General features: G+C 34.8%; 3 protein-coding genes across 6 annotated transcripts; 1 reads left to right on the forward strand and 2 right to left on the reverse strand.

Moving 5' to 3' along the window:
• Positions 1-20,333: 20,333 nt before the first annotated feature.
• On the reverse strand, positions 20,334-66,281 carry LOC124982764 (vomeronasal type-2 receptor 26-like). The gene is made up of 6 exons (XM_047549696.1): positions 66,064-66,281; positions 65,284-65,581; positions 60,476-61,285; positions 45,736-45,960; positions 45,020-45,152; positions 20,334-21,253 (listed from the first exon to the last, which is right to left on the reverse strand). The coding sequence occupies exons 1-6, from the start codon at positions 66,279-66,281 to the stop codon at positions 20,334-20,336; spliced, it is 2,604 nt and encodes an 867-aa protein (XP_047405652.1).
• A 7,542-nt stretch (positions 66,282-73,823) lies between these two features.
• Clec4e (C-type lectin domain family 4 member E) lies at positions 73,824-79,358 on the forward strand. 3 transcript variants are annotated; one of them, XM_047550201.1, is made up of 6 exons: positions 73,824-74,008; positions 74,848-74,940; positions 75,596-75,685; positions 76,665-76,816; positions 77,457-77,572; positions 78,614-79,358. In XM_047550201.1, exons 1-6 carry the CDS (start codon positions 73,972-73,974, stop codon positions 78,762-78,764), a joined length of 639 nt encoding a protein of 212 aa, XP_047406157.1. In that variant the 5' UTR covers positions 73,824-73,971; the 3' UTR covers positions 78,765-79,358. The 3 variants fall into 3 exon arrangements, with proteins under 3 accessions (XP_047406157.1, XP_047406159.1, XP_047406158.1); XM_047550203.1 differs by having other exon boundaries at positions 73,824-74,940; positions 75,073-75,685; XM_047550202.1 differs by lacking the exon at positions 75,596-75,685.
• Positions 79,359-83,070: 3,712 nt separating this feature from the next.
• On the reverse strand, positions 83,071-92,691 carry Clec4d (C-type lectin domain family 4 member D). 2 transcript variants are annotated; one of them, XM_047551727.1, is made up of 6 exons: positions 92,529-92,691; positions 90,753-90,839; positions 88,274-88,378; positions 87,422-87,570; positions 85,769-85,884; positions 83,071-84,746 (listed from the first exon to the last, which is right to left on the reverse strand). In XM_047551727.1, the coding sequence occupies exons 1-6, from the start codon at positions 92,554-92,556 to the stop codon at positions 84,599-84,601; spliced, it is 633 nt and encodes a 210-aa protein (XP_047407683.1). In that variant the 5' UTR covers positions 92,557-92,691; the 3' UTR covers positions 83,071-84,598. The 2 variants fall into 2 exon arrangements, with proteins under 2 accessions (XP_047407683.1, XP_047407682.1); XM_047551726.1 differs by having other exon boundaries at positions 87,422-87,573.
• Between the last annotated feature and the right edge of the window lie 39,554 nt (positions 92,692-132,245).

Here is a 132,245-nt window from a genome sequence, read left to right on the forward strand (position 1 = left end):
GTACTTTAAAACTGAAGTCTTTAACTGAAGGATACAATTTCTTACCACTAGGTGGCACCGACTGTATATTGTCGGCTCTTGGTTTAGGTTCCTCATCTGATAGTTCCTCCCCTGACTCAGAATGGTTAGATTTAAAAGGGGGAAGGGAACACAATGACCTTTGTTCCTTCACTTCCTCTAGGATATTATTTCCTTCATCTAAAGAGGTTTGAAATTTCTCTTTTTTCTTTGAAGTTAAACAGTCTTTTACAAGAGACCATATAGCTAAAGTGCCAGCAGGTAATTTTTCCTGTTGATCAATTTTAAATAATTCTTCACCCAATTGTTCCCATTGAGGGATATCTAATAATCCTGTATCTAAAAACCAAGGAGATATAATTTCTACTGTTTGTAAAAATTTTCTTGCCGTTGAGGCTTTTAAAGGTGTACCATTAATTCTTAAAAGAGCATTTAAAGGCCCTTCCATACGAGCTCTAGACATTTCTGAACCCATATTCTAGTTGTTTTGTCTAATTGAATCGGCGCAAAGAAAAGAGACACCAGTTTTATAAATCAGTTTTATTGCGTCCTTCCTATTTTTTGTTCCTTTATTCTATAGCTAATATGGCCGCCTTTTGCGTGCCCTTGGACTTTTTAATAAGTTCTGATCGCTTTTTTGCGATTGTAATCACTTATTATTACTTTTAATTGGACCATTTTACACGTGTCCTTTTTTAATTATTATAATGTCCCTGGACTACCTTTCTCTGTTTAATTGTTTTGTAATGTCCCCGGACCATCCTCCGTGTGTCCTAATTGTCGCGAACTTTCACTTTAATTGGACTACTTTTCGTATGTCCTGATAATTATAATGTAATGTTAAGGCTGCCTTTATTTCTTTTATATCATTTATCTATAAGACTTATTATAACATTAATCTTAAAAATTTAATCTTAAAAACTATTTAAAACTTTAATCTTAAAAATATTTAACCTTAAAAACTTACTATATTAATCTTAAAAACTTAAACTTAAAAACTTTATTATAACTTTAACCTTAAAATATTTATTCTTAAAAACTTACTATAATATTAATCTTAAAAAACTTAAACTTAAAAACTATTTTAAAAACTTTAACCTTAAAAACATTTAATCTTAAAAACTTATAATATTAGTTTTAAAAAACTTAATCTTAAAAACTTACCTAGGTAGTTGCTTCGTTCCCGGGTTTCGGCACCAGAATGTCGCGTTCCTTCTGCCCGCAGAGAGAAAACACGACACCTCAGTTGATCATCAGAGCTCTTTATCCTCAGATGATGATTTTACAAGGCAGTTACAGTTATATATATATGAATTGTGAGACAATCAGGTTACAGAGCTCAATAGTACAATCAGGTTAATCAGGTTACAGAGTTCAATAGTAGGATTACAGTATATCAAAAAGTACATAGTGGGCACAGATACAGAAGAACAATCAGTTATAGGATATGTAGGGAGAGCAAGATTTCAATATAATACAATCAGAGCAACTAAAAGGCATATGCAAGCATAAGTCACTTTTGTCCAATCAAAGCAGTTCCTCTTGGCCCTGGCTCAATGCCGGGGCCGTCTTCCCAGACAGCGTCAGCTGCTGGCTTAGTGCCGGGGCCAGTTCTCACGGCAGTATCAGTCATACGTTGCAAACCAGGCTGCCCCGGCTTAGTGCCAGTTCCTCAATGTTGCAGATCATGCTGCCCCAGCTCAATGCCAGTCCTTAATGTTGCAAACCAGGAGCCCCGGCTTGGTGCCAGGTGTCGCACTGAAGTCATTGATGTTCCTTGATGTTGCAGTCTGAGTTGCCCCGGCTCAATGCCAGGGTACAGTCCTTGTTGCAATCTATGTTGCCCCGGCTCAATGCCAGGGTACAGTTCTAGTTCAGTGTCAGTTCAGTGTCAGCCTACTGGCTCAGCGCCAGGGCTCCTTCTTTAAGCAGTGTCAGCTGTTTGTTGCAATTCTATGTCTCAGCATCTGGGCCACACTGATGTCCTGCATCAGGGCCACACTGAAATCCTCAATGTCTCAGCATCTGGGCCACACTGATGTCATGCATCAGGGCCACACTGAAATCCTCAAGCCAGGCCAGGCTTAGGATGGGGTCTGCAGCCCCAGACAGATGTTCATTAAGGATATTGGTCTGAAATTTTCTTTCCTCGATGTGTCTCTGTCTGGTTTAGGTATCAGGGTGATATTGGTTTCATAGAACGAGTTTGGGAGGGTTCCCTCCTCTTCTATTTCATGGAATAGTTTGAGGAGTATTGGAATGAGCTCTTCTTTAAAGGTTTTGTAGAACTCGGCTGAGAACCCATCTGGTCCTGGACTTTTCTTTGTTGGTAGGCTTTTGATGACCTCTTCTATTTCATTGCTTGAAATTGGTTTATTTAGGTTGTGTATGTCCTCCTCGTTCAGTTTAGGTAATTCATATGTCTCTAGAAATTTGTTGATGTCTTCGAGGTTTTCTTTTTTGTTGGAGTATAGATTTTCGAAATAGCTTCTAATTATGTTTTGTATTTCACTCGTGTCTGTTGTGATGTTTCCTTGTTCGTTCCGAATTTTAGTAATTTGAGTTTTCTCCCTCTTTCTCTTTGTTAGTGTGGCTAAGGGTTTATCAATTTTATTTAATTTTTCAAAGAACCAACTATTTATTTTGTTAATTTTTCCAATTGTTTCTTTTGTTTCGATTTCGTTGATTTCGACTCTGATTTTAACTATTTCCTGTCTTCTACTACTTTTGGTATTGGTCTGCTCTTCTTTTTCTAGCGCTTTGAGCTGTAGTGTTAAGTCGTTTATTTGTTGATTTCTACTTCTTTTTTGAATGCACCCCATGAAATAAATCTTCCTCTAAGTACTGCTTTCATAGTGTCCCAGAGATTTTGATATGATGTGTCTTTGTTCTCGTTTACTTCTAAGAATTTTTTAATTTCCCTCCTGATGTCTTCTGTTATCCATTCATCATATAATAGTGTATTATTTAGTCTCCAGGTATTGGAGAAGTTTCTGTTTTTTATTCTGTCATTTATTTCTAATTTCAATCCATTATGATCTGATAGAGTACAAGGTAGTATCTCTATCTTCTTGTATTTGCTAACAGTAGCTTTGTGGCATAAAATATGGTCTATTTTAGAGAAGGATCCATGTGCTGCTGAGAAGAAAGTGTATTCGTTCTTTGTTGCTTGGTATATTCTATATATGTCTGTTAAGTCTAAATTGCTGATTGTGTTGTTGAGATCTATAGTTTCTTTATTCAATTTTTGTTTGGACGATCTATCCAGTGGTGAGAGAGGTGTGTTAAAATCGCCTAGTATTATTGTGTTGTGGTCTATTTGATTTCTGGAATTGAGAAGGATTTGTTTGATGTATGTGGATGAACCAATGTTCGGGGCATAGATATTTATGATTGTTATGTCTTGCTGATTTATGCTTCCCTTAAGCAGCATGTAATGTCCTTCTTTATCCCTTCTGACTAGTTTTGGTTTGAAGTCCACATTCTGAGATGAGGATGGATACTCCAGCTTTTTTGCTGTGTCCGTGTGCATGGTATGTTTTTCCCCATCCTTTCACCTTTAGTCTATGGGTGTCTCTTTCTATGAGATGAGTCTCTTGCAGGCAGCATATTGTTGGATTTTTCTTTTTAATCCAATCTGCCAGTCTGTGTCTTTTGATTGATGAATTCAGGCCATTAACATTCAGGGTTATTATTGTGATATGATTTGTATTCCCAGTCAATTGACTCATATTTGTTTTTGACATGATTTGGTTTCTCCTTTATTTGGCTATTCCTTTAGGCTAGCGCCTCCTGTTGCTGATTTGCATCGTTGTTTTTCATCTCTTCCTCATGGAATATTTTGCTGAGAATGTTCTGTAATGCTGGCTTTCTTTTTGTAAATTCCTTTAGCTTTTGTTTATCATGGAAGGATCTTATTTCATCGTCAAATTTGAAGGTAAGTTTTGCTGGGTATAAGATTCTTGGTTGGCATCCGTTTTCTTTCAGGGCTTGGTATATGTTGTTCCAGGCCCTTCTGGCTTTTAGGGTCTGGATTGAAAAATCTGCTGATATTCTTATTGGTTTCCCTCTGAATGTAATTTGATTCTTTTCTCTCGCGGCCTTTAAAATTCTGTCTTTATTTTGTATGTTAGGTATTTCATAATAATGTGCCTTGGTGTGGGTCTGTTGTAATTTTGTATGTTTGGAGTTTTATAAGCCTCTTGTACTTGGTTTTCCATTTCATTCTTCAGATTTGGGAAATTTTCTGATATTATTTCATTGAATAGATTGTTCATTCCTTTGGTTTGTTTCTCTAAGCCTTCCTCAATCCCAATAATTCTTAAATTTGGCCTTTTCATGATATTCCATAATTCTTGTAGATTCTGTTCATGATTTCTTACCATCTTTTCTGTTTGGCCAACTTTGCTTTCAAGATTAAATAATTTGTCTTCAATGTCTGAGGTTCTGTCTTCCAGGTGTTCTATCCTATTGGTTATGCTTTCTATGGAGTTTTTTAACTTTGTTTATTGTTTCCTTCATTTCAAGTATTTCAGTTTGTTTTTTTTTCAGTATCTCTAACTCTTTATTGAAATGATCTCTTGCATCCCGTATTTGGTCTTTTAACTGTTGATTGGTGTGATCATGTAATGCCTGCATTTGCTCTTTCATCTCCTGCTTCAATGCCTGCATTTGCTCTTTCGTCTCCTCATTAGCTTCCCTGATCATTTTAATTACATACATTCTGAACTCCCTTTCTGACATTTCTTCTGCTGTGCTGTCATTGGGTTTTATTTATGTAGTATCTAGGTTTGTTTGGGACATTTTCTTCCCTTGTTTTCTCATATTGGTCAGCTGTCAGTGGGACCCTGAGATATTGCAGTTTTCCACTATTGGCTCATAGTGTCCCGGTAGATTTCCAGTGTATCACCTCCCAGCCTTCAGTAGCCTGATGTCTTGGAGGAATCTGATAAAGCAGTGCATCCGAAGAAAACTGCCCCTAGCCCCCTACTGGTTCCACGATTTGGAACTGGCTCTGTGCTGAAATGCTCTCACTGTGGTCCTGCACCGTGCAGCTGGCCGTGTGGGAGGAGCCCACTGCCGGAGTGTGGAAGGCTACCTTGGGAAGACTCTAGCTGCCCTGCCCGGCTCCGATAAGCCACCTCTATCTGGGCCTGCCCCCCGGGCCGAGCTTTACCCAGTGGGCAGACTCACCCGTGGCTCTGTTTCAGTCCGAGTCTCTCAATGCCTCCCCTTCTTAACTCCTGGGTTCTGGAGCGACTGGGGGTGCAGTCTCCCTCTAGGCCACCACCTTGGATCGCCCCATGAAGAGATCCTGCAGCTGGAGTGGGCAGAGCCGCCTGAAGAGGTCTCTGGCTGCCCTGCCCTGATCCCAGAGGCTGCTTGCAGATTGAGGCTCTCCGTTGGTTCGGGGGCTTCTGGCTGGTTCTATGTAGAAAGTCTCTCACTGGGTGGTCAGCTCCGAGAAACTAGCCTTGAACAGCACCTCCCACCGCAGGGGTCCAGACTACTTGGGAAAGTCTCTGGCTGCCCTATCTGGTCCCTGAATCTGCTTGCGTGCTGGAGTACGCTGCGATGTGCTGGCTCCGGGACTCGGAGCTTGTTCTGATCAGAAAGGCTCTCACTAGTGGGCCAGTTCTGTTCCGAGAACCTGGAGAAGCTGGCTGTGTGGGTGGGGCCCACCGCCGGAGTGCACAGGGCTGCCTGTGGATGACTCTAGCTGCCCTGCCCGGCTCCAATAAGCCACCTCTATCTGGGCCTGCCACCCGGGTCGCGCTTTACCCAGTGGGCAGACTCGCCCGTGGCTCTATTTCAGTCCGAGTCTCTCAATGCCTCCCCTTCTTAACTCCTGGGTTCTGGAGCGACAGGGGGTGCAGTCTCCCTCTAGGCCGCCATCTTGGATCGCCAATCTCATGCGATTCTATTCATAAGTGATGAATCCTCTAAAAGAGAATTTAGGAAAACTACCCCATTCACAATAGCCTCAAGAAAAAAAAAAAAAAAAAACACTTGGGGATTGATCTAGCAAAAGAGGTGAAAGGCCTCTACTATGAAAACTACAGAACACTTGAGAAAGAAATTAAAGAAAACATTAGAAGAAGGAAAGAGTTCCCATGTTTTTGGATAGGCATAATTAATATTGGGAAAATGGCCATACTACCAAAAGCACTATACAGATTCAATGTAATTCCAATTAAAATTCCAATGACATACCTCATAGAAATAGAGAAGGCAATCATGAAATTTGTTTGGAGAAATAAGAGACCCAGAATAGCCAAAGCAATCCTTAGCAGGAAGAGTCAAGCTGGAGGTATCACAGTACCAGTATTGCTCTGTACCAATATTGCTACAGAGCAATAGCAACAAAAATGGCATGGTACTGGCCCCAAAATAGACAGGTAGATCAATGGTACATAATAGAAGATGCAGAGACAAACCCACATAAATCAGTTATCTCATATTAGACAAGGTGCCAAAAACACAATGGAGAAAAGATAGCCTGCTCAACAAATGGTGCTGGAAAAACTGGAAATCCATATGCAGCAAAATAAAACTAAATCCCTATTTCTCACCCTGCACAAAACGCAACTCAAAATGGATCAAGGGCCTAAGAATTAGACCAGAGACCCTGAACCAAATAGAAGAAAAAGAAGACCCAAATATTCATCATGTCAGTTTAGGACCAGAGTTCTTTAACAAGACTCCCAAAGTGCAAGAAATAAAATCAAGAATCAATAAATGGGATAGATTCAAACTTAAAATTTTTTCTCAGCAAAGGAAACAACCAATAATGTGAAGACAGAGTCTACAGAGTGGAGAAAACTCTCTTTACCACACACACTTCACACAGAGCAAATCTCCAGAATTTATAAAGAACTCAAAAACATAGCACCAAAACTACAAAAAAAACCCAAACACCAAATGGACTAAGCAACTGAGCAAAAACTTCATAGGAGAAGATATGCAATTGATCAGCAAATATATGAAAAAATGTTCAACATCTCTACTAATTAGAGAAATGCAAAGCAAAACTGCCCTAAGACTTCATCTCACTCCAATTAAAAAGAAAATTAATAAGAATACAGGAAACAACAGATGTTGGGGAGGATTTGGGAAAAAATATACACTCATACATTGTTGGTGGGACTGCAAATTGGTACAGCCACTCTGGATATTAGTATGGAGATTTCCTAGAAAATTTGGAATAAAACCACCATTTGACACAGCTATCCCACTCCTTGGCCTACACTCAATGAACTTAAAATCAGCATACTACAGTAACACAGTCACATCAATGTTTAGAGCAGCTCAATTCACAATAGCTAGATTTATAGAACCAAACTAGGTGCCCTTCAAAAGATAAATGAATAAAGAAACTGGTATATATACACAATGGAATATTCCCCACCATAAAGAAGAATAAAATTATGGCATTTGCAGGTAAATGGATGGAGTTGAAGAATATCATGCTAAATGAGATAAACCAATCCCCAAAAGCCAAAGTTCAAATGCTTTCTCTGATAAGTGGATGCTGATAAACATCAGGGGGATTGGAGGTAAAGGGAAGAATGGAGAAACTTTAGATTGTGCAGAGGAAAATGAGGAGAGGGGAGGGTGGATAGGGTGAGAAAGATGGTGAAATGAGACTGACTTCATTACTGTATGTACATCTGTAATTGCATAAGTGGTGTGACTCTACATCATGTACAACCAGAGAAATAAAAGTAGTATGCCACAAAACATAATATTAACATTGAATGTAAATGGCCTAAACTCATCAATCAAGACAGATTGCAGATTGTATTATAAAGACCCACCAATATGCCGTTTCCAAGACATAAGCCAAGACTTCCCAGACTAAAGGTAAAAGAATGGGGAAAAAAAAATATGCTGTGGTTTAGATGTGAGGTGTCCCCCAAAAGCTCATGTGTGAGACAATGAAAGAAGGCTCAGTGGTGAAATGATTGGGTTACGACAGCCTTAACACAATCAGTGAATTAATCTGCTGATAGGTTTAACTGTTAACTGAAGACAGGTAGTGTGAACATGGAGGAGGTGGGTAATTAGGGACATGGCTTTGCAGTACATATATATTGCATCTGGAGAGTGGAGCATCTGTCTTTGCCTCCTGAGCATAATGAAATCCACTTTCCTCTGCCATATACTTCATGCTCACCTCAAACCCTAAGGAATGGAGCCAGCTGTCAATGAACTGAGACCTCTAAAACTGTGAGCCCCTCGAATAAACTTTTCTTCCTCTACAATTGTTCTAGTCTATTAGTCACAGCAGCAAAAATGCTAAGATGACATATCATTGCCATGGAACACATAAACAAGAAAAGGTTTTCATCTTCACATCAGGTTAAGTGGACCTCAAGCCAAAATTAGTGGGATCAAGAAGGTCATTTAATATTGCTTAAGTATATATCAATAAGATAATAATCATAAATATTTATGCCCCAAACAGTGGAGCATCTACATACATCAAATAAACCCTTCTCAATTTGGAGAATCAAACAGACCACAACACAATAAGAGTGGGTGACTTTCACATGCCTCTCTCAATACTGGATAGATCCTCCAAACAAAAAATAAATAAAGAAGATATAGAACTAAAAAGAATAATTAATGATTTAGACTTAACACACATATAGAATTTTTCATCCATTAATGATGACTGAATGCACTTTCTTCTCAGCAGCACACAGATCCTTCTCTAAAACAGATTATTTCATAGGCCACAAAGTAACTCTTAGCAAATAAAAATATAGAGAGATAATACCTTTGCATTTCATCAGATCATAATGGAATGAAATTAGAAATTAAAGATAAAATAAAACTTAGAAGCTACTCTGGCAACTGGAGACTAAATAATATCCTATTGTATTACCATTGGACAACTGAAGAAATCAGGGATGAAATTTTAAAATACTTAGAGGTATTTGAGAATAGTGACACAATTTTTTTTTCAAAATATCTGGAACACAATGAAGGCAATGCTAAGAGGAAAGTTCACTGCATTGAGCTCATTCATTAAAAGAATAGGAAGTCATAAATAAATTATCTAACATTACATCTTAAAGTCTTAGAGAAAGCAGAACAAATCAACACCGAGAGCAGAAGATAGGAAATAATTAAAATCAGACCTGAAGTCTATGAAATTGAAATAAAATGAATAATCCAAAAACTTGAAAAAACAAAACTTGGTTCTTTGATAAAAATAAATAATGATAAACCCTAAGTCAAGCTAATGAGAGAGAAAAAAAAACCTCAATTTACTAAAATTCAAGATGAAAAAAGGAAATATCATGACAGAGACTACTGAAATACAGGTAATAATCAGAAAATATTTTGAAACTTTATACCCAAATAAATTAAAAATCTTGAAGATACAAATTTCTAGAGATATATGACCTACCCAAATTGAATCAGGAAGATCTACACAATTTAATCAGATAAATTTCAGCAATGAAATTGAAGGCACTTGCAGGGATTTCAGATCAGTTGATGTACAGAGGAGCAGAAGTCCTTCAAGTCGAGCAAACTCCTCAGGACAAAAGGTGCTCTGTTTGAATGACTGAGAAATGCTCTGCAACTCCTCTGTCCTTGAGGCCTGGAGACATTATCTTATCATAATAACTTTTATAGTAGTGGACTCTGAGAAGCAAGCAAGTTATGTGATCTGCACATGTGCAAAGCTAACTGTACTATGTAACCTAGGTATAGAATAGATAATAACTACTATGTAACCTAGGTATAGAATAACCTAGGTATGAAATAGAAAATAAAACTAGAGTGACTTTCCCACAGGAGCTACTTCTTGCTCTTCATCATCCTGTGTGCTTACCTCTTTATTGCTCTCCCCTTAACCCATAGAGCTGGACACCAATTAACCTTTATATCTGGGGTCCTGAGCAGGGACCCTTCTGGACATATTGACCAGAGAAGGGAATAGCTTACTGCCTGGAAGAGGCTTTGACACATGTCACTCATCTGCTGGTACCATTCCCACTGGTAAGCTAGGGGAATTCCCTGTCTGATGCTCAATGTCATCATCCAGCTGAACTTTCTTATTTACTTCATAAGGCTAAACATACTGTAAGTAATGCTGATCTTGCTGCTTTGCTGTCTGAAATAGATTTTTGCTGTCCACGGTATCCAGAGAGTGGGTACTAGAGAGTGGGTCCTTAAGTTTGGGAAGACATAGGTAAAATATTACATGAGGAGCAGAGGGCTCCTATACCTGTGTTACATGCTTGGTATTTGTGTCGAGACACTATCTCAAAAATAGCCTTGACAGAGCCTCAAATTTCTTTGGTAGTCTCTGAGAATGAAGCTTTTTCTCAGTCCTCTCCCTACGTTCCTATTTTCCCCCCTTATCTCCCCCAGTCCAGTCTCATTTGTCTGAATGTCTCAGGCAGGCAGCTGCAGAAGGAGAATCTCAGATGTTGGCTGTCTGCCCCATTAGATTAAACAATGCTAATTAGCCTGAATATGAACAATTGCCTTTTGGTGTGTTTAAAGAATTAAGAAGGACAGTGTTGGAGAGTGAAATTAATAGTAATTTTACTTTTAATATGATAGAGGGGTTGGGAATGAGTTATGCCTTGGTTCCTAGTGATTGGAAAGCATTGGTGAAAATGGTCACTTCTCCTGCCCAAAATACAGTGTTTTTACAAAAATACTCTGATTTAACCCATGTTCAAGCCAAGGATAATGCTCAAGGAGATGTTAATATTGATTATGATGATTTGTTTGGCAAGGGGGAAAGAGGGACATTACAACAACAAGCTCAGATGCCCGCAGCTGCCATTGCCCAGATTAGAACCTTAGTTTGTACAGCATGGAGGAGGATCCCAGACACTCGCATGCTTCCAAGTCCTTTGCTGTAATTTGACAAGACTCAGAGGAGCCTTTCATTAATTTTGTTAAAAGATTGACTAAAGTTATTGAAAGACAAGGAGACAATTTGGAGTCTGCCAATAATCTGATCAAGCAACTGGCCTATGAAAATACCAACTGAGATTGTAAGGAAGTAATGAAATCTATTTACCATAAAGTAAATACTACACTTTCTGATTTACTAAAGGCATGTCAAAATGATGGAACTCAAACTCATAAAATGACTTTACTTGCTGCTACTCTAAAGTCCCCTGATAAACTTAGTTACAATTGTACAAAACCTGACCATCTTCAAAAGGACTGTAAGATAAAAAAAAAGGGGGGGGGGGACAGCAAAAAGGGCCCAATCAGAAATGTCCAATCTGTCATAAAGGATTTTATTGAGCTAATCAATGCAGATCTAAAACAGACATGTTGGGAAACCCAATTACAGGTCACCTCACGACCAAGGACCAAAGGAGGAGGAATCCTTCTCATCTGTAGACAAAGGTATCTCCTTCACAGATGTTTCCAGTTCAAATAGAAGCTCCTTTCACAAATCCTTTCATGCCACTAGAGGGAGCACAGGAATAGATTTGATTAGTACTGAGGATGTTTATATATGTCTCCCTGGGGAAGTTTGAAAGTTGGAACCCAAATTCAAGGACCTCTACCTAAAGGTACCTTTGATTTAATTTTGCCCCACTCTCACAGTGCTAAAGAAGGAAAATTTATAATTCCTGGAGTGACTGATTCTGATTATACTGATGTCATATACATTCAAGTGTGGACTCATATGCCTTTAAATCTCCCCAAAGGATCCTCCATAGCTCAATTAATTGTCATTCCTTATGTTACTGCCCAACAACCCCTAAAAGAAAGAGGGAATGCAGGATTTGGTTCCACTATTATTGGAGCATGTTTACCTATTATTTAAAATAGACCAAAATAAACCCTTTTTTTAAATGAGCAGTCAATCACAGGGTTATTGGACACCAGTGCTAATGTTACAGTTATACCTGTCTTAATGTGGCCTCATGCATGGCCCTTACAGAGGACCACCCTGGTTTGGGGCATAGGAGGCAACAATGAATAGGTGTCTAAAAGCTCTCTATGGTTGTAATGTGCCACCCCTTCCAACCCACAAGTTATTACTCATATTCAACCATACATGATGGCAATTCCATTTCCTATATGGGGCAGAGACATCTTACACAAGTTACAAATGTCTATGGAGTCACCTTTTTTATAGGGTCTTCTGTGAAATTGACCACCTTCCCATTAAAATGGAAGGTCACCACTCCTGCCTGGTAGAACAGTGGCCATTGTTTAAGGAGAAGGTGGCAGCCGCAGAGACCCTCATTCAAGAACAGTTACAATTGAGCTATATTGAACCTTCTACCAGCATGTGGAATATACCCATTTTTATCATAAAGGAGAAATCAGGAAAATGGAGATTATTACAAGATTTAAGAGAAATTAATAAAGGTATACAACCTATGTGTCCACTTCAGTGTGGATTGCCTAACCCTAATTTAATCCATAAAGATTTTTCCTTATTTGTAATAGACTTAAAAGACTCTTTTTTTTTTTTGTTTTTTTACTATTCCTCTCTTTCCTGATTGATCTAGAGAAATTTGCCTCCACAGTCCTGTTTTCAATCATCATAAGTCTGCTGATAGGTAATCAGTGCAAAGTTCTTCCTCAAGGTATATTAAATAGCCCCACATTATGTCAACATTTTGTGAATAAGGCTCTTCAGTCTTTCTGACAATTATTCTCATATATTCTTGTTTATCATGATATGGATGATATTTTGATTGCTGGGCCAATACTTACAGAAGATACTTTAGCTAAATTACAACACATTCTATTACAATCTGGACTCCATGTGGCCACAGAAAAAATTTAATGACAACTCCCTATTAACTAGGGAATAAGATACCACAACGTTAATCCATTCCTCATATTCCATAATTGACTCTTCCTTCCCAATTTTCCTTAGTTCATTTACAGCAATTTTTAGCACACTTAAATTGGTATCAATCATATATTTCTTTAACTGCTGATATGTTGTTGTCTTTCTTTAAGCTATTGAAAAAACAACATAATCCCACCAGTTTTTTCCAGTTAACTCCTGCACTGACTGCAGCTCTTCAGTATGTTAATGAGAAGTTATCTACAGTTTTTGTAGACAGACTTCCAACACTCAATGTTCTTTTATCTCTAATAATCTTTACAGGAAAACCTTATACCTTTGTTGCAGTTGTTGCCATTCATAATCAAAACTTGTATATAATAGAGTGGTTATATTCTCCTCACTTTTCAGGAAGAAATGTTCTCCCTTATGCTGATATGTATGCTCAACTTATCTCAGATGGTCGCAATCATATTTTATTTCTTACAGGAATGAATATTCAAGTACTTCATTTTACTTATGGAAAAACTTTATATTTACAGTATTTACAGTTTTCTTCATATTATCAGTCTCTCCTAATTGATTTTTTAGCTCCTATTGCTTTCCATGAACCTCCAGATAAATGTCTTTCCTTGTGTCAAGTCTCTCATGATTCTTTGTTTAGAAAACCCAAAATTTGTACAACTCATAAGGAAATTAAACAAATAGCAGGATATAAAATTAACACTCATACATCAATTGTGTTCCTATATGTTAGGGATGAATCAACTGAAATAGAATTTAAAGAAAAAAATCTCAGTCACAATACCTTAAAAAAAAAAAAAAAACTTGGGAATCGATATAACAAAAGAGGTGAAAGACCTATAAAATAAAAACTACAGAACACTAAGGAAAGAAATTAAGAAGATTTTAGAAGATGGAAAGATCCCCAATGTTCTTGAATAGAAAGAATTAATATTGGCAAAATGGTCATATTACATTGACATATAGAAGCTATACAGAAGTGCTAGTGCAAAGGTACCATAAACACACATTGGAGAAAATATATCCTCTTCAACAAGTGGTGCTGGTAAAATTGGAAATCCATATGTAGCAGAATGAAATTGAACCCCTACCTCTCAACCTGTACAAAACTCAAATCAAAGTGGATTGAGGACCTAAGCATTAAACCAGTGACCCTATACCTACTAGGAGAAAATATAGGCCCAACTCTCCATCATGTTAGCTTAAGAAAAAACTTCCTCAACCAGACTCCTAAAGTGTAAGAAGTAAAATAAAGTATCAGTGAAAGGAATGGTATCAAAGTAAAAAGCTTTTTCTCAGCAAAGAACACAATCAAAAATGTGAAGAGAATGGGAGAAAATCTTTTCACCTGCATCACAGATGGAGCAGTAATATCCAGGATATATACAAATTAAAAAAAAAATTACACCACAAAAACAATTTAGCCAATCGATAAATAGTAAAAGGAACTGAGCAAGAATTTCACAGAGGCAGAACTATAAATGGTCAAAAAATATATTTAAAAATGTTCAATATCTGCAGTGATTAGACAAATGTAAATTAAAATCACACTGAAATTGCACCTCATCCAGTCAGAATGGCAATAATCAAGAACACAAGTAACAGTAAATGTTGGCAATGATGTGGGGAAAAAGGTACATTTGTATATTGCTGGTGGAGCTGCAATTCTGAAAAGCAATATGGAGATTCCTCAGAAAACTTTGAATGGAATCACCATTTGAGCCAGTTATCCTCCTCCTCAGCATATACTCAAAGGACTTAAAATACTAGCATACTCAAGTGATGGGGCCACATCAATGTTTTTAGCAGCTCAATTTACAATAGCTAAGCTATGGAACCAACCTAGTTGCCCTTCAACAGATGAATGGATTAAAAAAAAAAGTGATATATATATAAAACTCTCCATATGCTGGTTCCCTTGTACAAATCTGTTTCAGACTGTGAAAAATGTCTTGCATTCCAGCACAAAATAATAAAGATAGGCAAGGCTTTCCCTGTACCTTTTCTCTCTCAGACTTGGAATTAGTCTATCCAAAAGAGGATCTCATTGGCCTTAAAGAGAAATGGTGCATAAAAGCAACTATGTAGGGCCTGTCACATTCCAAGCAGGATATCACTGATCTTTCTTTTTTAGAAGGAAGAGTTTTTATATTAGTTACTATTTTGTTTTATTTTTTATTATTTTTGTTTTTACAGACTGCATTTTGATTCATTGTACACAAATGGGGTACAACTTTTGTTTCTATGGTTGTACATGATGTAGATTCATACCATTCATGTTATCATACATGTACATAGGGTAATGATATCTGTCTCATGCTATAAACATTGACATGGCTGTGTTACTGTAGTATGCTAATTTTAAGTCCTTTGGATATACACTGAGGAGTGGGATAACTGGGTCAAAAGGTAGGTCCATTCAAGTTTTCTGAGGAATCTCCATACTGCTTTCCAGAGTGGTTGCACCAATTTGCAACTCCACCAGCAATTTGCTTCCCCACATCCACATCAACACCTGCTATTGCTTGTGTTCTTGATAACAACCATTCTAACAGGAGTAAGATGAAATCTTAGAGTTGTTTTAATTTGCATTTCTCTAATTACTAGAGATGTTGAACACTTTTTCATATATTTGTTAATATCCTATAGATCTTCTTCTGTAAATTGTCCAGTTCCTTGACCCATTTATTGATTGGGTTCTTTGTATTTTTGATGTAAAGTTTTGTAAGTGCTTTATAAATTTTGGAGAATAGTGCTCTATCTGAAGTGCATGTGGTAAAGATGTTCTCCCACTCTGTAGTCTCTTTTCACATTATTGATCGTATCCTTTACTGAAAAAAAGGTTTTAGTTTTAATCCATCCCATTTATTGATTCTTGCTTTGATTTCTTGTGCTTTAGGAGTCTTGCTAAGGAAGTTTGATCCTAAGCCAACACGATGAAGATTCTTAAGAAAAAGTAGGCCCAAATCTTCATCATGCTGGCTTAGGGCCAGTCTTCCTTAACAAGACTCCCAAAGTGCAAGAAATCAACCAGAGATCCTGCACCAAATATATTAGTTACTCTTAAGGGCTTCATTATTTAATCATGGTATTTTTTTGCAAATATGAATCTTCCATATTCTTATCTTTCCTTAATAAATTGTTATTGTGTGTATATATGTATAATGTAAACCCTATATTTCCAATTATATTTACTCATAGATGTAATCTGAGGTTTGAGTTATATAAAAATTCTCCTCTGGCTTATTCTTGTACTTAATAGGATTTTATTAAATATATTTATCTTATCTATTTGAACTTCATGCTGCTGTTTAACATAAGGGAATTTCCAAATGAATAAGTTATCCATTTTCCTTTATTTAAAACTACAGTTCGAGATGGCAATTTTATATTTTCATAGATTCATTTCTGAATTTTTCTTTTTTCCATTGATCTGTGTATGTAGCACTGTAATATTTTTCCAGGTTTATTGAGGTACAATAGACAAGTAAATATTTTATATATTCAAGGTGTATAATGTAATGTTTGAATAACATACACATGGTGAAGTAATTATCACATAAATCTAGTCACTTATCATCATCATATAGAGTTTGCATATGTGTGTAAGAAAGAAAGAATGGTGTGAATAAACATCTACTTTTATCAAATTTCAAATATATAATGTTATGTGTATACAACATAATGTACATTAGATATCCAAAACTTATTCATTTTCTTACTGAAATGTTACACTGTTTAGTAACATGTACACTTTCAGCCTCAACATCTGATAACTACCTCATACTTTTTTCTATTACATTGACACTGAGATTTTTCATAGAATATTATGCAATACTCTTTTTCTTTACAATGTTTTAAATACAGAGGCTTTGTAATGTGCTTTAATATCTGGAAGGATTATTCCCTGTTCATGCTACTTCTTAGGATGTGCCAAATACTGCAGCCAGACAGTCTTCTGCAATATGAATTTTAGAATCAACTTGTTTTTTCTCAAGGAAAGAATACTCTTGCTTTCTGTGTTAAGATTACACTAAGTTTCTCTGTTAACTTGAAGAAAATGACATGTACAACAAGGGTTATCATTCTATTAGTAGCTACTTTCTGAAGTATGCTAAAGTTTTTCACATATTAGTTTCTCACATAATTTTTTATGCCTTTTCTCCAGGAATTGTATTGTATTTGTTGCTATTGTAAATGGAATTTTCTCTTCCACTATATATTCTAACTGGTTACTGTGTATGGATATACACATTGATTCTGGATGTCGATGTCTGTCCTATTCTCTTAATAAACTATTTAATTGCACTAGTTTTAGCACTGATTCACTTTGTGTTTCCAGATATATTTTGTAATATACCAATGGAGGTAATTATGTATCTTCTTTTTCCCTTGATATTTTTCTAGTTTTCTTTTTCCAAAAATTGCATTGGCCTGTACAGTATCAAGCAGTAATGGAAATAGTATTCATACCTTGGTCATGACCTTGTGTGAAGTTCCTAGCATTTCCCAGTTATGTTATATGCCGATTTGGGGAATAACCAGTTAATATTTTACTGCATGTTTTTATTAGGAATGGATTGTGATTTTGAATTTCAGTTCCCTCCAATGAAAATTATATAACAGAATTTAAGAGATGTTGAGAATAAATAATACTATGTAAGTACATACCAAAGTATAAGGAATAGACACTAAGGAGAAGAAAATACTGAAGAAATTTTGTCACAGAACTTTCCTAACACAGGAAAAAGTTTGTTTCCATGTTTTGGAAAATGACAAAAATCCTAGCAAGGATAAAGAGAAACACCCACATTTAATATCATTGCAAAATTGCAGAATTTCCAAGGGAAAAAAAAGAGAGAACTGAAGATAGCAACCTCATTAATCATGGCATCGTAAGTTGGAACAAAGTGAAATATCATTTTGTGATCTCAAAGTGACAAAATTAAAGGACCTCAAAGTGACAAAATTAAGTGTGATAGTGACCATGTGTGGAATAATGAAAGCTTTTATACAGTGTTGAAAGTTAAGACTATTACAAATGTAATTTAGAAACCAATTATTTCATGAAAAAGAACTATCCTTTGACACAGAAAAAAAGTCAAAAAGTTGCATTTCTGGAAAATATGTGCACATGTGAATTAGGAAATTTATGCAAGAATAGAATAAAGACTGTTTTGCAATTGGAAAAAATAGAAATATCCGTAATGAGAAAAAAGCACTACTTTTTGATGTGTTCTTACATAGTGAGATACAATTTTCAGCAGTGTAAAAGAAAACAATACACCTGTATCATATACAACTACATGAGTAAACCCTTAAAACAGATGTAGGAAATAGACCAAATCACAGAGCATAATATTTTATATGCAACTGAAAATCAGACAAAATTAAACAATATACTATTTGGGGATCTGAAAACTATTTTTAAAACAATGTAATAAAATTGTTAGCACAAAATGTAGAATAAATCTTCCCTTTGGAGAATGGTAGGGGGCAGAATTTGCTTGGTATTCAGGAAACTTCAAATGCACTTGTATTTCTTAAGTAAGGTTGTCAAACAAGGGTGTTTATATAAAAAAATTTAAATAACACATGGATATTATTTATAGTTTCATTTACAATAGGTAACAAAATAACTAAGGTAGTGTTAAAGAGACTGATGATAGGTTCTGTATTAAACATGCATCAATTGCCACACAAATTGCCAAATTACAATGTATTTTAAATAGTGAACATTTGGTTAGAAACTAACATTTGGGAAGAAGTCACACAATCACATGAATAAGCTTCTGCTATAAGGTCAAGTTTCTGCCATTTATTTGAAAATGTTTCTAAAGTATTCTATTCCACTGTCAATTTCATCCATTTTAGCACATGGATCACCATAGATGGTGACAACTCCATCATAGATATAGAAAGATAATGTTTTATTGACACACTTGTGCTGATCTTCCTTCCAGTTTTTTAAAACTAAGTTTCACTCTTTATTTAAGCAGTAAATTCTCATGAGTGAATGAATAACATAGTTGCAGACACTTTCCAGCATAATTGTTCTCCATTTGGATAAGGCTTGAATATCCTGCAGTTCATTTCTATTCCAAATGGAATATTTGTTCCCTTTCTATTAATTTTATGGCCAAATAGAAGCAACTCTTTCCAATATAAATGAAGTGGTTAACCATACCTTAATTTTAGTTAGAAAACTATTAGAGAAAGATGGAAGGCCATAATTGAAAATTGATATTTGCTAAGAAAATCTTCAAATTAATCTTCCTTTTAGAATTTTACTATATTCAATATTGTATGTAAAGAATTCCTCTCAACATACAGCACTTAGAAAGACATATATACCTATTCCAAAAACCTATTTACTCAATGTGACAATTTGTGAGCATCTTGTATTTCCAACACTTCTATGGCTGCCATACTTCAGCAGCAGCTCTTCCCACTATATCACACTTTATCTGGGGCTCTGGAAACCAATCTGAGGAGCTTGGCTTTGTATGCCTCCCCGTGACAAACTGGTAAAAGTGTGTAAAAAAAGTCTATGCCAGGAAAAATAAATACCTGAAAAAATGCATGTCCCAGGAAGAATTATTCTATAGCTCTGGAATTCCTTTCAATTACAACTGTTATCTTACATTCAAAGATTGAAACCTCATCTCTTGACCCACTTCTAAGTTCTGACATATTTCACTGCTTGAAAATATAAATTAATAAGTTATAAGTGATATCAAGTATTAATAGGGGAAAACGTAAAAGAGAAAATATTTGAAAGTCCTGACTATAGAGAAAACAGCAATCTTCCATAAAGTTTCCTCTCACTAAAACAAGCTTCTCCACTGATGTGTTAAGAGTCCTCAGTGAGAAAGCACTGTTTCCTGAGATTCTCCTTTAGTTTCCAATAGGGATTTGCCAAAGCTTAAGCCTTTGATGTTTCACCTAAGTATATGAAAGAATACAAGAGACAATTCAGATAGTCCAAAAGTCAATTTTCAAATTGTTTTATTTCTTATGAGAAGGCTAATGAGAAGCAGATATCACTGTTTCCACCACCAGGTATTAAAAATCCTTAAAAATTAATTATTATTTAAAGAAGTAGAATAAAACCAGCATAAAGAAGCTTATTTTACACCACCAATTATGTTTTCATATGGATGATTTTAATTAATTCTCAACTAAATGCTCTGTAAGATCTTCTAAGCTTGCTTAATCACAAGAAAAGTGTGATTCAAAGAAGAGTTTAGGAGACATTAAACATCACAGTCACTCATCAAGGTGCTGAATTTAAACATTTGTCTATTTGACCCCAGAGCATTGTTCACCATAACTTGCTGCCTCCAATGATAACAGGGACTCTTGAATAAAAAAAAAAAAATAGAAAAAGCAATAGCCATTGTTTGAACAAAATACATTTATGTTGTGCCACACTTTAGAATCTTAATTTCCACACTATAGTTTATTTCATGTCAATCATGTCATCTGAACATTAATTTCTTTGCCTCCTGGAAGGACCTTGTTTTAAGTAGTTTTTCCTTGAATTGTCATCTGCTCTCAGTAAGATCACATAGCACTTGGGAAGAAATATACAACACAACAAGCCAGCACCAGAAGTCAAGATTGAAAAAATTTCTAAAGCTACCATGTTTTTGCCCTTGGTGCTCAGATAGGTAGGTATGAAGCAAATCCACACACTACAGAAGACCAGCATGCTGAATGTGATCAGTTTTGCCTCATTGAATTTGTCTGGTAACTTCCTGGCCAGAAAAGCAATAATCAAGCTGAGAAGTGCCAGAAACCCCAAGTAACCCAGTACACAGTAGAAGGCAGCCGGGGAGCCTTCATTACACTGAAGGATGATTTGACCAAACTCTGACTGTGTGTCCATGTCAGGGAAAGGGGGAGAAGTTCCCAGCCATACTGTGCAGATGCACACTTGAATGAGGGAGCCAGTGACGACTATGGCATTGGAGAATCGGGTCACCATCCACATTTGAAATTTGCTTCCTGGTTTGACAGTTTTGAAGGCCACAACCACAATGAAGGTCTTTGCCAAAATAGCAGAAACAGCTACAGAAAATACAACTCCAAAGAATGTTTGTCTCAGGATACAGGTGACTGGGCTAGGTTGACCAATAAACATCAAGGAGCAAAAGAAGCAGAGCATTAAGGAAACCAGGAGGAGGTAACTGAGGTTTCTGTTATTGGCTCTGATGATGGGTACATCTCGATATTGAATAAATAGTTTTAAAATCAGAGCAGTGATGACAGATAAACCAAGGGCCATGGAGACCAAAATAGCTCCTAGAGGGTCTTCATGAGACAAAAATGTCATAATTTTGGGGAGACACTGACTTCTCTGCTTATTTGGATACTGGTCTTCAGGACACTGGATGCATTGATCCATGTCTGAAAGGAATACAGATGGATTTATGATGTTCCAGCAGTCATTTCCCAATATATGTTTAAAAATTACATCTTACAAAAGAATCAGACTTGAATTCTAAAGGAAATGCTCCCAGTTACATTCATTGGACTATAACATTAAAAAATAGATGAATAAATACTTTCCTACATGAATTAGAAATCATCCATTACACATTTGGATCCATAAAATATATAGAAAATTAGTTGAATTGAACAATTCAAGAATGTTGAATTTGATGTTTCAGGAAAACAACACAGTATATGAAAAATATATTTGATTTTATTTAAAAGGTAGAGATGACACAATCTCAGGCTCTATGTTTTAATTTTGGAGGGTCCAGAAAATAAATGTTTCTAACATTTATTTACTATCTATTTATTAGAAATTGTGATAAATTATACTTTTAAGTTATACTGCTATTTTAATAAAAATATTCCAAAGAATGTATCATTATTTTAGTATGTGCAATACAATGTAAAGATGCAAGGAATAAATTTTTGAGGTTTTCTTTCATACTGTGAAATATATTTACTTTGGTGGATATATTTCATTTGGTAAATATACACTATAAATTGCAATTTAGATTAGAGTCCTATTAAAATGCAAAATTACTTTGCAGCTAATTTTGAGGTACATTTATGATATAAATTTGCATTTTTCAAGATTTTTTTTACAAATTAATAATTTTCTTCACAGGATTTTTTTTCACTTAAAAGTCTATGTGGCAAAAACTTTGAAGAAATTTCAGTGAAACACAATGAAATTTCACGTCTTATCCAATAAGTGCTGACATCACACACTGTTAAAAATACTTGCATAAGACTCATTTTTAATTAGAAAAAATACATATTGAACAGTGGATTTACACCTCACAAAATTTTTACTGAAAATAGTGAAAATATATTAAACATTTCTATGCTGTTGATCTCTCTTAGAAATGCTTGACGTAAATCACAATACTTTGAATCCAAACTATTGAAAGAAGAGGAAAGTATTTAGGAATACTCTTCAGAGATAGAAAAACTATTTTAGCACTTTTTTTTAAAAGACAACTCAGTTAAACAAAATGGAGAAAAAACAGTCATGCGTTACTTCTAATTAGCTAAAATGGGAGTCCTGGTGAATGGATGAGGCAACAATTCACTGATGAATCAATGATGAGAAAGGGAATAGGAAAGAAAAAGAGGTACATTATGTCAGAAGAAAATTAGGTTATAAAATTTTGATATGATCTCCAGACTGTGCTGATTATAGTTAAGTGGATCTGAGGAGAAAAAGGTGAACTGAAAATTTAAATCATCAGACTGCAGAAAGTGATTGAAACCTAGAAATTAATGAGCTATCCCAGCATAAGCTGATTTTTTTTTCTTTTTTCTTTCTTTTTTTTTTTTTCCTTTTGTGGTGCTGGGGATTGAACCCAGGGCCTTAGTGCTTTTCAGGCAAGCACTCTACCAACTGAGCTATATCTCCAGCCCTTAAGCTGAATTTTTTTTAAAGAAATTATATTAAAAAAAGAATGAAGAGCAAAATTCTAGAATCTACTAATATTAATGGGATTAAAAATGTAATGTGATAGTTCCTATTTCTCTCTTAAATCAGGTATTAAGAACATGGAGGAAGAAAAGCCAATACTATATAACGTTTAAATATTATGAGTTATCTGAGTTAAGGCACTACATCTAATACCTCTTGTAATCCCTCAAGGGTGCTGAAAATGCATACTACAGTGACACAGTCACATCCATGTTTATAGCAGCTTGATTCACAATAGCTAAAGTATGAACCCACCTAGGTGCCCTTCAACAGATGAATGGATAAAGAAAATGTGGTATGTCTACACAATGGAATATTACTCAGCCTTAAAGAAGAATGAAATTATGGCATTTTCCAGTGAATGGATGGAGCTGGAGAATATCCTGCTAAGCAAAATAAACCAATCCCTAAGAATCAAAGGCTTACTGTTTTCTCTAATAGGTGGAGGCTAATTCACAATAGGGGAGCACCTAGGGTACAATAGAGGTACTTTGGATTAGAGAGGGGAGAGAAGGGAGGGGAAGGGGTGTGAGAGTAGGAAGGATAATAGAATGAATCCAACATTATGAACGTGTGTGCACATATGATTACACAACTGGTATAATCCTACATCATGTACGACTAGAAGAATGAGAAGTTATATTTCATTTACATATGATGGATCAAAAAATGTATTCTATTGTTATGTATAACTAATTAGAACAAAGTTTTAGGAAGTGCTGAAATTATATCTTGACGGAATTAGATTATTTTAAAAATTGATGAATTTAATGCTTGAGAAATCTTAGAACTACAAAATGGTTTTGATAAAAAAGATCAGAAGGATGACTACATGAAAAATATTTCTTTCTGGGTCTATTGACCTCAGGAATGAAAGAGAACTTTGGGTTTCCTTGCTTTTCCTCAAAAGAATCTAAATTCTCATGCATATAACCAAGTTATTAAAAACCCTTCCATAAAATTTGGTACAGCAAAATTATAGAACTAGACTTTCACTCTCAAACTCACTTTTCTGGTAATAAATTTTCCCTTTTGAACAACTCCAATTTTTCCCTTCACAAATCAATACAGCTGTGCAATCTGTCTTAGACCACCACTATTCATGTCTTTACTAGAGACCCAATATAAATGTGTACATAGGTAATCCTGAAAATGATGCAGGTAATATTGCAATAACTTCTGTAGTGGATAATTGGTCCCTTCATCACCCCATGATATAAGAAATTCTGTCAATATTTTAACTGTTTTGAAAATTAAGTTCTCCACCCATTCTATTTTGTTCATAGAGCCTATTATCTGAGCAGGGATAAATCAGTTCAACTATTTTGCAAATTTAAAAACTCATTTGGCCAAATATCAAAGAAATTATTTAACATAGCTTTATTAGAAATAAAACAAAAGTTTTATTTTAATTTCACTTGATTCTGACTCTCAACTAGCTCAGGTCCCATAATTAGTATTAATTAGTATTCTCAAATCTCCATTCTGGGCAGTAGACATGGAGATGTGCCACCCAGATAGCCCTTCAAAGAATCATTGGTATCCCACCTGATGGAAGTGCTGTCAGTACTCTGTCAGGTCCTCAGTTTGTGCCTTAAATACAGAATCAGTTTATTGGTAACCCTCCAACTACCTGGGACATGGGATTCCTGATTACAATGGGGCTATAAAACTCCAGACATTTTGACCCATTACCAGACTTACTCTAATGCCATATGTGCAGCCAAGTTCCCACACAGGCTTAGCAGAGATTTGTTTGGGAAGGAATCACTGCTTTATTTTCCCTCTTTTCAACACTAGTGGATCCCTAATAAATATACTAATAAAACCTAATTCTGGGTCAGCAACTGCTTTCATAAACCTCAACCTACCACTATGCGATTCAAATTCAAATTCAGCCAGGTTCCAGGCATGGTCCCTGGGCAGGCTCTGGGGAACAGGATGGCAACCATATGTTGGGAATATAAGGCCACCTGTGGCTATCCAACCTTAGAAGAAGGGAACTGCTTCTGCATATGGGAGCCAACACCCAACACTTGACTTTCTGATTCTGACCTATTTCACATAGCATGATGTTCTCCAGTACACTGAGATTTCATCTCACCCCAGATAGAGTATCAACCATCAAACACAAATAACAATATTCACTGGTAAGGATATAGGGGAAATGTACATTTATACATTGGTAGTGAGACTACAAATTAGTACAACTACTTTTGAAAGCAATATGGACATTCCTCAAAACACAATGAATGGAACCACCATAGGACCCAGCTACCCCACTCCTTGGTATTTAGGTGAGAGAAAAAAAATCAGCATACATACTTTAGTGATAAATGCATACCAATGCTTATAGTAGCACAAGATGTGAAATAGCCAAGATGAAACCAGACCAATTGTCCATCAAGACATAAATAGATAAAGAAAATGTGCCATACATACATAGTGGAGTTCTATTCAACCATACAGAATAAAATAATTAGGTCCTTAGACAAATTTTTATTGCAAAATGGCCTATTCTGAAAGGGTCTGGTGATTTAATACAATTGTTTTATAAGTTTATTAATTTGTGATTGGCTTATAGACAAATTCTTATGGCTGCAATTACAGATTTATCTACTAGGGTAGGGAATTCCACTTCACAAGCATAGTCCCTGCTTTGGTCACCAGATGGGCCTCTATTAATAAAATGAACAAAATTTATCTGCATTCAATTTATTTGGAGTTCATGCCTTTTAGTTTTGTTTGTTTTGGTTGGTTGATTGAATTTTTTACTCTCTAGTGAATTCAATTTTGGGGTTCTGCACACTTACATTATATGTTTTTATTATGTCTTTCAATTTTCTTTATATGAATTCTTGTTTGTTTTCGGTCTGTTGTTTGTTGTTTTTTTCTGTCTCTGGAAAAGAAACTCACAATTCAAGCCTTGCTAGCCTTAGTCTTTAAGTTGTATATTTTCTACCTGGCCTCAACTTGGTAATTGCCAATTTAAATTTGACAGATTGTTTTCAATATCTGTCAATGTGTGACTTTTTAAAACCAGCAAGTGATAAATCTAAGTGTTAAAATTCAATAAAATTTTCTTGTTAACACCTATGTGTTTATGTGATTGAACGTCTCTGTGAACTAACAGTGATGACTGACATTTCATAAAAATACACTTAAATGGAGTTAAAAATGTGCTTACATGGTATTGCTCATATAATAAATCAAGTAGTTTTCATTTATGGTTAAATATTTTCTGGATGACGTGCCTATGTTTTATTCTTCTAATCAATAAGATACTTACCAGCTTTCCTAAAATGTCAAATGGATTTTCTGTATGTCTCATGCCAAAAGCCTTGTGAAGTTTAAATTATAGAAAACAAAAAGTAACTTTTTAAAAAGTAGTTGTGCAATGCTTTTACCAAAGTTTACCAAAGAACTAGCCTAAAGAACAAAGGTGTTTTGGTTCCATCAAGATAATATTTTTTTCTGATAATTTTCCTATATTTTTTATTGCCTAAAAGAAAATTAAGTTCTACTAGAGTTAAGATTTATCCAAATCTTTATTTGTTCTAAAGTTTCCTTTTGGTTTATAAACCCAGTTCAATAAACAAACGCTTTTACAATGATGTCATATGTTTTATTGATATAAAAACCCAAAGTTTGTGTAAAGTCTGACAGTCTGAATATGATGCTGTAAATTGAGATTGTTGCTTTAACATATTGTAAAGGTAGCAATTGTTTTGCTATGGTACTTAGTTCTCTAAATAATACCTGGTATATTGTTTGTAGTCATTGTAGATAATGTGAACTATATCTATGTCACTAATGAAGGGAAACCTACTTTATTTTCCTCCATCTCAAAACAAAGTTAAAGATTTTAACATAGAATAGGTGTAAAGACTAGCTATTTAAAAAAGACTATCTCTCAGTTCTCCTGTCTGTATTATGACTTTAAAAACTACATTTAGGTATCTATGCTTATTCTTAATTAATAAAATATTAATTCTTATAACCTGGCTTCAAGATTTTTACAGACTATAAAATCTATCTAAATTCTAAAGATACTATGCAATGTAAATTAAACTTTCTACCCAGATGCTGATTAACTTTGATTTTCATAAGGACTTTAGCTGACAGAAACTTTCTAAAGCAAAATTGACAGGATTGCTTTTAACAGAAAAGTTGGTTTTCTATGAAAAAGATGACAGAACTCAAGAGATTGTATTTACTGTTTCAAATCTTTTAGACATATCGTATGGCTACTGGTTGCTCTTATTTTGAAGTACAAATCTTCCAAAAAATCTTGTTACTTAGAATTGAATAAAATATGGAGTCTTCTGATGCTGACTCCACTGCTATAGTCCCTCAATGTGGGCTAATTCAGCCCAAAGAATGAGACAATGCTCCCTCAATGTGGAAGTCAAGACATTTGGAAAATTATTGTTAGTGTTTTCAGAGGAAGTCATTCAGAAACATGAGGGAAACTTACAAGGACTCACTTGTGTATTTTCTCCTCTCCTTGTCCCTCGTGCCCCAACAAAAAAATATATACACACAGACACATATATGGTTGGGAGTTGATGGAAAAAGAGTTCTTATGCAAACTAATGTAATACTTCTCCTACACAGAGCTTTAAAATTTTTCAGAGTTTGCCTCCTTCAGGAAGAGGCATCTGACCTTTCTTGTTTGAGTTCTGCACACAGGTCCAACAATGGACCACCAGCCAGGTGACATAGAAACACTGATTTCCTCAATATTGAGACGCTAACTGAACAGGGGTAATTTGAAACAAGCTGGATTTGACCACCCCCTCTGAACTTAAAAATAACTTCCTAAGGCAGAGATTGATGGGTGAACCACTGTAAACCCCAATTGTGTTTGGATACCAAAAAAGCTGAGAATGGAGATTGTCCCCGTCCAGCCTGTCTAGCACATGCTAATTACATATGCATTTTTTTCTCATTTTTCTAACACTTCAGGCTAACTAAATCTGCACATGGATATCAGCTGGCTTTTGTTTCTATTAACTATAACTGCTTCTGTGTGACTGAGGGAATGCAGTCTAATTGCTTCTCCCCATTTTGATCAAACTGTATAAAGTTTTTTTTTTCTTTAAAGAAAAGAAGTCCCCTAACCATCAGACTCTCTCCAGTCCAATTGCAACTTGAAAAAAAAAGTAGTTTATTGTGTAAATTTTATCACATTCGTGGAGAGCAGACTGTATTCGGCTCTGAGTTACTCCATGATAGGTAGTGCAGCAGATTTCAGGCTATACCTCCAGACCTGCCTGGCTTAAGTCTAGAGGATATGACACGTTCCTCAGGAAACTACTTGTTATCTGCAGGAGAAATTAAGGACTGAAACAATGTCAATAAGAGGACCCCAAGTTACCCTGAAGGGAAAGACTTATGACTCTTTTAACAGACAAGATCCTGGAACTCAGGGAGATAAGGATAATATAACCATAATATCTGTAAGAGTTTATGGTTAAGAATCCAATTAGAACCAGTCACCATGGGCCAAAGTGAATTAGAGTTGCCAGTGCAGTGGGGACTTGATGTCATTCTGCTTTCAGTAAAAGTCAAGAGATGAGGGAGGATTCAAGATGGCAGAGTAGAAGAAGAATACACTCCTAGTTGGTGCGGGATTTGGGATTTAAGCAGCAGGAGTACTGCTTGTTAGTGAGGAGGTTAATTAGTGTTACAGATGTCAAAGTAGACAATGGACATTTATCTTAAAACTGTACACATGCTTCTGACATTTGTGACACTCCTGGCTCTCCCCTCCCTCTCAGAGGAAACTGGAAAGACTGGAACACTTCAATATCACAGAGTAGAAACCCTGCAGCTGAGAATACTCACATCTCAACCAAGCAATAGTGAATCTCACCAGACACACACTCTAACCCCACCTGAGCCTCAATATTACTTCAACTCAAAGAATTGAGGAGACAAAATTCCCAAACCAACAAGGACCCAAAGAGGGTCCCCAGGTCTCACCCACTTGACATCTACTGATATATCACAAAAAGAGAAAAGTCCCAGAACAAATAAGATTATTACACTCAAAAGAATACATTCAAAAAAAGAGAAACAGGAATCCATCTCAATCAACACAAAAGTCCCAGACCTCTGAAAACACAAGGAAGCAGACAAACAAATCTCCCCCAAAATTCCAGAATCACCCAACAAAGGATTCCACTGATAGTGAGGTGGATAAAAATCCAGAGAAAGATTATTAAAAAATTCTCAATGAACTAAAAGGCAATTTAAGGAAGAGAGCAATCAAAGGAGATCACAGTACACTTTAATAAAAAACAGAAACAAAAAAAATCCATCAGAACTCCTAGAAATGAAAGATAAAAATCAATCAAATTAACAACTTACTTGAAAGCATACTAATAGATTAGATTGTGTAGAAAATAGAACTTCAGGCCTTGAAGACAGGGTATATGATATTGAGTTCACAGAATTCAATGAAGGGAAAAAATAAAGAACAAGATCAGAATATACAAGAACTCTGGAACAATATTTAAAATCACTTTGAGAGTAACTAGGATAGAAGAGAGCATAGAGATACAAGTTAAAGGCATTGAGAATATTTTCAATGAGATAGTTAAAGAAAACTTTCCAGTATCAGAAATGAGATAGATATCCTCAGTCAGAAGGATTACAGGATAACAAATGGGCCTATTCATATGAGAAGTTATCCAAGACATATCATACATAATCAAAATGTCAAACATACAAAATAAGGAAAGAATTTTAAAAGCTACAATAGAGAATCATCAGGTCACATTTAGAGGCAAATGAATGAGGCTCATTTTAGGTTTTTCAATCCAGACGCTAAAATCAAGGAGAGCATGGAATAAAATATTCTAAACTCTAAAAGATAACAACTGCCAGCCAAGGTTACTATATGCAGCAAAGCTCCATTTCAAATTTGAAGGGGAAATAAAAACTTTCCATGACAAAAATAAGCAAAAAGAATTCAAGAGCATCAAACTGGACCTACAAATAGTACTCAAACCTAAATGGCACACAGAGGAACTAAAAAACAAATCCCATAAAAACATAAAATCAATAAAGACATCTCCAATCTAAATAAACTATAAATCAAATGGACCTAACAGATGTCTACAGAAAATTTCACCCCAAAACAGCTGAATTTACCTTCTTCTCAGCCGTATGTAGAACTTTTTCCAAAATAGACTATATTCTGTTACAAAGCAAATCTTAGCAAATACAAAAAGCAATTGATATAATCACATGCATCCTATCAGCTTATAATGGAATGAAATTAGAAATCAACAGCAATACAACTAATATGAACTACATAAATGCATGAAGATTGAACAATACTCTCGTAGATGAAGAATGGATCAAAGAAGAAATGAAACTAGAAATCAAGAAATTTTTAGAAATGGACAAGAACAGACAACAACATATCAAAATCCTGGGACAATATGAATGTAGGTCTCAGAGGAAAATTTATAGCACTGACTGCTTACATTTAAAAAAAACAGAGAAATCCCTACATTTAAAAAAATATAGAGGCCCCAAATAAATAAACACTCCCAAATACATTCTATGAAGCTACTATAACCCTGGTATCAAAACAAGATAAAGATGCTTCAAGGAAAGAAAACCACAGACCAATATCCTTGACGAATATAGATGAAAAAAAAACTTTAATAAAATATTAGCAAACCACATTCAAAAACACATCAAGATGATAATACACCATAATCAAGTGGGTTTCATTCCGGGGATGCAAACTTGGTTCAAAATATACAAATCAAGAAATGTAATTCACCACTTAAACAGAATTAAGGACAAAAAGCACATAATCAGCTAAATACCTGTAGAAAGGGCCTTTGATAAAATTCAGCACCCTTTCATGTTAAAAACACTGGAGAAGCTAGGGATCAAAGGAAATTACCTCAACAATGCAAGAGTCATTTATGACAAACCCAAAGCCAACATCATACTGAATGGAGAAAAAATTAAAGCATTTCCACTAAAATCAGGAACAAGACAAGGCTGTTCACTCTCTCTACAACTATTTAATATAGTCCCCAAAACTTAGCCAAAGCAGTCAGGCAAGAGAAGGAAATCAAAAGTATACAAATAGGAAAATAAGTCAAAGGATCTGTTTGCTTATGACTATCCTATGTCTGAAGGACCCAAAAATTCCGCCAGAAGATTTCTAGAGCTTATAAATGAATTCAGCAAAATAGTAGGATACAAGATCAACATCCATAAATCCATTAAGTTCCTATACTCCAACAGTGATCCAGGCAAACTAGAAATAAGAAAAACCATCCCAGTCACAATAACGTCAAAAAATAAAATGAGATACTTGGAAATTAATCTAACAAAAGAGGTAAAAGAACTCTACAATGAAAATCATAGAACACTGAAAAAGAAATTGAAGAACTTAGTTGATGGAAAACTCATCCAAGTTCTTAGATAGGCAGAATTAATATTGTTGAAATGGACACACTACCAAAAGCAATATACAGATTAAATGCAATCCCCCTCAAAATGCCAATGACATTCTTCATAGAATTAGAAAAAAAAACATTTTTTGAATTTATTTAGAAGAATTAGTGACACAGAATCGGCAAAGCAATACTAGGCAAAAAAAAAAAAAAAAAAAAAAAAAAAAAAAAAGTGAAACCAGAGGCATCACAATACCTGTTCTGAAATTATACTATAGAGTTGTACTATCCAAAACAGCATGATGAAGACCAATGGAACAGAATAGAAGACACAAAGATAAATCCCCATACCTACAGCCATCTGATGCTTGATAAATGTGCAAAATTAGATCCCTATCTCTCACTCTGCCCCCAATTCAAATCAAATAGGATTAAAGACTTAGGAATTAGACCAGAAACCATGTAATCACTAGAAGAAAACATAGGTTTAACCCTCCATTGTTTTGCTGCTGACACCAACTTCCTTAACAAGACCCCAAAGCACAAGAAATGAAACCAAGAATCAATAAGTGGTATGCCATCAAACTAAAATGCTTCTTCACAGCAAAAGAAACAAGATCATAAAGAAAGGGTCTACAGAATAGGAGAAAATATTCTCCAACTACTTCTTTGATAAGGGACTAATATCCAGAATATATAAAGAACTCAAAAAAAACTTGTATACAAGAATATAAATAACCCAATCTATAAACGGGCAAAAAAAACTAAACAAAAACTTCTCAGAAGAAGAAACACAAATGTCTAACAAATAAATGACAGAATGTTCAACATCTCTAGCAATCAGGAAAATGTGAATCTAATTTAAGATTTCATCTTACTCCATTTATAATGGAGAACAATAAATGCTGTGAGGTAATAGGGAAAAAGGTACAATTGTATCTATTTTAGTGAGACTGCAGACTAGTATAACCACTCTAGAAAGCAGTACAGAGATTCCGCAAAAAAACAGATGACCCAGGTATCCAACTCCTTGGTATTTTCCCAAATAATCTAAAATTAGCATACTACAACAACAAAATCACATCAATGTTTACAGCAGCACAATTCACAATAAGTAATTTTTGGAATCGACCCAGATGTCCATTAATGGCTGAATGGATTAAGAAATTGTGGTGTATATATATTCAATAGAGTTCTACTCAGCCATAAATAAAAATAAAACGATGGCATTTGCCAATAAATGAATGGAGATGGAAAATATGCTAAGTGAAATAAGTCAAACTCAGAAATTCAAAGGTTGAATGTTTTCTTTCCTATATGGAAGTGAGAGTAAAATAAAGGAAACCATTAGGGAAGGATAAAATTTTATAAATAACCAATCAAATATAAATTAATAGATGAGCAAAAGAAAGTCTAGCAGAATACAGGTAGGAAAATGGGAGAGGGGAGGGAGTACGGAAGGGAAAAGGAGAGGGAAAGACGCAGATCATGAACTGAAATCAAATTCCATACATGTATGAGTTTGTTAGGATGAACCCAATTACTATGTGTAACTAAAAAGTGCTAATACAAAAGGAGAAGGAAAGAAAAGAAAAAGCCAAAAGGTGTGTCTGGGCAGGTCTCCATAGTAACTTCTCTGGGATTCTCAATAAAACTGGAGTATGCAGGGCACAGTGGCACATGCATACAACCCTCAGCTCTGGAGGCTGAGGCAGGAGAATTGCAATTTTGAAGTCAGCCTCAGCAATTTGGCAAGGCCCTAAGTAATGTATGGGGGGTCTCATACAAAAAAAATTAAACTGGCTGTAGATATGGCTCAGTGGTTAAGCATCCCTAGGTTCAATCCCCAGTCCAAAAAAAAAAAAAAAAAAAAAAAAAACAGAAAGAAAAACTGGAGTGCAAGAAAGGCATGTTGTCCTGAAGGCACATACTCTCTGAGTGTGTCCTTTTCTCCCCTTTCCCATTCCTTCTAATAAACTCATTGCCAATTACTCTGAGTGACACATCAGAAATCTTTCTGACGTGATTGCAAGAGTTGGAGTTTGAAGGGGGACCTTAACACTGCTTCATTTTCTTGGAAAGCCCCAGTTCTGTTACATCCTGACCCCATCACCTAGTAACTTACCACAAGCCTGGCCTATGAAAATCACCACAGTGACACATCTCTAAATTTCTGCCCTCAAGTTTTAGCAGAATGTGGTTTTTCTTGCCTATGACAACCACACAAGAACCACTCCAAACTGACATCTCAAGCTCACACTCTACACTGACACTCTAAAGTTGCCTTTCCCTCAGACCTTGGTCTAGACTAATTTCCTGTACTTCGGCAGTTCTTCACCTTCAACAAATTCTTAGGATGGTTCATAATCTTATCTGACCACCTACAGTGACTCTTTGTATTCACATTTCTACCTTATTCTGAGTTCAACCTTCTGAACCCCTGTAGCTGCCTTAATCTTTCTTAGTCTTTCTGTAACCTAAACATATAATTTTGTAAAGTGTGATGTGTGTCTTGAGTGTTACAGACGTTGGAAATTAAGATTAGAATAGAAGCACCTGTGATTGCCCAGTTTATGGCTGCCAGGTGACCCACAAGTATTCAGTGAACTGGCATTGCGGAAAGTGGTATAGCTGTGAATTAATTGTTATTCAATAAATTCTGACATGTGGAATGACACAAATTGTGTTTCATCTATGCATACTCACTACAAATACCATGATGTGTGTGTGTGTGTGTCTGTGTGTGTCTGTGTGTTTGTAATCAAGCTCAGGAGCTCACAGATGCTATACAAGTACTCTACCACTGAACCACACACCCAGTACAAGACCCTGTCCTTCTTAAAATAATTCCAAGGATTCACCTATAGTGTCTTAGATGATCTGATCCCTGCCCACATCTCCATTGTGGAATAGAACCATTTTCCTGCTCCATACTCTAACTTAGTAACACTGATATATTGTCAATTCATTTCAAGCATGATTTTCTGCCTCTCAAATTTGTCATATGTCTATACCTAGAGTCATTTTTACCTAAAAGTTAGTTCCACTTCATTACGGAGATGTCAGTTTAAGTATCAATTAAAAGGAAATATCTGCCCTGACCACTTGCTTCACACTACGTATCCCAGGCTAATTCTTTATAAGTCCATTTATTCTTTTGTATCACACATCACAATTTATAATTACATATTGATGTTTTGTTCATGTATTAAATATTAACTTCCTTCAGTGGGCCATAAACTGAATGAAGACAAATAGTTATATCTTTAGATAACCACTGAGCACCCAGCATTTAACATAGTTGCTACAGTTAGGAGGTGCATGATGAATATTTTAAAATATACAGGTAGGCGTATGCTATCAGTTGAATGTGTCCCCTGAGAGTTATGCTGAAATGCTAACACCTGATAGATGTGAAAGTGACCTCATTCAGAAATATGGTCATTGGAGATGAACTCGAGTCAAGATGAGATCATTAGAGTGGGTCCTAATTGGTACACCTGGTATTTGTTTGAGGAAAGGAAAACTCCACCTGGAGATGGACAAGCAGGAAGACTACTATATGAAGAATGAGGAAGAGAATGAGTGATATCGCAAAAAAAAGAGCCCCAAGAATTAGTGGCCACCAGCAGAAGGTAGATAGGAAGAAAGGCGCGGTCTCCTCTACAGATTTCAGAGGAAGCGTGGCACTGCTGAGACCTCAACTTTTGTCTTCTAGCTTCTGGAACTGTGAAACCTAAATTCCTGTTGATACAAGCAAGTCATGGTGGAAAGTACAAAAGAAGATTCGTTGCAAATGGTTCAAATGCATCATTAATCCAATTTTGCAAATCCATTTTAATTTTAAAAATACAATGTTTTAATATAAGACCCACTCCTAGGATATAATGACATAAAATGTTTGCAAATAAAAGTACATTGTATAAGATGATGCTCAGTCTGCATGATACTGACTTTAATACAAGAATAAAATAACAACTGATAAAAATCACCAACAAAAATAAATAAAAATTAAAACAAAAAGCAAAAAAAAAATTCATAGTCACAGAAAAAAAGTAATGTTTCCAGAAACAAAAGGAAATACAAAGCTCTAAGTGATAAGAAGTCATAGACTTATTTTAGGGTCTAAACAGTGCAAGGTATTGTTCAGGAAAGTGAGCAATTAAAAATGACTAGGACTAAGAAAGCTTCATACAAAGTATTGAAAGAATGATGAGCATAAAGTCTGAGTTTGCTAAGGACCTTGGATTGGGAGTTAAAAGACACAATGTCAAGACTGGGTTAAGTTAATTGTCAGTTCTGACTCCATATATGAAATAGCCTCAATATAATATTCTCCTCATTATATTTGGGACAGAAACTCCATGAATACCTCTGCAATATGATTCTGACATAGGAGTTAGGAATTCCAAGAAAAGGTAACTATCACCTCCTATAATTACCTACTTATAAACACGTTTTCTCTCATAGCATATTGAAGATATTTTTCTATTAACTTTTACCTTCCATTGTTTTGTTGAGACTTTTACTGTAAGTCTAATAAATTATTCCTTTTCATATGCTTTATCTTTTCTTTATGACTTCTTTAAAACATTTCAATTTTTTGAATTTTGCATTTATGAGCAATCTGGGTTGATACAGTATCGTTTTTCAGTTTTTCCTGTTTCTAATATTCTGGTTAGTATATTTAAATGTAGATAGAGAAAAAATATATTTTAGTATTTATTTTTGAAAATATTCTGCTATTATATCTTTTTAATTAATTTATTTTTATTTTTACAAACTGTATTTTGACTCATTGTACGCAAATGGTGTACAACTTTTTGTTTTTATGGTTGTGCACGATGTAGATTCTTACCATTGGTGAAATCATACATGTACATAGGGTAAAGATGTCTGTCTCATTCCACCATCTTTCATACCCATGCCCCCTCCTCCCTCTCATTTCCCTCTACATAATCTAAAGTTTCTCCATTCTTCTATCATTCCCCCATTATGTATCATCATTCACTTCTCAGGGAAAACATTTGGCCTTTGGTTTTTTAGGATTGGCTTATTTCACTTAGCATGATATTCTCCAATTCCATTCATTTACCTGCAAATGCCATAATATTATTCTTCTTTATGGCTGAATAATATTCCATTGTGTATGTACACCACAATTTCTTTATCCATTAATCTGTTGAAGGAAATCTAGGTTGGTTCCACAATCCAGCTATTGTGAATTGAACTGCTATAAACATTGATGTGGCTGCATTACTGTAGTATGCTAATTTTAAGTCCTTTGGGTATGAAATGAGGAGTGGGATAACTGGGTCAAAAGGTAGGTCCATTCCAAGTTTTCTGAGGAATATCCATACTGCTTTCCAGAGTGGCTGTACAATTTGCAACTCCACCAGCAGTGTAAAAGTATGCCTTTTTCCCTACATCCACACCAACATCTATTATTATCTGTGTTCATGATAATAGTCATTCTAATTGGAGTAAGATGAAATCTTAGAGTTGTTTAATTTGCATTTCTCTAATTACTAGAGATGTTGAACACATTTTCATATATTTTTTAATCACCTGTATATCTTCTTCTGTAAAGTGTCTGTTCGGTTCCTTGGCCCATTTATTGATTGGGTTCTTTGTATTTTTGGTGACAAGTTTTGTAAGTTCTTTATAAATTTTGAAGTTAGTGCTGTATCTGAAGTGCGTGTGGAAAAGATTTTCTCCCACTCTGTAGGCTCTCTTTTCACATTATCGATTGTATAGTTTGCAGAGAAAAAAACATACCTCAACATTTTAAAGGCTATCTATGCTAAGCCCAGGACGAACATCATTCTCAAGGGAGAAAAACTGAAAGCATTCCCTCTAAAAACTGGAACAAGACAGGGATGCCCTCTTTCACCACTTCTATTCAACATAGTCCTGGAAACTCTAGCCAGAGCAATTAGACAGACCAAAGATATTAAAAGGATATGAATAGACAAAGAAGAACTCAAGCTGTCACTATTTGCCAATGACATGATTCTATATCTAGGGAATCCAAAAAACTCCACTAGAAAACTTTTAGAACTAATAAATGAATTCAGAAAAGTAGCAGGATATAAAATCAATACACATAAATCTAATGCATTTCTATTCATAAGTGATGAATCCTCTGAAAATTAGGAAAACGACTCCATTCACAGTAACCTCCAAAAAATAAAATAAAATACTTGGGAATCAATCTAACAAAAGAGGTGAAAGACTTCTACAATTAAAACTACAGAACACTAAAGAAAGAAATTGAAGAAAACCTTAGAAAGTGGAAAGATCTTCCATGTTCTTGGATAGGCAGAATTAGTATTGTCAAAATGGTCATTCTACCAAAGGTGCTATATAGATTCAATGTAATTCCTATTAAAATCCCAATAACATTCCTCATAGAAATAGAGAAAGAAATCCTTAACTTTGTCTGGAAGAATAAGAGACCTCAAACAGCCAAAGCAATCCTGAGCAAAAAGAGTGAAGCAGGAAGTATCATGATACCAGAGCTTAAACTATACTACAGAACAATAGTGACAGAAACAGCATGGTTTTGGCACCAAAATAGACAGGCAGACCAATGGTACAGAATAGAAGACGCAGAGACAAACACACAAAAATACAGTTACTGCATACTAGACAAAGGTGCCAAAATCATACAATGGAGAAAATTTAGCCTCTTCAACAAATGGTGCTGGCAAAACTGGAAACCCATATGCTGTAAAATGAAATTAAATCTCTGTCTCTCAACCTGCACGAAACTAAACTCAAAATGGATCAAGGCCTAGGAATTAGACCAGAGATCCTGTACCAAATAGAAGACAAAGTAGGCCAAATCTTCATCATGTTGGTTTAGGATCAGACTTCCTTAACAAGACTCACAAAGCTCAAGAGATCAAAGCAAGAATCAATAAATGGAATGGCTCTCTCTTTTACTTCCCGGCCATGAGAGAAGGAATTTTCGTCGGGGCGATCCAAGATGGCGGCCTAGAGTGAGACTGCACCCCCGTCGCTCCAGAACCCAGGAGTTAAGAAGGGGAGGCATTGAGAGACTGGGACTGAAATAGAGCCACGGGTGAGTCTGCCCACTGGGTAAAGCTCGGCCCGGGGTGCAGGCCCAGATAGAGGTGGCTTATCGGAGCCGGGCAGGGCAGCTAGAGTCATCCACAGGCAGCCCTGCGCACTCCGGCGGTGGGCCCCGCCCACACAGCCAGCTTCTCCAGGTTCTCGGAACGGAACTGGCCCGCTGGTGAGAGCCTTTCTGACCAGAACAAGCTCTGAGTCCCGGAGCCAGTGCAGCTCAGCGTACTCTGGCACGCAAGCAGATTCAGGGTCCAGACAGGGCAGCCAGAGACTTCCCCAAGTAGTCTGGACCCCTGCGGTGGGAGGTGCTGTTCAAGGCTAGCCTCTCGGAGCTGACTGCCCAGTGAGAGACTTTCTACATAGAACCAGCCACAAGCCCCCGAACCAATGGAGAGCCTCGATCCGCAAACAGCCTCTGGGATCAGGGCAGGGCAGCCAGACACCTCTTCAGGCGGCTCTGCCCACTCCGGCTGCAGGCTCTCTTCTCGGGGCGATCCAAGATGGCGGCCTAGAGGGAGACTGCACCCCCTGTTGCTCCAGAACCCAGGAGTTAAGAAGGGGAGGCATTGAGAGACTCGGACTGAAACAGAGCCACGGGTGAGTCTGCCCACTGGGTAAAGCTCGGCCCGGGGGGCAGGCCCAGATAGAGGTGGCTTATCGGAGCCAGGCAGGGCAGCTAGAGTCTTCCCAAGGTAGCCTTCCACACTCCGGCAGTGAGCTCCTCCCACACGGCCAGCTGCACGGTGCAGGCCCACAGTGAGAGCATTTCAGCACAGAGCCAGTTCCAAATCGTGGAACCAGTAGGGGGCTAGGGGCAGTTTTCTTCCGATACGCTGCTTTATCAGATTCCTCCAAGACATCAGGCTACTGAAGGCTGGGAGGTGATACACTGGAAATCTACCGGGACACTATAAGCCAATAGCGGAAAACTGCAATATCTCAGGGTCCCACTGACAACTGACCAATATAAGAAAACAAGGGAAGAAAATGTCCCAAACAAACCTAGATACTACATCAATAAAACCCAATGACAGCACAGCAGAAGAAATGTCAGAAAGGGAGTTCAGAATGTACGTAATTAAAACGATCAGGGAAGCAAATGAGGAGATGAAAGAGCAAATGCAGGCATTGAAGGAGGAGATGAAAGAGCAAATGCAGGCATTAAATGATCGCACCAATCAACAGTTAAAAGACCAAATATGGGAAGCAAGAGATCATTTCAATAAAGAGTTAGAGATACTGAAAAAAAACCAAACTGAAATACTTGAAATGAAAGAAACAATAAACCAAGTTAAAAACTCCATAGAAAGCATAACCAATAGAATGGAGCACCTGGAAGACAGAACCTCAGACATTGAAGACAAATTATTTAATCTTGAAAGCAAAGTTGGCCAAACAGAAAAGATGGTAAGAAATCATGAACAGAATCTACAAGAATTATGGGATATCATGAAAAGGCCAAATTTAAGAATTATTGGGATTGAGGAAGGCTTAGAGAAACAAACCAAAGGAATGAACAACCTATTCAATGAAATAATATCAGAAAATTTCCCAAATCTGAAGAATGAAATGGAAAACCAAATACAAGAGGCTTATAGAACTCCAAACATACAAAATTACAACAGACCCACACCAAGGCACATTATTATGAAAATACCTAACATACAAAATAAAGACAGAATATTAAAGGCCGCGAGAGAAAAGAATCAAATTACATTCAGAGGGAAACCAATAAGAATATCAGCAGATTTTTCAATCCAGACCCTAAAAGCCAGAAGGGCCTGGAACAACATTTACCAAGCCCTGAAAGAAAACGGATGCCAACCAAGAATCTTATACCCAGCAAAACTTACCTTCAAATTTGACGATGAAATAAGATCCTTCCATGATAAACAAAAGCTAAAGGAATTTACAAAAAGAAAGCCAGCATTACAGAACATTCTCAGCAAAATATTCCATGAGGAAGAGATGAAAAACAACGATGCAAATCAGCAACAGGAGGCGCTAGCCTAAAGGAATAGCCAAATAAAGGAGAAACCAAATCATGCCAAAAACAAATATGAGTCAATTGACTGGGAATACAAATCATATCACAATAATAACCCTGAATGTTAATGGCCTGAATTCATCAATCAAAAGACACAGACTGGCAGATTGGATTAAAAAGAAAAATCCAACAATATGCTGCCTGCAAGAGACTCACCTCATAGAAAGAGACACCCATAGACTAAAGGTGAAAGGATGGGGAAAAACATACCATGCACACGGACACAGCAAAAAAGCTGGAGTATCCATCCTCATCTCAGATAATGTGGACTTCAAACCAAAACTAGTCAGAAGGGATAAAGAAGGACATTACATGCTGCTTAAGGGAAGCATAAATCAGCAAGACATAACAATCATAAATATCTATGCCCCGAACATTGGCTCATCCACGTACGTCAAACAAATCCTTCTCAATTACAGAAATCAAATAGACCACAACACAATCATACTAGGCGATTTTAACACACCTCTCTCACCACTGGATAGATCGTCCAAACAAAAATTGAATAAAGAAACTATAGATCTCAACAACACAATCAGCAATTTAGACTTAACGGACATATATAGAATATACCATCCAACAAAGAACGAATACACTTTCTTCTCAGCAGCACATGGATCCTTCTCTAAAATAGACCATATTTTATGCCACAAAGCTACTGTTAGCAAATACAAGAAGATAGAGATACTACCTTGTACTCTAGCAGATCATAATGGATTGAAATTAGAAATAAATGACAGAATAAAAAACAGAAACTTCTCCAATACTTGCAGACTAAATAATACACTATTATACGATGAATGGATAACAGAAGACATCAGGAGGGAAATAAAAAAATTCTTAGAAGTAAACGAGAACAAAGACACATCATATCAAAATCTCTGGGACACTATGAAAGCAGTACTTAGAGGAAGATTTATTTCATGGGGTGCATTCAAAAAAAGAAGTAGAAATCAACAAATAAACGACTTAACACTACAGCTCAAAGCGCTAGAAAAAGAAGAGCAGACCAATACCAAAAGTAGTAGAAGACAGGAAATAGTTAAAATCAGAGCCGAAATCAACGAAATCGAAACAAAAGAAACAATTGGAAAAATTAACAAAATAAATAGTTGGTTCTTTGAAAAAATAAATAAAATTGATAAACCCTTAGCCACACTAACAAAGAGAAAGAGGGAGAAAACTCAAATTACTAAAATTCGGAACGAACAAGGAAACATCACAACAGACACGAGTGAAATACAAAACATAATTAGAAGCTATTTCGAAAATCTATACTCCAACAAAACAGAAAACCTCGAAGACATCAACAAATTTCTAGAGACATATGAATTACCTAAACTGAACGAGGAGGACATACACAACCTAAATAAACCAATTTCAAGCAATGAAATAGAAGAGGTCATCAAAAGCCTACCAACAAAGAAAAGTCCAGGACCAGATGGGTTCTCAGCCGAGTTCTACAAAACCTTTAAAGAAGAGCTCATTCCAATACTCCTCAAACTATTCCATGAAATAGAAGAGGAGGGAACCCTCCCAAACTCGTTCTATGAAGCCAATATCACCCTGATACCTAAACCAGACAGAGACACATCGAGGAAGGAAAATTTCAGACCAATATCCTTAATGAACATCGATGCAAAAATTCTCAACAAAATTTTAGCAAATCGCATACAAATATATATTAAAAAGATAGTGCACCATGATCAAGTGGGTTTTATCCCAGGGATGCAAGGTTGGTTCAACATTCGGAAATCAATAAATGTCATTCACCATATCAACAGACTTAAAGTTAAGAATCACATGATTATTTCAATAGATGCAGAAAAAGCATTCGATAAAATACAGCATCCCTTCATGCTCAAAACACTAGAAAAAATTGGGGTAGTGGGAACATTCCTAAACATTATAAAGGCAATCTACGCTAAGCCCATGGCTAATATCATTCTAAATGGTGAAAAACTGAAAGCATTCCCTCTAAAAACTGGAACATGGCAGGGATGCCCTCTTTCACCACTTCTATTCAACATCGTCCTTGAGACTCTAGCCAGAGCAATCAGACAAACCAAAGAAATTAAAGGGATACGAATAGGAAAAGAAGAACTCAAACTATCCCTGTTCGCTGATGACATGATTATATATTTAGAGGAACCTGGAAATTCCACCAGAAAACTTTTAGAACTCATAAGTGAATTCAGTAAAGTAGCAGGTTACAAGATCAATGCTCATAAATCCAATGCATTTTTATACATAAGTGATGAATCTTCAGAAAGAGAAATTAGGAAAACTACCCCATTCACAATAGCATCGAAAAAAATAAAATACTTGGGAATCAATCTCACAAAAGAGGTGAAAGACCTCTACAATGAGAACTACAGAACACTAAAGAAAGAAATTCAAGAAAACCTTAGAAGATGGAAAGATCTCCCATGTTCCTGGATAGGCAGAATTAATATCGTCAAAATGGCTATACTACCTAAAGTGCTATACAGATTCAATGCAATTCCAATTAAAATCCCAATGATGTACCTTGCAGAAATAGAGCAAGCAATTATGAAATTCATCTGGAAGAATAAAAAACCTAGAATACCTAAAGCAATCCTCAGTAGCAAGAGCGAAGCAGGGGGTATTGCAATACCAGATCTTCAACTCTACTACAAAGCAATAGTAACAAAAACGGCATGGTATTGGTACCAAAATAGACAGGTAGATCAATGGTACAGAATAGAGGACATGGACACAAACCCAAATAAATACAATTTTCTCATACTAGACAAAGGTTCCAACAATATGCAATGGAGAAAAGATAGCCTCTTCAACAAATGGTGCTGGGAAAACTGGAAAACCATATGCAATAGAATGAAATTAAACCCCTATCTCTCACCCTACACAAAACTCAACTCAAAATGGATCAAGGACCTTGGAATCAGACCAGAGACCCTGCATCTTATAGAAGAAAAAGTAGGTACAAATCTTCAACTTGTTGGCTTAGAATCAGACTTCCTTAACAGGACTCCCATAGCACAAGAAATAAAAGCAAGAATCAACAACTGGGATAGATTCAAACTAAAAAGCTTTCTCTCAGCAAAGGAAACTATCAGAAATGTGAAGAGAGAGCCTACAGAGTGGGAGAATATTTTTGCCAACCATACCTCAGATAGAGCGCTAATTTCCAGAATCTATAAAGAACTCAAAAAACTCTATACGAAGAATACAAATAATCCAATCAACAAATGGGCTAAGGAAATGAACAGACACTTCACAGAAGAAGATATAGAAGCAAACAACAGATATATGAAAAAATGTTCAACATCCCTAGTAATAAGAGAAATGCAAATCAAAAGTACCCTAAGATTTCATCTGAACCCAATTAGAATGGCGATTATCAAGAACACAAGCAACAATAGGTGTTGGCGAGGATGTGGTGAAAAAGGAACACTCATACATTGCTGGTGGGGTTGCAAATTAGTGCAGCCACTCTGGAAAGCAGTGTGGAGATTCCTCAGAAAGCTTGGAATGGAAACACCATTTGACCCAGCTATCCCACTCCTTGGTCTATACCCAAAGGACTTAAAATCAGCATACTACAGAGATACAGCCACATCAATGTTCATTGCTGCTCAATTCACCATAGCCAGATTGTGGAACCAACCTAGATGCCCTTCAGTTGATGAATGGATAAAGAAACTGTGGCATATTTATACAATGGAATATTACTCCGCAATGAAGAATGATAAAATTATGGCATTTGTAGGCAAATGGTTGAAATTGGAGAATATCATGCTAAGTGAGATAAGCCAATCTCAAAAAACTAAAGGACGAATGATCTCGCTGATAAGCGGATGAGGACATATAATGGGGGTTGGGAGGGGTTAGCATTAGGATTAGGGTTAGGTTTAGAGTTAGGCTAAGGAGAGCGGTAAGAATGAAGGAAAGAAGGACTGTATAAAGGGAAAAGGGTGGGAGGGGTGGGGGGGAAGGGAAAAAAAAAGAAACATCATTACCCTATGTAAACGTAAAAAAAAAAAAAAATAAATGGAATGGATTCCAACTGATATTATATCTTTACATACTGTCTTTCTTCCATCTTCTGTAATGTCTCCTCCAGGGATTAACATCTTGTTCTATCATTTTACCTTCCTGGGCTGCATTCTGGGTAATTTCTTCAGATGTACTTTCAGTGCACTAAATCTCATTTCGCTCCTTTCCAATCTATTCATACTCCATTCAATGACTTTTAAATTATAGCAATTTTAATTTTCATGTTTAGAGAAATCTTTTTACTGATAATCTGATATTTATTTACTAATAATCTGAAATTTTGTGCTGATTTTTAAAATTTTTACAAGTTATTTCATATTGTGTTTATTATTTCACATTAATTCCTGGGCATCTTGATAGTCTAACTGCAGGAGAGTTTTCTCCAGAGAGAATAGGCATCTGTTCTGGGAAATGACCAGGGTGTGCAACCAATGTAGTCAGCTCGAGGCTTACCTGTTTCCTGGAGCCCTGGGAAGGTAAGGGATCATCTATCACAGTGTTCAAGGTTTATGCCTTTGAAATTCTTAGTTCATTTACTGTTGATGGATCTCACATTATATACCGTTTCCACACTCAAGAATAATTTTCAGAATGCCTACCTGTTTCATTGGCGATCTCCCCATCTCGGCAAGGAACACAATCAAAACAACAAAATGGTTTTCCTTCAAGAGCTGTTTTTCTGAATCCAAGTGGGCAACTTTGACTGCAAACAGCAGAGGGAGTCATGAGACTCTTCTGAGACGTGAGAGGAAGGAAAACCAATCAATATACAAGATTCAGTAACCATATAAGTAGAAGATTGCAGAACTCTGTGCAATATACATTTTAACTTTTGGAAAATGTTTGCTGGCTGTATGTTTCTCATGACTGTGCCTCATCTCTCTTTTCATTATAATATCACTGAAATATTCAGGGAGCATGAACTTATTGGGAATTAAAATATTAATAATTAAATAAGAAGGCTATTTTTATCCCAAATTATTCTTTTCATGTCTCTCATCTGAGTCAGTGATTTTCATTACCACCAATGCTATGAACTTTCTAGAAACTATCTATCCTAGAAAGTGGAAATTTTCTTACAATATAGGCAACAGGTCTATCTCATCATTAAAGGAATTCATTCAATTAATTCAAAAAAGTAAATAGTTTTCACAGTGATTCTGAATCCAGAAAGTTCACATATTTGGTGTTATAGCAAAGCACTGAATAAAGCGAGTCTCTGCCTAAAGGAATCCAGAAGCTTACCTAAATCCTACTCCGAGAGCACTTTGTTCTGCAGAATATCAATATGGGGCACTCTTAAGAGGATGCTTACCTCACCGTAGTGCTCACCCCACATTATCAGTTTATCATTTAAGGAAAGGCACTGATCACTGTAGGATTTGAATTCAAACTCTCCAACTTTCACTTGGGTTTTAGTACCATTCAGCAAAGACTGATAGTTGAAGATGTCAAATTTAGTTGTTGAAATTTTCTTATTCACAATTTTCTCCTTATCAACTCTTCTTTCAAGTTGGCATTTGTGTAGAAATGGATGGAGCTGAAAGTTAAAATTACTTTCAGAACATGTGTTAGTAAAGCATAGAAATAGAGGTAAACTTTACTAAATCAACTGCCCCCTTTCCTCTAACCAGGTGTTCTTAATGGACTTCTTCCATTTGTTGGTCTATCGAATACTCATGTAAAGATTAATATGCACCAAATGTGGGTGTACATGCTGTATATAAACATAGTTTTTTTAAAAAAATATGTGCTATTTTTCTCCTATTATCTTCATTTTATGAATCAAAAAACAATTAGGTTGGCTGGGGTGTGGCTCAGTGGTCGAGCACTTGCTTAGCGCATGTAAGGCACTGGTTTCAATACTCTGCACTACATAAAAACATAATTAAATAAAATAAAGTTAAAAATTTTTGCTAAGGTTACACAGCTACTCGGTGGTAAAATCAGGACTCTAATCACTAGGTCCTAATTTTAAAGGAATAAACTAGAAATTTAAATCAGAGGTCTTAAAATCTGTGCAAAATGGTTCCTCAAGGAATGTATTTTCATTCTCACACAAAACTAAAACATTTAAAAAGTAAACTACTGATGTCAATAGAATACGATTTTTTTAACTTTTTAAGAATATAAACTATATTCTAATGAATAAACATACTCATAATTTTATCATTTTTCTATAATAAATTGATGATAAATATCTGGTATAATGTTATAGAAACTTCTTGTCTATTAATTATGAAAGAAAAATAAAATTTTATTCCTATTACATTAATGAAAAATAAGTTTTCCTATAACAAGTTAAATTTGTCAAGAAGTTTCAACTAGAAAGGAGTCTTACAGTGTACCTGAAAAGTATTTGTTGATTGACCACTTATTTATTAATTGACATAGTCATTCATTGTAATTGTCTGACATCTCATTTCACAGAGAACTTACACAGAAAACATAACCATACAAATTTCATAAGAAAAACTCCAAAATTAATATCCAGCTTAATGTTCACTGAAGTAAAAATTGTGCAAATGAACCATAAACTGAGAATTACATCAGAGTTGTAGATCATTTGGGGAAACTGAATAAACTCTAGAGAATGTATATATTTAAAAGTTTTTCCTTAGTTTTCATGCATAAATATACAAAAATGTTGGGGGAAAATGTTCAAATTTTGTTGTGCATCTGCTAATGCAAAATGAAAACTGTTTGCATGTAATGTTATATGTACTAATAAAATTCAAAAGAATAAACTAAAAACTTTTCAGAAATAAAGAAGAAAATGAGAGAAAGCTAGTGACTACAATCCTGGAATATAAAAATCAGTAATGAACTTCTAGTTTCCACTTCAATATGGAAAAAGTTCTCAGGACCTCTTTTCATACTAACGCCAGCAAGAAAAAATCTGAAGAAATTTACAGATAAACACTTCTTATGTGCATTAGAGAATTGAGGCAAATTGCTGCCTTGACAACTAGTGTGAACCTAAGTTTGGAAAATGGCAGTTTAGTGGGAGTAGAAGTCTCTGTACACATAAATTAGTAGGAAAACAAACACCATTATTATTTATCATGTGGAGACCAAACAAGCACAATTGGAGAGAGAAACACTATTAAAGACCCTAACTTGAGGGAATGTGGGAAGGGCACACTTTCATGAGTTTTACTACTGTGCATTCTACCAGGTTCTCACAGTGAAAAAAAAAAAAAAAAAAATCCCCTCTCACTTCCAACCAAAGGCAGAGTAACTATTCTGAAACATGCCCAGAGCACTTTTTTTTCCCACAAGACCTCAGGGAAACTATTTGAAAGAGCCCAATAAACCTGTGAAAAGAAAAATGCTAAACTCCAATTCCTTCTATCCTTTCTGTCTCACCTAAAGAAGAAAAATATATGGGATGCACTTTTAAAGGTCACAGCACAGGACACAGTCACACCAAAAGACAAAAATTTGATCTTCAGATCACAGAACATTTCCCCTCATCTTCCACGTTATCCATGTCAGCACAGTTTCTGCACAAAAGGAGAAGATTAAAACTGGAACAATGGAAAAGTTCTGCATATTTAAGGAGATTCTAGGAAACACAAAGATAGTGAGCAAGACAAAACAAGAAATGAAATCTTGGATACTTACAACCAAAGAAAGCAAAGAGCTTCAATTATTAATTACCTAATACATCATCTCTAATTTATTTTAAAAATTACATATCATGCTAAAATCAACTTGAAAAACATAATCTAACAAACGAAGCAAGCAAAAGAACCACCCTCAAAAATGGTGGAGAATTTGGGATTGTCAGACTAGAAGTTTTGAAGATTTGATTAATCTTCCAATACACAGGATAAATAATAATTTGGAAAAGAGGGTGAATAATGTAAGCAGACAGATTAATACTCTAAGAAAAATCAGAATGAAACATTAGGCATAAAAGATACTGTAATAGAAAATGCTGTTGATGGGTCCATCAGTAGACTGAACACTGCTGAGGAACAAATTAGTGATCTTGAAGTTATGTCAAGGGAAACATCCCAAACTAAAAAGCAAAATAAGAAAAAAGAAAAAATATAGCATAATATCTAAGAACCCTGAGACAATAAAAGAAGGCACATTCCCCAAATGAGGCTACCAAAAGGAGAAAATACCAGAATGGAGCAGAAAAAATATTTTTAAGCATAAATGAAACTATGGCAGAGTATGTGAGGTTTAAAATAAAAGAATTTTCCAACTTAATGACAGGCATCAAACTGTAGCTATCGTAAGCATGCCACTGGTATGGTTTAAATTATTTTATCCCCTAAAAATCTCACACTGAAACATAGTTCCTCATGCAACAGTGCTGGGAGGTAGGTAGGGCTTCAGGGGAGGTGTTTAGGTCATAAGGACTCCATCCTCAGAATGGATGAATACTGTTATACAAGGGTGAGTTCATTGCCTGTGACTCTTTGCCCTTCAACCTTAAGACACATGAGGACACTGTTCTCTCCTCTGGAGGGTGCAGCAAGAATTCCTTGCATGTAAAACTGTGAGAAAATAATTTCTGAGTTCTTTACATATTTCCTTGTCTCAGATGTTCTGTCAAGTAATAAAAATTGACAAACACCAAGTGGGATAAACATAAAAGAACCACACTTAAGTCATTTCAGTTCCAACTGCAACAGACAAAAAGTCTTAGGGAAAACATGGGACTAATACTAATACTTACAGAGGAAAAAGGATAAAAATTAAAGCAATGTTTTGCCAAAACATGTACAAACAAGAAGAAAGTTGTAAAATACGTATATAGTTGAAAGATCAAAAATCACTAAAATTTTGTATCAGAAAAATCATCATTTGGAAATGAAGAAGAAATAAAAATGATCACAGACAGAAATAGGGAAATTTTTGTCAGTAGCCCTGCTCTGTAATAAACGATAAAAGAAAGATTTCAGGGAAAGGAAAAAGATTAGATAGAAAATAAAATAGACATAAAAAAGTATAGCATTATATTTTTATATTATACTTAGAACAGTAAAACACTACATTTCCCTCATTCTTCAATGATCTAATAAATAACCATTTATTCTAAATAACTATAGGAATATCGTTATTGTGTGAAATATCACATAGGTAAATGGAATAACTGAGAGCAGTGTTGTGATGGGAGAGAGGAAGTGGAAATACTGTCATAACACACCTGCACTACTGACAGGCAGTATTTATTTTATTTTATTATCATTATTATTATTATTTTGTGGCACTGTGGATCAAGCACAGGGCCTCAAACATGCTAGGTGAGAAGTCTGCTACAGAACTATACTGCAGTCAATGCAAGTAATATTTTTAAATGTAAACAATGAACTCCAGAGAAAACACAAGATGTTTTTTAAAGTCATAATTGATATTCTAAGAAAGGAGAGAAGATAGAAAAATAAGCATGTTCAGTCAAAACTAGAGAAGGAAGAAAATGAGGAATTGACAAAAATAAAGAAACAAACAAAAACAAGGCCAAGAAATAGAAAAAAGTTGCACATGATAGATATTAATGAAAATGTCAATAATCAATTTAATTTGAGTGCTTTCAGTACATAAATAATAAAAACAGACTGACAAGCTGAATGAAAAACAAGATAAAAATCAAAACAAAATGAAAAATAAAACCCCAAGCACTCAACTATGTGTTATCTAACATAAAATCTACTTTAAATGAATTAATTAAATGTCAAGTGGTAGAGAAATATATCCCATGCTAACACTATAAAAGAAAGTTGAATTAACGCATTTAAATTTTGACAAACAGCCTTCATAACAAATAAAATTATAAGAAATGCAAAAAGGCATTACTTGATGACAAACTGATCAATCATCCAAGAAAATATAAAAATTCTTAACACATGTATGCCTACTAAAAGAACATCAAAAACTATGAGCAAAAAATAATAATAATTAGAACTACAAGTATAAATTGACCAATTCACTATTGCAACTGGAGACTTCATTCATCTTTAAAACCAACTGCCAGATCCAGCAGGCAGAAGATCTTTAAGGACATACTTGAACTAAGCAGCACCACAAATCAACCGGAAGTAACTGACTTTTATAGACCAGAACATCATGGAATATTCCATCAAACAACAGAAGAACAGAAGTATACAATGTCCACACAATCACATGTAACATTTACAAAGATAGTCTACGTTCTGGGCCATAAAAAAACAAAAACAAAAACAAAACAAACTAAAAAAAAAATTTAAAGAATAAAAATATTGCAATCAAACTATAATAATATTCAATTAGAAATCAATAATAGAAAGCAAGAAAATACAAAACTATTAGTTATAACAATACACTTCTAAAGGACATAAGTCCTCAAGAGAAAATTTTTTAAACTTTGAGCAAAATAAAATTAGTTATGATACAGTTTATCAAAACTTATAAGATGTAGCCAAAACAGTGCTTATAGGGAACTTTATAGCATTGAATGCACATATTAGAAATTTAAAAAAATCTAAAACCAATAATATAAACTCCCATTTTAGGAAACAAGAAGAAAAAATTTCAGTATAAACCTATTGTAAGTAAGAAAAAATAAATACAAAAATTAAAACAGAAAACAAAGAAAATGAAAACAGGAAAAGAAAATACTAGTAAACCAAAAATGGGTTTACAATGAAATTGATAAACTTCTAACAGGAAAAAAAGTAAGGACACATATAACTAATATCAGAAATGAAAGATAATTTATATCTACTAATGCAATTGATACAAAAAGGAAAATAAAGAAGAGTCATGAACAAATAATCACAAATTTGATAACTTAGATGAAATTGATCAATCCTTAAAGACACAATGTACCAAAACTCACAGAAGGCAAAATAGATTATCTGAATAGATTTGTCTATTTTAAAAATTAAATCAATAAATAAAACCTTTTCAGAAGAGAAAGCACCAGCCAATTTTACCAGCAAAATTCTACCAAACATGCAATGACTTAATAACATCCATTCTCTATAACTTCTTACAGAAAATAAAAGCTGTAGAAAGACTTCTAACACACTCTATGAGGGTAGCATTATCCAAATTCATAATTAGATAGGAACAAGTCTCTGATGAAACAAATGAAAGTAGATCTTTAAAAGTACAGATCTATTCCATGTTCCTGAATAGAGAGACCCAATAATATTAAGATGCCATTCTGTTAAAGTTGGTATTAAACATTGAGTTTTTCATCTTTTGTAAATTGATTTATAAATAATCTTTCTATTAAAAATGTTTCTAAATAGAATTACCTTACCATACAACTATTTAAAAGGTATTTGTGTTTATATTTCTTGCTTTTTATCTTTAAAACAAAAAGGTGAATTTTGCACTCTAATTTAAGAGTTGTTGTTTACTTTATTTGGTAATTATAGTTTTGGGAAAAAAAAAAAAAAAGATGTCATTCTGCCCAACTTGACCTATAGACTAAATACAATTCCCATAAAACTGCCAAAACATTATTTTGTATGTATCATATAACTGATTTCAGGCAAAAGCCTCTGTAGAAAGTTTGTTAACACGAACAGATGGAACCCTCCAACTGTGGGATTTCAAGAAGATATTCAAGGAAAATATTCCATGGCACTGCCCTAAGGGGAGAAAAGAATGCTTTCAGTAGATCCTAGTCTCTTTTTAACAGACCAAGAAGAAAACATACATTCTGAAGAAGTTCCCTTCTTCAAAAGGGAACCAGAGATGTGAATTGGGAGTATCCATAAAAATATTCTGAGGAATCATAGTTTCTCAAGGATGATTGACAAAAAATGAAATTATTTCTCTGTAAAGCCAGTCAGTAAAGATTAGAGGAGATGGTCCCTTCCTCAAATACTCAGACAATAATGTAAAACTTTGAGGAACATGAAAAATCAAGGAAAAGTCAAAGAAACAAAAGAACACTAATTATCTGCTTACTGACTCTAAAGAAATACATATCTGAGTTATCTGACAATACAAAATAGTTGTTTTAAGGAATATTGGTAAGCTACAAAGGAACACAGGCTACTAGGTGGTATCTGGTAAACAATTCAAATAGAAAACATAAAAAATAGCCACAGGATTTCTGAAGGTGAAGAATATAATAAATAAATGAAAAACACAGTAGTGTCAACTGAATTGAAAAGCAGAGGAAAGAATTGGTGAATACAAAGAGATCATTTGGATTATCTATTCAGTGAAGAAAAAGAAAATAATAATAAAAAGGAATTTTAAAAAGCCTACAAATCTATGGGACATCATCAAGAGGAATAATTTATGAGTTATGAGAATTTCAAAAGAAGAGAGAAAAGTGCAGAAAACATATTTGAAGAAATAATGGCTGAATGCTTCCTAATCTGAAGAGAAATAGGGACATCTATGGACATGGGTGTTAAAGGTAACGAAACAGATTTATCATGAAAAGGACATCACTGAGACATATCATAATCAAATTGTCAAAAGTTAGAGAATTTTGAAAGCACCAAAAGAGACTATTCATAGAAAATAACCTTATTTAAGACAGTCAGCATATTTCTCAGCAGAAATTTGCAGGCCATGAGAGAATTTTTAGATGGTATGTTCAAAGTTCTAGAGAAAAAAAAAATGAACATGAATATTTTACTTGACAAAATAGTCATTCTGAAATAAAGGAGATAAAAGGACATTTTTAGACAAACAAAAACTGAGAATAAGATGACATAACCTAAACCCTGTCAAGATGCTCAATTTTCTAAACAATGGCAGATAAAAATTGTGGAGAAGTATATCAAAAAAAACCACAGCCCTGGTATACTATTGATGGAGATATAAATTGGTGCAGCCATCTATAGAGGCTCCATTCTATGCTGCTGTAAGAGAATTCAACACATGGAATAACTTATAAACAATAGTGATTTGTTTGACTCAATTGAGGAAGTCTAGATCAACAGGACTGCATCTGAAGAGGGCCTTTTTGCTGCACTGTATCTGGCAGGGGCATCATATGGTGAGAGGACACGTGCGAGCGACAGAGAAATAAGTCAAACTCAAATTTATAAGTTCTCTTCTCCCTTGGGAGTGAACTTACTCCCAAAATAATTGACTTAATCCACTCATGAACTTACAGCCATCATCATTTAATCAAGTTAAAATGCCCACCTCTAAGTTGGACAAGGTGGCACTTGCCTGTAATCCCAGCAACTGCGGAGACTGAAGTAGAAGGATGGTGGGTATAAAGCCATCCTTGAAACTTTAGGGATGGCCTAAGCAATTTAGAAAGACCCTGTCTCTAAATAAAACATAAAAAGGGCTGGGGGTACAGCTTCATGGTAGAGTGCCTCTGGTTCAATCCCTGGTTCCAAGAAAAATAAAAAATTTCACTTCTAAATACAGTTGCATTTGGGGGTCAATTTTCTAACACATGAACTTTGAAGGACATGTTAAAACTATAACAAATGTATTGTGAAAATGCAAAATATATACACCAAGGAATACTATCCAATTTTCAAAATGGAAATTCTGGCATTAGCAACAAAATAGATGGAGTTGGAGAACACTGTTTTATTAAGTCAGTTCATTGTTATGAAGCATGTGGGTATATTTAAAGTTTGGCCACTCTAATCAAGAGAATAAAGGGATTAAATATCCCTTTGTTAGAATATAAGAGAAGAATATAAGAAGCGAAATCCTTAACATGAAATCCAGATCGGGTTGGACTCAGGGGGAAGGGGTAACAGAATGAAAAAGGGAGGTAAAAAGCTGACTTCCTCAACAACTGTTGGAAAGAAAAGCAGACAAGTTAAAACAGGACTGGGAGCAACAAAACTGGTGGAGATCACATAGTTCAGCCCAAATTATGGGTTGAAAGCCATCCTTGACTGGATAACCATTTCTAGAGGCCATAGCTACACAACCTCCCTCAAAGAAATTTAGTTTCTTTCCATCTATTTTAGATGGTAAAAAATACAACCATAGGGAATAGCTTTGAAACAGATGGCCTCAGTAATCAAACTACAAAAAACTGTAGAAGGATCACTGCTAGTGAAGGTTGCCCAAATCCCTACCCCATCATCACAGTCAAGGGGAGTGAAATGGAGCTTACTCAAGAGCAAGTCACTCCTGGGAGTGCTAACTCTAAAGCAGCACTTCCTACAGTCTCAGGAGGAGATTAGGTGAAAAAAAGTCAACTGACATTCTACCCCTGTCATGAGAATGGATAGAATCTTGAGAAAATGCACCAGCCAGGGTAGACACTTCTATACAATAGATCACCCACACAGATTCTGCATTCCTAGGTTCTGCTGTTGGAGACAGCAACCAAGCCCTTAGATATAGGCACCACACAAGCCCCAGTAAAGGGGAGTGGTCTCTTAGCAATTCACAGCCACCAGCCACCACCAATTATACTATCAAGCTATAGTTTAAAAAAAAAAAAAGATATTATCATCAAAACAGGCATGAAGACCAGTGGAATAGTATAGAAGACACAGAGACAAACTCACATAGATACAGTCATCTGATATTTGACAAAGGTGCAAAAAAAAAATAACACTGAAGAAAAGAGAGGTTTTTTAACAAATGTTGCTATGAAAACTGGATATTCATATGTAGAAGAATGAAACTAAATCCCTATCTCTCACCCTGCACAACGAAGTGAATCAAAGATCTAGGAATTAGACCAGGAACCCTGCAAATGCTAAAGAAAGCATAGATTCAATACGAAAATATATTGGTTCAGATACCAACTTCCTTAAAAAAAAATTTCCCCCCAAAAAATCTCAAAAAATAAAACCAAGAATCAATAGCAGGGATGCCATCAACTTGTAAAGCTTCTGCACAGCAAAGAAAACAATTAAGAACATGAAGAGAAATCCTATAGAATGGGACAAAATTTGAGTCAGTTATTCCTCTACAGAGGATTCATATTCAGAATATATAAAGGACTCTAAAAAAACTCAACGCAAAAAGAACAAATAACCCAATCAATGAATGGACAAAAAAACTAAACAGACATTTCTCAAAAGAAGAAATACAAATAGCCAACAAATACACACACAAAAATGTGTTCAATGTTCTTAGCAATCAGAGAAAAGTAAACCAAAACTTCCCTAAGATTTCTTCAATTAGAAGAGCAAACATCAAGAACACGAGTAATTGTAAATGCTGGTAAGCATATAGGGAAGACTCATATGTTGTTAGTGGACTGCAAATTATTATAATGACTTTGGAAACCTGAAGGTTCCTCAAAAGACTAGGAAGCAACCACAATATGATCCAGCTTTCCCAGTTTCCTTCATATTTATCCAAATGAACTAAAATCAGCATACTGTAGTGATAACATGCATATCAATGTTTATAGCAATGTAATTTATAATAGCCAAGATATGGAAGCAGACCAGGTGCCTATCAATAGATGAATGGATAAAGAAAATGTGTTAATATATACACAATGGAGTTTTATTCAACTATAGAGAAAAATAAAATTATGGCATTTGCTGGTAGATGGATGGAACTGAGGTACATGAATAAATGAAATAAGTCATACTCAGAAAGTCAAAGGTTGAATGTTTCTCTCGTATGCATAAACTACAGTAAAGTAAGGGAAAAAATGGAAAGGGGGAATCCCGTGATAAAGAAGGGATCTCAGTGGAGTAGGAGAATGCAACTGAGGGGCAGAAAGGATGGAAGGGGAAACGGAGGAATTGCAGAATAAAACTGGTCAAATTATACTATGTACATATAGGAATATACTTCAACTTTATGTATATATTTAAAGAAACAATTGAAAACAATAAATAAGTAGAGACATAACCAGTAAAGTAAAGGAAGGGGTAGAGGAGGAGAGAAATGAGGATTGAAATGGAGTAAATTATATTCCATGCATGTATGAATATATCAAAATGAACCACACTATTATGTATAACAAAATGTATTAATAATATTTTTGAAAAGGAAAAATCAAAAATAACCAATGCTACATCTCTAGGAAGCATAAAAAGAAAAAATAGACCAAGGAAAATTTATTAGAAGGAATGAAGTAGACTATAAGGAAAACCAGAAATAATAAATAAAACTGAGTTGATTTTGGAAAAAAAAAAAAAACTCCTGAAAATGATAAACCTTTTTGTAGAAAACTAAGAAAATAGAAAAAAATTAATAAGCAAAAAAAAAGCTGAACACATCATGATTCTTGATTTCAAATTATATTTATAAAACCATAGTATGAAATATGGTGTGGTACTGGCATAAAAATAGATACAAAACCAAATGTTTTCCCTGATAAGTGAATGATGATATATAATGGGGGTTGGGGAGTGGGAGTGAGAGAAGAATGGAGGAACTTTAGATTACATAGAGGGAAATGAGAGGGAGGAGAGTGCAGGGGTATGAAAGATGGTGGAATGAGACAGACATCATTACCCTATGTACACATATGATTACACGAATGGTATGAATCTATATCATGCACAACCAAGAAATGAAATAATGTACCCCATTTGTGTACAATGACTCAAAATGCAGTCTGTAAAAATAAAAAAAAAATAGATACATAGAACAATGGAACCAAACAGAAAGTCCAGATACAAACTTGCACAGATGAGGTCAACTATATTTGACGAAGGTACCAAAAACACACAATTTAAAAAATAATCAATTTAATAAATGGGTTTGGAGAAAACTGGTTTTCTACATGTAAAAAGAAAAGAAATCGGATCCTTATCTTGTACCATATACAAAAATAAACTCAAAATGGATTAACAACTTGAAACGATAAAACTCCTAGAAGAAAATATAGAGGAAAAGTCCCGTATCATTGGTCTTGGTAATGAGATTATCATATATGACATCAAAAGCACAGGCGACGACAGCAAAATTAAACAGGTAGAAGAACATCGAGCCAAAAGGAAACAATTGACAAAGTGAAAGGGCAATCTATGGGAAAGGAAAAGATATTTGAAAACTACATATCCCAAAAGTGGTTCATTTCCAAAACGTAATAGTAATTCATACAACTTATTAGCAAAAAATAAAAAGGTGTTTTATAATGAGAAATAGCTCGAAAAGAGACATGTTCCCAAGAAAGACATAAAAATATGCTCAACATCACTAGTCACCAGGGAAACACAAATGAAAACCACAACTAGATGTCACCTCATACATTTGAGGATGGCTATCATCAGAATCAAGATAACAGGTCTTGGTAAGGAAGTAGAGAAGAGTTTATCTTTACACATTGTGGGTGGAAATGCAAACAGGTACAGCCACGATGGAAAAGAATACAGAGGCTTCTCAACAATTAAAAACAGAACTACCATTATGATCTAGCAACCCCACTTCTAGGTACATATCCAAAGGAAACAAAATCACTCCCATGTTCACTGAAGCATTAATCAAAATAACCAAGATATGGAAACAATCTAAGTATTAGATTGCAAAAGGATAAATAAAGAAAACATGATATGTGTACATACAAAAGAGTACTATTCACCCTTAAATGAGAATGCTGCCATTTGTGATAATATGCATGAAATCAAATAAATAGTAGAAGGGTGTTTATCAAAGATTTTGTGGTGGTAGAAATGTGGAGGTGTGGACAAAGGGACCCAATTTGTAATTCCAAGATGAATAAATACAGAAGACCTACTCTGTAGCATGCTGACTACATCAGACAATTACATATTACATACTTGTAATTTTCTAACACAGAAATATTAAGTATTCTCACACACCTGCAAGCACACACATTCACAATTATGTGAGGTGATGGATGTGTTAACTAGTTTACTTGTGGAAATCACTTCACAATTTGTTCATATATTAAAATATCATGTTATACACCTTGAATATGTACAATTTTAATTTATCAAATTTACCTCAATAAAACCAGGAAAAAAAATTTCAGACTAATTTTTCTCAGTAACATACGAAAATTAAATCTAACATAAAAAATTAATGTCATGATTAGGTGTCAATTAATTCCAGGAATCACCAATAGATTAAAATTATGTTAAGATAATATATATTTTTCAAGGAGAGTATGTTTGTCAGTTATTGCACTCCTTTACGACTTTTAGCAGAGGGTTTAGCTAATTTAGGAACACAAAAAAGATATATAACCATTAATCTAGAAACAAATAAATATTCATGTTTTCAAATGATATGATTATACACATATAAAAGCTGAAAACATCTACAAATTATAAGCTATAAGATAAAAATGAACATAAAATATTGAATAAAGAGTTCATAAATAGAATTGTATATACAAACACCTAATTTAGAAGTGACAATACAGAGCACTTGAGAGACTAGATCTTTTTCCATAAATTGTGCTGGATTACTTGAATTTCCACAATAGAGAAAAATTTTGTGATTCCCTAAATCACAGAACGTATAGAAATAAATTTCAAATATATTGTCATCTAAAGTGAAATATAAAGCCATAAGATATTTAGAGGAAAACTAAAGAATAATCTTCACTATTTTGATGCAAGCAAAGACTTTTTAATAACACAAAAATCATAAACCATAAAGAAATGATAATAAATTAGACTACATTGATGCAAAGAACTTTGTTAAAACAGAAATTGAAAAACATCAGCTCACAGAGGAGAAAATATCTGAATATATTTATCTGAAGGAATATATTCAAAATTTCATAAGTAGAAAATAGGGAGACAATACTAGAAAATGGACAAAAGATGGGCAATACTTCAAAAAATAGATATCCAAATGATTAATATATAAAAGGTACTCATTATTTGGTAAATTAATAAATAATTGGCTAAATATCATCACTCTCTATACTGAATACTACACCAAAATATGTGGAAAAATAAGAAAGCTTTTTATGTACTGATGTCAGATGTCATAACAATATAATATAAAATGTTATTATATATTTTTAAAAGAGAAAAATATAACTGGATACCTATCCATGCTTGCCCATTTGTACACAAGTATGCATTATTTTTAGAAAGGCATATGGGCAAGTTATTAAAATTAGTTGTCTCTGTGAAATTGAACTTATTGACTATCTAGTTACAAGACAATTAGAATTTAAATATGAAAGAATAGTTTTGTGACTTTCAAGTAATTTTTAAAATTTCAAAGGACTAAGACATGGGATGTTTAATTTAGAATGTACACAACAAAGAAAAATACACACTATTAAGAAAACTGTGATATTTTTATTAGTCTTTGAATTGTTATAGTGAAAGTGTAGAAATCCCTGAAAAGAACCCAGAAGTAATTTGAGAATTACCTTGAGAAATCCTCATGTCAAATGATCTTGAGGACAAAATTTAGAGTAAAATGCAATAAATGTATTAACATGATTTGATTCTCTTTTGCATAGCTTAGCAAAAGGACTATAGATTGAGAGACAAATGGATTTAATGGAAAGAGCATATAGAAAGTTGAATGAAGGGAACTGAGTCCATACTATCCCATTGAGGCCATTTTCCTTTTAAAGAAGATATTTGTTCTTTCTAGGACTCATATTACAAAAATTAAAAAATGAATTGTAAAATTAAAGATTGGAATCATATTTACTAAAATTCCTTCAAAGACTCCATATTTATTCTTGTGAAAATTCTTTGAGTTAATATTCCATTTGATCCCAAAACAACAAAAAGAAGAAGGAAAAAGATGTATAATGACAAAATGCATAAATATTATTTTAAATAGCTTAGGAATTAATTTTTTAATATTTCCCAAACACGGTTTAATAAAGGAAATATTAAATTTTCAAGATGGGAATAAAGAATCTTCTTAAATGTATTTTGCTTTTTAAAAGTATCATTTAGAGCCAGACACAATAGTACACACCTATAATCTCAGTGACTCAGAAGACTGGGGCAGAAGGTTAGCAAGTTTCAGGGCAACTTTGGTATCTTAGAAAAACCCAGTCTTTAATATAAAAAAGAAAAAGATCTGGGGATATAACTCAATGGATAGAGCACCTCAGGCTACAATCCCCAACATGACAAAAAAAAATAATATATAACTGTGAAAACATCATGAATCAAGAAATAGAAAAGACAATCCATGGTCCATTGCCCTAGGAAAATACAAGAATGAATTGCTGCTACCTGCCAAGAATGAGGAGTTAAACTTGCACCTCTGTCAACTGCTCCTTCTTCCACCCTTAGTGAGAGTTCTTCATGAAGTGCCTGGGCAATGGCGTGTACAGCAGAATAGATGTTGTAACTCTGGTGTGAGGCTTTCATATCCCAGACAGGCAGAGTTCGAGTTGCAAGGCTACCATTTTGCTCACACGGGCTCAACAACTTGATCCCATTTTGATAAAGATACGGACATTCAAATAATATAGACCACACATCCTGGATAAAGATGTCATGGGGATATTTTGCAGGCTGAACACTTTTGAGAAAATCATTAAAACCAGGGATCTCTTCTGTGTGTACAGAAAATGATAATCCTCCACCAAAATACGTATAGCCTTGCTGTTGTCCAAAGGGTAGTAGAGTTATATCCCAGTCGGACGTTGTAACCCAGATATTACCAAAAGGAAGATTACAAAATAATTTATATACAAATCTCAGAAGAGAATATGTATCTCCAAATACAACACTGACATTTGTAAATGTGAATCTTTCCATAAAAAGTTCATTGTTGATAATATCCTCAACAGGAAACTCTGGAATTCTTTCTGCAAATGCAACACAGAGTCCATTGTTGGTCATTTCTTGTGTCATGTCCCTGAGGAACATTTCTCCCCTGATGTCATCAGGAACCACAAGGCCAACCCAGGTCCAATCAAAGTGCAGCATTATTTGAATAATTCCCTGATATAGAGCTGTAGGGTTCATGGGAAACTGGTAAAGAGACTGGTGTTGGGCTCTGTCTCTGAGGCTGTGGTCAAATGGACCATAACTGATCTAAAAAGAACACAATGTTACTGCTTAAACAGAATTATGATGTTTATTCACAAATGACTAATTTAACCCATTTCGTATATACTCTTTGGAAGGAATAAAACAATTGAAGAAATAAGTTGACTGAGAAGTATCAGTTTGTTATATACCACCTATAAGTTAATTTTCACTATACATACACACACATTTATTTAATCGCTTAATTTCCTGTCATTTAATTTACACTATATATATACATACATTCTTTTAATCATAAATATAAATATATACACACACATGTATATACATACATTTATGTGAATACAAATATCTATGGGTGTGCATGCTTTTCTTTATTCTTTTTAAAAATATATCCAAGAGTCACAAAAGTTTTCATTTCATGCTCTTAAAGTGACATAAATTTGTGAAGATTATTTGCAAATCAAGAATTTTCCATACTGAGGAAGACTGGCATTAGTTCTTTTTTTTTTTTTTTTTTTAAGTTTGGTAGAAATTGTCTGGGAATCCATCTGGTCCTGGGCTTTTCTTTGTTTATAGACATTTAATAGTTACTTCTATCCCATTGCTTGATATTGGTCTCTTTAGGTTTTCTGTACCCCATGGTTCAATTTGGGTCGGTCATACAGGTCTAGAAATTTGTCAATATCTTGTAGGTTTTCCTGTTTATTGGAGCATAAATTTTCAAAATAATTTTTAATGCTTCTCTGGATTTCAGAAATGTCTCTGGTGATATCTCCCTCTTCATCTCTAATTTTGTTGACTTGGGTCTTCTCTCTCTTTTTATTAGTTTGGCTTAGGGTATATCAGTCTTTTCAATGAACTAACCCTCGACTGATCCTTTGTATTTTTCTTGATTTCATTAATTTAAGCTCTGATCTTAATTATTTCCAGTCTTATATAGGTTTTGGAATTAGTTTCTTCTTCCTTTTCTAGGAACTTGAGGTGTAACATTATATTATTTACTTAGGCTCTTCCCTTTTTAATAGAAATGTAAATGCTTAATGTACCACCCCCTGGTATTTATCCAAATTTTCCAAAAGAACTAAAATCAGGATACAATAGTGATATAGGCACATCAATAATTATAGCAGCACACTTTACAATAGCCAAGTTATGCAACCAGCCCAGATCCCATCAACAGATGAATGCATAAAGAGAATGTGGTTTATATATACATGATGGAGTTTTCCCAAATTATGGTATTTGCCAGTATATAGATGGAACTTAAGAAATAAGCCAGACTCAGAAAGTCAAGGGTTACATGTCTCTCACATGCCCAAGCTAGAGCAAAATAAGGGGGGAAATGTATAGGAGTTCAACATCATGAAAACTGAAGGAAAATGGAGTTGAGGAAAAAGGTTGAGGGATTGGTAAGGGATGGGAAAGGTGAGGAATAACAGAATGAGGTTGACTAAATCATGCTATATACCTGTGTGAATGTAACATGGTGAACTTCACTTTTTATTTTTAAGTGCCAATTTATAAAAAAATAAATAAATAAATGGGGAAAGGCCAGTGAAGTAGAGAGTGGAGGTAGAAGCTGAAGGAGAAGGTACTAGGAACTGAAATGAAACAAATTATATTCCTTACATATGTGATTGCCAACACAGACCACACTATTATGTATAATTATAATGCACCAATACAAAACATTTAAAAAAAAAACTTCCCATAGTGGGCTATGAACTTTCTAGATTACCAAAGCAACAAAACTTTAACACTAGATATTTTTCTTGAAGTTATAAACATAGAATCAAATTAATTGAGAAAGGAAATACATTAAGCATTTTAAAATTCACTAGAGAAAGAATTCTGCATTTCCCTAGGAACCCTATACTTTACTGTTATATCTGTATACAAAGCCCACTACGCCAAAATGAAGGAGAAAAGTCTAATTATTTTCCTATCACTTCATATAAAATCTCTCTTTATCCAACACAGTATAGTCCCCTGCCCCATGTCATTACTCATATACATAAAAAACTCTGCAACTGAATCGTCTAGACTGCTATTCCTGTGTGTCGCTTGACTTATCTCTCAGACCTACTCTGTGGGGTATCCCCACCACTCTTCATCCTTTAAAAACCAAATCATTAATTATCTAATCTTCTAAATCAAATGGTCAAGTAACAGAACTCATTTTATTGAATCTGCTATTGATGTAAAACAGTAGATCATAATCCTTTCCTTGAAACATCTTCATGAACTAATTTCCAGAATGATCTTTCTATGATTAATTTGCAGGATATGAAACATTATCAGTCTATCTTACTGAATCTTCCACATCTCTCCAAACTCATAACATCAGAAGACTCCATGACTCAGATTGAGACATTTTCCATTTTTCCACACACATTCCCTAAATTAATATGTCTAGCATAAAATTTTACCCAAACTATAGGTTCATATATTCCACTACTGACAAGGCATCTAAACTTGAATGTTTAACAGAGATCTCACACATCACTTCTAAAACCATGATGTGCTGAGCATGGTGGCTCATGCCTGTAATCCCAGAAATCTGGGAGGCTGAGGCAGGAGAATTGCAAGTTTAAAGCCTGCCTCAGCAATTAAGCAAGGCCTTGAGCAATTTAGTGAGACACTGTCTCAAAATAAAAACTAAAAGGAGCCGAGGATGTAACTCAGTGGTAAAGCGGTTTCTGGGTTTAATCCCAGGTATGAAAAAATAAAAAACATGATCTTTGGACATACATGCATATTAAATGCTTGTCACAGAGCTGGATGTGTGAATGGATGTTTTAAACATTAAAGAGGGAGAGAGAAAGAGATAAGGAAAAAAGAAATTATGAAAGCATAAAATGAAGTTGAACATCTGTTTTTGTGAAGAAAGCAGGAAATATAAGAAAAAAATCAGCATTTGGTAAATGCACAAAATAAACCAAAATAATATTATCCTATTTTTTGTTTTGTTGAAGCTTGATGATGGGTAGATAAGGCTTATTAAACTAGTCTCTAGTTTCAGTTTCGTTTAAAAATTCCCCCGAAAATATTAGTGAACAAGTTTTAACGTTTATTTTTAGAATGTGTATTTGAAATTTATATAAAATAGCTTATTTTCTTCTATAATTTGAAAGATTGCATTTATTTATAGGGAAAGGGCAAGAAGGAAGACTTTTTTAACCAATAAGAAAACAATAAAATCACCACCCTACCATTACATAACCAAAATATAAGATTAAGAATACATAAAAAAATAAGTAAATAAAAGTAAATTAAAAGTAAATTAATCAAGTAAATAAAAATTAAAACAAAAAATCCCTAATAGCTTCTTATATTTGACAAAGACTTTTAAAATTACCCAGCAATGTTAAGAAGAAAGTAAACTGAATCTCAAGTAATATTTGTGGCAAACTAATGTCTGTAGATAGCAAATTTTAATTTTACCATAAGTTTTATAAGAATTAATACATTTGACACTGAAATGCTACTACTAGAAAAAATTAAATTGAAACTAATTAATAAAATAATTTGTAAAACAAGGACATAAATTGAAAAACTGTATAATAAAGGAAAATTGAAAACAACCCAAAGCCTGCCTATAATAAAGAGACTAAATAACTTTTGTATAAATATTATCTTGCAACCAAAACTGATATTGCAGATAAGTAATTGAACATAAATGAAAAACATTCATAGTACTGCATATTACAAATGAGTAAAAAGCAGCCTATGAATAGAATTGCTCCATAATTCTGTAGAAAAAATGTAAATCTAACACCAAGAGAGAAGGATATTTTTACTAGCCTGTGAGATTACAGGTCATCATTATGTTATCTATATGCTTTTCTCCATTGTAAGTTTTCAAGAGGAAATTTTATTATACAATTTTGTACTATGAATAAATATCTTTTTGAAAAGTAAAAATAAACAGTATTTTTTAAGAAGTCCTATAACTTTTTATAAGCATAAATTAAATTTTGACTTGTATTACTTACTATATTACTATGTTAAATATCAAAAACACAGAATTCTTCATTTACCTGGGGGACATTGTAGAGACTTAGCACCTGAGAACTTTGAACTGTTATTCCTGTTGAAACGCCTCCTACCACAGCCACCAGCTTGTTTCTCTTCTCAGACCTACAGTCATAATTAGGAACTGGAGGACTCTTTCCTGAAAGCAGAGACATGGAACTCTCCACAGCCTTCATCTCAATAAAGTCAACATTGAAGAGATGGAATCCTAGAGACATATTGAACAACATATTCTGATCCTTGTTGATTTTCTCTACAGCGAATACCATGGCCAGCAGGTGCTGATAATTCTTAGTAAGAACCCTAAAAGGCAAAGGTACAAAATAGTCTTTCAGATTTTTCTTTCTAAAGAGGATAAGTCAAAAAAAACACATGGCACCATAAGAAATAAATAACATATTCAATGATGAAAATGTTCAGAAATTGGGTGCCTAAAAAAAAATCACACTGACAGTCTGATGATTTACAGTCAAATTTATAGTTTTGGCTTTTTTATGTGCAGCTTGAGGCAAAGCAAGTAAGGTCAGAGATGAAGTAAATGGAATTCAATTTAGAATTTCACATTTTCCTCCCTTGGATTATGGGATATATTTCAGAAAAATGTATTTTGCTAAATTATCCATGGCAATACACAAAAGTAATCCCAGTAAACCAATTCAAATGGATGTAAGTAAAAAAAAAATTCTTATTACCATGCCCTACAACTTTAAACAAGGTAAAATAATTCTCAGTTATAGAGTACTTCTTAAACCTTCTTATGTACTGCAGAGAAGTCAAACACTTACACATGAACGTGATCTGGTATATAGATTTTGTCTCCAAAGTCAAATCTGCTTCTGGTGTAACCATTAGTCACTCTTAGGGAAAAGAGTCCACCAATAATGAAATCTCCATCTTGATAGTAGCCAGAAGAAGTGGGTACATTTAATGAAAGAATAGAATTTTTTTCCTGGAGTACAAAGAGGAGAACAACCATCAGAGAATAAACAACAGGTGATTTCATATTAACATTGATAAACCTTAATATAATTTGAAACCTCAGAAATACACTCTGTTGAGAATCCTGTCAAGAACTAATCAATGCTAAGAGTGCTTGAACAGTGCTCAAAACATATGCCTCTGCAGTCAGTGTAGGGCAAGGTTATAAAGGATTTGTTTTGACCTGATGCTAATATGCTGATAATATGTGAGCACCTGTTGTTTTGTAGGAGTATTTCCAACTTGCACTTGCCTGGCCTACAACTCATGTACCATTTGTAGTTATTATATGTCTCCAAGGGGTCAAAAATCTAACTTTGCACCTGGTATCCATATTCTCATCAGAAAAACATTTAATTAAAAACAAATTTTAAATAACAGAAAACTCCTAGCAATTTTATATTCTCAATGAATTCAGGGTATCTAGAGAGGCCAAGATAAGTACAATAGACTTTATGTTGAAATTATGTTGTCATGAGTCAAGAAGCTTCCTTCAAATAATGCTTTCATTATGCTCAAACATTTAACAAGGTAGGAGAGATCAGAGGAAGAAGGGTATGTAAGGTACAGTCGAGTATGGATGCTTCATTGGATTCCTATATAACTTGGACCCCTGCATAACTTTGGACAAAAAAGAAATTATTCAGTGTATATCTCTGCAAAAATAAGTCAAAGCATTTTCATTAGACAAAATTATTTCTGATCATTTCAAAGTCACTTATTTAATGATATATGTCTAACATGTTCAATTGTATACACTTATGGAGTATGACAGGTTTTTGTTTGTTTCTTTGTGGTACTAGAGATAATTCAAGGGCCCTCTACCACCAAGCTACATCCATAGACCTTTTCATTACTTTATTTTGAGAGAGGGTCTTGCTCAATTGCCCAGGCTGGTCTTGAACTTACAAAATTCCTCCCTCAGTTTCCCAAGATGCTGATTTATGGGCATACAACACTGTGCCCAGTTTAGGATATTTTGAAATATGTATGAATCATGAAACAATTAATTAACTTCTCAGTTTCCATATAGTCTTTTCTCAAGCAGCATAATTATTTCAAATTGATTTACTTCATGGAGAAGAAATCAAGGGATTGCTTATAGATAAGAACTATCTATTATGTGTGAGAATCTGTTTTTAGCCTTTGATCTTGTGTTCATAACTACAGACTAAAATGTACATGAGATATGACATTTATCTTTTTCCAATCAAATTTATCTACTATCAAGTCCTATCCAACCCATTTCATTTACTATCAAAAGGAGGGTAATAGCCTCTCTAGAATTACACACACATTTCATTGCTTGGAAAATAAGAAAAGCCCGCCTTATCCTTAGTTCATCTTGGGTTCTTCTGTTCACCATCTCATTCCAGTGATGGCTGTCCTCTGAAGAATGGCTCTGCTGATTTTGAGCCAAGTTTGAGTGAAGGCGTCTGTGGATGCTGACATTCTCAGTACCAAAAGTCCAGCTTTTCCAAGTTTTCCCAGGAGTACATTGATAATGTATTCACAAGTTATGACACATACAACACTTTATCAGCATGTAGAAAGACTGTACACCAAGTTATGTGTACCCGTATTCTCAAAAATTCTCAGAAATTTGATATCTTCTGGCTCATGAAATACATGTAGTTATGTGTGTAATTTTAGTGGTTAAAATTACAATTGTGAAATTATTAACTTACTAGGCATTATTGAAATAGTTTCTGAATTGCTTTATTATATCCAATGGTCCTTATAATACTTCAAACGTATACCTCTAATTCTGCTGCTAGATCATCTTTCTGATTCTAGCATTAACTCACAATAACTATTGAGAGCACTAGGTAATAATAAAAATACAAATACTGCTTTGCAAATTCTCTTAGAGAATGTTCACTAATCAGATAGGAAACTTAAAACAACTATGATTAATATGCTAGGGAACCTAATGGATAGGCAGTATGAAGGAACAGATGGACAATGAAAGTAGAAAGAGACTTTGTAATAAAGAACCCAAAAATGCTAGAGATAAAAATCACTGTTAGAAGAGTGCATAATGCCTTTGATGGGTTTATTAGTAGCCTTCACATGGTAGAGGAAAGAAATCCTGAGCTTACAGATATCTCAATATAAAACTTCAAAACTGAAAAGCAAACAGAAAAAAAGGAAAAAAATAGAATATTTCTAAGCTGTGAGACAACCACAAGGGTTGTAGTTGAATGACTATTATAGGATTACCAGAAAGAGAATAAATACTTGAAACAATAATGACTGAGAAAATTCCCCCAGAAATCTTTAGCTCTATGACAGTTTCTCTAAGACATTTCTCACTGACTACAAAAGCCAGGGATTTTGCTGTTTAACCATTTCATGGTCACCTCTCTGTACTTTAGGGGTACTGACACATGAAAGAACATGACTAAAATACTAAATCTCTCAGCTGTCTTTGTCATCTTCAGTCAGGGTCTGTTAGGTCAAGGAAGGTTTAGTAAGTATGGTGTGTCCTTATGAAAGATCATCAGGAAATCAGAGTCTTGTGGTGAGTCAGGGCTAGGTTGGGGTTAAAACGCAACTTTGAGTTTCAGCAGCTTATCATTACTTATGTGCTTTCCTTGAGTGCTGCAGTCATTTCTGGTGACCTTATCACAGGTCACATTCCATCCACAACTCCTCCTGAAGGCTGGTGATTGAGCAACAAACTTTTTTTTTTTTGCATAATAAATGCATTATTTTTTGTTGTAAACAAATGGGATACATGTTGTTTCTCTGTTTGTACATGGAGTAAAGGCATACCATTTGTGTAATCATAAATTTCTGCACAGAGAAGAAGTCAAAATCAGAGATAAATTCATTCATTTATTCATCTCCTCATTCATTTATTTCTGTCAAAAAAACATTTAGGAAGCTCCTACTTTTGGCCAATAACTCAGCAGAACTCTGGGAAAACACAGACAAATACAATGTGGCCTATAGTTTTTGACCTTGGACAATTCCCCAGCACTCTTCTGATAACAAAAAGCCTTCTACAGTTAGTCAATCTCACCTACAGAAAGGTTAAATTCAAATCTGCATATTAAATGGTGAGACCTGTAGCCTCTTTTCCTGTGGATTGCTCATGACTCCTTCCCACATCCCTTCCCACAGCTAGCCTAGCAGAATAGCCAAGAATAAATCCTAACATTCCTAACACAAATATATAACACTAAAGTAATATCCATCAGTTACTCTTAAATAACCAATGATCCCCGGAGTTAGAGGAAAACCTCCAACAAGAATGAAATGTTAGCTTCCACATACCAGTGAAAACATTTGTTGTTTGTTTTTTTGGGATTTGGCTTATTTCACTTAGCATGACAGTCTCCAGATCTATCCATTTACTGGCAAATGTCAAAATTTTATTCTTCTTAATGGTTGAGTATATAATAACATTGTGTATATATACTACAATTTCTTTTATCTGTTCATCTGTTGAAGGGTACCTAGGTTGGTTCTATAGGTTAGCTATTGTGTACTGAGCTGCTATGAACATTGATGTCGCTGTGTCACTGTAGTATGCTGATTTTAAGTCTTTTAGATATAAACTGAAGGGTGGGATCGTTGGGTCAAATGGTGGTTCCATTCCTAGTTTTTTAAGGAATCTCCATACTGCTTTCCAGAGTGGTTGTAACAATTTGCATTCCCACCAGCAATGTATGAGTGTACCTTCTCCCCCACATCCTCGACAACATTTATTGTTACTTGTATTCTTGATAATTGGCATTCTGATTGGAGTAACATCTCAGTGTAGTTTTAATTTGCATTTCTCAAATTGCTAGATGTGTTGAACATTTTTACATATATCTGTTGACCATTCATATTTCTTCTGAGAAGTGTCTGTTCAGTTCCTTTGCCCATTTTTGGTTTTTTTTTTTTTTTTTTTTTTTTTTTTAGTGTTAAGTTTTTTGAGTGCTTTATATATCCTGGAAAATAATGCTCTATCTGAGGTGCAGGTGGCAAAGATTTTCTCCCATTCTGAAGGCTCTCTCTTCAAGTTCTTGTTTGTTTCCTCTGCTATGAAGAAGCTTTTTAGTTTGATGCCATTCCCCTTTATTAATTATTGATTTTACTTCATGCGCTTTATTAGTCTTGTTAAGGAAGTCAGTTCCTGAGCCAATATGTTGGAGTGTTGGCCTAAATTTTCTTCTAGTATCTGCAGACTTTCTGATCTAATTTCTAGGTCTTTGTTCCACGTTGAGTTTTGTGCAGGGTGAGAGACAGGGGTTAAATTTCATTCTACTACATGTGAATTTCCAGTTTTCCCAATACCATTGGTTGAAGAGGCTGTCTTTTCACCAATGTATGTCTTTGGTGCCTTCACTTTTTATTTTGAGACAGGGTTGCTTAGGGCCTCACTAAGTTGCTGAGGCTGACTGCAAACTTGCAATGCTCCCGCATCAGCCTCCTGAGTCACTGGAACTACAGGCATGAGCCACTGCACCTGGCTCATTTTCTTTTTTTAATTTCTCAAAGTATATTTATGATATTTCTTTTGGTTGTATGTAATAGAAGCAAACTCTACCTGTCTGAAATGAAAGAACAGAATTTAACAGGAGGATGGTATGGGGAAAAGACATTTATAGCATCCAAGAGCAGTAAGAGATTATATCTGTAATCCCAGCTACTCAGGAGGCTGAAGCAAGAGAATCACAAATTCAAGGCCAGCCCAGGAAATTTGGTGAGACCCCTCCCCATCTGAAAATGAAGAAGTAAAAAGGACTAGGGATGCAGTTCCACAGTAGAGTGCTTGCCAAGCATGCATAAGGCCTTGGGTTCAATTCCCAGTATTAAAAATAAAAATCTAGAAAAAATATCTTTTGTTAGTCTAAGTTTTAAACTAACGCATGAGCCACAGATCTGGAGTGACCCTTGATTTTTTTAGGGAGCTCATGGGGAAATATATATTTTCATAATAATACTAAAACATTATTTGACATTTTTATTGTGCTGACTGTGTGCACTGATGGTCCAAAATAATGATGACCAAAAACTGCTTCTTACTTAGCACAAATCAAGGTGGTGGCACAAATTGTACTAGTATATATTGCATTCTTCACCACTACACACAATTAACAACAATAACAAAAACAGTTTTACTTAAAGTATTTCCCAAATGAAGCAGCAAAATCTTGTTATTTAATTTTTGAAAACATTAAAACATTATATTAAATCTTAAATGTTCTTACCACCAAAAAAATGCTATCTGAAGTAGCTGATATGTTAATTTCTTGATTGTGATGACTGGTACGCATTTTACAATGTATACATAAATCAAAACATTGTGCTATATACTGTATATGCAACTTTTGTCAATTATATGTCAATAAAGCTGGAAAAATAATGAAAAAAAAAAAGAAAATTCCCCCAAATTAATGTCAGACACCAAAGTACAGATCCAGGATATTCAGGCAACGCCAAGCAGAGCAGTGGAAATACACATGCACACACATTCACACACACTTGTACACGTAAGAGTAACATATTCTTACCACAGAAAATCAAAGGTAAAGAAAAATTCTGAAAGAAGATGAAGGGGAGGAAAAACATCTTTCCTGTAGATGAGCAAATATAAGAATTACATCTGTCTTTTCCACCAAACCATTTAAACAAGAAGAGAGTGTAAGGAGGTTTAAAATGTTGAGAGAAAAGGCCCTCCAACTGACAATACTGTACCCATCAAAATTACTCTTCAAATGTGAACTAGAAATAAAGATGTCATCAAACAAATACGGAGGGAATTCATTTACAGTAGACATGCCAAATAAGAAACATCAAAAGAAGTTTCTATAAACAGTAAGAAAAATGTTGTAGGTGAGATGTTTCATCTATAAAAAGAAAGGAAGAACACCAGAGATGAAGTAGGTGAAGGTAAAAATTTAAAACAATTATTCTTACTTAGTCTCAGAAATGAAAGGATAACTTTCGCAAAATAATAATTGCAACAGTGAAAATAGAAAAGTAATTACTAGGGACAGGAAGGAGGGCCAGGAGGCAGGGAGGTGGGGATCGCAGGGGTGTTAAAGGTAAACGAATGGATAGATATGATCAATGCACTATATGTGCGTGTATGGAAATACAACAGTAAATCCGCTAATCTGTACAGTTAATGTGCTGATATAATTATATACGTGGTTTAGGGGGTTTTGTTGTGCTTTTGTTTGGTTTTGTTTAGTTTGGTACTGGGCATTGAACCCAGGGATGCTTAATCACTGAACCACATCCCCAGCCCTTTGTAAATTAATTATTTAATTTTTTGTGACAGGGTCTTGCTAAATTGCTTAAAATCTTGCAGAGTTGCTGAGGTTACCATGCCCAGCTAACATACATGTTTGACTATGAAAATATTCATTTATTAGTATCCATTTAATTGTATATTGACAATATAATTATTAACATAATTGCTTATTGATATTGATGATGTCTGATTGATTGGAAATACTAAAATAATTCACTCTGATAAATATCATTCATCAATAATAATTTATATAACTCATCCAGTAGATAATTTATATAACTCATCCAGTAGATAATTTTTTTACTTGTCAAAAGTTCTTTGCTAATAATATCTATATTACATATGTGTATATTCTATTATAGATATGATATACATTCTATTATATATAATTGATGTGCATATGGTCTATTATGTAAGACACATATATTATCTTTATCATATACAATAAAATATACACATATTTAATACCCATATGTTAAACATTTTAGTTTTATACATATAGTTGGTATATATATACATATATATACATATATATGTGTGTATAAATATATATATGTGTGTATATATATATATATGTTAATTTTCCATCACTATAACAAAATGTCTGATACACATCCCTTATAAAGTAAAGACTGGGTTATTTTGGCTCATGGTTCTAGAGGTTCAAGTCCAACATTGGACAACCACATGGCTTGAATGTCAAGTGAGAATAACACATCATGGCAAGAGCAAAGGAGAGAGAGACTGAAACTGAGATGCCACAATCCCCATCAAAGATAAACCCCCAATGATCTAAGAACCTCCGACTGGGCCTCACTCCTTAATCCAAAGCACCTACCCATAGCACCACTCTGGGGACCAAGACTTTGCATACAGACCTTTGTGGACACTCATACAAACCATAGCAATTTGCACATATAATTTTAAATTGTTTTAAATAAATCTATATAACTATAAAATGAAGAACACAAAGCATATTTCCTAATCTATTGAAATAATGCAAAGTTCCTTTGAGACCAAAGACATTTTCTAACACATGGAACATCTGTTTCATCAAATGTGGGGATTACCAAGTCATACATATCATACTTCTGCATCTTTGTACTTAAAGAAAATGAGTCATTTTATCCAACAAAAGAAAAAATTTTTTTTAGGTTTTTTGCATTTCACCTTAGTCAGCCTACATGTGTTGTTGCTTAGTGCTTTGTCATTTCCTCATCTTGTTATTTATTGGAGTGAGGAAAATGTGTTGCCCAGTAACCTCCCTTGAACTTACGCAAGGAGGGAAATACTGAGTTAAATGCACAGTCACCAAACAAGCTAGTAATCTATGTGTACTAGTGTTGAATTTTCTAAAAAGAGATAAAGCATTAATCGTTTATGATTCATTTTCCCTGGAATTTTGCAAATCAAACACTCTTGGACCCAGAAACTAAGAAGAGAAAGAATCAGAGAAAGGATGAATTCATCCAAATCATCTGCATTACGATGCACAGGTAAATTTGCAACTCTCCCTTTCCTCCCATAGATATTTTATTGGAAAAGGAGGAGATAAATATGGTGAGGGGCAAGACAATAGAAAAGTACTCAGGGAATTAGAGGGAACAAAATAGAAAGGAATGAGAAGAGGGTTAAAAGAGGTTTAGAGAGGGAAGTGATGAGTGATGTTATAAGACTGTTATACTGGGAGCCTGTTGACTTGAGTGCAGGGAGAGCTACCAGACTGCTGTTTCTCCCTTTCTGTGATGTCCTGAGTCACTTAACTTCTATGGATCTCACTTTCCTTGTCCTTAAAATGTACATTAGGAAGAGGGGGGAACTAGTACAGGATTGTCAGTGTTTTAGCTGATTAATTTACAGAGAACTTGATAAATGAGACACTGAAGAGAGAGGAGAGAGACAAGAAAAGCAGAGGGGTAGAAGGGATAAAAGGGAGAGAAAGAAAAAGAACCTTATAAATATGAAAGTAAATTTTTAACTGGAAGAATTAGAAGGGAAAATTTGTACAACTGAGTTCATGAGTTAGTCTTAAAATTAGTGATTAATTAATTATACCAGTTACTCTTAAAGTGGGATCTTCAGACCAACAGCATCAGCAGTCCCTGAAAACTTGTTGGTTCCAAATGAACTCCTCTGAATTGCTAACTCTGAGGCTAAGGCCCAGCTATCTGTTTTAGCACTTTCAGCAAGGTATTTTGCTGCATGCTGATGTTTGGGAATTATACAATACAGACCATGTGAGTGGAAAGAAATAAGAATAAACAAGACTCTCTTAAATTTCGGTTGTTACCTTGTCCCAAGAAGACTGACTGTGTTTGAGTCTGCCTTTCTACAGAAAGAAGATTCTTCTCTTCCCAGGCATTCTTGTGGACTGTGGCCAGTGCCTCCATCCTGCTTCTCAGTGCCTGTTTTATCACCAGATGTGTCGGTGGGTTCTGAGGTCAAGTTCAATCTAATCTTCTACAGTGATATTAAGAGTAAACTCTTCCTTGCTGCCTCTGACTTTTCTTCTCCTGAAACTTGTCTTTCTATTTTGCTTTTTTCCCCTCTTAATCTCCAGGTCGTTCTTCAAGCCAGAAACCCCAACTCCTACAGGACCACTACTAAATTTCAGTGACCTCTGACACAGTTTTCATGATGGACATTTTTCACCTCCCTGTTGCTAGAGTTCTTCCTGTTGTACCCTGATCATTAGTGCAATCTTCTTTATGAGACACTAACTTGAAGCTTGGATTCACTGCTCAGGATCAGATATAAAACAAACTACTTTTTGGAAGAAAGGGTTGAGAAGTTAGATTTGGAATAAGAGGGAATGCAAACATGTTTGGTTTTTCTGGGTCTTTGGGTCTGAAATAAAGTGTATTCTTCTTCACAAGTCAGGAAAACCATGAAATGTGAATTCTCTCTTCTCTCTTTTAGAAAGTGAATCCCAGTGCATCTGTAGGTGGAAAGGAAAGTAAATAGGATGTAAACATGATGATAATTATTGCCACTTTTGTTATGAACACTAAACTGAGAAAAAAATTTATAAACAAACAAACAAAAAAGAACAATGAGCATTAACTGGACCCCTTTTCTTATAGTGACATATCATAGCTTTCAAATTTGTGATGAGAAAAAGTTCCAACCACATGAGAATTTACAGGAGCTCTCCTGCTACAATGATGGATCAGGTATAACAGTTCCCAAAATTGAACATCAAAATTTATAAATCAACAATTTATGGTTTCTAGACTGATTTTGGAATAATGGAAATATCATTGGAATAGATTCTGTTTTTTTAAAACAAAATGTGATATCCTACCTATAGAATAGAATGTTGAGGAATTGGTAAGATTAGAGGAATGAAACTTTGGAAATGTAATTAGCATTGGGGTAGAGAATCTCAGGGACAATTGAGAAAAGGTTTAGAATAAATTTGAGGATATGTTTGAACAGTAAATCTATAAATGGAAAATGTTATTCCCGGGAGTGTATAGTATTTTCTTTTTTATTCTCCTGTTTCAAAAATAAAGTAAAAGAAAAAAAAAGTGTACAGAGTAGAGAATTTGGTAGAACCTCAGAAATAAACTGCAAATACCTATATATCTTGCCTCGTTCCAAGTCTTAGAAAAATGCTACATGACACTAGGAAATGGACTCTCTTCTTTGAGTTATAGTTCCCTCACCATTAAATTGAGAGATTTTGGTGTTTTTGTTTGGAAAGAAATTTCAAAGGCTGAAATTGTATAATTCTAAGAAATTTTGCCCATCTTAACACCTTGGTTGAGAATATATTGTTTAGATAACAAAAGAGATGCTTGCTTATAAGCCACCGAGAAAAAATATATAGCTTTCATTTTCTGCCCTTAGTAGTCTAAGAACACACAATAGGGTTTTATTTATATCAATTGCATAACTGAAATAGATGGCATATATTGTTGTATTTACTAGCACTGACATCTATAAAATAAAGATATGTTCAAAAGACAAGAAAAATTATGTTCATATGTTTACTGACATTGGAACTATCTAAAGTCTTAATAAGGTGTGGGGTATGAAAAAGGAATTCCAAGGCTTCTACTATCAATGTTGGACTCTGTAGAATCAGAAGAAATTTTGTTTTCTCACTCAGTTCATCTGAGGCGCTAATTGAAATTTCTCTTCTCCTAGGGTCAGTTAAGAATTGCTGTCCATTGAACTGGGAACATTTTCAATCCAGCTGCTATTTCTATTCTACAAACACCATGTCCTGGATATCGAGTGTAAAAAATTGCTCAGGCATGGGGGCTCACCTGGTGGTTATCAACACTCAGGAGGAACAGGTAATGGGAGTACAGGCTCCTCCAGTGTTGATGTAATGTTCTCCATAGAATCCATCCTTTTACCCACACATGGGTCAATATATGACCCCAACTACAATTTGTTAAATGAACATGATGAAATGTATGCTACTTCTAATATTTCTGTAACTCATTATTTGTTTTAATTTATTTTCTTTATTAATGAACCTAACAAAAAGGGGATTTCCTTGTGGATTTACATTAATAGTTAGATGGGAGAAAGAAAAGAGAATTGGGAGTTAATTTTAGAATAATCCTTTTGTTTATGAACATATCATATGAGAGAAGAAAGGCAACTATGAACCATTATTTTTAAGTTATGAATAATAATGTTTTGTGCTAGATATAAACAATAGATTTGACTACCTATAAATGTAGGTAAACTTTGAATTAATTATTGAGATTCTCCTGTTGAGTGTTACCTTTTCAGTTTCATTTTAATGTGTATTTTACAGCAATAAAAAATTAGAAGATGATCCTTGATGATAGGACAATTTCAGATCCATTTATCTATCATCTCTAGTCTCAATCCTACTTTACCTCTTTCAATTGCAATGTCTTGCAACATCACTTCAGAAGTGAAATAGCTGATTTTCTCTTTTTGATTTTATCTCTTTCGTAGGAATTCCTTTACCATGCAAAACCTAGAAATAAAATTTTTTATATTGGACTAACAGACCAGGTGGTTGAGGGTGAGTGGCAATGGGTGGATGGCACACCTTTCACAGAGTCACTGAGGTATGTACCTTCCTGTAGGAAAATCACCACATTACCCACAATCCTAAAGTTAGACCACTGTTGATGGGCATTCTCAAAACTTTTTTATTGTTGATACATGAAGGTCATCCTTGGTTGTATTAGATTCAGAAAGAGGAAAAACTAGAAGAGAGAAAAGAGGCACAATCTCTTTCTTCTTCCATTTCCTGGGATTATCTCAAGAATCAAGGAAAAATAACCAGTGAAAAAGAGAAGGGTATTAGAATGAAAGAAATGCTTATTGAAGTTGCAAAATAAAGAATAGAATCAAGTATTATGCCCCCAAACTAGAATAAATTGAGAAAAAATAGTGTTTTAAGAAAGGTACATAAAACTTTTATTAAATAAATTTGTATGGTTTCCCCCTTTTAATGTGAAAGTGAGAACTCTTTGATAATGTCCCTTTTCTCCTTAATAACAATCTTGAATTATTAGAACACAGCACTTAAGATTTTTCTCTCATTCATTATTTCATTTTACCTAAATTACCCCTTTCTAAGACACATCAATGTTATTGGTCTTCATCTAGCTAAAGGTCAAAGGACTAAATGTCCTACTTAGCTAATAAACTGCAGTTTTAAGAATAGAATCCAGAGGCTCTGATTCTCTGGAGAAGTTACTTCATTACATCATTGTAAAATTGAAGGCTGTTCCTAAGTTAACACATACACTGAGTAGAATAAAGAGAACCAAGTTTAACATGAGATAAGAATGCAAAGGAAACAAATCCATCAGCTAATCAAGCCTCCCCTAACTTCTCCTCCTGGGTCTAAAACCATGAAGGGGCATGCCAGAATAGAAAGTATGAAGAATCCAGTTCAGTTTTAATACCCACACTCCATGAGTTGGACAAATGTTCTTGCTTTCCTGAGATTCCTTTTCTTCCTTGACAAAATAGAGATTATAATTTCTACATCACAAAATTTTTGTGAAGTGAAATAATACAAATGTGGTTTGCCTCATGTATTAGGTCACTTTATTTCCTCTTGCTGGGATTTAAAATTTTTCATGTCTCTTTTTCAGCTTCTGGGATGCAGGAGAGCCCAACAATTTAGTTACAGTAGAGGACTGTGCCACCATCAGGGACTCTTCAAATCCAAGACAAAATTGGAATGACATACCCTGTTTCTACAGTGTGTTTCGTATTTGCGAAATGCCAGAAATAAATATTTAAAACTAAGAAAAATCTTGAAGAACTATAGGCATGACTTAAATATATAAATGATAAGGAACAAGAACATGAATATTCCCATAGCCCAACAAGAGAAAATGCTCATTGCATATCATAAGGACTTCATAAGTATTCATTACTCAGATATAAAAAAAAATGGTTTTCGATGTTGTAATTCATGATGCTGACTGAAGTACATTTTTCTCTACATTAGTCTAAGGTCCTCTTCTCAAAATTTATAAAGCAATCCACTAGCCTGGAAAGGCAAGGAACTCTCCTTTTGATACATTCACCTCATTGGTATTTATATGAAAGTACAGGAACACAGAGCAAGTACAGAGTACAACAAAGAAGATTTTGGAAAGTACCTTTGAATGATTGCTTTATTGTCCCTTTCTAATTCCCGGAAAGCCTGTATTCTCATGTTGTTTTTCATCTCCTATCCAAAAATACATCTTCTCTATATTTTCCTGTATAATGACAAGAAGCATCTTCAAGTCATGAGATAAAATATGTTAATTTCACTGTTCCTCTGACTAATTATTTCTGATGACTCCTGTGTCATGTAAAACTTTTATTAAATAAATCTGTATGGTTTCCTCATTAATATATCTTCTGTGTGGCGAACATGAGCCATGGACCTGCGATTAGTAAGGGGAAAAATTATTAGCTTTTCTCCTTTGCAACTTCAAGAATTAGAAAACAAGGGGTAGAAAATACACACACACACACACACACACATTGACGTACATTTAGAAAGGAATCATACAACATGATAACTTTTAAATACTAAATTTAATTTTATTTGAATTAAATGAAAAATTAAAAATTTAAAGACTGTAGAACTTCAAAAAAGTATATGCTTTAGAGATTATGACATAAAACTTTTTCCTAAAATGTTGCTTTGTCTGGACTTGGAGTATAACTCAAAGGCAGAGCTCTTGCTTAGCATGTGCAAGGCCTGAGTGGATCCCTAGCACAGAAAATTAAAAAAAAAAAAAGTTGCTCTGAAGTAAAGAGAAATTATAAAGAATCATGTAAAATGTTCTTATTCTTTTATTTCCTCGTTCCAGTCCCTTTCCCTTTCTTGATGATGCAGTCTGAAAATCATTCATAAGGTGGAGCAGAATCTTTTTTATATGTGCATTTATGAGTACGAGTTTTGCAATCAAGTTTAAAATTTTCTCAAAAAAACATACACATTGGGGGCTGGGAAAATAGCTCAGTCGGTAGAGTGCTTGCCTTGCAAGCACAAGGCCCTGGGTTCGATCCCCAGCACCCAAAAAAAAACACAAACAAACAAACAAACAAAAAAAAAAACTTACACAATTTGTCAAGTTTATTCTACTATATATTTTTGTTGGTATTTTAAGTGTAATGTTTTATTTGAAAATGTTTTCTATAATTTTCAGGGTATTATATTGTTAATCTTTGTATATTAATAATTTAGTGAGAAATTTTACTAAACTCCCTATTTTTTAACATTTGGCCATATGGTCCCTCATATTTTCTATGTAGATATTTATACTCTCCATATAACTGAGCTAATAGCCTATTGGTCACTAGCCACAGGAGACTATTGAGTATTATCTTAATTGATATATACTAGAAATATAAAATACACACCAGATTATTGAGAACTTGAAAAACAACTATAGCACTAATAATTTCATATTGATTACATGATAAAATGATAATCATGGATATCATTTGAATATGTTGATTTAAATAGAATATGTTGTTTGAATTAATTTCACTTTTCTTTTTATTTATTTTTTAACCAAAAATAACTTTATTTTTTGTCTTCAAAAACACACTAATTTCTTCATTTTCCAAAATAATCATGATTAACTTAGAAAAATGGTCATACAATACATCTTCAAAGCATTTCCCTTTAATGGGAAAATTAGCTTTAGTAAATCTAAACATTAGAAGATTTAAAAAAACTCTTTTGTTGCCATTTTAAAATAAAACAAAATCTAGCATGAGTCATGGAAATTCTTTCATACTTCAGGTCTTTCTCCTCCATCTTTGGACAGTTCCGGTCTAGAAATAATGAGTTTTACTTTTTGCCTAGAGTTTTATTTTTATATTAAGCTAGCTAAGATAACCAACATCTTATTGCATAAAAGCTGCTATTGCAAGCACTTTGCTTTGCTCTCAACTTTAAAAAGAATGCTTCTAATGTTTTACATTGAGTAGAATAGTTGCTACAGATTTAGGGTAGACACCCTTTAGAAAATTCCTTTTATTCCTTATTTGTTAAAAAGTTGAAACTAAGTGGTTTCTTGATTTCATTAAATGATACCTCCTATCATTGGATATGGTTTGGCCATGTCCCCTAAAGTTGCATGTGCTGCAAACTTGGCCTCCCGAGTGGTAATGTAAGAAGTGGGGGAACTTTTAATAGGTGAGACCTAATGGAAAGTAATTAGGCCAGTTGCAAAACACTGCCCTTGGAAGGGACTAACGTAATTTTCATGGAACCCCAGTTAGCTCCCGTGAGAGTGGGTTGTGATAGAAAAAGTGACTATATTCCCTGTATCCTTCTTGCTTCCTGTCTCAATGTGTGTCTGCTCTTTCCCTCTCACGTGCCCTCCCACCATGATGCCATCCTCTGTGTTGTGATGTAGCCAGAGAGTTCCACCAAAGAGAACATTGATGGGGCCAGCTGACCTCAGGCTCTCAGCATCCAAAACTGTGGGCTAAAATAACTCTTTTCTTTATATATTTCCAAGCCTCTGGTGCTTTTTTGGTATAGCAACAGAAAATGGACAATGTCAACTCTCAAGCATCTCCTTTTCAATATTGATGTAAGGACTGGAGGTGCAGCTATGTGGCATGCTAGCATTTGTCTAGCACGCATAAAGTCAGAGGCTCAATCCCAAGTACCACAAAATAAGTAAATAAATACTGATGTGACTAATTACATTATCATATTTTCAAATTATCTACACAAATATACATTGTTTAAATAAACAAATTTTTCTGAAAGGGTTGTAATTGAAGGTAGCTGTTTTCTTCTGACTTCTAGTTCCTAAGCTCAAGAAGCAATTACATTCAACTTTTTAGATGTTTCTTCATCTATTGAGCTCCATGTTTCTACTCTCAATAGCTTCTAAATATAGTTTATATTATAACTTTTTTATTTCTTTTTAAATTTTTGGTTAATTTCTATTACTTGCACCTCGTGAACAAGAATATCTTCCTATTTCACATATGCTCAGTGTCTATTCTCTTGACACTATATGATCATTTATTTTTAAATTTGTATTTAAATGTTAAATATTCAACATTTACATTGTTGTTAATTTGTAAATATTATTCATAGCTGAATCTTGTACTATTATGTTTTATTGTACATCTAATAATATCATGTACTCTTAAGGTATTGTTTTTCATTGTGGTTAATGTCATCATTTTTCACATTTATCTAGATTTCTATGTACAGATATAATTCATCTAACTCTCCAGAACTGCACATCACCTCTCAATGCATTCAAATTTGTTCTGTAAGTCCCATATATTTGTAGCGGGAAAATCCATGGAACAGTATCCCCCTTTCCAGCTCTGAATTTGGACAGCTCGGTGGTTCATTTTAGAGTTATTATCTTGATTTTTATTATAATAATTTGTAATTTTAAGATTTCCAAATATGATATAACAGTACAATGAAATACTATTCACTTGTAAAGAAAAGATAAAAACAATTTCCAAACTATTATTAAGTTAAAAAAATTAAAAATATGTAGGTATTGATTATACCAGTATAAAATATTGTGGATTACATATTAATATATGTTCATAAAGCACTTTTATGTCTATATTTCATATAGTACACACCTAGCTTATACAGTATGTATACTTAACAATTCATATGTGGTATAAATAGCTATGTATTATGTACATAAACATATAGAAGTATATATAAGGAACTGATAATCATATTTCCTCTGAAGAGTCATTGGGGGACTGAAGATTTATTTCTTACTTTTATTTATGTGTTTCCTGTTTTTCCTCTTTAATAAACAAAAACACTGCTTAAAATGTTTTGAGTGTTTCAAGCTTCTAGGACTATCATAAACTAGTAAAATTTCGAGTTCATTTTTATTGAATTACTGTCAGCTATGTTTAAAAAACTGTGAATAAAAGAAGTGCCATGAGAGTTGAAAAGAGACTGAAAATGACTAAGACTGGAAACAGAGAGACCAATCCAAAGGCCAAGGCACTTGGGGGGTGGTGGTGGTTTTGGAGGTGATAAAAGATGATTGGCATTTGGACAAACAGATTATACAGATGTAGACAAAGGTGAATAAAAGATCACATTTTATTGACAACTGAATCTCTACCTATATACAGATTTGTACAAATTAAAAACAGAAGAATTAACTGTACAAAGTCTAGTAGCATCTACATAAAATTACTTTAACAGGTTCAATGCTGTGTAATTTAGTGTATATGATAAACAGAATTAAAACTACTTAGTATCACTTCAGTTAAAAGCATCAGTTTGAGATGTAAACACACAACACACACACACACACACACACACACACACAATCCCCACACATAATCAAACTACACTCCAAAATCAGAAAATCAATAACATTTTACAAAATAAATGTTTTTTTTTAAATAATGGCAGAGGAAGTCAGTTAAAAAGTTATTACTTAAAATTTTTCAGTGGAAAGCCAGGAAACATTAGCAAATTAAAATTTTTAAGAAGGTACCATATCTTATTAAAGTTGAATGGGACTGCTTCACAAGTGATACTACATACATAATAATATACATAATAATTTTAAGATGCCAAAACATTGACTTCCTTTCTAGTTTGAACTGTAGCTTTATAGCTCTAATATATTTTAACAATATAAATTAATGGGTTAAAATGTGACCTTCCTAATTCAAATTAAAAATAAAGGCACCAATATAGTAGAATTTCAAATAAGTAATAAATTTTAAGCATTAGCTAAGTAAAGAGCCAAATTATTCCCAGTAACTTTCCTAATAATTCCAAAGGGAATACATTTCATCTCTGGTAAAATATAGATCTGAGCCATAGCAGTGATTATCATGAGCAAGCAATGCAAAGGTGAGCTTTTTAGCTTCCCAAGGATTTTTTTTCCCCAGCTAAAGGACTGAAGGTATTGTTTCAAGTGGTCAATAATGATCTTTTTCACTAAAAATGATATTAAGTCAGTTTGATACTTCCTGCCTTAAAACTTGTTTAGAGTGGAGTAAAAAGAAGTTATTCACCATTTTTCTACCTGTTCAGCATCATAATTTAGAACTACTTTCTACTATTTATCTGGAAAATTTTCACTTACAAATATCAGTACAATGACATTATTACAAAGTCTGAAAATGAAGCATCAAACAACAAAAATATCACTTAAAGACTTCAAAGTCTGTGATATTTGGGTAAAAAAAATGATTCACCACTACCAGTTAAGAGTATAATACTTTTGAATTCTAAGAGTAAAGAATTAGAACAAGAGAAAATGGCAAAAAGATTGCATTATTCAAGCAATTCTGTTAGGTATGTAATGGATGCGTACCAAACAAAAAGTAATTCCCTTCAGATAGTATCAAGAAAGCAAAGAAAATGAAAATGGTTCTCATGAGTAATTCTGTCACAACACCATACAAAACCACATTATCTTACACACACACACACACACACACACACACACACACAATATTGAATGAATTGAACAAAATTAAATAAGAGCTCTAGACTCTGCATGTTCCCTCTGAATGATGCTGTACATTTTGCTTTGCTTGATTTGGTTCTTTTTTTTCTGTTTTCATCACAAGGATTGCTTTATAGGTTTCTAGTTGAATCCTGTTGCAGGTATCTTACAAATCCTACTTGTTTCAAAGTTACAAGGAAAATCATTCCAGGCCCATTTATCTTGGACATTAACAATGACAACGCAGTTTTCTTCCTGAAAGTTGTTGGGTTCATTCTCATGCCAGAATCTGAAAGAAAGAAGAAACATAGAGACAAATACATATGGATTACTGATATAGATATCAGGGGACCATGTCAGAGAAAATGCTCCCATTTGAACATTTTAGAGCTACATTGTGCAAGACAAGAGTCACTATTTGATGTGACTCTTGAGTATCTATTGAGTACTTGAAATGTGACCTCTCCATATGGAATGTGACCTCTCCATATGAGATGTGTTTAGGTGTTATGTGCACAGTTTACTTAGAAGAAAGAAAGAGTATAAAACATTTCACTAATAATTTTCTATTAATTACATGTCAAAACAAGATTTGGATTATTAGGCTAAATATATAACTAATGATTTTAAAGCATTATTAAAATAAATTTCACTATTTCTTTTTACTTTATTCATGTGATTGCTAAAAAATTTTAATTGTACATGTGGTTTTGTATTATATTTATATTATACAATATAGGTTTCACAGAAGAAAATGAGATTATAATTTTCAAAAAAAAATTATCATCAGGATGTGATGGCACACACCTTAATTCCAAAGACTAAGAAAGATCACAATTATGTTCAAGGCCAGCCTTGGCAACTTAACAAGGCCCTGTCTCAAAATAAAAGTAAAGGACTGGGGTTATATCTCAGTGTCCCTGGGTTCAATCCCAAGTACCAAATATATATACATACATATATATATGATATGATTATATATATTTATATATATACTATATTATACATAAAATTGTCCTTAAACTTGACATTTGTATAAGCAACATGGTATTATTATATATATTATATACATATGAATATTTTCACAAATAACTGTTAAACTATCCATTTGTCCATCAATATTGAATAAATAAATATACCAAAAATTTTGTTATGCTGCAACTGGGAATAGCCTATAGATGCTATTTGACCCTCAGTGCTCTATTCTGAGTAAATATTTTACATTGGTGTATCCACTCTAAAGTGAATTCTTCTTGCTACATCTTCTTACATTTGCCTATAAATGCCCTTAGCCCCAACCAATATACTCACGCCATGTGTGGGTTAAAGGGCGTCTGGTCCACCCAGTGCCATTGACCTTCCATATTCTCATCTGTGAGTCCCAGGAAATATGAAAATCGTCTATCCAAAAATTTAGCCACAAAGTTCTGCACACAAAATACAGATTTTTATAAATATATTTGATCTTAAGTGAGAAAGTCTTTGTTGAGAAAGAGAAAGGAAGTCAAATAGATTACTGGTTAAATCCTGCTTCTAATGTTAGTAAATGCTTTAAACTTACTGAATCCCCAGTTTTCTCATTGCCAAAAGGGACAACTTACTACTTCGTAGAATTACTGTGTAGATTAAATAAACTCATGCTTGCAGCTCTCTTAATACCTGCTTAATGGATTTTATTTTTAAGGGCTTTTGTTTCTAAAATTGTCTTTTTTAATTGACTATTTCTTTAAATTACATTTATTTGAATAGCCAGCAAGCCTATAGATGGCAAAGGCACAGAGACAGAATCCTCAAACTGTTGGCTAATAAAAGAATAGAATCTGAGTTATAAATATAGTATATGAGAAGATAAATTTCATCTTTGAAAAATTGAATTTACCTGAAGATTTCTTTATTTGGAATTAAAAGTATATATCTGAACTATTTTATCTAAACTTTATTCTGAGAATCTATTTCAGTCCTGAATAACCACTCATTTATCCACATACTCACCCAACATTTAATAAATCTTATACAGTATGCCTACCTGGCTCTGCACAGGACACCAGAGATACAAAGATGAGTATAGTATGGCCCCAGTCCTCTACCAAGCTGGAGTCAATGAGAAGATGGTGTAGCACACAGACAATTTTAGTACACTAGAGTAAATGCCACAACCTAACTTGTAAATGAGTTCCAGCAGTACCTACAACTTAGAATAGAGATGGTGGAGTAGGGAAAGTGGTCAGGGTTCTATTCTAGAGGAGATAATACTTGAATAAAACCTGGAAAGACAAGAAGTTGGCCATATAAAGAAAAATAACTAATTTTCTAACATGTAAAAGATATTTCACAGATAAGATGAATATCTTACTATATAATTCCACATGTATGTAATGTTTCTATTGTCAGAGAAATGATAAAGTACACTGTAACATATGGTGGGCTTTACTATTAAGAAAACCACAGTTGAGCTGGGTCTGGTGGCGCAGACTTGTAATCCCAGTGACTTGGGAGGCTAAGGCAGGAGGATTACAAATTCCAAGTCAGCCTCAGCAAAAATGACATGCTAAGCAACTCAGTGAGACCCTGTCTTTAAATTAAAAAAAAAAAAAAAAAAAGAACTCAGTGGTTGAGAGCCCCTGAGTTCAATCTCTGGTATGAGAAAAATTAAAAGAAAACCACACATGAAATTTTAAGAAGAAGAAGAAAGAAGAAGAAGAAGAAGGAGGAGGAGGAGGAGGAGGAGGAGGAGGAGGAAGAAGAAGAAGAAGAAGAAGAAGAAGAAGAAGAAGAAGAGAGAAAGAAAGAAAGATGAAACAGAAAGAAGAAAAGTAGAAAAAAAAGAAAGAGAGGAAGAAAAGGCCTTCCAAAGCAGATGGATAAGATGAAGCAAAGACCCAGAGGCATAGAAGAGCAGAGAATTTCTTTCCCTGGAAAGAGATTCAAAGTTGTAGAGAAACTGTGGTAGAGGTCCTGACAAACCTGCTCAGCTTCAGTGCTGATTGTCGCCAGATGGGCTCCCATCCCTGAACAGTTCTTTTCACTCTCAGCCCATGTTTTGTTGTCATTAAAAGGAAAATAGCATTCGGACTGGAAGACTTGCCAGCCAATAGGACAGCAATTCCAGGTATCTCCTCAGGTGAAAATTGAAATAGAAATCAATTTTTAAAGTTTTTCATCTGTGAGAGATTGCATAACTATCCTACTACTTAATATCCAATTAACATTTATGTCAATAAAACCAGGATTACCACAATCATTGTTTTCTACCCCCCCAAAATTTCTAAAAACTACATTCTAAATATCTTCTAAATAGTATCTGAAACCACAAAATGCCTATGAGAAAACCACAAAGTATTCTCTCAGAAGACAATGTCCCTATATTTGTTTACATTAAAATTTACAGTGTTTCCTTAAAGTCTTTTGCAAGACATCTTAACTGAAGGAGGCAAAAAATATGTTAAAACTCAAGCATTTCTCCATTCTCTCAAATGAGATTCTGCAAATTCCAGAACAATAAAAGAGAAAAAGAGCTCAGCTGACCTATATAATCTAAGAAGAATCTGTCCATATAACACATTGGGGAAATGGAATTATATTAATGTAATGTTTTGGATGTCAAAAATAGCCTATGAATGTGTGTTATATTCCACTGATTGTAGTCATGAAAAATATTTTTCCCAATTTACTGATATAGTCACCTCTATGACAGATTCTTACTTTATGTTATTTTACTCCTTCTTGGCTCACTGCTGATATTCTTTAAATCAAATTATGAACTTGAATAGAAATGAAAATAAGAAGACATTTGTTTATGCTCTCTGCTATCATTACCTTTCAGTACTGATTCTTCTTTGATGCATGTTAGCTGCATATGATACTCTGGTAACTTGAACCTTTGTGTTCCTCTCTTACAGCGTAAAGAGTTGTGATAAGTCACTGTCGATTAAAAAAAAAAAAAAAAAAAAAAAAAAAAAAAGTTTAGTTTCTTTTCCTTACATAACCACTTAAATAGGAAAATGAGGGAAGTCTGTCTAATTTTTTTCTCACCCTAATAGTTAAATCCCACACATTCTCTTTTCTTCCTAGGCAGTATCTTTGTACAGCAACAAGTGAATTGGTTGAAAGCAATTGTTGAAAATGAATATTTGATATTAATATTTATTAACATTTTCTCTGAAATATAGCCAAATGCTTTAAAGAAAGTGAAAAACATGAATGTACAATTTAGAAAACTATTGTAACATATAATAGTATGTTATACTCCAGGTATTTTGTCCTACTCAAGAAATAGAATATTGCCAAGACCCCAGGTGGCCTTCAGAAACAAAATGCATCCCACTTTTCCTTTAAGGTACCCATTTCATGACTTTTAAAGAACTTTGCTTCGCAGTTTTACCACTTCAATAATGTATTCCAAAACCATATGGAATTATGGTATATATTCCTTTGCTTCAGTTTTCTGTTCAATATTGTTTCTGAAGTTATCCATGCTGATGCATGTGCAATGATTCATCCATTTCATTGCTATAGTGATCTATTATCTTCATGCAATGCAACATATTTATCTGCTCTACTTCTAGCAGACATTTCTATTACTTCCAGTGTTTGGCTGTTGTGAAATATACTACTCTGAAAAATATTAACCAGCACTCTAAAGCACATATGCATGCATTTCTAAATTATATCCCTACAAGTGGGATTGATGACAATGGCATAAATGTGTTATAAACTATAACCATGGTAAATTTTTCCAAAGGGGTTGTCTACTTCACACTCACACAAGCACCAAGTCTTTAGAGGTCCAAGATCAATTTTCCACAGCATCAACAATATTGGGAAGTGCCAGGCATTTTAATCACTACCATCCGGAATGTGTGCATGGCCTCTCATTGTGAGTGGCAGTTGCATTCCTCTTAATGAAGTTGACTTTCCTGTGTTTATTTGACTTTCATTTTTTTTCCTTTTTTATAGTGTCTATTTAAGATTTTTTCCCATTTTGCTATTGTGTTGTAGACATTTTTCCCATTGACTTGAAAAGGTATTGTAGTACATATATATATACTAGTCATATATACTATAAATGTTTTCTCTTAGAGCTTTCCGTTTCCACTTTGGTGTCTTGCTATACAGTAACTCTTATTTTAATGTAAAATAATTTGTCAAAATTATCCTTATTTTATAGATGCATTTTGAGATTTAAGAAATCATTACTCTATCAACATCATAAAGATATTCTCCATTTATCTTTTTAAGACTTTATTGATTCACTTTTCATATTTTGGTCAATAATCCAATTTGGATGGTGTTTGTACTTAGTATGATGCAGCAGCCCAGTTTCATTTCTTAAACACAGAAAATTAATGAATTTAAATGTTAATTTAGCAAAACTATCCTCTTCTCATAACTATACAATATCACCTTCTGTTTTTATGTAAAGAGATTATCTATGCAAGATCTGTAACTAAGATCTCTATTCTTTCCACCAGTCTATTTATTTTTCTACCTAGGGAATATTACTTTTATTTTAATAATTTTATTATAGATCTTGATAGCATAAAGAACAAGTTTTCCTATGGCTGTGATGATGCTTATGGTTCTATAAATGTATACTTATCCTCAAACTTGATATATATGTGTTAACTATTTACAGTTTTTATATGTGACTCATTTCCCAATAAAATTTCTCTTTGAGGGAGTAAGGGAAAGAAAAAAGATGGTAGGAGGAGGAGAAAGGAAGAAAGGAATGAAGGATGGGGGAAGGGAAGGAAGGGAGGGATGGAGGGAAGTAAAAGGGATAAAGAAAAGAAAAAAATGAAAGAAAGAAAGAAAAAGAAAGAAAGAAAGAAAAAGAAAGAAAGAAAAAAAGGAAGAAGGGAGGGAGGAATGTAGGAAGGGATGGAAGGAGGGAGGGAGGGAAGGAGGGAGGGAGGGAAGGAAGGAGAGGAGGACAAAAGGGACGGGAACTTCCAACCTTGTTCTTCTTTTCAAAGTCAATACATTGGAAAGTTGCTTTTTTCTGCTTACTTCCTACTCATAAGACACAGCCCTTTGTAATCCCAGTGCAAAAACATGTACTATTTTCATCTGTTTTTACACATATCTAAAATGGTCTTTCATTCTGTGGCATAAGATAGCACCATCAAAGAATAGAAGGTCAACTAGGTAAGTGTAAATTCTAAATCAAAGACACTGAATATATTATACATTTATATGTTGGCAATAATCAAAACAGTAAAGACTTAGATTAACCTTATGAAAGTCGTTTTCAAAAAATAATTTAATAAGAGTTCCACCTTAGCTAATAACTTACCAAAACAATTTGCAATAAAACAGGCACTGAGAAGAGTGACGAAAACAATTGCAAAGACCCAAGTGATCAACTGAGAATGCCGGCCTCCTTGTATAAAAAAAAAAAAAAAAGGTAAAATAATTTGGTTATCTTCCTCTTGGCCACAAAGTGTAAGGAAGCCAATTCTACCAACAAGCAAGTTAAATATAAGAGCATCCAAGACATTTTAGGATCTAGAAGGCAGCTTAAATATTTTCTATGAACAGAATGATTTTAGAGCTTACTGTTTAAATAAGAAATAAAAAATGTGAACTTTCTTATAATTTTGGAATAGGGAACATTTTTATAAGCAAGGCATAAACCCAAAATTTATAAAAAATTGAGAATTTGAGTACATAAAAATTAAAACTTCTATATAACACAAATAACATAAAATAATAAGGAATATGTGGAAGAAAATTCTTGTCCCGATATTATAATCCAGATTGAATAAAGTATTTCAAAATCAATTAGAAAACTGAGCAAAACTTTGAGCAGGAAATATGCCAAAATTATAATTTGCTGAAATTATAAATGGCTATCAAAGTATACTCAATCAGGAAATATGAACTATAATATTGCAGTGTGGTTTTCATACAGATTTTTGGAGGTGAAGTGAAAATTGCAGTGTTGGCAAGGATGTGAGGAAATAAGCACCCACAGTCAGGAAGCAAATGCTGCTAAGACTATAAATAGAAAATCTTTCAGAAGTAGCAACTCAGTAGCATTTATTCATTTTAAAAATGCATTAATTTGCTACAAATAACAGAATGTACAATGCAATAACTTTGGAAATGGAAACGCTATAACTTAATATTTACATGTGTATTATCAATATCAGATCTTCTAAATTACAATCAGTGAACATGATGAAATTCTATGTAACAACTAAATAATCATGCATATCATTATGTATTAGCATAAAATTTCCCAAGACACATTGTTACATAAAAAGGAATTTTTCAGGACAACTGTACAATGTGATCTTACTGAAGGTCACCATGGTGGGTTGATGAGATTAATTTTATATTTACATATTTTTTTGTTAATTTTTATATTTGTAAAAACTTATTTAATGTTCCTACAACACAAATCTTTTGGTGTCCTTTAAGTCAACAAAATCAGAATCAGAGCCTCTGACATACCACGAGTCAAAGTCACTGTGTTTTCTACACCCTCCTTCTCTCTTTCCTGTAAAAGAATCCACCAAAGCGGAATGAAATTGACCAAGTTATGCTATGTACATATGTGAATACACTACGGTGAATTTTACCTTTATGTATGTCTATAAAACACCAATTAAAAAATAATAAATAAATAGGAGAAAGACTAGTAAAATAGAGAAAGAGGAACAGGAGGAGAGTGGAGAGGAGGGAAAAAGAAATACTGGGGACTCAAAAGAGGCAAAAGATATTCCAACATGTATGCTTGTGTCAAAATGTACCCCTATTGTATATAAATATAGTGCACTAATGAAAACATTTTTTGAAGAATCTTCCCAAATTATTTTCTTTCTTTTCACCTTATTTCTCTTTTATACACTTTTTCCCTCTCTTGGTACAACCTACATTTTCTAAAGAACTTTCTGCTACCCAACTCATCTGTGTCTATATTATTCCTCTTCCCCAAGGTCATCCTCATTTTCTCCCACTGCTGCTTCTCATCACTGTCTTCAATCTTTGTAATTATCTTCAATTCATATTGTTAACTCTTAGTCATAATTTCTTCTGCCTCTTTAAAGCTGAAAGAAGTACTTACGTTTACTCTGAGATTCTTCAAGCCCCATTGTGTTTACTCTATGTTGACCAGTGGTCAAGAGGACCAGGAACCTCCTCTATCTTTTCTCAGGGTATATATTTCTGTGCATTGAGAAATATGTGCAGAAATACTTCAGATTGAACACCAATTTTACCTTCCTGGTGAGATTAGAAAGTTCCCAGTAGAAGAGCTGACTCAAAAGAAGAAGTCTTTTAAAAAATTGGGTTTCTCTTGATATACGCAGGAAGATGGGGCAAAGTGAAAAAGGAAATTGAGAAAGCAATGCCCAAAAAGAGTTAGTAGATATTTCCATAATATACTGAGATCCCAAGTGTGTCATGCAACATTTCACAATTTGTTTTTCGTCATCTAGACAAAACATTATTAATACCCTGAAAGAAATAACCATTATGCTTAATAAAAATTTAATAATCATCCCCTCATCTTTTTCTTTTCCTGGATATTGTCTTTTCAAAGGCAGTTAAATGTATGAGATAAACTCTCCCTAGAAATTTCCTTGAACTGAATGAGGAATTCTCTTCTAGATGGCAAAGACAAGTGAGCAAGGAACAAAAACTTTTCATGTACATTTTGTATGTCTGTTGATGTAAAGACACAAATTATTTTGGAATTGAGGAAAGGGTGTGGAAATTGTCGATTAAATCCCAGGATCTTCTTATGTGAGAAAAAAATAGGATTGCTAAGGCAAAGAAAAGAAAATGGAAAATTCCTTGATAGTCACCAACAGGGTGCCTGACTTCACTTACTGTAAAGAGTGACTATTTGTGTCCCTTCAAACTTTGTTGGTTGAAACCCTAACACCCTATATGATATTTGGAGATGAGACCTTTGGACAACAAGTAGGCTTATATAAAATCATGAGGGTGGGGATCCTACTGATGGAATTAGTGCCCTTTTAAAAACTGATCGGAGAGTTTGCACTTGATATGTCTTTGATCTCTCTCTCTCTCTTTTTCTCACTCACTCTCTCCCTCCCTTCCTCTCTATTTGTCTCTATCCCCCTCAATCTCTTTTTCTCTCTCCCTTCATTCTTCTCTCTCTCTCTCTCTCTCTCTCTCTCTCACCATCTCTCCATGTGAGGTTATAGAAAGAAGCTAACCATCTTCAAACCTGGAAAAGGGCCCTCACCAGAACCTGCCTACACTGGCACCCTAATCTCAGACTTCCAACTCCATAACTGAGTTTGAGTGTCTGCTCCTCTTCCAATAGTTGATATTTTGTTGTAGTGACCCACGCTGACTAATGCAAGTACCTAACACTTTAGAGATCTTTCTTAAAGTTCAGTTTCCAGAATATAGCCCTGTTTTAATAAGCTCTTGTCTCACTGTGACCAAAAGAACTTATAAGAAAAACAGAGGAGGAAAAGTTTGTTTTGGCTCATGGTTTCAGAAGTTTCAGTCTATAGATGACCAATTTCATAGTCTGGACCCAAGGTGAGGTCAAACACCATGGCAGAAGGGCACTGCAGAGGAAGGCAGCTCAGGACAGGACAACAAGGAAGAAGAGCAAGCTCTGCTCATCAGGGACAAATTATAAAATTCAAGCCAGGTGTGGTGGCACATGCCTGTAATCCCAGGGACTTGGGAGGCTGAGGAAGGAGGATCAGGAGTTCCAAGCCAGTCTCAGCAATTTAGTGAGGCCCTAAGCATCTCAGTGAGACTCTAAATAAAATATAAAAAGAGTTGGGGATGTTGCTCAGTGGTTCAGCACCCCTGGGTTCGATCCCTGGTACCAATATATATATATATACAACTCAAAGGCACAACCCAGCAATGTACACAGCCAAAGAAGAAATGGAAAGATAGTAGTAGACAATGACCATTCATCTTGTCAACTATTTTTATCACCTCAGTGGAAAAGATTCCTTCAATTTTTCATTAAACATTCCAGTCAAAACAGCCTTAATAAATAAATAAATTACCTAGGAATAAATCTAACCAGGGAAATGAAAGACTTCTACAATGAAAACTATAGAACACCGAAGAAAGAAATTGAAGACCTCAGAAAATGGAAAGACCTCCAATGTCCCCAATGGACAGAATTACTATTGTTAAAATGGCTGTATCAAAAGCAATATACAGATTCAATGCTATCCACATGAGAATACCAGTAACATATTTCACAGATCTCGAAAAACAGTCCTAAAATTCATTTGGAAGAATGAAAGACCCGGATTAACCAAAGCAATTCTAAGTGAAAAAACCAGTGCTGAAGGTACCACAATACCAGACTTCAGACTATACTACACAGGTATATTAACCAAAACCACACGGTACTGGCATAAAAACAGGCACATAGACCAATGGTACAGACTAGAAGACACAGAGACAAAACCACACATCTATAGTTCTCTGATCCTTGACAAAGTGCCAAAAACATACATTGAAGAAACAATAGCCTTTTTAACAAATGGTGCTGTGACAACTAGTTATTCATATGTAGAAAAATGAAATTATACTCCTATCTCTCACCCTGCACAAAAATCAACTCAAACTATATCAAAGATCTAGGAATTAGACCAGAAACTATGCAACTCCTAGAAGAAAATGTAGAATCAACAAACTATGACATAGACATAGACTATAAGCACATGGCACACAAATAACAGAGGCAGAAGAGAGGAGGCAAACCTTGGATCAAAGAGCTTTCCTTTATTTTGCAGTGAAGGTAATCAATCAGGCACAGGAGGTCTCATTTTCTGGGTTAGGAGATGGCCCCCGGGTTACAGAAGGAGTCTGGGTTTTATAGTTTACAATGAGGGTGATTTAATCATTAGAGACAGTCGACGTGCCACTTGGACAGTCAGGGACCTAGTTGTGCAGGTTAAAGTTTTAACACAGGAAGGCAGTTGTAAAAAGTTTGAAACTTATTGTCATTGGGAAAAGCTCACAACTTGGTATTCACAGCTTATCTCCTTCCTCTGGGACCCATACTAACCGAGAGCTTCACTATTTGCTTTTCTCCTTCCAGGATTCATCTGCAGTGGGAAAGGGCAAAAGTCCAGGGCCTAGAGTTTCAGTATTTGCCTCCTTCCTTCAGGACCCATTTTGGTTAGGAAGGTTTGAATGCTTTTGGTGGAAATGCTGGGGATGAATCCTGGAAGGGATGAAAGTTTGCTTTTTCTCTCAGGGCTCAATGTTGCTGGGAAAGGATGCAGTGGGAGAGGTTTGATGTTTGGCTAATTTCCCCTCCCCCACCCCAGTCACACTACCCCCATTTATTCCCAGGGAGCTGTCTTGTAGAAATATTATTTTCCATAATCCTTCACATACAACAACTTTCACAATAGGACTCCAAAAGCTCAGGAAATATAATTTGGGATGGCATCAAAGCAAAAAGCTTCTGCACAGCAAAGGAAACAATTAGGAATGTGAAGAGATAACCTATAGAATGGGAGAAAATCTTTGCTAGTTACTCATCTAACAGAGAATTAATATCTAGAATATATATAAAGAACTCAAAAAATTACACCAAAAGAAACCAATAACCCAATTAACAAATAGTCAAATGAATTAAACAGACTTTTCTCAAGAAATAAAAATGGCCAAAAAATATATGAAAAAAAATGTGCAAAATCATTAGCAATTGGGGAAATACTCAAACAAAACTACACTGAGATTTCATCTCATTCCAGTCAGAATAACAGTCATCAAGAACACAAACAATGATAAGTACTGAAGAAGATGTAGAAAAAAAGGAACACTTTTACAATACTGTTGACACTGTAAATTAATACTATGTATTAATACATTGTAATATACTATGGAAATCAGGATAAAGTTTCCTCAGAAAGCTAGGCATGAAAGCACCTTTTGATCCACTTAAACCACTCCTCTGTATTTATCCTGAAGAATTAAAGTCATCATCCTACAGTTATACACACATACCCATGTATATAGCAGCACAATTTGTATTAGCCAAACTATGGAACCAGTCTAGGTATTCATTCATGGATGAATAGCTAAAGAAAATATGGTATACATGCACAATGGAGTTTCATTCAACCATAAAGAAAAATGAAATTATGTCATTTGCAAGATGAAAATAGAGACCACTATGTTAAGTGAAATAAGTCAAACTCAGAAGGTCAAGGAACTTCTGCTTTCTCTTATATGTAGAAATTAGAGAGGAAAAAGGAAAAGAAAGTTGGGTATAGGCATCTCATAAAAATCAAAGGAAGATCAATAAAGGAATGGGACTAGAAGGTAGAAGAACAGGATTCTAGTTTTAAAAGCTGAATCTCTCTTTTCACAAAGAATTGCCAACTTCTAAGGAAATTATTAATGTCATCACCCTCCCACACACAAAAAAAAACCTATTTAAAACACTTTCTGAGGAAATGATGAGTTTAATAAGAAATTTGAGAAAAATACATAGTACAAATTTTAAAAGTAATTTCAGTAGATAAAGTCAGGAAAGAAAATATTAGCATACCTACTGACTCCTATAACTATGAAGACAATCTAAATAGGGCCTTTGTGCACAAATATGTCACTGGATGTTAACATGTTTTCAATGGCAAAGATAAGGACACCATTCTTTCAGGGCCTCGATCTCTGCCTGATGCTGACCACTATCATATCACACTAAAAAATTGATATTTGATTATCAACCTAACTGAATACTGAAAGCACTCATATTCATAGGTCTCCAGGCCTTGTGTTTCTTCACCTCAAGGAAGATTTGTCAGGTAATAACAAGAAGAAAAATTTACTTATAACAGATGATATTCCTTTTTCCCTTTGTTTTCCAGAAAATGGGGGTATTGGAGTAAAGGTCATATAAAGAGGCAAAAGGGAGATTTCCAAAGACTTTGATAAGAAGGAAAGTTGTCATGTTCCAGCACCTTTGTACCCCACATCCTGCCAGGCTCCCAAAAGTGAACACGGCACACTCAGTGAGACTCTGGTGCACTGAATATTAAAAGTCCTGCTCTTTTTCCTGGATAATACATAAGTTTCCTGGATTCTTATCCAATTGCAATTAAGGAAAAGGAGCCCCAGAATAATAGATTGAATGTCTCACTTGGTTGGCATAATAGGATCTCAGAATCAGACTTCTTTTTATTTAAAACATGTACTGCTTTTAGCACATTCAGTTTTGTAGACTAAGGATTATATCCAATAAGACAAAGAGAAAGGCACAATATAAAGGAAACAGTAAATCTAAACCTTAAGAGTTGGGAAGTGAAGTCCATGTATGACAACTGAGGAAAGGTCTAAAGAATAACAAAGTAGGTATGGACCAACCAGAAGCGGAAGGGTTCTGAGAAGACCGGACTAAACAAAACACCATGTACTAGAACAATTGAAAGGACAAGGGTATAACAGAGACAGATTTCAAGGAAGGGTAACAAACAATATTAGAAAATAATAAAAGTTATATGACAAAGCATTAAAACAGGAATCAAATTAAAATGCAGCTTGAGTTGAAATAATTAATTGAATTTAAGCAAATAGAGTCAATTTGTGCTAATAATAGAAGCTGTCTCCTTGAAATGAATCAGAATTGAGACATGAGACCTATAGAAAGGGTAACAAAATCTTAACTGATCCTTGGCCCACAAAAGGCATGATTTTATCAAAGTTTATTGATTGTCTTCAAACAAAGCTTGTACATTTGGTCATGGCTGTAGTACAGAATGTGTCAATGACTTTCACAAGGTCCAACTAAAAGTGTGACTCACGTAAGAAGTAAAGGTCTGGGGCTAGGGCTCAGCTGCAGAGTAGGCCCTGCCTACCATCTCCAGTACCACCCCCGGAAAAAGTAAAAAGGTAAATAAACATGAAGGAAGTGTAGGAACAGCCATTCTTATTTTAGTGAGCTGAAATAAAAAATAGACAGCCAACAATAATTTTAGAATTATAAAAGTAACCAGTAAAATCAATAAAAGTAATAATCATGACATAATTATCAAAATTTAAAATACAAAAAGGCAAAAATAGAAAATGAAAAAGAATTGGAGAGTTAGATTCAGCTGGAATTAGGGGAGTACTGGATTGTAATTTTCAGAAATAGATATATAATTTTTACTTTGAATCATGGAAAAAATTATTAGAACTTTAAAAAATACACTGAAATAACTTGGAAGTGCACAGTAGGATTAGGAAAGACTATTGCTTAATATTTCATAATAAACACTTGGAAATTTTTAAATTGTTTTCTTGTACATATCTTATTTTGGTTTTAATTTTGTTTAATCTTATGATAGTCCTGTATGATGCCAGTGTTTGCAATCTTTTTATTGTTCTATAGTGCCCCAAATGGGGAGATCTGAATGTAAGCCATCACAGTGGTTAGGGAATGACAATGGCAGCATAAAATTCCCTTGAGAGTGTTACAACACAGGAGTAAGAATGGTAAATCATCACACAATGTCCAGAAAGTGTATCTAACTCAACTGTGGTTGAAGATAGTGTCAGTTTCTGAGTGAGTCCTACTCAGTTGCAATTCAAGATGAAGGTCACCATTGAAATTAGACAAAGAATGGCACTGAAAGCATTGAAAATAGATCATTAAAGGTACAAAGAAGGGCTAGAGGAGAGATGAGAAAGGATGGAATTAAGTGTTGATTAGCAGTTTTCAGCACAGGGTCCAAAAATTCATCAAGAAACCAGTAATGGACAAACTGACACAGAAATCCAATCATATTAAAAGAGTTCAAAATGGATGTATTGGGAAGCTATGATATGAGAATAAGGAAAAGAATTTCAAACTTCACAGAAAATATAAGTGCCTCACACTGTAGATGTTAGGACTATAAGGAGCAAAATTAATTTCAGTCCTATCAAAAAAATCAAACAATACAATTAAATAAAAGAGCAAAGGATATAAATAGACATTTATCAAAAGAATAAATAGAAGTGTCCAATAAATTAAGAAGAAAATGGTCAACATTCTTAGCAATCAGAGAAATGCAAATCAAATCTGCACTGAGATTTCAATTCACTCCATTTAGAATGGCAATCATCTAAAATACAAATAAGAAAATAATTGCTGCTAAATATATGTGTGAAAAGATACACTTATATAGCTGGTAGGACTGAAAATTAGTACAATTGCTTTATAAAGTAATATGGAAATTCCTCAAAAGACTAGGAAAGGGACTACCTTAGGACCCAACTATACCAGTCCTTGCCATTCATTCCAAAGAACTAAAATCAGCATACTTTAGTGACATATCCATACCAATTATAGCTGCACATTTCAAAATAGCCAAATTATGGAATCAACCTAGGTGCCCTTCAACAGTTAAATATATAATTTATATATATATATATATATATTTATGTATGTATATATATATACACACACAATAGAATTTTACTTGGCCACAAAGGTGAATGATATGTAATTTGCTGGTAAATGGATAAAACTGGAGAACATCATGCTAAGTGAAAGAATCTAGACTCAGAAAGTTAAGGGTCAATACTCTCTTTCATATGTGGAAACTAAAGAGAGAGGGGAATAAGGAATTAAGAAAGGAGGGGTTATCTGATGAAAATGGAAGAAAAACCAATAGAGTAACTGAAGGAGATCTAAGTGGAGGGAGGAGAAGGCATAGTGTAATAGTGGGTAGTAAAATCTATCAAATTATGCTATGTCCATGGACAATTATACCACAATAAATATTGCTGTTGTATGTAATTATAATAATTACATAACATAATAATAATGATGATGATAAAGGGAGATCAGTAGAGTAGAGCAAGTAGATCATGGTAGGGAAGAGGGGGCAGAAAGGGAATGCGCTATGAAATACAATTGATCAATTTATGTTATATGCTTGTATAAATATGGCATAATAAAGTCTACTATTATGTATAATTATAATGTGACAATAAAAATACACTGAAAATAAATAAATATCAATTTTTCCTAAAGAGGAATGAAATTCTATTATTTTGCAGAAAAAATGGATGGAACTAGAGGCCATGATACATGCTGAGTGAAATAAGACTGATGCAGAAAGACAAGTATCAAATGTTTCTCTTGTATGTGAAAACTAAAAAAAAAAAAAAAAAAAAAAAAAATTAAAAAGACCTAAACATAGAAGAGGAACTGTTAGGAACTGGGAAAGGGGAGGGCAGAGCAGGGAGAGATGTGAGGGGTGAAGGATACAAGGGAAGATGAACATGATCAATGCATGATATATGTATATATGGAAATGTCACAGTGAAACATAATTTTGTACAATTGTGCTAAAAAATAAAATAATTTGAAATAAAAATTATTTCTTATAGCTCTGGAGGCTGGGAAGAGCTAGATGTCAGCAGGTTCAGCATTAGGTGAGGAAAAATAAATATAGAAGTATTTCCACAGAATTTGTGAAGAATAAAAAAAGAATTCCCTCAGTCAAAAGAAAAGTAAGTAACACTATGTAATATACCTATAAGAATATGAGTACTAGTTGATGCCAGTTATAACCTTTGATCATAATGGAAAATGCTAAAGCACCATAGTTAACTGATGTTGAGTATGGCACATAGTTAACCACTGACACAAGGAGGGACACAAGGAGGCAGAGAAAGGGACACATATATACCAGTTACCATAATGGTAAAACTGGCATAGGAAACAGGTTGGAAACCCTAACAATGACCTAGTGACCCAGTGATAAACCACAGCTTCCTCTTTAGGAGAGAGAAGTTTAAAAAAAAAAAAAAAAAACACTGTTCTGGTGCAATAATCTTCCCAGAGATCAGAGGCCAGGATAACCTAGAAATGTTTGTAAGTGAATATGTTTAAGAGTGAAGATCTACTTTTCTTCTCCAAAGTGTGTTGGTACATCCTGCATGTCAGGCTATGATAAAGGACATTACTCATATTACTTTCTTAAAGTAATGAGTCTGTGTCCATACTTTGAGGCTACTGACTATTTCTTTATATAGAAGACAAAATCCTTAGGAAACAGAAATTGGGTATTTACATCTATATTTCTTTTTTTGGTCAAGGCATGCTTAACTATCCTTTCAAGGTTACAACAGTTGCCCAAACCACTATCATTTTTTATTCTCTTTTAATCCTTCTTTGTTCTTCTTTTTGCTACTTCTATTTATCTAGCTAATCTGTGTATTATGTTACATTTTTATTCACAAATAATATAAATTTAAGCTGGCTACATAACTGCTAATGAAAAAGTAAATTTCTCTCATAAAACTAGGAATAGAACCACCATAAAATCCAGCTGTCCCACTCCTTGTTATTTATCCAAAAGAACTAAAATCACATGCTATAGTGATACAAGCACATTGATTTTATAGCAGTATAATTCACAGTAGCCAAGTTATGGAACCAGCCAGTTGCCAATCAACCAATGAATCAATAAAGAAAATATGGTATATATACACAAAGGAGTTTTACTCAGTCATAAAGAAGAACAAAATGACGGCATGGATGGATAAATGGATGGAACTTAAGAACATCATGTTAAGTGAAATAAGTCAAACTCAGAAAGCCAAGTGTCTGATGTTTTCAGCTCATATATGGAAACTAGAGCAAAATAAGGGGTGAAGGGGTTCTCATTTTCCAATGCTTCAAGAAGTTACTTGGAGCTGGGTGCAGTGGAGCATGCTTATGATCCCAGCACTTAGGAGACTGAAGCAGGAGGATCACAAGTTCAAGACAAGACTCAGCAATTAGTGGGGCCCTCTCTCAAAATAAAAAATAAAATATGAGGGGAATTCAGCTCAGTGGTAAAGTGCCTTGGGTTCAAATCCCAGTACAAAAAAAATTACTTGAAATTATTTTAATCTCCTTCAGATTGTTACAAATTGTTTTGTGAACTAGTTTGAAATTTATCTGAGAGAATGCTCTTTGTGAACTTGAGAAGAATGACTATTTTATTCTTGGGTACCAAGTTTTCTCTGTCTTTCAGATCCATTTCGTCTACAATGTTCAAGGCTGCTATTTTCTTATTTTTTGATGGAAAAACATATTGTTAGAGTATTAAAGTATCTAAAGTATCTTGCTTTTATTGTAATTCTTTTTGCTTACAGGTCTTTAGTTGTATTACATTCCAATGCTTTGTGTTTAGTGCATACATATTTGTAATGGCTATTATCTTCCTGTTGAGTTTATTATTTTATCATTATATAATAACCTTCTTTGTTTACTATGGTAGTTTTTGACTTAATGTCAACTTTTTCTGATGTAAGTATAGACACTACTGTTCTCTCTTGGTTACAAATTACATACAATATCTTTTCCATTTCTTCAATCTTAGTTTCTGTGTCCTTAATATTAATGTGCATTTATTAGAGACAGAATATATCTGAATCTTGTTTGTATCCAGTCTATATCTTTTGACAAATGTATATTTTAATTCATTTACCTTTAATATAATTATTGATAGTTATTTTAATCAACTTTTGTGTCACAGTGACCAAACACATGACAAGAACAACTTAGGAGAGGAAAAGTTTATTTGAGCCTAATAGTTTTAGAAGTCTCAGTCCATTAACAGCAACTTTGTTGCTCTGGGCCCAAGATAAGGCAGCACATTGTTGGCAAAGCACAGGAAAGCTGCTCAGTTTATGGTGTGGTCAGGAAGAAGAGAAAAGGAGGAAGAAGAGGGGAGGAAGGCTCACCCTTCTAGAGCACTCTCCCAAGGACCCACCTCCTGTATAGCTACCACCTGCCTATAGCTACGACCACCCTGTCAATCCATTCAAACTAGGATGGACTGATTAGGTTATAGCTCTTAGAATGCAAATCATTTTACCTCTTAATATTCCTTTATTAACAGGAGCTTTTGGGGGACAACTCATATCCATACCATAACATTAAATAGGGACTTATCACCATGCCATTCATTGATTCCTATATATTTTGTAATTCTTTTTTTTTTTCTCTCTGCCTCTCTCGTTATCTTCCTTGGTGAATGGATAATTTTTTGGAGTGATATATTTCTTTTCCCTGTATCTTTTTTGGGTAGTTTCTTTTGTTTATTTAGTTGGTTGATTTCTTATTGTTCTGTATTTTTGTTTTGGGTTTTTTTGTTTTGTTTTAATTATTTATTTTTCTATTTTTAAAGACTGCATCTTGATTCATTGCACACAAATGGGGTACATCTTTCCATTTCTAAGGCTGTGCACGATGTAGACTCATACCATTTGTGTAATCAAATATATACGTAGGGTAATGATGTCTGTCTCATTCCACCATTTTTCATACCCCCTCCCTCTCATTTTCTTCTACATAATCTAAAGTTCCTCCATTCTTCTGTCACTCCCCACCCCTCCACTCCCTTTATATATCATCATCCACTTATCAGGGAAAACATTTGGTCTTTGTTTTTTTGGGATTGGTTTATCTCACTTAGCATGATATTCTCCAATTTCATCCATTTATTTGCAAATACCTTAATATTATTCTTCTTTATGGCTGAGTAATATTCCATTGTATATATATACCATAGTTTCTTTATCCAGTCTTCAATCAAAGGGCATCTAGGTTGGTTCCACAATCCAGCTATTGTGAATTGAGCTGCTATAAACATTGATGTGGCTGCATTACTTTAGGATGCTAATTTTAAGTTCTTTGGGTATAAACCAAGGAGTGGGAAAACTGGGTCAAAAGGTGGCTCCATTCCAAGTTTTCTGAGGATTCTCCACACTACTTTCCAGAGTGGCTGTACCAATTTGCAACTCCACCAGCAATGTAAAAGTGTGCCTTTAAATTAAACCTTAGAAAATGGAAAGATTTCCTATGCTCTTGGATAGGCAGAAATAACACTGTCAAATTGGTCATTCTACCAAAGGTGTTATACAGATTCAATGTAATTTAAATTAAAATTCCAAGGACAATCCTCATAGAAATAGAGAAAACAATCATGAACTTCATGTGGAAAACTAAGAGACCTCAAATAGCCAAAACAATCCTGATCAGGAAAGTGAAGCAGAAGGTATCACAATACCAGACCTTAAACTAGACTACAGAGCAATAGTAACAAAAATCGCATGGTATTGACACCAAAGTAGACAAATGGACCAATGGTACAGAATAGAAGACACAGAGACAAACTCACATAAATACAGTCACCTCATACTACACAAAGGATCCAAAAACATACAATGGATAAAAGATAGCCTCTTCAACAAACGGTGCTGGGAAGAGTGGAAATCCATATGCAGCAAAATGAAATTAAACCTCTATCTCTCACCCTGCACAAAATTCAGCTCAGAATGAATCAAGGACTTAGGAATTAGATGAGAGACTCTGCACCAAATAGAAGACAAAGTAGGCCTGAATCTTCATCATGTTGGCTTAGGATCAGACTTCTTTAACAAGGTTCCCAAAGCACAAGAAATCAAAGCAAGAATCAATAAATGGGATGGACTGAAACTAAAAAGCTTTTTCTTAGCAAAGGATACAATCAATAACGTGAAAAGAGATCCTACAGAGTGAGAGAAAATCTTTTCCACACGCACATCAGATAGAGCACTTATCTCCAAAATTTATAAAGAACTTATAAAAGTTGGCACCAAAAATACAAAGAACCCAAACAATAAGTGGGCCAAGGAACCAAACAGACACTTTACAGAAGAAATATACAGGCAATTAATAAATAAAGTGTTCAACATCTCTAGTAATTAGATAAATGCAAATTAAAACAACTCTAAGATTTCATCTTACTCCAATTAGATTGTCTATTATCAAGAACACAAACAATAATAGATGTTGGCATGACTGTGGGGGAAAAGGCACATTTATTTTTGTTTGATTGTAGTTACTATGGGGCATGTCCAAAAATTCTTAGGTATTTAAAAAACTATTTGAGTTAAAACCAAATTAATATCCACTGTAAACAAAAGTGCTCTATGCTTTTACTCCACTCCCACAACACACACTTTATATTACTGATGTCAAGGTCTACTTATTTATGTTCATCCATTAGTCAATTTTTATGATTAATGTTATTCTTCATAGTTTTGTCCTTTAACATTGATATTATTGTTAGTAGTAATTTATATACCAATACTAGAATATTACTTTATTCTGTATTTCTCTATATTTACCTTTCCAACTAAAATTTATATTTTCATATTCTTTCATGGTATATGCTCACTGCCCTTCCACATCTACTTGAAAAACACCCATTAGCACTTTTTTTTTTTTTTGCGGTGCTGGGAATCGAACCCAGGCCTTGTGCTTGCAAAGCAAGCACTCTACTGACTGAGCTATCTCCCCAGCCCTCATTAGCACTTTTTTGAGGTAAGTCTAATGTAAATAATCTTCAGTTTTTGTTTGCCTGAGAAAATCTTTATCTCTCCTTAATTCTAATAGGATAACATGGGGGGGTACAGTGTTCTTGGTTGGCAGGTTCCTCTTTTCACATTTAAATATATTATCCAACTCTTTTCTGGCCTTCAAATTTTCCATAAAAAAAAAAAACCCTGTTAATAGTCAATTAAAATATTTTTGTATAATAAGTCACTTTTGCTCCTTTATAATGTTATTTCTTTAACTTTTGACAGTGTAATTATGTGTCTTGATATAGACCTCTTGTGCTCAACTTATTTCAGATCCTCTGGGCTTCATGAATCTGGATGTTTATTTCTTTTCCCAGATTATAGAAGTTTTCAGTCATTATTTCCTTTTTTTAAAATTTATTTATTTTAATTCATTGTAAACAAATGGGGGTAAAACTTGTTTCTCTGGTAGTACATGAGGTACAGACATATCATTTGTGTAATCATACATGTACATGGGGTAATGATGTTTGCCTCATTCTTTTTTTATCCCTCCCCATCCCTCCTTTTCCTCTATACAATCCATCCTTCCTCCATTCTTGCCTCACTCCCACCCTGCATTAAGTATCATCATTCGCTTATCAAAGAGATCATTTGGCCATTGGTTTTTTGGGACTGACTTATCTCACTTAGCATGATATTCTCCAATTTCATCCATTTGCCAGCAAATGCCATAATTATATTCATCTTTATGGCTGAGTAATATTCCATTGTGTATATATACCACAGTTTCTTTATGTATTCATCAATTGAAGGGCATCTAGGTTGGTTCCATAATCTAGCTATTGTGAATTGAGCAGCTATGAACATTGATGTGGCTGCATCACTGTAGTATGCTGATTTTAAGTCCTTTGGGTATAAGCCAAGGAATGGGATAGCTGGGTCAAAAAGTGGTTCCATTCCAAGTTTTCTAAGAATCTCCACACTGCTTTCCAGAGTGGCTGCACTAATTTGCATCCCCACCAACAATGTATGAGTGTGCCTTTTTCCCCACATCCTCGCCAACACCTACTGTTGCTTGTATTCTTTTCTTGATAATTGCCCTTCTAATTGGGGTGAGATGGAATCTTAGGGTAGTTTTGATTTGCATTTCTCTTATTACTCGAATGTTGCACATTTTTTCATATATCTGTTGTTTGCTTGTAGATCTTCTTCTGTGAAGTATCTGCTCATTTCCTTAGCCCATTTGTTGATTGGGTTATTTGTATTCTTAGTGTAAAATTTTTAGAGTTCTTTATACATATCTGAAGTATGTGTGGCGAATATTTTCTCCCACTTTGTAGGCTCTCTCTTCACATTGCTGATAATTTATTTTGCTGAGAAAAAGCTTTTTAGTTTTCATCTATCCCAATTATTGATTCCTGCTTTTATTTCTTGTGCTTTGGGAGTCATGTTAAGGAAGTCTCATCCTAAGCTGACATGATAAAGATTTGGACCTATTTTTTCTTCCATAAAGTGCAGAGGAGGTTTCAGGATGGTGGATTAGAGGGTGGCTGCATTTCATGTTGCTCCAGGACGCAGTGTTCAAAAGAGGAGATAGTGGGAGACTTGGGACCAACTCAAAGCCGCCGGGTGAGTCTCTCCTGTTGGGGAGGTGTACCGGATGGGGCAGTAGCACTGGAACGCAGGGAACTTTGTGAAGTAGAGTTGCTCGGCAAGACTCCCCTCCCCCCATAGGAGCAGTAAACACGGACAAGTGGGATCATCTTAGAGGAGGCGGCTCAGCACAGCGCTTGGACTTGGAGCAACCACTGGGGCTCTGGGCAGATGCCTGATGAGGAGCTGCGTGGCGAGCTGTTTGGACTCAGAGCAACTGCTTCTGAACACCGGGGGGTTGCCTGGAGGAAGAGGAGAAGCGCAGTGGGTCGCTTGGTCTAGGAGTGACTGCATCAGAGCCACAGGTGGTTGCCAGAGGAGGAGCTGCATGGTGAGCTGTTTGGACAAAGAACGACGGCTTCTGAACACCAGGGGGGGCTGCCCGGAGGAAGAGAAGGAACGTGGCAGGTCACTTAGTCTAGGAGTGACTGCATCAGAACTACAGGCTGTTGCCAGAGGAGGAGCTGTGTAGTGAGCTATTTGGACTCAGAACGACCACTTCTGAACACCAGGGGGTTGCCGGGAGGAAGAGGAGAAGCGCGGTGGGTCGCTTGGTCTAGGAGTGACTGCATCAGAGCCAAAGGTGGTTGCCAGAGGAGGAGGCGAGTGGTGAGTTGTTTGGATTCAAAGCGACCACTCCTGAACACCTGGGGGGCTACCCCAAGGAGGAGGAGGAACAGGGTGGGTCAATTGGACTCGGAGTGACTGCCTAGGGCTATGGGCGGTTGGCGGGAGGAGGAGACACGAAGTGAGTTGCTTGGACTCCTAGTGAATGCATCAGAAACCGGGCGGCTGTCCGGAGGAGGAGGTGTGTGGTGGGTCTCTGGGTCTCGGAGCTATTGTACAGGGCTCCAGGTGGTGGCTCAGAGGAGGGACCGCATAGCCAGGCGGTTAGGTGCAGAGCAGGGTCCCAGGAGCTAGGTGGCTTCTTGCTGGAAGAGCCGCACAGAGACACGCCTAGGGGCGGAACAAAATTTCCAGGACTGCAGGCAGATTCTCTGAGGAGAGGCAGCCTAAGGAGACTCGTCTGCGAAGGGTGAGGCTCCCAGGCCCAGGAGGTAGGTCCGGGCCCCTGGGAACGTTGCAGAGGAAGACAGTCCAGCCCAGGCGGTAGTTGTAGATTGAGGGGAACCTCTAGGAGGGGAACTGACCAGCGAGACGTTCCCACCGAGTGAGTCTTCCCTACCGGGAGAGGTTTTCCCACAGGGACGGTTAAACCAGAGACACAGGCACAAACAGGCCTTGCCTCAGCCCGCAGCCTAGTTCCCCGTTGGATGACCATTGGTCAACAAGTGGAGACACCTCTGACCAATAGCAGGGAATATACGCCACCTGAGGGTCACCACCCTAGAGAGGCAGCTTCTTCCTGGAGCTCCGCATTATCAACTTCCTCCAAGACTTCAGGCTACTGAAGGATAAGAGGGGATATACTAGCAATCTTCAGGGACATTATAAGTCGATAGAGGAAATCTACAATATCTTAATGACCCACTGATTCCTGAACAATATGAGAAAACAAGGGAAGAAAATGCCCCAAACAAATCTAGATGTTACATCAATAGAATCCAATGACAGCATGGCAGAAGAAATGACAGAAAGGGAGTTCAGAATGTACATAATTAAAATGATTAGGGAAGCAAATAATGAGATGAAAAAGCAAATGCAGGCATTGAATGATGAGATGAAAGATCAAATGCAGGCATTGAATGATCGCACCAATCGACAGTTAACAGAGCAAATTCAGGAAGCAAAAGATCATTTCAATAAAGAGTTAGAGATATTGAAAAAGGTCAAACAGAAATCCTTGAAATGAAGGAAACAATAAACCAAATTAAGAACTCCATAGAAAGCATAACCAATAGGATAGAACACCTGGAAGACAGAACTTCAGATATTGAAGACAAAATATTTAACCTCGAAAACAAAGTTGAACAAACAGAGAAAATGGTAAGAAATCATGAACAGAACCTGCAAGAACTATGGGATATCATGAAAAGGCCAAATTTGAGAATTATTGGGATTGAGGAAGGCTTAGAGAAACAAACCAAAGGAATGAACAATCTATTCAATGAAATAATATCAGAAAATTCCCCAAATCTGAAGAATGAAATGGAAAATCAAGTTCAAGAGGCTTATAGGACTCCAAATACACAAAATTACAACAGACCCACACCAAGGCACATTATAATGAAAATATCTAACATACAAAATAAAGACAGAATTTTAAAGGCTGTGAGAGAAAAGAACCAAATTACATTCAGGGGGAAACCAATATGGATATCAGCAGATTTTTCAATCCAGACCCTAAAAGCTAGAAGGGCCCGGAACAACATTTTTCAAGCTCTGAAAGAAAATGGATGCCAACCAAGAATCTTATACCCAGCAAAGCTTACCTTCAAATTTGACGATGAAATAAAATCTTTCCATGATAAACAAAAGCTAAAAGAATTTACAAAAAGAAAGCCAGCATTACAGAACATTCTCAGCAAAATATTTCATGAGGAAGAAATAAAAAACAAAGAAGCAAATCAGCAAAGGGAGGATTTATCCTAAAGGAACTGTCAAATAAAGGAGGAACCAAGATGTGTCAAAAAATAAATAAATAAATAAATAAAATTTTAAATATGAACCAAATGACCGGGAATACAAATCATATCTCAATAATAACCCTGAATGTTAATGGCCTGAATTCATCAATCAAAAGACATAGACTGGCAGATTGGATTAAAAAGAAAGATCCAACAATATGTTGCCTGCAAGAGACTCACCTCATAGAAAGAGATACCCATAGACTAAAGGTGAAAGGATGGGGAAAACATACCATGCACATGGACTCAGCAAAAAAGCTGGAGTATCCATCCTCATTTCAGATAATGTGGACTTTAAGCCAATGTCATTCAGAAGGGATAAAGAAGGACATTTCATACTGCTTAAGGGAAGCATAAATCAGCAAGATATAACAATCATAAACATCTATGCCCCAAACAGTGGCTCATCCATGTATGTTAAACAAATCCTTCTCAATTTTAGAAACCAAATAGACCATAACACAATAATACTAGGTGATTTTAACACGCCTCTCTCACCACTGGACAGATCTTCCAAACAAAAATTGAACAAAGAAACCATAGATCTCAATAACACAATCAATAATTTAGACTTAACAGAAATTTATAGAATATACCACCCAACCAAGAGCAAATACACTTTCTTCTCAGCAGCACATGGATCCTTCTCTAAAATAGACCATACATTATGCCACAAAGCTAATGTCAGCAAATACAAGAAGATAGAGACACTACCTTGTATTCTATCAGATCATAATGGATTGAAGTTACAAATTAATGAAAGAGTAAAAAACAGAAACTACTCCAACACCTGGAGATTAAACAATATGCTACTATATGATGAATGGATAACAGAAGATATTAGGAAGGAAATTAAAAAATTCTTAGAGGTAAACGAGAACAAAGAAACATCATATCAAAATCTCTGGGACACTATGAAAGCAGTACTTAGAGGAAGATGTATTTCATGGAGCGCATTTAATAAAAGAAGTAAAACTCAACAAATCAACGACCAAACACTGCAGCTCAAAGCCCTAGAAAAAGAAGAACAGACCAACACCAAAAGTAGTAGAAGACAGGAAATAGTCAAACTCAGAGCTGAAATCAACGAAATTGAAACAAAAGAAACAATACAAAAAATTGACAAAATAAATAGTTGGTTCTTCGAAAAAATAAACAAAATTGATAAACCTTTAGTCACACTAACAAAGAGAAGACGAGAGAAATCCAAATCACTAAAATTCGGAGTGAACAAGGAAATATCACAACAGACACGATTGAAATACAAAACATAATTAGAAGCTATTTTGAAAATCTATCCTCCAAGAAAATAGAAAATTTCGAAGACATCAACAGGTTTCTAGAGACATATGAATCGCCTAAACTAAACGAGGAGGACATACACAATTTAAATAGACCAATTTCAAGTAATGAAATAGAAGAAGTCATCAAAAGCCTACCAAGAAAGAAAAGTCCACGACCAGATGGGTTCTCAGCCGAGTTCTACAAAACTTTTAACGAAGAGCTCATTCCAATACTTCTCAAAGTATTCCATAAAATAGAAGAGGAATGAACCCTCCCAAACTCGTTCTATGAAGCCAATATTACCCTGATACCTAAACCAGACAGAGACATATCGAGGAAAGAAAATTTCAGACCAATATCCTTAATGAACATTGATGCAAAAATTCTCAACAAAATTTTAGCAAATCACATACAAAAACATATTAAAAAGATAGTGCACCATGATCAAGTGGGTTTCATCCCAGGGATGCAAGGTTGGTTCAACATCAGGAAATCAATAAATGTCATTCACCATATCAATAGACTAAAAGTCAAGAATCACATGATTATTTTGATAGATGCAGAAAAAGCATTGATAAAATACAGCATCCCTTCATGCTCAAAACACTAGAAAAAATAGGGATAGTGGGAACATTCCTTAACATTGTAAAGGCCATCTACGCTAAGTCCATGGCTAATATTTTTCTAAATGGTGAAAAACTGAAAGCATTCCCTCTAAAAACTGGAACAAGGCAGGGATGCCCTCTTTCACCACATCTATTCAATATCGTCCTTGAAACTCTAGCCAGAGCTATTAGACAGACCAAAGAAATTAAAGGGATACGAATAGGAAAAGAAGAACTCAAACTATCCCTATTTGCTGATGATATGATTGTATACTTAGAGGAACCAGGAAATTCCACCAGAAAACTGTTAGATCTCATAAGTGAATTCAGTAAAGTAGCAGGATATAAGATCAATGCACATAAATCTAAGGCATTTCTATACATAAGCGATGAATCTTCAGAAAGAGAAATTAGGAAAACTACCCCATTCACAATAACTTCGAAAAAAATAAAATACTTGGGAATAAATCTCACAAAAGAGGTGAAAGACCTCTACAATGAGAACTACAGAACACGAAAGAAAGAAATTAAAGAAAACCTTAGAAGATGGAAAGATCTCCCATGTTCTTGCATCGGAAGAATTAATATTGTCAAAATGGCCATACTACCAAAAGTGCTATACAGATTTAATGCAATTCCAATTAAAACCCCAATGATGTACCTTACAGAAATAGAGCAAGAAATTACGAAATTCATCTGGAAGAATAAAAAACCCAGAATAGCTAAAGCAATCCTTAGCAGAAAGAGTGAAGCAGGGGGTATCGCAATACCAGATCTTCAACTCTACTACAAAGCAATAGTAAGAAAAACGGCATGGTATTGGTACCAAAATAGAAAGGTGGATCAATGGTACAGAATAGAGGACACAGACACAAACCCAAATAAATACAATTTTCTCATACTAGACAAAGGGGCCAAAAATATGCAATGGAGAAAAGATAGCCTCTTCAACAAATGGTGCTGGGAGAATTGGAAATCCATATGCAACAGAATGAAACTAAACCAATATCTCTCACCATGCATGAAACTAAATTCAAAATGGATTAAGGATCTCGGAATCAGACCAGAGACCTTGCATCTTATAGAAGAAAAAGTAGGTCCAGAGCTTCAACATGTCGGCTTAGGACCAGACTTCCTCAACAGGACTCCCATAGCACAAGAAATAAAAGCAAGAATTAATAACTGGGATAGATTCAAACTAAAAAGCTTTCTCTCAGCAAAGGAAACTATCAGCAATGCAAAGAAAGAGCCTACAGACTGGGAGAAAATCTTTGCCAATCATACTTCCGATAGAGCGCTAATCTCCAGAATCTGTAAAGAACTCAAAAAACTCTACACCAAGAATGCAAGTAATCCAATCGACAAATGGGCTAAGCAAATGAATAGACACTTCACAGAAGAAGATCTACAAGCAATCAACAAACATATGGAAAAATGTTCAACATCTCTAGTAATAAGAGAAATGCAAATCAAAACCACCCTAAGATTCCATTTCACCCAATTAGAATGGCGATTTTGAAGAATACAAGCAACAACAGGTGCTGGCGAGGATGTGGGGAGAAAGGTACACTCATACATTGCTGGTGGGGCTGCAAATTAGTGCAGTCACTCTGGAAAGCAGTATGGAGACTCCTTAGAAAACTTGGAATGGAACCACCATTTGACCCAGCTATCCCACTCCTTGGCCTATACCCAAAGGACTTAAAATCAGCATATTACAGAGATACAGCCACATCAATGTTCATTGCTGCTCAGTTCACAATAGCCAGATTGTGGAACCAACCTAGATGTCCTTCAATTGATGAATGGATAAAGAAACTGTGGTATGTATTTACAATGGAATATTACTCTGCCATAAAGAATGATAAAATTATGGCATTTGCAGGCAAATGGATTAAACTGGAGAAATTCATGCTAAGTGAGATAAGCTAATCACAAAAAACCAAAGGAAGAATGATAATGCTAATAAGTGGATGATGACACATAATGTGGGGTGGGAAGAGTCAGTGTTAGGTTTAGAGTTAGGGTTAGGGAGGGGGGCAAGAATGGAGGAAGGAAGGACTGTATAGAGGGAAAAGAGTGGTGGGAGGGGTTGGGGGAAGGGAAAAAACAAAACAGAATGAATCAAACATTACCCTATGTAAATTTATGATTACACAAATGGTATGTCTTTACGCCATGTACAAATAGAGAAACAACATGTATCCCATTTGTGTACAATAATAAAAAAATAAATTAAAAAAAAAAGGAACCAAATGACCAGGAATACAAATCATATCTCAATAATAACCCTGAATGTTAATGGCCTGAATTCATCAATCAAAAGACATAGACTGGCAGATTGGATTAAAAAGAAAGATCCAACAATATGTTGCCTGCAAGAGACTCACCTCATAGAAAGAGATACCCATAGACTAAAGGTGAAAGGATGGGGAAAACATACCATGCACATGGACTCAGCAAAAAAGCTGGAGTATCCATCCTCATTTCAGATAATGTGGACTTTAAGCCAATGTCATTCAGAAGGGGTAAAGAAGGACATTTCATACTGCTTAAGGGAAGCATAAATCAGCAAGATATAACAATCATAAACATCTATGCCCCAAACAGTGGCTCATCCATGTATGTTAAACAAATCCTTCTCAATTTTAGAAACCAAATAGACCATAACACAATAATACTAGGTGATTTTAACACGCCTCTCTCACCACTGGACAGATCTTCCAAACAAAAATTGAACAAAGAAACCATAGATCTCAATAACACAATCAATAATTTAGACTTAACAGACATTTATAAAATATACCATCCAACCAAGAGCGAATACACTTTCTTCTCAGCAGCACATGGATCCTTCTCTAAAATAGAGCATATATTATGCCAGAAAGCTAATGTTAGCAAATACAAGAAGATAGAGACTGTTCCTTGTATTCTATCAGATCATAATGGATTGAAGTTAGAAATAAATGAAAGAGTAAAAAACAGAAACTACTCCAACAGCTGGAGATTAAACAATATGCTATTATATGATGAATGGATAACAGAAGATATTAGGAAGGAAATTAAAAAATTCTTAGAGGTAAATGAGAACAAAGAAACATCATATCAAAATCTCTGGGACACTATGAAAGCAGTACTTAGAGGAAAATTTATTTCATGGAGCGCATTTAATAAATGAAATAAAACTCAACAAATAAACAACCTAACACTGCAGCTCAAAGCCCTAGAAAAAGAAGAACAGACCAACACCAAAAGTAGTAGAAGACAGGAAATAGTTAAACTCAGAGCTGAAATCAACGAAATTGAAACAAAAGAAACAATACAAAAAATTGACAAAATAAATAGTTGGTTTTTTGAAAAAATAAACAAAATTGATAAATCTTTAGCCACACTAACAAAGAGAAGACAAGAGAAAACCCAAATTACTAAAATTCAGAATGAACAAGAAAATATCACAACAGACAGGACTGAAATACAAAACATAATTAGAAGGTATTTTGAAAATCTATACTCCAACAAAATAGAAAATTTCGAAGACATGAACAAGTTTCTAGAGACGTATGAACTGCCTAAACTGAACGAGGAGGACATACACAATTTAAATAGGCCAATTTCAAGTAATGAAATAGATGAAGTCATCAAAAGCCTACCAACAAAGAAAAGTCCAGGACCAGATGGGTTCTCAGCCGAGTTCTACAAAACTTTTAACGAAGAGCTCATTCCAATACTTCTCAAAGTATTCCATAAAATAGAAGAGGAGGGAACCCTCCCAAACTCGTCTATGAAGCCAATATTACCCTGATACCTAAACCAGACAGAGACACATCGAGGAAAGAAAATTTCAGACCAATATCCTTAATGAACATCGATGGAAAAATTCTCAACAAAATTTTAGCAAATCGCATACAAAAACATATTAAAAAGATAGTGCACCATGATCAAGTGGGTTTCATCCCAGGGATGCAAGGTTGGATTCAACATCAGGAAATCAATAAATGTCATTCACCATATCAATAGACTAAAAGTCAAGAATCACATGATTATTTCGATAGATGCAGAAAAAGCATTGATAAAATACAGCACCCGTTCATGCTCAAAACACTAGAAAAAATAGGGATAGTGGGAACATTCCTTAACATTGTAAAGGCCATCTATGCTAAGCCCATGGCTAATATCATTCTTAATGGTGAAAAACTGAAAACATTTCCCCTTAAAACTGGAACAAGGCAGGGATGCCCTCTTTCACCACTTCTATTCAATATCATCCTTGAAACTCTAGCCAGAGCAATTAGACAGACCAAAGAAATTAAAGGGATACGAATAGGAAAAGAAGAACTCAAACTATCCCTCTTTGCTGATGATATGATTATATACTTAGAGGAACCAGGAAATTCCACCAGAAAACTGTTAGATCTCATAAGTGAATTCAGTAAAGTAGCAGGATATAAGATCAATGCACATATCTAAGGCATTTTTATACATAAGCGATCAATCTTCAGAAAGAGAAATTAGGAAAACTACCCCATTCACAATAACTTCGAAAAAAATAAAATACTTGGGAATAAATCTCACAAAAGAGGTGAAAGAACTCTACAGTGAGAACTACAGAACACTAAAGAAAGAAATTAAAGAAAACCTTAGAAGATGGAAAGATCTCCCATGTTCTTGGATAGGAAGAATTAAAATTGTCAAAATGGCCATACTACCAAAAGTGCTATACAGATTCAATGCAATTCCAATTAAAATCCCAATGATGTACCTTACAGAAATAGAGCAAGAAATTATGAAATTCATCTGGAAAAATAAAAAACCCAGAATATCTAAAGCAATCCTCAGTAGAAAGAGTGAAGCAGGGGGTATCGCAATACCCGATGTTCAACTCTACTACAAAGCAATAGTAAGAAAAACGGCATGGTATTGGTACCAAAATAGAAAGGTGGATCAATGGTACAGAATGGAGGTCACGAACACAAACCCAAATACATAAAATTTTCTCATACTAGACAAAGGGACCAAAAATATGCATGGAGAAAAGATAGCCTCTTCAACAAATGGTGCTGGGAGAATTGGAAATCCATATGCAACAGAATGAAACTAAACCCATATCTCTCACCATGCACTAAACTAAACTCAAAATGGATTAAGGATCTTGGAATCAGACCAGAGACCTTGCATCTTGTAGAAGAAAAAGTAGGACCAGAGCTTCAACATGTCGGCTTAGGACCAGACTTCCTCAACAGGACTCCCATAGCACAAGAAATAAAAGCAAGAATCAATAACTGGGATAGATTCAAACTAAAAAGCTTTCTCTCAACAAAGGAAACTATCAGCAATGCAAAGAAAGAGCCTACAGAGTGGGAGAAAATCTTTGCCAATCATACTTCCGATAGAGCACTAATCTCCAGAATCTATAAAGAACTCAAAAACTCTACACCAAGAATGCAAATAATCCAATCGACAAATGGGCTAAGGAAATGAATAGACACTTCACAGAAGAAGATCTACAAGCAATCAACAAACATATGGAAAAATGTTCAACATCTCTAGTAATAAGAGAAATGCAAATCGAAACCACCCTAAGATTCCATTTCACCCAATTAGAATGGCGATTATCAAGAATACAAGCAACAACAGGTGTTGGCGAGGATGTGGGGAGAAAGGTACACTCATACATTGCTGGTGGGGCTGCAAATTAGTGCAGTCACTCTGGAAAGCAGTATGGAGACTCCTTAGAAAACTTGGAATGGAACCACCATTTGACCCAGCTATCCCACTCCTTGGTCTATACCCAAAGGACTTAAAATCAGCATACTCCCGAGATACAGTCACATCAATGTTCATTGCTGCTCAGTTCACAATAGCCAGATTGTGGAACCAACCTGGATGTCCTTCAATTGATGAATGGATAAAGAAACTGTGGTATATATATACAATGGAATATTACTCAACCATAAAGAAGGATAAAATTATGGCATTTGCAGGCAAATGGATGAAACTGGAGAATATCATGCTAAGTGAGATAAGCCAATCTCAAAAAAACAAAGGACAAATGATATCGCTAATAAGTGGATGATGACACATAATGGGGGGTGGGAGGGGTTAGTGTTAGGGTTAGAGTTAGGGTTAGGGAGGGGGGCAAGAATGGAGGAAGGAAGGACTGTATAGAGGGAAAAGAGGGGTGGGAGAGGTGGGGGGGAAGGGAAAAAATAACAAAATGAATCAAACAGCATTACCCTATGTAAATTTATGATTACACAAATGGTATGCCTTTACGCCATGTACAGAGAAACAACATGTATCCCATTTGTTTACAATAAAATAAAAAATAAAATAAAAAATAAAGTGCAGGGTTTCTGGTCTGATTTCAAGGTCCTTGATCCATTTTGAGTTGAATTTTGTGCAGGGTGAGAGATAGGGGTTTAGTTTCATTTTGCTGCATATGGATTTCCAGTTTTCCCAGCACAGTTTGATAGAGACTATCTTTTCTCATTGTATGTTTTTGGCACCTTTGTCTAGTATGAGAAAACTGTATTTATTTGGGTTTGTATCTGTTTCTTCTATTCTGTACCCATCTATTTTGGTGCCAATACCATGCCCTTTTTGTTACTATTGCTCTGTAATATATTTTAAGTTCTGGTATTGTGATACCTTCCACTTCACTTTTCCTGCTCAAGATTTTTTTGGCTATTCGAGGTCTCTTATCCTTCCAAATGAAGTTCATGATTTCTTTCTCTATTTCTATGAGGTATGTCATTGGGATGTTAATTGGAATTGCATTAAATTTGTATAGCACTTTCGGTAGTATGGTCATTTTGACAGTATTAATTCTGCCTATCCAAGAACATGGGAGATCTTTCCACTTTCTAAGGTTTTCTTTAATTTCTTTTCTAGTGTTCTGTAATTCTCATTGTAGAGGTCTTTCATCTCTTTTGTTAAATTGATTCCCAAATATTTTTTGAGGCTATTGTGAATGGAGTAGTCTTCCTAAATCCCATTTCAGAGGATTCATCACTTATGAATAAAAATGCATTAGATTTATGAGCATTGATTTTATATGCAGCTACTTTAATGAATTCATTTATGAGTTCTAGAGGTTTTTTGGTGGAATTTCTGGGCTTCTCTAAATATAGAATCATGTCATCATCAAGTAGGGATAGTTTGAGTTCTTCTTTTCTCATCCATAGGAAATTGCTCTGGCTAGAGTTTCAAGGATGATGTTGAACAGAAGTTGTGAAAGAGGGCATACCTGCCTTGTTCCAGTTTTTAGGGGGAATGCATTCAATTTTTCTCCATTTAGAATGATATTGGCCGTGGCCTTAGCATAAATAGCCTTTACAATGTTGAGGAATGTTTCTATTATCCCTATTTTTTCTTATGTTTTGAGCTTGAAGTGGTGCTGTATTTTATCAAATGCTTTTTCTGTATCTAATGAAATAATCATGTGATTCTTAACTTTAAGTCTGTTGATATGGTGAATTACATAAATTGATTTCCAGATGTTGAAACAATCTTGCATCACTGGAATAAAACCCACTTGATTGTGGTGCATTTTCTTTTTAATATGTTTTTGTATGCAATTTGCTAAAATTTTGTTAAGAATTTTTGCATCTATGTTCATTAGGGATATTGGTCTCAAATTTTCTTTCTTTGATGTGTCTCTGTCTGGTTTTGGTATGAAGGTGATATTAGCTTCATAGAATGAGTTTGGAAGGGGTCCCTCCTCTTCTATTTCATGGACTACTTTGAGGAGCTTTGGAATGAGCTCTTCTTTGAAGGTCTTGCAGAACTTGGTTGAGAATCCATCTGGTCCCAGACTTTTCTTTGTTGGTAGGTTTTTGATGACTAGTTCTATTTCATTGCTTGAAATTGATCTGTTTAAATTGTGTATGTCCTCCTGATTCAGTTTGGGGGGAATCATATGTCTCTAGAAACCTCTTGATATCTTCGAGATTTTCTATTTTGTCGAAGTATAGATTTTCAAAATACCTTCTAATTATGTTTCATATTTCAATAGTGTCTGTCATTATATTTCTTTTTCATCCTGAAGTTTAGTAATTTGCGTTTTCTCTCTCTTCTTTATTAGTGTGGCTAAGTGCTTATCAATTTTGTTTACTTTTTCAAAGAACCAACTTTATTTTGTAAATTTGAATTTTTTCTTTTGTTTCAATTTCATTGATTTCTGCTCTGGTTTTAATTATTTCCTGTCTTTTACTGCTTTAGGTGTTGATCTGTTCTTCTTTTTCTAGGGCTTTGAGCTGCAGTGTTAGGTCATTTTTTTGTTGACTTTTTCTTCTTTTATTGAATGAGCTCCATAAGATGAATTTTCCTCTTAGTACTGCTTTCATAGTGTCTCAGAGATTTTGATATGATGTATATTTTTTCTCATTTACCTCTAAGCACTTTTTTATTTCCTTCCTGATGTCTTCTGTTATCCATGCATCATTCAATAGCATATTATTTAATATCCAGGTATTGGAGTAGTTTCTGTTTTTTATTTTGTCATTGAATTCTAATTTCATTCCATTATGATCTGATAGAATACAAGGTAGTATCTCTATCTTTTTGTATTGGCCAAGAGTAGCTTTGTTGCATAACATATGGTCTATTTTAGACAAGGATCCAGGTGCTGCTGGGAAGAAAGTGTATTCACTCACTGATGGATGAAATATTCTATATATGTCTGTTAAGTCTAAATTATCATTTGTGTTATTGAGATCTATGGTTTCTTTGTTCAGTTTTTGTTTGGCAGATCTATCCAGTGGTGAGAGATGTGTGTTAAAGTCACCTAGTATTATTGTGTTGTGGTCTATTTGGTTCCTGGAATTGAGGATTTGTTTGACATACATGGATGAGCCATTATTTGGGGCAAAATTTTGATTGTTATGTCTTGCTGATTTATGCTTCTCTTAAGCAGTATGAAATGTCCTTCTTTATCCCTTCTGTCTTTGACTTGAGATCCACTTTATCTGATATGAGGGTGGATTCCCCCACTTTTTTGCTGTGTCCATGTGCATGGTATGTTTTTTTCCATCCTTTCACCTTTAGTCTGTGGGTATCTTTTTCTATGAGATAAGTCTCTTGAAGGCAGCATATTGTTGGGTCTTACTTTTTAATTCAATCTGCCAGTCTGTGTCTTTTGAATGATGCGTTCAGGCCATTAATATTCAGGGTTACTATTGAGATATGATTTGTATTCCTGGTAATTTTGGCTTATTTTTGGTTTTTAACCTGACTTGGTTTCTCCTTTATTTGGCTATTCCTTTAGGGTAGTTTCTCCCTTTTCTTATTACATCATGTTTTTCAGTTTTCCACATGAAATATTTTGCTGAGAATATTCTGTAATGCTGGCTTTCTGTTTGTAAATTCTTTTACCTTTTGCTTATCATGGAAGGATTTTATTTTGTCATCAAATCTTAAAGTAAGTTTTGCTGAGCATAAGATACTTGGTTGGCATCCATTTTCTTTCAGAACTTGAAAAATGCTCTTCCAGCCTCTTCTAGTTTTTAGGTTCTGGGTTGAAAAATCTGCTGATATCTGTATTGGTTCCCCCTGAATGTAATTTGATTTTTTTCTCTCACGACCTTTAAAATTCTATCTTTATTTTGTATGTTATGTATTTTCATTATAATGTGCCTTTGTGTGGATCTGTTGCAATTTTGTACATTTGGTGTTCTGCAAGCCTCTTGTATTTGATTTTCCATTTCATTCTTCTGATTTGGGAAATTTTCTGTTATGATTTCATTGAATACATTGTTCATTCCTTTGGTTTGTTCTCCGTGCCTTCCTCAATCCCAATAATTCTAAAATTTGTTCTTTTCATGATATCCCATAATTCTTGTAGATTCTGTTCATGATTTCTTACCATCTTCTCCGTTTGGTCAACTTTGTTTTCAAGATGAAATATTTTGTCTTCAATGTCTGAGGTTCTGTCTTCCAGGTGTTCTAGCCTATTGGTTATGCTTTCTATGAAATTTTTAATTTGGTTTATTGTTTCCTTCATTTCAAGAATTTGTTTGTTTTTTTTTCAGAATCTCTAGCTCTTTATTGAAATGATCCTTTGTTTCCTGTATTTGCTTTTTAAATTGTTGATTGATGTGATCATTCAATGCCTGCATTTGCTCTCTTATCTCATCGTTTGCTTCTCTGATCATTTTAACTATGTGCATACTGAACTCCCTTTCAGACATTTCTTCTGCCTTGTTGTCATTGAATTTTATTGATGTAGTATCTAGGTTTGTTTGGGATACTTTCTTCCCTGTTTTCTCATATTGCTCATGTATCTACTCCTCTAGGAGTACACATCTGAGGTATTGCAGTTTCCCCCCATGAACTTATAGTGTCCCTGCAGGTTTCCAACAACTCGCCTCCTAATCTTCAGTAACCTGAAGTCTTGGAGGAACTTGATAATGCAGAGACCCAAAAAGGAAGTTGCCCCTCTAAGGATGGTGGCCTCCAGGTGGGGCATATTCCTTGCTAGTGAGCAGAGGCACCTCCATGAGTTGAGAGATGGTCAACTGCAGGGGCACTAGATGGTGGACTGGGGCCCAGCTGGTCTAGGCCTGGGTCTCTGGGCCTACCTCCCTTGCACAGAAGTCTCTCCAGCCACTCAGTCATTATTTCTTTATACACTCCTTTTCCCCATTTCTTTTTCTCTTGCCTGTAATTCCCATAGTACATAATTGGGTTGCTTGATGGTGTCCCCATAGTCACATAAGCTTTCTTTTTTTTATTAATTTTAAATTTGTTCTAATTAGTCATACTTGACAATAAAATGCATTTATACATTCTGATGGATCATTCATAAATGATTGTAATTTCTCATTTTTCTGATCGTATGTATTGTAGGATCACAGTGGTCATGCAGTCATATTCGTACATGAGGTAATAATGCCTGTTTCACTCTACTATCCTTCCTACCTCCATACCTTATCCCCCTCCCTTCACTCCCTCTACCTTATATAAAGTAACTCTATTCTTCCCTACCTGCCACTCTTATGGTGAATTGTCATCCACATATCAGAGAAAACATTCAGCCTTTGGTTTTTTAGGTTTGCCTTTTTTCATTTAGCATAATATTCTCCATTCCATCCATACATAAACTTTCTTTTATCCCTTCTTCTTTTTCTTTCAGTTCCAATGGATACTTTTTAATGACTTTTCTTCAAATTTGCTGATTTAAGTCTGTTATTGACGTTCTCTATTGAATTTTTCAGTTCAGCTCTTGTATTCTTTGACTCCATAATCTCTATTTGGATTTTTTTATATGTATTCCACCTCATTATATGTCTTATTTCAGTCATATTATGGTTTCCCTGGTTTTATTTAGTTGTCTGTGTTACCTTATAACTAACTGAACTTATTAATAGTAATTATTACTAATCCTTTTTATGTTTCATGCACTTCATAGACCTTTTCTTTTAGGGTTGGTTATTGAATCTTTATTCTACTTCTTTGGTGGCATCATTTGTCTCTGATCATCAGGATCCTTGCACCTTGCATTGTTGTCTAGGCACTTAAACAAGGTGTCACCTCTTCTTATATTTGTGTACTGGCTTCAACAGAGACTGCCTCTTATCAGTCAGCCCATCCAGAGATGGTAGCTTCTGGGGCCTCCGAAGGGATGGGTTGCTACACATCAATGGTCACAATGTCCTTAACTCATGGCCACATTATTTTATCTCAGGTACTGTCCTTGTGTTTACCACAGTCAGCAAAGCTGAATGATTTTATTTGCACCCATTTTGGTTTGGTCAATCTTACTTATATATATTTATTTTACATCAGAGGGTCTCTACCTTTTTCTTTTCATAAGCGGGTCTCTACTCTTTCACAGTATGATACATTTATGTCTTGATAAACCCAATGTAAGCTGAAATTATCATAAGCCAAAAGTACATTTAATACACCTAACTTATTAAGCATCATAGCTTAGCAACATGATACACTGTAGTGTATCAATTGCTTACTATTATGATCAAATGTCTGACTGGGAGCTGCAGCTGGTTATCACTGCCCAGCATCAGGAAAGAGTATTATATTCCATGTTGTTAGCACTGGAAAAAAAATCAAAATGCACAATTTTAAGCAGGGTTTCTACTGAATTTTTATCACTCTATCACCATGGTAAAGTAAAAAAAAAAAAAAATCATAAATTGAAACATCCTAAATCAGGGACCGACCATACTAAATCTCAAATACTTGGCGCAAATGAATCGCTTTTCAGAAATACTTCATTTATTCTTTTTTGCAGGATTTCCATGGGATTTTTAAGTAAATTCTAGTTCTCAGCTGAAATTGTACATCTTAATCTAGTCTCCTATTGATGTTAACCATAAACATTTTATATTTCATGTCTGATAGCTCCAATATTTGTATGTACTTTAAGTCTATATATGATATTGCTTTGGGTTTGGGGTATTTGCTCATTTTCCTCATGAGTATGCTGACTTTATTATTTGAACAATTTTATATATGAAAATGAATTTCTTAATTATTAAATGAATCATCCTGGTTGAGAAACTTCTAATTTGTTTCTATTTCCTCTAGTTACTATATGTGGAAATGAACAATAATTGGGTACTATTTATTTAGCTGGTACCAGGTATCAAGCACAGAAATGTTATAATTTGGGAAGCATTATAAAATATTCTTTGACAATTATAGAAAATTACCTTTGAAGCAGTTATTTTTCAAATGTGACATGATCAGTCAGAGACAGATTTGAAAGCTACTCTTACACCAAAATCTATAATCTTAAACACAAAGCTGTGGGAAGTCACTGATATTTCATCTTGATAATTCCAATTTTGGAACTGCCAGGATTTTATTTCAGAATGATCTAAGTTAAACTTTAAAATTCAGTTTAATTTTTTTTAAAAAAGAACTCCAACTTAAAAGTATAAATACAAAATAATATTAAAAACAAAATTTTAAAATCTTGTAAGACACATTTCCTACATGTACCCACTGTGATAATAAAATAAATCAAAACCTTCTGATTGGATAACTTTGTTTCATAGACAATTAAAATGCTTAGATATTTATGGATTCCCAATTTAATTTTAATGAGAATTTGTTCTCTCTGTAACAAACTTTGTGTATAATTGATAATGAAAAACAAAGTCAGGTATTTGCACCCTATATCTTCCATTCACTGTCACCAAATAAATTACAGAAATACTGTCATTTCAGACAGAAAAATAATATATTAAAAAGAGTTTTGCCTGATTCATGCAAAGCCAATAAAAAGAGATTATTTTAGAGTACATGACCAAGAGTAAAGCAAGGGTGAAAAACAGACTGAAAGTAAATACAAATATTGGAATTATAAGACATGAAATATAAAGTGTTTCTTCAGAAGATTCAAAAGCTCAACTTTGTAAAAACGCTTAAAACACATTATTTAGCAAAACAATTTCAGTCTTAATAATAGGACAGGTACTGGTAATACAGAACTCAATACCATGTGAACACTGCCAAAAAAGTCAATTATCTGGCCAGGAGTGGTGGCATATGTTTATAATTCCACTCACTCTGGAGGATGAGGCAGGAAGATCACAAGTTCAAGACCAGACTCAGCAACTCAGCAAGGTCAGCCTCAGCAACTTAGCCCAAGCAATTTAGCAAGACCCTGTCTCAAAATAAATAATAATAATAAAAAGGACTGGACATGTGACTCAGTGGTAAAATTCCCTTGGATTCAATCCCTAGTAGTCAAAAAAAAAAAAAAGTCAACTATCTGGTCAACAAAAAAATGATAATTTCATTTAAAATTTTCATATTCCCAAGTCTCTGACCAGGTAAAGGGTTAGCCTTCACCAGAGTCAATAATAGTTTTTACTCTAAAATTTTCTTATGTATAAACCACATTTCCTCCTTAGTCGATTGCCATGATTTAAAATAATATTTTAAAAAGAGATACAATATTAACTTATTTATCATTCATTCTAAAAAACCAGAATGAGTCCTTATTTTCCAAGGCAGTGAATTTCCTTAAATGTCCAAGAATTACTTCCTGATATTCCTACTGATATCCCTACTTGATTTGTAGGGATCCCAAATTTGGAATGTCCAAAAACATGTAACTCTTAATTTTCCCACTTAAAGTATTCTCATGCCTCAGACTTTTCCCTATGTGGACATATAAAAAAAATAAATGAAAGGATGTTGAATCCATGTAATTTGTCAACCCAAAGACTACCTTGCTTAGAATGAAATTTAAAGTTTAAAAATCCTTATCATGACCTATAAAGTACAACATCATCAGGTCCTCCTACCTTAGTGCATTTCTTCCTCACCTTCATTCACACTAGGTCTTACTTTAAACATTCTCATGTTCAGACCCTTGGTCCTTGTAATTCAGCCTGGACAACTCTTTTCCTTGGGTGTCTCCCTGCTTCAATTTTTCTTCTCCTTGATATGATTACCCAAATGTCAACTTCACAGAGGTGTTTTCTTAAATAACTTATGCAAATTAGCACACCACCATCACTATCATTCTTTCATCATGGCTCTTTTTTAAGGCACTTACATGATTTATGACATATTCTTCACTTTTGTCTACCACTTCCTTCCCATAAAATATAATGTAATGAAAACTTCAACTTTTTTTTCACCTCTGTATATTTTTCACCTCAATATATAATTTATGGATGAATCATAAATTGGTCATCAAGTTAGCTTAGTTGGTACTGACAATATTTGTTTATTTTGTAAATTACATATTAAATGATATATTGCCATATGTCCCTAAGCCTCTAACTTTTGCAGCAGTGTTTCCTAAACAGATATATCACAGAATGTTATTATGGGATATGTTGATAAACGTGCCATAAAAAATTGGAAAAACCCTGCTTATTCCATTATATCCCACTTTGGAGATCCACAATGGATTTTGTTATAAAAATACAAAAACAATATTCTGATAAGTCTACAGAAAGGACTCTACTTAAAGTGAATCAGATGTTATTCCAAATTTTAGTTTTTCCTTAACATATCTATATAGTAAATGCATCTTATAGTTACAGAATCTTCAACTAAGCAAAAGTTGGTTAAATATTCAACAAACCACCAGTCACCTGAGATTTGGTCACATGACCTCACTGAGATCATCAGTTTCCCAGCAGAGAACACTCACAGACACCTTGGTGAATTCAGCTCTGAACTCCACAGATGGTTACAATGATTTAAGAACCAATTTACCTCCACCTGAATTGATCAAAAGACCCATAGAATTTAACAATCTTAATTGTGGGAAAACAGTTCATTTATATTGCAAATATTTAGGCAGAAAGCTACCTTTAAAGATTGCTCACTTCTTCTCACACATAAGAAGTCTTTGTTTTTATTTTTTAATTAAGTGTACATTCATTCCAGATTTCCTCTCTTTCTTGGCTATATACAGGCAAGTGAGAGAAAGAACTTATTTCTGAAGGCTACCTACAACTCGCTGAAAAGCATTCCTATATTACATTTAGAGTTGGGCAGTAATAGGAAACACTCTTTGGCTTTAAGTCCAATTCACACTTTTTTAAGTACAACTTTGCCAGTAATAAAGCTAGTATTTAGATTTCTTCCTCTGTTCTTAAGTCAGAGATGAGAGGAGTATTGCTAGTCAGGACCTATAAACTCTATTTTTGGGGGGGAGTGGGTTTTTTTTTTTTTTTACCTTTTTTTTTTCTTGGAACTTAGGATCAAACCCAGGGTTTCATGTATGTGAGGCAAGCACTTTGCCATTGAGCTACATCTCACCCCTTTAAACTCCATAATACATGTCTTGATAATGGTTTAGACAAAGCAGGTGAAGAGAAGAAAATTTTAAAAAATTATTCTTAGGGTTGAGGATGTAGCTCATTGATAAGGCACTTATGAGGCCCTGACTTTGACTGCAGCAAAAAGAAAGTATTCTTAGATTTATACTGTATGTACCTGCCCAACCACTTACATTCATGAAGTAGGAAACACTATAAGAGGCAAAGTTTTGTTGGTGAAATCAAGAGAGTCATTTCAACATGTTAACTTTGAAATGCTTAAGATCTCCAAGTGAAGCAGCAGAATCTACCCACTTGGAATTCAGAAGGGAGAACAAATGAAAGGGAAATTGGGTATCAGAAGTCTGATTACTCATGGAAAAGTGGTATCTTTCAATAGGATTGCATTTCAAGGCTAGAAAAATCCCTTGACAATTTCCCATCATGCAGAACTGCACTGAGTCACTAGAAAGAGGAAATGACTTGAGAGTCAGAGAGAGGTCTTCAAATTCTTTGTCAGGCTAGAGAGCTCAGTTCTTCATCAAATCCTCCAAATGCCATCTTCTCACAAATTAATTTGACCCTGGCAGCCCATATTTATTCTCTCTCATGTTTTAAGATAAAAGTAGGGCATCATGATTTTGACCCAATTTTCTCCAATCCTAAATATGCCATTCTTCTCTGTACCCATCCCCAGGAAAGAAAATTGTGCTATCTTGGAGCTTGCTTGTATTTATATATTCTATATTGTAAACCATTATTCATAGGTTTACATTTTTTTTCAATGTCTGTCACATTAAGACAGTTCAAGGCAGGGGCTCTGTAAAGTGCCTCACTGTTCCCCAGCACCAGGAAAATAGTAATTACCCAAAGGAAAATTTGACACACCAACTGTCTGCATCTTTGTATTTTATTATTGCTGGAAAAACTAATGAGCCTTTTAAAAGTTTTTGAAGTTTTCTGACTGCTAATACCTAAAAACAAATAAACAAACTATTAAGGGTGTTTTCTATTTAAACACTAATAATTTTAATGTTTGATATATCTTATAAAACGCTTTCTTTGTTCTTTTGCAAGAATATACCAAATGATCTTCTCAGTTCTTCCTTTTATTTCTTAACTCCTTTCATTCATTTTCATTCATTGGTGACCTAACTTTATTTAACTCGTGTATATTTCTCTTAGTCTAAATATGGCTCCCTAATCTACTTCCCCTTGATTAATGAAGTACTTTTCAAACTCAATTTTCTGTAGCACTTGAGCTTGAAAAACTAAAATGAAACTAGCTTTTATGACTGTGCTGTTTCTATTACACTAATGTCTCAGAATTTTTAATACCCTGTAAAAATTTCTAGTTGTCTATACCAATGTGTTCCCACTAAATCTAAAGAGGCAGCTTATTCACAAGTTTTGCCCAGGAAAATCTCCACAGTGATGAATTTCTAAATCTCTGTTCTTGGGCTTCAGCAGAGTATGGTTTCTCCTGTCATGTGTGATGTGTGACTTCCGTGTTATGGATATTAGTAGTTAAGATTGGAATCAAAGATTTTTTCATTGCCTAGCTTATGGCTACCTGGTTGAAAAGAAGGCCGCTTAGGTTACTCTCCCACAGAATTTTATTATCTGATTTTTATTATATTATCAGAAAAAAATATATTTTTATATCAAAAAATAAGGAAGCAGAAAAATGAAAACCCTAAAGGGGTTCTCATGATAGCAGTCACATCTCCAGCTAGGAAGCACAGAGAGCTGTGTGGGGCCAGGCTCAGGCTTTTATAACAACCCTCTTAAAATAAATACCAAGGGCAGGATGCAGTGTTGCATGCTGTAATCCTGGCTACTTAGGAGGCCAAGTCAGGAGGAACCCAAGTTCAAGACCAGCCTTGGCAACTTAGCAAGAACCTGTTGCAAATAAAAAGCAGAAAGGGCTTGGCATAAAACTCAGTGATAATATTCCCAGTATCACAAGGAGAGAGAACTACTAAGTGGGTTATATGAGAAATACCTTAATCCCTTTTGAGGGCACATTACCCCAATGACCCTAGAAACTCCCACTAGGTTCCACCTCTTAAAGGTCTTACCACCTCACAATACCTCCATCCTAGGGACTAAGCTTTTAATACCTGGACCATTGGAGAATGGTATGACTCTACATCATGTACAACTAGAGAAGTGAATAGTTGTGCTCCATTTATGTACAATGAAGCAAAATGCATTCTGCTGTCATGTATAACTAATTAGAACAAAAACAAAAAAACAAGGAAGCAGGAAGGAAAAAATAACGAGAGCACAGATCATGTTGGGGAACATGGAAGTCACATGGTAAAATGATATATTTAGAACCACGTACATGGGTGTTATGGATTGGATGTGAGGTATCCCCTCCAAGGTCACATGAGACAATGCAGGAAAGTTCAGAGAAGAAATTATTGAGTTATGAGAGCCTTAATCCAATTAGGGAATTAATCACCTGATGGGATTAATGGAGTGGTAACTGAAGGCAGGTGGAGTGTGGCTGGAGGAGGTTGGGCATTGAGGGCCTAGATTTGGGGTGTATATTTGTATCTGGCAAGTGGAGATATTTCCCTCTCTCTCTTTCTCTGCTCCTGATCATCAAGTGAGCTGCTTCCCTCTGCCACACTCCTCCACCCTGATGTCCTGTCTCACCTTGAACCCCAAGTAATGGAACTTGCTGTCTATGGACTGAGACCTCTGAAACCATGAGCCCTCAAATAAACTGTTCCTCCTCTACAATTGTGCTGGTTGGGTCTTTCAGTCACAGTGGTGAAAAAACTGACTAAAACTATGAAGAATTTCCATAATTTGAAAGGATTAAATTTTTGACATAAAATATTATCATGTCATGTTTAAAAATCTCACTATATGCTATTTGCAAGAAGCATATCTAAAACATAACAATCAAGAAAAGTTGAAAATAAAAATGAAAAAACATGACACTAACCTAAAGAAAATTAGACAATAATTTTAATATCAAGAGAAAAACTAAAGCCAAAGACATTACTAAAGTTAAAGTGGCTTCATAATGATAGAAAGATTTAATTTTCCAAGTATAAATATAAATTTTAGTATTATCTGTACCTAATAATCCTTTAATATACAAGTATATCTTCCTATATAAAATTTCAATATTCAAATACTTGTTAAAGCAATCTACAAAAAATGTTACCCAAAAATTCTATTCAAGGATGGAAAACATTCCAGAATCTATATATGCATCACAGCAAAAACCATTCACATTACTCACAAGTCCAGGTCAGAGTATGTGCAGTATTATGAACTTCCCAATCCTTTTTCCAGTTATTTAGCCCCTTAAAGTCTCCTGCCTCCTTCTGCCAACACCTTGAGCCCAAATTAATCTAGGTTCAATGTAGATGGTATTTTTTTCTCATATTACAGTATTTTCAGTGAAATGTAAAAGAATGCATAGAGCAAAATTTACTTTTAAATGTATTAACAAGTTTAATTTATTGCCTTGTAAAAGGAGAGATGTTTTAAATAAGAAAGAGTTTCTAGGTAGCAGGGCTTAGTGTTCTGAAAATACTTCATTTTTCTAATATTAGCTACCGCTCATATTCACATGATGTAGTTCATCTCTTAGTATGGTCTGAATATGTCAAAGGGAATAAATTTCACCAAAATCTAGACCTTAATTGAAGTATCTGGCATCCAATTTTATATATATATATATATATATATATATACATATATATATATCCAATTATATATATATACATATATATATATGTATATATATATATCTCCTGTCAAGATACCCCTACAAAGTGAAAGATATAAGTTGCTAAATCTGTAAACACCTACCACCAATAAGAACACATGATGTTTGTTGGGCCATTATAGGTTGGGGAGGGATTTGTGTGTGATATTCTGCTCAGTTGACCTTAAATCTTACAAACTGTGAGACATTGAGCACAAGAGAAGGATCTCCCACTTATCCAGGATGGCAGGCATGAAATTCTACCATGGCTCACTTATGACCCAGAAATTCCAATACTGTCAAACTGTCTGTGGCAGATAAAGTGGTTGAATCCAGATTGTCAAACCTCTGTAAAATCACATCTGTGGACCCTTTAGTTCTAAGTAAATGCATGCTTTCTCTGATAAGTAGTTTCTTTCAAAAAAAAAAAAAATAGTTCTTGGCCTACTAGTTGGCCCTAGTAGAAAAAGAATACCTGACCACAGAAGACCATCATAAACAGTTTTAGCTGATCCATCAAGGTAAATATTGGAACATTTTTAATGGGATTGGGCACATATTGGTTTAATGAGTCAGTGACTCACAATCCCAATGTGCTTATTTCTACCACAATGTCACCTTTCTTTCCCTTGATCCCCGTCTATGTCCTGGTTGTCTGAGGGGAAGGGGGGACGTTTGGCTAACAGATGAATATGCTCATTATTGGGCACCAGCTAGAAGTAGACTGTTGAAAGTTTTAGCTCTACTTAGAAGTAGCCCCAATGGTCTGTACCAAAAGGAAACCCCCTACTGGGATATCTTCAAACTGCAAATACAATAGTTGACTTTGCCTGGGACAAAAAAAAAAAAAAAAAAAAAAAAAAAAAAAAAAGAGTGGCTTGTGAT

Source organism: Sciurus carolinensis, chromosome 4 (assembly GCF_902686445.1).
Source record: "Sciurus carolinensis chromosome 4, mSciCar1.2, whole genome shotgun sequence".
In the NCBI taxonomy this organism is placed as follows: Eukaryota; Metazoa; Chordata; class Mammalia; order Rodentia; family Sciuridae; genus Sciurus; species Sciurus carolinensis.

Coding starts and splice junctions, on each gene's coding strand:
- LOC124982764 (XM_047549696.1), bottom strand. CDS start 66,281: ATGAAATCACCTGTTGTTTATTCTCTGATGGTTGTTCTCCTCTTTGTA. Junction 65,582..66,063: donor ATACCAGATCACGTTCATGT/GTAAGTGTTTGA, acceptor TTTGCCTTTTAG/GGTTCTTACTAAGAATTATC. Junction 21,254..45,019: donor GGAGATCGCCAATGAAACAG/GTAGGCATTCTG, acceptor TATTCCTTTCAG/ACATGGATCAATGCATCCAG.
- Clec4e (XM_047550201.1), top strand. CDS start 73,972: ATGAATTCATCCAAATCATCTGCATTACGATGCACAG. Junction 76,817..77,456: donor TCAACACTCAGGAGGAACAG/GTAATGGGAGTA, acceptor TCTCTTTCGTAG/GAATTCCTTTACCATGCAAA. Junction 77,573..78,613: donor CCTTTCACAGAGTCACTGAG/GTATGTACCTTC, acceptor TCTCTTTTTCAG/CTTCTGGGATGCAGGAGAGC.
- Clec4d (XM_047551726.1), bottom strand. CDS start 92,556: ATGGGGCTTGAAGAATCTCAGAGTAAAC. Junction 85,885..87,421: donor TCAGCACTGAAGCTGAGCAG/GTTTGTCAGGAC, acceptor TTTTGTGTGCAG/AACTTTGTGGCTAAATTTTT. Junction 84,747..85,768: donor CCCTTTAACCCACACATGGC/GTGAGTATATTG, acceptor TCTTTCTTTCAG/ATTCTGGCATGAGAATGAAC.